The sequence below is a fragment of the Pelobates fuscus genome, unplaced genomic scaffold (genome assembly GCF_036172605.1).
Source record: "Pelobates fuscus isolate aPelFus1 unplaced genomic scaffold, aPelFus1.pri scaffold_35, whole genome shotgun sequence".
Classification (NCBI taxonomy): Eukaryota; Metazoa; Chordata; class Amphibia; order Anura; family Pelobatidae; genus Pelobates; species Pelobates fuscus.
Window position 1 is genome coordinate 219,427 of NW_026961986.1, and position 124,555 is coordinate 343,981.

Here is a 124,555-nt window from a genome sequence, read left to right on the forward strand (position 1 = left end):
CTCCCCATAGGAAAGCATTGAAAAATGCTTTCAATGCTTTCCTATGGGGATTTCAGCAGCGCTGGAGGTCCTCACACAGCGTGAGGACGTCCAGCGACGCTATAGCTCACGAAATGTGTGCTATAAACCCGGAAGTGCCCTCTAGTGGCTGTCTACTAGACAGCCACTAGAGGAGGAGTTAACCCTGCAATGTAAATATTGCAGTTTATGAAAACTGCAATATTTACAGTTGCAGGGTTAGGGGTAGTGGGAGTTGGCACCCAGACCACTCCAATGGGCAGAAGTGGTCTGGGTGCCTGGAGTGTCCCTTTAAGGGTTATATTGCCAGCGTCCCATTAATGCAACTTTGCAGTACAAATATGTTGCACTGTTATGAACTGCTACATGTTTCAGTTCTATAAAGAATTTACATGTCAAATATTGAGGAACATACATAATGGAGCATTCTTTGTCATTTATTTTAGTGTTGTTTATCACATTTTTTTTTAAATAAAGAAAACACAACACCATAGCTACTAACTGTACTACTTTCCTAACAATCCTCAGTCAGTCATGTACTTGAGCGCTAAAAGGTTAAATCATCAATAACAAATAAATACTCATAAAGCTTCAACGTGATACACAACATTCTACAGTTCCAAACTGTCAATGTGCTCATGGCCAGATTCAATAAAGTGTAATTACAAGAAAAAAAAAAGCCTTCAAACCAAATATGGCCGTGCGTTTCAAGGTTGAATAAAGTTTTGTTGAATTGAAATTAAATCCGTGTGCTTGTGTACAGGAAGCAGAGCGAGTGCAAGAGGTGGGATTGGAGGAAGGTGAGAGAGAAAGAGGGATAGAGAAAGAGAGTAATGACGGGATAGGTAGGTGGGGTGAAGTGGTTCTTGGAATAGGTGAGTGGGGAACAAAGGAGGAGCTTGCTGAAAGCAAACCAACACAGAGAGATTGGGGTGAAACAGTGGCAGGAGACAGGTTTGTGTGTGTGGCTATGATTGATGGGTGTCAGCTGTGGGCATCTCAGCAGGGTACACGCTTATGTTGTGATTATTAAAGGTCTTGTGTTCTCTGTGTTCTACCAGGTAATCTGATGCTGTTCTAGAGGGGTTTAATATGTATTTTTATATTTTAATCTGTATTTTGCAGCAGAAAGCCAAGGGGTCATGGCTTCCAGGGGGTCTGGCACTGCATTATCCAGGAGAAATTATAGGCTGACATCTGAATCGGAGAAGGCAAAGGTCACAGGTAGCCCCTTACTAATTTGCTATTGTCTCTGGTCTGTAAAATATTTATGTAATGGGTTTTCTAAGATATTGGTTAACTTTGATTTAATGTTATTACTAGATGTGATGTAGTGAGGTGTCTGTAGAGACTGGTTACCAGATCTCTTGGGAACCTGCACCCATGGGGTCTAAAGAGAATTACTGGGCTGGATCCAGCAAGTTGAGGTTACTCTGGCAGCTTTGGTAGTTAAGACCTTTAGGTTTAAGGTTAGCATTAAAATTAGAGTGAGGGTGAGGTAGAATCTTGACATTATCTGGTTTCATATAAATTCAGAGTTCTGATTGTGTTAGTTACAGTCAGATTTTGCATTGGGCTATATTTATCACTAACCCATACTTCTCAAGTGACCTATTTATGAGTAACAGTCCCTATTTTGGGACCAACTCACTCTGCCCCTGTTTAATGTCCTATTGTCCCTCTTATCCAAGACATCAGTATTGTTGGTGTATCTGAGTTTATAGTATAGCTTCACAGCAATAATACTTACAGTAATGTGTCTTTAAACTACAATATGAGTTTAGATATCAATCTAGAGAAATATGATAGACTTTTCTAAATTGCATTTTAGCTACATTCATTGTTATTAGAAAGTCTCCTAATATTTTTCAGAACAGCCCCACCCCTGGTCACACCCCCACTGGCACCCTTAAAATAAGTGTCCCTCTTTGCCCATTTGAAATGTTGTGAGGTATGCAAACCTTAAATTTGACCCCATTGCTAATTGTGTAGAGAATATTTGTATGCAGTCCAAATAATTTGCAAACCAGTTTAATGTGGTTTAAAAAAAACAAAAAAATTGTACAGATGCCCACCCCTCTGTTTACACCAAAATACTGAGGAACTAAATTTCCTCATTATTGATAGGCTGAGTGCGGGACTTAGCTGCTGCAGTATTCCCAAGCTGTTACTGACAACCAAATGTGATGGATAATAAGTGCTAACCTTTTATTATCTTGCTGGCGTGTGGCTGCATGCACTCTAAGACTCCTTGCACCATAAAAATAGTGGTTATGGTTCTAAGCATCCCTCTAAAAGGTCACTACAACTTAACAAAAAAAACAAACAAAATTAATATTGGGAGAGAGAGTGTGAGGAGGGGGACATGGAGGGAGGTGGCACTTTGGGGGGAATAAAATGTGTCGGTATGGGGAGTTGGGTGAGCACAAGCAGATTACGTCTGTTGTCAGCAGCGTGCTGACAACAGACATAAAATATGCACAGAATTGACATTACGCAGCACGGAACTGTGAAGTCACAGTTGTCGGGTGTAACTAGCCCCTGGCACCCAAGTACAATTTTGAATGTGCAGTCTATCAAGCAGAGACACTGCATATCCACATTCCTTCCTGCATGACCTTTTAAAAAAGCAGAAGTGGTAACGTTGGTTGGAGTAATCCTTTAAGCTCTGTTTAAATGTTTTGTATTTCATGGTAAGTTAGTATATTTAACCTTCTTTTTTTTTTTTTTTTTTTTTTACTTTACTTGATCTTGAATCAAATAGTTTAGTTCCTCTTTTTAACTTTTTTTTTTTTTTTTCCCTTTTGTTTTGAAACATTTTGGAGAAAGAAATTGTTTAAAACACAGTAATCCAGTACTTCTTACTATTGGTACAGGTGCAAACATTTTACATGGCAACCGATTTCATAATTGTGTGGCGGTTGGGTATCTCTCTGATTGAAAAAAACATTAATAAATATTATTGCAAGTGCTATATAAATGCTGGTGCCATGTCCCATTTAAAAGACTTGTATGTTTTTCATTTATTCATCCTCCGCGGACATGTTGGTGGGGGAGAGGGTGAATTTCAGAAAACAAGACCTGGATGATATTTTTAGCAGTGTAGTTTCATAAAAATGCCAGCAGAATGTAGACATGTCTACACTTGGGATAATGCCCACATACAGTAGGTACAGCTATAATGATTTACAGGGCTTTGCCTGCTGTAACAATAACCTACAAATAATCCATGTTTTGCATGAACTGATATTTGAGCCTTCTCTCCCTGATTGTTAGAATGCATTGGTAAAGTTTCTCGTTATAGTTGCTTACAATGCCAGTGAAGGGTAGAAAGGCATTCATTTATAGTCACTTTGCAGGGATGTACAGGGATATTAAAAAAAATAAAAAATACTCCTCTACAAGCTGAAATCCAATTATTTAAAATAGGAGCAAGTTAATAAGACTAAATTGTGTTTTTTTGCATTGCAAAATTCATGTACATGGTTTGGGTGACGAGGGGGTTAATGTATTAAAAAGTGTTAATTTTCATTGTGCAGCATAAGTAAGTTACAGTTGGGTCTTATTTATTTTGTGCCTCAGGGATCGTGAATGAGAAACTTTTAAGTCAGTATCTACACCGGATATTTCCCGGCACAGAGAGCAGCACCCAGCATGGCGCAGCATCCAGGTACAGCAAAAATGACAATGTCTCTGTTGCAATTTAACTGAACATCTGTAGCACATCATCTAGTCACTGTGGTTGTAAAGCAGTGCTAACTCCCTTAATACTTCTAGCATCATCAACATTTGTATATTGGCAGAATCTGCTTGATAACTACAGATAGATAAATATATCTGTCGATCATATGGTGATTTAAAGTGCCATCAGCACACATGTACGGTGTTATGTATTATTGTAAGGCTGTAAAAAACAGTCAAGACTTTTGGGACACAATCAGAATAGCATATTATTTGTTAAACACTGAATTTCACAAAACCTTTTATTTATGACATGCATATTTGTGAATGTGCAAAATGTGAATTTAGTCAGATATATGCAGCCCTTTTAAGTGTCGGCATTACAAGGTTGTTCTGTTTGAATGTTGAAAGGAGGTTAAATCCTATACCCAATGAGAGAGCCTAGCTGTTCCCTGTCCTTCAACACTTCTAAAAATAAACCTTGTGCTTTAATCTGCTTCTTCAGTTACAGCACACACTGGCAGCCATACCGGGCATGCTATCCGTTGATACACAGCCTGGTTCACTGTCTTGTGAACCGTGCTGTGTTTTGGTGTTGGTAGTTCCATGGTAGCCATATAGTTCCAGGGTGGAATGAGAGAGCCTTCCTTTTTGCAAGCGCAATATGGACAGAATTGACATAAAGGAACTCAAAGTTCTGGCTATCTAAATGATTGCCCTGGTGAACTGACTTTTTTTTTTCCTTGCTGCCATTTTTACAAATTGCAGCCACTATACACCACGTTTAGAAATGACAGTCGACTTAATGTGCTCTAAGATCCATGCACATTGTAGGATTAATCTCTTATGAAAAATGTAAATTTATATTTAAAATTCGATTGAAGTGATCCTTTAACAAAACAAATTATCTAAAAATCCATTGAATTAACTAAATAAATCCCGCAGTGGATGTAATTCTAACATACAAATATAATTCAAGAACAATTTTATCAGGAAAGGTTTATCTGTAGAGGAGAAAATTAGATCATATATCATCCATATATCGATTGTGAGTGTTGGATGTAGATTGTCATAAAGGCCATGCTGGCTAGGGCAATATACCTGCACACTTTTAGAGGCACTTAGAATATCTTCTAAGAAATTAAGACTGGAAGAAAGATTAACATTAATGTAATGTAGGAGTGCGAGGACTCGTAGTTAAATTAATTTTCAATCCTTTTTGTAGTGGTACCCTGTAATGTGGTCCAGCTGGCTGACGTGATATACTCAATGAAGACACTGAGATCTTAAAGTAATTTGTTTCCAGTCCCTGCTTCGCTCAATTACATAAACATAAATTAAAATGGCACATAATGGTAGCATCTGATGTGTCCTTGCTCCGCTTTTAAAGAATAGATTTATTTGTTCTATTAGATGTTGAGAATTTGTGAATTGGTCTTCAGGACTTCCCAACAGGCCATGATGCAGGCATATCTGCACTACTGCACAGGTGTCTAATTCATTCATCTTTGCTAAAGCAGGGATACTGCTTACTGATACTTTTGATGTGCTACAGCAGGGATACTGTGTACTGATAATTCTAAAATAGGTGTAGAGTGTTACACACCGAGACTGTAATATAAGGTTCTTGAAGTGGTACCCGGTCCTCTTTATAAAACGTGCATTATTTGTTTCTATTCAGGAAGCCACTCACTTTCCAGAATTTGGAGGATTGTTTGGAAAGACTTCTGTCCGCAGCTGAGACTAGTGAAGAAAATACCGGTGAGAGGACAAAGTGCCATCTGTCTCATTGTAACACTAGTCCTTGTAGTCATTGTCTTTTGAGAATGCCATTGATTTGGGGCAATTTGTTTTTGGGCTGATTAGTGCAAAACGAAAGGTTTTAATCCTGCTATTTAATTGCTGAAGTAAGTGTGTGGGTACCTAGTTATGAAGAGGCATATTTAGTTATGTTAATGTAGCACGTTAAAACACAATTATATGGAAAGGAAATCTAAGTGAGAAGATAAAACTCTGCATAAAGGAAAATCACTCGTAACCATGTTCTGATTATGGTCAACCTTGTCCCAAGCTAGGAATACATGGAATAAAATTCCCATAGAGCCAAACAGTCATCCTCCTTCAGGGCCATTCACTTCACTAGTCTCAGGCCCTACCAAGAGCCCTCATGCGATATCCACCAATCTGGCTGGCTTGGTGCCCATATCACCATCTTGCAAGGGCACTGTCATTAGTTGAGGGCGATTGCTCCTGCCAAGGTTGTAGACCCCAATGCTGTGAGGGGAGAGTCCCCTTGTGGCATGTGGCATTTGCCATTTTAGGTACGTTTTTTTACATTTGCGTTGCTTAGGTATTAAGTAGGCCTCAACGTTACCAGTGATTCTGGAGAAAAGTCAAGAATAACATGCTGCGATAACCCTCACCGGCAGGTGGGTAAACTGTATCCATACTTTTCCCTCTTGCTTCAGGGTGGATGTGAGTGGAGAGATCGGCCACCTCTCCCACATTTGACTTGCCAGACTGGCTCCAGGTTGGCCTCCGTAGCTTCCAGGCAAATTCTGCCCCAGATATTCAGACATATCTCTAGCAACCCACTTACAGATACAAAGAGTAGCATCTGCAGTTTGAATGCCTGGTATCTCAAGTAGAAAATCATTGAAAACGGCAGAAAACAGCCTTTTTTTTTCTTGAAATTTTGTCTTGATGCGACTGATCAACATGTCAATCAGTGTGGGTGTTTTGTTTTTTTTTTGCTTTTGTGTTTTTGCATGTGTATAAACTAAGTTTAGAACTATTTATATAATCATGAAACGTATTGAAAGAAATTGTATGTAATGACACAGTGAAGGTAAGTCCGTGTTAATTTATTTTTCTTACATTCATGTGTAGGGTCAGTTCTAGACTCTCTTTTTAATGATGTGTAAAGATAAACAAGCCATGACTCTTTTATCAGCAATATTTTAAGCAATACAGCGTTAATAACTTTGGTTCCAATTCCAGACCAGGCTGCCGAAGGACGTCTGGGACCTCCCACAGTGGTGTTAGATCATACGAGTGGCTTTGAGGGATTACTTCTGGTGGATGATGACCTCCTTGGGGTAAGTGTGAGGGTTGGAAATCCTGAACCGCTATTGACCTTCCACATAACGGATACGCTGAAGGCCCATCTTGTTCTATCATCAAAGAAGACTAAAAAGCAAGAACACTAAAATAGTCGATGGTTGTAAGGATTAAAGTTATTTTACTTCGGCCAGAGCTCCTCTGTATGAAGAAAAAAAAAAAAAGAGGAACAATTCAATAACGCAATACTTTTTGAACTATTTATTATTTTTAAACCTAAAGAGGACCTGCTGCTGTCATTTTTCACCATTAAGTAAAACATTGAAAATCGCCTTGGCCTCTGTCTTGAGGTGCTAAGTTTTTTTTTTTCCTTTAAAAATATTTCTTGAACAATTTACAACATTGTCCATCTCAGATCAGGCAAAACCAGGGCAAACCTTGCAGTTGATGAGAAAAAATAGGAACACTGGAAGTGTATCAAATAGTTATGTTCTAAAAAAGTAGTGTGAAGTGGAGCCATCACCATGGAATATGTTTGCTGGTTTCCATAATTATTTGCCCTGGTGTTAGTACTGTGACCACTTTTTAGAATAAATAAATCACATCTAAGTTAGCATTTCTCTGTTCCTTATGCTGACTGCAAGGTGCAAAGGACAGAATTTGGCCATAATAATGGCTGACGGTGAACTATGGCGGAGGCACCCAGCTGCAGGAAAAAGAGGTGTGGATTACCACATTTAATTTAATTTTCACACCTCACAAATACATATTTTTTAAATATAGGAATAAGTCAGCATAATATTAAAAATCCAGGGACGTTCCCCTTTAAAGCCTGTACCTACACACTCCTAATCCAATACCACTGTGCATGCACATAATAAAACATAGTTATTTAAGGTTTACCTCAGATGAAACTGCAAAAGTCTCTGTTACCCTCAACAACTAGCTATTGCACGATATCTCAAGTTATCTTATTTCCCTTTTTTTGAGAAACGGTGATTGAGACTTAATTCGATAAACACTCGTGTTTAATTATCAGGCTACGATTTTCATTGTGTGAGTGCATAACTATTAAACACTCTGTGTGCTCCACTATAGAACTAATCTGCCACCATCCCTGCACTGCGCATGTGTTGTAGCTCACAGTTGTCTCTTTGTGCAGGTTATAGGACAGAGCAATTTTAGCTCCATTCGGGCAACGACATGCGTGTTCAAAGGTGAGTAAGAAAGCTTCAAATATCTAATGATCTAATAACACTGGGTCAAGCTTGGGTAGTGGGAGGAAGAACTGGTGACCCTGGTCTTTGGAGTACTACATCTTGTCATATTGCTCCTCTCACCTCCAAGCCCTATAAACCATAGCAGTGACTTTATATCCTTTATTGGGGTATCTGCTAAATATTAATTTCCCACCATTGTGTTTTTCTGTCTGTCTTTCTTCTTTGACTTGTTTGTTCTTCACGTCTCCCTTGTTGTTTCTCCAGTTCCTATTGCTTTGCACTATTCTTGTCCTTTATTTTTCTTTCCTTCCTATCAGGGAAATGGCTTTATGAAGTCCTCATCTCCTCGCAGGGTCTCATGCAGATTGGATGGTGCACGTTGAGCTGCAGGTTTAACCAAGAGGTACGAATCCACTTTAAAACTGTCTTGTTAAAAAGTCTTCAATTTGTTGTTCATGTATGCATGGTAGAAATATAGAACTTTAAATACAGAAAATCGCGTGACTTGAATACACCGATAGTGGACCTATCTTGCATCTGTAACATTAGAGCACTGTATAGTCTGTAAAAAAATTTTTTTTTTCAAAAAATCATAATTACATTGTGCAAGCCAGACTGGAGAGAGAAATAAACTATCGGGGGCTGCAATGTGCGCCTTTATCTTCTCTTTCAATGCTCAGTACAGTAACTGTCAGAATCGTAGCAGATATGCAGAGTCACGCAGTTCCACATAACACAGTGGACTAGTAAAGCGGGATATATATCCAGACTGTGTATGGGCCAATTTATTGACAACAAAGCTTTGCAGCTTTCTCCGCTAAGCTCTGCCCAGACTAATCGGGTTATTCACTAAAGTGAGAATTTAAAGTGTCAACTTAAGGCAAGAGTAAATGAACTGAAAGCACAACTGACTTAGAGTATTTGTAGCTATTCTGACCGTAAATTTGAAATACACTTTGATTACTCACTTTAGTAAATCACCCTGTCTTGACGTTTTGTGAATAGGGCTGTAGATTCTGCTATACATGGTTTGTGGTTCTAGTTCATTAATGGGAAGCTGCAAAGAGCCTTGTTTGAGGATATCAGAACACCTAGAACAGCCTTTACATGTGCTTTTCTTGCTCACAGGAAGGTGTTGGGGACACACCAGACTCCTATGCCTATGATGGCAACAGAGTACGCAAATGGAATGTGACAACTACAAATTATGGCAAGGTATGATACTGACTTGTGTGTAAGTTTATGTAAGTTTACAGTGGCTTCGAAAATGGAGGCAAATCACGAGCTTCACATTTTAAAAGCCTGTTTTCAAGCTGTGATCTGTATATATATCTATATATATATATATATATATATATATCTATATCCTATTTTTTGCTAATCATCTGCAAGATGAAGGGTGATCTTCCACCTACTTAGAAGGAATTGCCATGAGTTTTTCATTCCTTACAGGGCAGCCATATATTATATTAGACAATATGCAACATTTTAATAATGGGGAAAAAAGTGAATAAAAACCAACCAAATGAAAGGACCACCTCTGCTCACATGAACCATCTGTAACACTCTTTACATATCATATTTATTTATTTTTACACAAATGTCTTGTGAATGTTCTGGTAGACGAGCTTAAAGACCTTTGTGATTGTCTTCCTATCTACTTCTCTATCTTCCCACAGCACCTCCATCTACCCTTTTATTTTATTTTGACATGGTACAGAAGGAAGTGTTCTAAAAGGGGAAAAGGGACTCTTACCTACTTTTTAATACTACTTGTTATATTTATATGTCTATTAATGTTTTAAATGGACCCATGGCATTTTCACCGCCACTCTTTGCCATGGATGTTGATGGTATCTTTGTAGTGTCTACTCTCCCACAGATGCCACTCTGTTGCTTAGACTTGTGTTTGGTATATGTTTGACCACAGCAAAAGTGTATTCATTAATGGATGTATTCATTTATTTTGTAGTGCAATAGATTCAGAACTCACTGTTATTTGGGTAACAGATCTGCACATTGTGCTGTGTGTGGTTTGTGTGCCATCACAGTTATGTATGTTTCATATATCATTCTTTTACTTTTTCTAGTCATGGGCTGCAGGAGACATTGTAAGCTGTCTCATTGACCTGGATGAAGGAAACATCTCATTCTGCCTGTAAGACACACAAGACTTCTGCCATCTCCCATTAAAACTAAGTATTGATACATTTATTGTGCTCATCAGTTCTGTTGACGTCATGTCTAAAACTCAGAAGGACGGTAGAACGTAACTGTCACGTATGGAGATCAAGGCTTTTGGCAAAACACAACAATGGGTGGTGTTTAAATAAGCTTTCTCTGATGTCATGCCAATTCATATCTCCCAACATTTCAAATGGACTGAGGTACACTGTAATTCTAGGGGTGTGAGTGAGGGTGTGACCAGGGGCAGGTCTGTTCCGAGAAAATTTAGGTGATCTAATTATAATTCAGTCTGTGTAAATAAGATAAATTGTTCTTAATTGAATTTTAGCTGCACAAATAATTTTAAACATATTTATTGTAGTTTAAAGTCACATTACTTTGAGTAGTATTGCTGTGGAGCTCTGTTAGACACTCATAAACCGCTGTTGTTTAGCTCCTAGTAAAAAAGGCATCTGGACATGACGCTGTTTTATCTTTGCTGATATGAGTATAAACACACCAGATTATTATATATATCTCTATCTATAATTTTTTTTATTTTTTTGCCATCGTTGCTTTTTATTATTATAATATATTTGTGTGGGTTTGCATGCAGTAGAGTTCTTTATCTGCCACTCTTAACCACCCCCATGGAAAGCGAAGCGGAAAGAGTTGTGGGCGGCAATTAGAAATTTAGTGACAGAGCACCATTTGCAGCATTTATATACATTCCAGCAAGCTCACAGCTGATAGTTGAGCAATGTGGGCTGCTATGAACTGGAATGGGCAGTCTAGAGGCAGCTGACATTAGGAACGCTATGTGTTACACACCCATGTTTTCAGGGCTTTTGCCTTCACTAAGGTGCCTAAATGACAAGGGGGAGTAATGTAAACGTGTGTGAGATGAGAAGTGCACGCCCACAGAGGGTCAGTTGAGGCAGGCTGTGCTTTTTTTTTTAAATTTATTTTTTGGCAGTATATCACAGATGGTGACACATTGAAATGAAAATCTGGTGGGAAACAAAACAACAAAATAAGCAATGTATAGAAAGAAACCAGCCGGAGGGGTATAAAATAGCAGCCTACTTTTGTATCATACACTTTTGTGTCACTATACCCCACTCCCTCTAGCATGGAAGCTCATTGAGCAAGGCCCCTCAACCCCTCTGTTCCTGTGCGTCCAACTTGTCTGGTTACAATTACATGTCTGTTAGTCCACCCATTGTACAGTGCTACGGAACCTGTTGGCAATTTATAAATAATAATAATATTGGAAAGCGGCAACAGTGAGCACAGAATCAAGGACGGTACCGCTGTAACTTCACAGCATTTCCACATACATGCTGCTTACATACTGCCATGTACAGAGAAATGCTTGTTTTTGTGCAATTTTTGCTACCATTTTCCATATGTGCGAGATTCTCCACCCATTTTGTACTGTTGCTGTAGTAACCAGTTCCTGGGAAATTAAGTTGCAAGGAGCTGAAGAAATAGGGTGGCCGAGGAGGAACGGCTTAAACGAAGTATGATTTCCCCGTGCTCCCTCCTGGACTTGTATACACAAGTAGACATGTTGCCTTGTAGTTTTTTTTATTTTTTGGGATCCATATCCTAAGTGAGTGCCATTACCACACACATTTATTTTGGTTTAAACAGGGGTGCCTTAGAGATCCGTGCTCAAACTCAATGTTACATATGTGATAATACACATGCAATGTTAAGTGTATTTTAACCTGTCTTATTTTTATTGTAAGCTCTCTGATTTCTGATTTCTCTGTTCCTACAGGAATGGGGTATCACTGGGTGTAGCTTTCAGTGACATCTCCCGAGGATCTGGGATGGCCTATTTTCCAGCTATTAGCTTGTCTTTCAAGGAGTCTGTAGCATTTAACTTTGGTTCACGTCCCCTTCGATATCCTTTCTGGTCGTATCATATTTTTCTCTTGCTTTCTTTTTTCTTTGTTTTGATCCTTGTTTTATCTTACATCGTTGTAACATTTTGGTCGTGTTTTTTTTTTTTTTTTTTTTATTGTATACCGTGGTGCAAAAGATTGGTTTTCTTTCGGGATTATTCACGAAGTCCAAATGGCCCTGTACTGAATGGGACAAAGCCATTCAGTGAAATATGGGGCCATTTACACTGTAAAAAAAAAGGGACATTGTTTACACTTTTTAACAATGTCTGCATTTTGCAGATCATGCTCTGAACAAGCCTGAATTTGGTTTGTATTTCGCTGGACCAAAAACTGCCAGACAGCTGAATGCAGACTTGGATGGTTAAAATCAAACCCCCTATTTAAAAAAAAAAATAAAAATATATGAATTATTTACTTGTTAGCAATGCTAGCAGGTCACTGTAAACTCCAGTGGTGGAATCTCTATAGAAAGAAGAAAAAAAACTAGCAACTTGGGGTCAGAATGAACCCTAACTTTTTTCAGGGTTGTAAAATGGCATTTCCACTCTCTTTTTTATAATATCCCCATGGGGAGGTGCGGTTCCCCATAGTCATATTATACTATTTTTACCCGCTTGTGTATACATTGGAGCCCACTCCCGTGGCCTGAGGAGAAATACGGACTGCCCCCATTATTGAATATCAGCCCCCACCAGATACCATTTGTGGGGGGGTATGACCAGTGACAAATTCCCTCCCCCTGGTGTATTACAGCTCTTTCCCAATGGGTTTGGGCCCATTCTAGTGAGTTTATTAACAATGAGCAGCTGCAACCTCCCTTATAGTTCTAGGGGAGGGGGAGCATGGTCCTACTGACTTATTATTATTATTATTATTATTATTTAAAAAAAATTTTTTTTTAAACAATTTGCCCACTGGATGCTTGCAATGCCAGTGGACAATAGTATTCAAAGGAACACTTCCAAAACACTTAAAGCACTTTAGCTTTCTGAAGTGCTTTATGTGTGAAGTTGTGTCCTCTTATTTATTTATTTTTTTATTTATTTTTTTAAATGAAAACTGCAGACTTCATTGGAATTGGCCCTTTTATAAATAAACCTTGTTACATTAGCCCCCCTGGCTGCATTACACCCCCTGGATACCAGTCCGACAGCCGGTGCTGCTACTTCCTGCTTGGTAATTTAGCTCAGTGGAGCTAAACTCAAGAGGCAGACAGAAAATTGCAGTTTTTAGGTAAACCCCATAATGCATTCAGTCCTGATTTGATTAAAATGTGTGCCTTGTAAATATTCTAGATCCTATACTTTGTATAAGGTTTGGACGTGAACAGCACTGATTTTAAACCATTCCCCAAGTGCATCCAGCCGATTTGATGTATATTTGGAACTGGTTATAGTATATATGAGAATTGCTATTCTTGTCGGAATTTTACTATTTCTAAGTTTTGTCTATCCTGAAAAAAATCCAGTAATTAGTATCACCAGTAATAATGATGGTGATATAAATTTAAAAACAAAAATCATACTCTGATCAGGGTAAGAAGTCAACATATTACTAATTGAAAAGTATGTGGCACAAGCCTTTCAATCCAAATGACCAAACAAATGATTCACACACCTCTGTTAAGGAGAAAATATACTCAAATTGTTGACATCCCTTGCAAACCTGTACTTTAAAATGTGCCATAAAGGAACCACCAATGTGTTTACAGTTGTCAATTCCGTAACAGTCCCGTGTAGATATCTTGTAGAAGGCTATCGCCCCCTGCAGGACCCTCCAAGGATTGACCTTTTGAAATCTCAGAAGCTATTGGGTTACCTCAAGAATATCTTCAGCACTGGAATAGATGCTCAGGTACCACATCTCCGGCATGTCACAGCACTGCTTTTCTCTCTTTCTAGGTAGCATTTTAAAAATGCTATTCCCTATAGTAACCTTTCACATGCTGGACTATTCAAAAAAATACTTTGGAAAGTGACCAGGAAACTTCAGAATTTGGTACAAAATAGAAACATTGGCCACCTAAACAAATAATACTGCTTTTTGGAGGAAAAGGTCATAGGTCTAACTTTCCTATATGTACACAGTAAATAAAAAATGAGGTGTGTGTGTCGTCGTCCCCCCCCCTCCTCACTCACCCCCCGGAAAACAAAGTATAATTCAGTCTTTGGTGTATTTACAGGAGGGAAAACTGCTAGACAGGGATCCATCCACATGGCAAATCCAAGGAGAACCAACTGTCCTGATTACTGTGGCACACATATTCAACCACTTTGCCCCCCTTATGGTGAGTAGCAAACATCTCTTGTGTTTTGTGACTTATTAAAGGTATATCTGTGGCTCCTTTCTACTGAATTTCATTTTGGGGGCATTTAGTTGTGTTGCTTTGTCTTTGGATCAGTGAAGAAAATTGGGGCTTCTAAGTTCAGCTTTAGATTATCTTGCCTGAGGCAGTTGGTTCACAGACCTTAGTGGTAGGCAAAGTCAGGTCAGTTTGGGGACCGAAGCTGAACAGACGCCACCTCTGTCGGTTCCCATCCTCGTTATACACAATCCACGAAAATCTTGTAACTTACCCACCATCTGTACAGACACTGCACGAAAACCGACTGGGAACACCAAGAGGAGCAGATAGATGAGTGCTACTACAGCGCCAAGAGCCACCCAAGATGGCTGCCACAGAGGCCATAACCGCTCTGATGCGGCCAACATCGTAAGTACAATCACCAGCACAGAAGGCAGAGGGTGAGCATGACACCACGCTCCCAGCCTTCAGAGTAACAGGGGATAATGCCCTCCCAACAAAGCAGGAACTCCAGAACATGCTCCACGCCAACACTGAAGGCGGAGGTTCGCCAGACCACCGAACGAGGGGGAAGTTCTCACACTAACCAGCGGGATGTCCAAGCTCACAGACTAACTGCAAACACTAAAAGCAGCCCACCAAGCACTAGCGGTGCAAGTATCCAATCAAGAAGACCGCGTGCGCCGCAACCATATTAAGATCTGCGGGGTACCTGCCGCAATCACCCCAGATGAGCTGCCACACTTCCTTAGGAGGCTGACTGCCTCCATCCTGCCCCCAACAGTAGCTCGAAAAATAAATCTAGATGGCACATATCGCCTGCCAACAGGGCCCAACTCACCATCCACATAAGCCCGGGACACCAACCTGCGCTGTGCCACAACACAAGATAAAAATAATATACTGATGGCAATGAGAGGCAAGACTCCCCCCGGCATTTGAAAATTCTCAGTTGCTTTATTTTCAGGACTTAACACGAACCACTGCTCTGGCAGAAGTCAATGCACCACCATACAAGCATCTTGAAAACAGCGGGCATACCCTACCGATGGGGGACGCTAAGGGGCCACTCGCTACATCGGAGACAGACCTACCTACACTTCTCACTCTCTTGGGACTTCCTGGTCTACCAGCCAACAAAATCACAAAAGGCCAATCCATGATCGGAAATCCAGCCACCACCACAACGTTCGCCCCACGAACAGTGGGTAGAACAGACCCAGCGCCCTGACTGAGGCCGCACAATAGACTCTCCACATCGAATAATGTCATCTCAGCAAATTAATCTGCTATGACTTATGTTCTGATGTCTCATTTGGCACTGAATGGTACCCCGCTCATGCCTGCAAAAATCTTTTCATTTTCTTCAAGGTATCTCTGTATGTTACATATATATTAGTTTGTTTATTTTAAAGAAGCAAGTTATACCTACAATGCAGTCTAAATTCTGAAAATAATGACATGCAAGTATTAATCACAATTACATTCAAGACATGTCATGGTATTTACTAACCCATGTTCTTAAGGGATTACAACCACTCCTATCATTTGTCCATTACCCAGAGATTTTTTTATTTTTATCTTCTTGTGTGTACACTGAGAGACTTAGTTTTACAGATATCCTGTCCTCACTGCAGGCACCCAGACCACTTGACAAAAGGGGAAGCTATAGTGCCAGGAAAACAAGTTTGTTTTCCTGCCACTATAGTTTCCCTTTAATCCCCTGTACCTATATTGGAGGGAGTGTAATCATCTACCAATATGGGAAGAGCATTACATTATTGAATAATGCAGGCCCTGGTGTTCAGTGTTATGGTCAAGAATGTGAAATACAAAAAAAGTAATACCAAATACAATAACAGTGGAAATTAGTATATTTTTGCAAATCCGTGAGTCCTGCCTCTCATCTCTTACCACTGTGGAGTGCATTATGTTTGCATTATTTTCTCTCCCACCACATTTCCTTTGGTCACCACTGCTGGATGAGCCTTACCAATCTGTTTTGTGTTTTAGTGCAAGGTGTACCTTGTGGAGGATGTCTTAATGAACTTTCTTCTTGGGATCCTGGAAGGAGGGGGATCTGTTGAAGAACATTCACTTATCCAGCATTTCTTGGACGTTATGTGGCTACTCATGGAGGTGAGTTTCAGCTCAAAGATGAAGAGGGGGCAAGACATGTTGTATCTCAATGCACCTTAAAGGGTCACTCCATACTCCTAAATGTACTTGCTGAATTGCTTTGTGTGAAGTGGATTTTTTTTATTTTATTATTTTTTATTTTTTTTACAAAAAGTGCATCTTAAAATAGAAATTGGCTCTTACTTTCTGGTTGTTTAGCTCAGTGACACTAAACTCAAATGGCAGACAATTGCTCATTGCACCTGCCTTGCAAAAACTTATCATTGAGCTGCAGTGAGACGTCTGTGATTGGTCAGCCACAAAAAAATCTGGGTGGGATAAGAAGGAGGGCTTGCAAAGGCTTCAGACAAGAGATCTGCAACTTTTGCATGCTGTTTTTATATATACTCCAAATAAAAAAGGCATACTTAAATGTGCAGTTTTGGGGGTGTATTTACTAAACAGTTTACTTTTTGTTATGGACCGTGGAATGTCCGTTTAACCTTTTGCCTCTTTGCAGGACTATGAAATCCACGAGTGTCTCAAACAGTTAATGATGTCCCTACTTCGAGCATATCGCTTCTCTCCAATTGTTCCTGATCTTGGTTTGCAGGTAGGATGTTATCTGAAAGTTGTCTTAAAGGAACACTATAGTCACCTAAATTACTTTAGCTAAATAAAGCCGTTTTAGTGTATAGATCATTCCCCTGCAATTTCACTGCTCAATTCACTTCCATTTAGGAGTTAAATCACTTTGTTTCTGTTTATGCAGCCCTAGCCACACCTCCCCTGGCTATGATTGACAGAGCCTGCATGAATAAAAAACTGGTTTCACTTTCAAACAGATGTAATTTACCTTAAATAATTGTATCTCAATCTCTAAATTGAACTTTAATCACATACAGGAGGCTCTTGCAGGGTCTAGCAAGCTATTAACATAGCAGGGGATAAGAAAATCTTAATTAAACAGAACTTGCAATAAAGAAAGCCTAAATAGGGCTCTCTTTACAGGAAGTGTTTATGGAAGGCTGTGCAAGTCACATGCAAGGAGGTGTGACTAGGGTTCATAAACAAAGGGATTTAACTCCTAAATGGCAGAGGATTGAGCAGTGAGGCTGCAGGGGCATGTTCTATACACCAAAACTGCTTCATTAAGCTAAAGTTGTTCAGGTGACTATAGTGTCCCTTTAACTTACTCTTTATCTGGATAAATCCAATGGGTTTATATTTAAATCTGATGATGCGAGCTGTGTGTGTGAAATGGGTCTCTCTCTATCTCCTTCTGGATGACACTGAATAATTGGGAGATTAAATAAGTAAAATAGCAAAGTACCTGGAAAAATCTATATAAACTTAATGGCATTAATCATCCTCTTCAAAACATGTCTGTGCATGTGGCTTTACTGCGAGAATTAAAGCTCTTTCCCTCTGGAACTGGGTGAAATACCAAATAGGTTCTTGAACAGCTGGCTGCAGAGAAGCTTTAAGGGATAACATTTACTGATATGGGGGAAAGGAAGGATAACCTATGTGCAGAAAAATAGATGAATCTAGTGCTTGGGTCATCTTCATTGTATTGTGAGATACATAATAGGTTGTAAACTTACTATGAATGTATGTCCTTGGTATATATGACATCCCTTTCTTATCTTTGTGTTGTCTTTCTCTCTCTGTGCAGATTCACTACCTCCGACTCACCATTGCCATCTTGAGACATGAAAAATCTCGAAAATATCTGCTAAGCAATGTCCTGTATCCTTTACAGATAATTTTGTGTGGATAGTCCCGTTTAAATTATTCAATGGGAACTGTAATCTGTGCTGTGGGTGGGGTTGCTGTACCATCTTTTATTTTGTGGTTAACAACCTGTAACCAACATAACTACAAAATAAAAGCTAACAGGGTGTTGAGAGAAATGTAATCACAAATATCAGCTTTGTCAATGTGAACAATTGTTTAGTTGGTATGCTTTATGGGGCACTCCCAGCATCCTAATCAGTACAGATTATTGTAGTGGTTGTGGTGCCTTAAAGGGACACTCCAGGCACCCAGACCACTTCTGCTCATTGGAGTGGTCTGGGTGCCAACTCCCACTACCCTTAACCCTGCAAGTGTAATTATTGCAGTTTTTTTTAAACTGCAATAATTACCTTGCAGGATTAAGTCCTCCCCTAGTGGATGTCTATTAGACAGCCACTAGAGGGAACTTCCTGCTTCATAGCACAGGTTTTCTGTGCTAGAGCGTCGCTGGACGTCCTCACGCTGTGTGAGGACCTCCAGCGTCGCTCTATTACCCATAGGGAAGCATTGAAATTAATTTTCAATGCTTTCCTATGGGGTGCGCTAATGCGCGGCATTGCCGTGCATGCGCATTAGGTCTCCTCGGCCGGCCGGCGAGATCAGTCTCGCCCACCGGCCGACGTAAGCAGAAGGAGGAGCGGCGGGGGAGGAGGAAGCATCGACGTGGGACCTGTCGCTGCCTCTGGTAAGTCACTGAAGGGGTTTTCACCCCTTCAGCAACTGGGGATTGGGGGGTGGGAGGGAGAGAGACCCTCCAGTGCCAGGAAAACGGATCGTTTTCCTGGCACTGGAGTTTCCCTTTAAAGCTGTCGCTGTTACAGTTATATTTATCATGATTATTAGCTTCATGTCTGGCACCAAGGTTCCACTTCCCTTTCCACTGGCATCATTGGGGCATCCAATCATTGGGGTGTCCTATAGGTGCCGTTTCTTTGTATCTCACTTGTTTGGTAGGATTTAAGTGACGCTCACTATTTTAGCACATATGTAAATATAACCTATGAAGAGAGAAGTGATTTGATCCACCTTAACTATCTGAACCTAGATTTGATGTACTTCGATCAGTTGTGTTTTTCTTTATTAAAAGTCCGTTGCGGGTGGAGGAAGCTGGATTGCAGGAACTCATCCCAACAACATGGTGGCCAAACAGATTCAACAAAGAGGTGATTAGTGTCTCGAGTTGTAAACATAGGTCATGCTTGGGCCTAAAATTAGGGAGTGCCTAGAACATTTTTAGTCTGTAACACCATCTGCTTATACTACCCCATGGTAACTGTAGACAACACTACACAACTTCAAAACCATTACTTAAATACCAACTACACCCACAACTGTTGTGCAGAGTAAAATGTATATTTCTTTGCAGATTTCTGCAGTGTAATGCCAGACCCCTAGCAACAGCTTTTCTCAAATTTACTTTACTATTTTATGTACTCTGCGTACATATTCTGTTCAGACAATGAGAACTAACTTGGTGATGTGACGTCTCCATATAGCCAAAAAATGGGCTTTATTACTTGCCCTCTTCTTTTAAATTTAAATACTATGCAGGTAAGGGGGGCAGTGATTGAATGTGCGTCAGGGTCAGGTCAGCAGCTCAACTAAAACTGATGATCTCTTCTTGATCGAGCTTTAAGGACCCAAACATTGTTGGATTTTTTTGTTTGTTCAAACTTGAGTTCATGTTTAATTTGATATGATCTATACATTTTCACAGTACTGTTTTTTACTGTACATAATTAGTACACCTTAAAGAAAAGCTGTTTTGAAAACAATTTCACTTATGTGTTCTGATTTACAGAATACATATTATGCCTACAATTTTATTTTTTGTTGTTGGCTACAGGTCAAATATTAGACCTGTTTTTTGCTTTTCAGAATGTGGAATGTATGGCCTCTAAGCTTAATAGCTGTCATCACAAAAAACTAAATTGCTACACAAAAACATATATTTGTAAATTATCCATCACAGAGTGTTTGCGCAAAGTTATTTTGACACTTTTCACATGATCTTTTTACGTCCAATCTTTCCAAAACTTTGTAGTAATGCTCTAGTTTTTATCAGGCATATTTTATAAACCTTATGTGTGATACTGTAATAAAATTAATTCATGCCAGCTCCGGCTCTGAGCCACCAAAAAAACCCTTAAAATGCAGACCCTAGACCCCACCAAAAGCCGGGGCACAACATGCCACCAGATGGGGAAAAGCCCAGGAACACGGCGGTGTGTCATACGCTGCGCCGGCAGCATACTTGGAGCACGGCAGAGGCAGCGGAACGAGGCGACAGCGGGTGAGACAGGGATATCGTCCCGGTCTCGCTTCCCCCTCCCGGCCGGTGGGGGTGATCCCGGCCCATGAGTCCAACCTTCGGAGGCTGGAGAGGGAGGCCCACGCGGCACCATGCCCCTTCCCGCACAGAGACAAGATGGCTGACGCACATGCTGCAGGGGACCGCACTTCGGCCCCCCCGGGTTGAAGGATCCCGCGGATGGACCCCGCTGGGCGGCAAACTGGTAGGCGAGGAGCCGGCCCTAACCCCTGGATTTGGTGGTGGATCCAGGGGAAATAGCCCCCAGCTCTGTGAGCCCTGTGGGGCCGGGGCGTGCGCCCCCCCCCCGGCGGACCGGTGGCCGGGAGGGGGGGGCGCGCGCTGGCGCCATGCATGAGACCGGAGCAGGGCGAGGCGCAGCAAGGCTGGAGCTCCAATGAGGTTCCGCAGGAGCTGGGTAGGTGCAGGGGACATGTGACCCACGGACTTTCAGGGGGGGAGACCGCTGGACTGCCACTGTCCCTGAGTGCCCACAGTGCAGTGGAGCCTCTCGCTGACAGACAGGAGTATGCCTTTGGGGAGGAACAGAGGGGGGTTTGCCACGATGGGGGCGCCGGGAGGACTCGGCTGTGGACTACCTGCCCATCATCTATACCCTAAACCTATAATGCAGTTATGCCTATACCACCCAGGAAAACGACAAAGCCAAGCCGGACAGTCTCCACACACCGGGCGCTAAAACGCCATCTCCAGCGAAGTGACTCACCTTTCTTATCCTCAGAGGATTTGGATAAAGATACGCCTTATTAATCTCTTGCGTGACATGCTACTACAAAGCCACATCCAGTGGAGAGACTCACCAGTTATCGTTCCACAGAACAGGATACACTGTTCTGTGGAACTCTTCCACAGATCAGGATACACTCTATTGATCTAGCAATTGGACACTACACCAATCATCAGCTGATTTTTCTTTTTTTTTTTCTCTTATTATTTCTTTTATATATATGTATATGTTTTTTTTGTTTTGTTTTTTACTGTCTCCTGTATTTTGAATATTTCATTTTAATTGCTTCATACTACTCAGACAGGAAGACAAAAGTATCTGCCAAGTTAAATTCCTTTAGCATACTCTGCATATGTGGATGCTCTTTTATGCTGATGTATTTAAAGATTGACCGCCTACACCTGTACTTAAGGACCAGGGGCCTTGTCCAGCAAAGGAAAAAAAAAGAAAAAGGGAAAAATAGCTTTAATTTAGCAGTTCTGTCAGAAACGCACTGTTCCATTGTTATTTAGTTAAGTAATGTATGCTTCGTCCAAAAAATGACCATGCTATTTACATTACAGAGCCCCCTAGGGCAAACACGTAATGCTGTATATTACTGTTGACTTGATAGCCAGACGCATGTAATAAATAATGTATGTTAGCATGCTTACATTGTACCTTAGAAATGACGATACCTACTAAGTTATACTTTATAGCACATGCAGACCCCAACAGACACAACAAGAAGCCGAAAACTTCTAACACACACAAAACACGCTGAGACCTGCTGAGCGCAACAACTACACGACAAGGTCCAAACACATATTATATATTAATGCACAGCAGCCTTAAAACAAAAATGCTACTTATGATAAAAGTTGGAAATGTGTTTGTATTTTTTGTTAATGCTTAATGTCTGCATCTATATAGCAAGCTGATTAATTTGCCTCTGCACAGGCGACAATTTGCATCTTCTAACCAGCAAACACACAGCACTCGCACACACCAATTAACACAAAACACTTGCTTAACGCTCTATATGCCTTTGATGGATTTAATTTAGCAAAGTCTCTGTACACCTAATATACAACATTGCTCAATAACTTCGACTAATATTAAAATTTTTCCGCTATAATGTTTTGATATACACGCCTCTGCGTAGGCGTCCACCTGCTTTTGTTTACATGTTCTGATATACACGCCTTGTCTCATTTTATCAACTTTTTATATATATTTAATTGTAGCCTAGGTGCTACCCATGTTCACATATATCCAAATATTATAAAGGGTGCACTCACAGGACTTTAAATAGAAAAAATGAACAGTTACATCTGTAAATCGACCAACGTTTTCGACCACCGAGGAATCTTGAGAAAGAGTTCTATTTTAAATAGATTATAATAGTGCTGGTCATCTATGTGTGGGTACTAACTGTTGTCATTAAAGTGCATAAACTGCATTATGTGCCCTTATTTGACAGGATTTGGAGTGAAAGGAGAGACTTCTGGCGTAAAATTATTATGGGGGACCCAGTCATCTGTATCAGGTGGTTAGACGTTGTGTATGACCCCCTTTACTTTTTGCCTATGTGGGGTGTTTTTAAATAAAACTATTGCATTCTGTGAGACTTTTACCTAATTCAATTTTAAACATGGATTCATTTGAGTCTGTGTTTGCTGTATACAACAGCTTTGAAACACAACTTAGAAAAAGATGCAAAGCCAGTGAAACCACTCATGGACAGCTGTTTCATTGTTAATGCAAATCATCAGCATAAGGTTGGTTTTATATATATATATATATATACACACACACACACACTAAAAAGGAATTTGGATTTCTATTTTAACACATTCTTTGTACCCAATGTATCACTCTGTTCCATCATTCTCTAGGAGATAGAAGTTAAATAAAATAAAAAAAATTGGGAGTTTTCTCTTGCAGGGCAAAGAAATCAAGGAGCCTTTGGAAGAGAGTGGGGAGGAACGGCTGAGGAGGCGAGCCTATGAACGAGGTTGCATGAGACTGAAAAAGCGCATTGAAGGTGGTGTATTGTTGCTTTCTTTTCTAGGCTGATAAAAACGAATTTGTAATCCCAGTTTATTGATCTCTTATCATTTTAACATTTTTTTTAATTTTTTTTTTTATTATTATTTTCACATAGTGGTGGAAGATTTACAGGTTCAGATTTTGAGGTTGCTGCTGAATAACAAGGATAAGGGAGGGGTAAGTTATTATAAAACCAAGAACAATGCAATTTTGCACTTTGTGACTTGAACTGAAATCTTGGAAGCTGTCTGCCTACCTATTCCTATGTCAGTAATATGATGGAAATTAATGTAGCTGTTCCAGTGTCTACTGCATGGAGAGTCTGAACGCTCCTCATAGAGATTGATCCAATGCATCTTTATGAGAAGTTGCTGATTGGCACTGTGCGGCGTTTTGCCGCACATGCACAATAGCCTTCCAATTTTCCTATGGGAAAGCACTGGATTGGCTGAGATCATGACACTTGATGATCTCAGCCAAGGAGGCGGAGCGGTACCAGCCGCGATGCCACCTGTGTGGCGCTTGGAAAAAGATGAGATAATCACCTTTTTTAACTGTGGCGGAGATGGACCAAATGGCGCCTTTAGACCTATATTGTCTGTAATACACTCTTGTATTCATGACACTAGTGTCCCTTTAAGTTTCTTTTGTTTATTCTTTGCAAATAACTCCTAAAACCATGTTGTTCTTACACAGGGCGAAGCATCCAGGTACATCTTTCTCAATAAGTTCAGAAAGTTCCTACAGGAAAATGCTAGCAACAGGGGGGTGAGTGATTGCCCACATTCCTATTAATTACAGCTGTAAATTAATCTGAAAATGAAAGCTTTTAGGACGTTGAACCTTTGAATATTAATGTGCCATCTTGCACTCATTGCATCAAACGCTATGGCAGTGTTCAAGAAAAGTGATATTCCTGCTAGTTTAGCCAGCCTTGTGTTGGTTTAACAGTTTCAAAATGTCCTGGTTTTGAGAGCTGTAGTCCGTGAGTATTACCTGCTTTTAATTTATACGTTTTGAGGAATGAGTATTGTTTATTCATTCAACTGTTATCAATGATGCTTAGCAAGACATTCCAAAACACTCAGTCCGTGCTATAATCTGTGATGTGGATATATTTTAAGTAAACCAAGGTTGTTTTTTTTTGTAATCTATATTTAATTGTGTGGTTTTATGGTTAGCCGTGGTTGTCATGACAGGTGTGTTTGGTAACAATATCTTCTTTCTCAGAACCCCACAGTGCTATGCCCGCCGGAGTACATGGTGTGCTTCTTACACAGATTGATCACTGCCATAAGGTCCTGCTGGGATGAATATAAACTTAGGAATCCCACAGCCCGTAGCAGTGAAGGTAAGGTCGGGTGGTCATTTTTACGCATCACCTAAAGTAGAACTTGGGGAGTTCCAGGAACCATGGTGATAAAGCTTCTCTAATTATATTACTGCTGGATCCTTACTGTGGTGTTTTTTTTTTTAAATCAAATTTAATTTTTATTGAAGTTATTAACTGTGTTATAAACTGACTTGCCATACTCAAAATTGAGTTGCCAAATGTACATTGCTAGCATACAAACATAAATATACAAACAAATAATGCAATCACCAGGGACCTTAGTGTAACTAATTAGAATACTATAAAAAAAAAATCTGTAATAAATAGGATTTTAGAAAGTTTTAGAATCCAAATATTATAAAGTTGAAGAATTGTAAAATAAAGTAAAGTTGTGGCCTGCACACCAGACACTGGCAGCTCTTCCATGCTGTGAACTACTTTTTCCATATTTCCTAAAATCTACTCCGCTTATCCATCAACCTATACGAAATCTCCTCATGTATCCTAGTGGTTTTTTTTTTTAAACGGCTGACAACCTGGTGAATCTCTGGAGGCTCTGCTTTTTTCCAAGTTTGCGTTATCGCAGTAATAGCAGCTGTTACAATGTGTGTGTCTAAATCTTTGCTTGGGCCACATAGCTGATGTTCTAGCATATTTAACGAAAATACTCCAGGGAGCATTTCAAAATTAAACCCAGTTGTTTTATAAATAAGGCTGGGAATCTCTTTCCAAATATGTATTAAGAACATAGTACCAGAGGTTCCCCCACATCTCCAGCAACTCTGCTTTCCTCCTGGATATATCCTTGCTAGTCGATGCTGGGCAAGGTACCATCTCATGAGTACCTTATGGTTTGTCTCCCAATGTCCTACATGTTTCAAGACTCGTCCCATATTTCTAACCGCCGCAAGCCATGTTTCAAGGAAAAATGTGCAATGTAATTCTTTCCCCCACTGTAGCATACATCTTAATTTAGAGGGATTTAGACCTTTTTGTAAGCCGCTACAGCAATAGATATTGGGAATAGTATGAAACAGATACAAGTAATTCTGAAGAAGGGCCATTTTGATTGAATTAATCCTCCCCATCCATGACCGCTCTGTTCTAGCTCATTGATCAGACATGGTATTCATTTTGGCAGTAAGTTTTTGATGGTTAGAATTTACGGTCGTATGATTCATTTTAGTTAACTGGTTACTTGCATAGATCACTGAAGCTGTCTTCCAATTAAATGCATACTTCCATATTGTTTCCTGAGACATGCCAATGGGCATAGCATGTGGATTATTTGAATTATTATCCGCCAAGAGATTTATTAATTCCTTAAGGACACATGACATGTGTGACATGTCATGATTCCCTTTTATTCCAGAAGTTTGGTCTTTAAGGGGTTAATACTGTAAAACCTCTGGATTTGTAATACTCAATAAAATGGCATCCGTGAAGGCAGTTGCTTATTAGCTGTCTAATAGGGTGTACATAACCCCATTATTTTGTTTGATTGTTTTATCTTATACACTGTCTCCAACGCTATAAATATAAGAGGGGATAGTGGACATGCTTGTTGTGTGCCGTTTTAAAGATTGAAACTTTAAGATTGGAAACAGAATTATTTTTGACCTGCTTGGAAGGGGCTGAATAAATAACACTTACTGCCTTTGAAAACTGAGCTGGGAAATGAAATCTCTCTATTGTAGCTTACATATATGCCCAATTTAAAAGGTTGAATGCCTTTTCGGTATCCAAAGCGAATACTCATGTAAGTATTTGATTTTTTTTTTGTGCAATCTCAATCAAAGAAATATATTGCCTGTTATTAACATACAATAGTCTTCTTTTTGAACAAAGCCCACCTGTTCTGCTGCTTTAATTCGGTGGAGTATAGGACTTATTCTAGCTGCCAATGCGTTTGCATTTTTTAATACTGTATGCATTTGGTAAAGATATAAGCTAAAATTTTGACTATAATGTGGAGGTTTCTCCGGGTTAGTAATACAGGCTTCCAACATCTTCCTTGGTATTTTTCCAGTTTTGTTAAAGAAATGAAATAACTTACCGAATAAATAAGCAACCAGTATATCTTTAAACTTTTGCTAATAAAGATAGAAAAACCATCAGGACCTGGAGCTTTGTTTTTTGGAAGTTTTGTAATGATTGTCACTATTTCTTCTTCAGTAAATTGAGCTGCTAGAAGTGTTTTTTTGCATTTCAGAGAGTTATGGGAGCGACACATCCTCCTTACTGTTTATATTTTTAGAAATTACTTTTGCATTTAACTTCGTGTTTCTCCTAGCTGTAGTTTTCAAATGTATATGGTGGAAATGTAGCTATTAATCACAAACACTGCTCATGATTTAAACTTTGTAGTGGTATGCAAACATAAGTAACTTTTTTTTATTTTATTTTATTTTTTATCACATCCTATTCCTCCTTTTACCCACAGAAGCCTATGTGCCTCCACAGCTTTTTTACAATGGGAAGGTGGACTATTTTGACCTGCAGAGACTTGGGGGTTTGCTTTCTCACCTGAGGAAGACCTTAAAAGGTGAGAATATTCTCAGTCTTTTATTGGATATCTTTGCAAGAATTGTACCAAGCCACTGAATAGTTACTTATTATGACATTAAGACCAGAGAATTGTCACGTTTTAAGTAAATCCGGAGGAAGCAAAAATAAATTTCTCACAGAATGACCCAATTCACTCTTCACAGATGATCTGGCATCCAAGGCCAATATTGTGATAGACCCATCAGAGCTTCAGACAGTCACAATGGATGATTTGGAAGAGGAGGACGAGACAGCCAGTACGACAACTCAGGTGACAAGAGAGAGGCACAGACCAAACTAATATTTTTCTATTTATTTATTTGTTTATTTTTACATGTTCTCAATATCCTCCACCTCTAGCCTTACTGTACAATACTTTTGTTTCTCAGAGGTCCTCTGCTCCTCAGGCCATTGGTGGTGCCCTTGCTCGACCCAGCTGGCTCAGCTCTCCAACCCTTGGCAGAGCCAACCGTTTTCTAAGCACAGCCGCTGTCAGCTTGATGAACCCACGCAGGCCTTTGGGGGTGCTGGAAAAAGTGAAAGTGCGGAGCTTGTGTGTTGAGCAGCGCACGGAAGATGACAGTGAGTGGGCAAAGGGTAGATGGAGTCCATAGTGGGTGGGAAGAATGATTTGGATATTATTATATTTTTGATTTTATGTTCCTGAAACATATTGGTTTTTTTTTGTTTGTTTTTTACCACCAGTACCCATTTTATCCTGCTTTATTAAAGTTTGTTTAAGACCTGTAAGGAAGAAATACGATTAATTGCTGGAAGTGTAACATTTCTACAGAAGCAGCTTATACTGGTATATCTAGAAATAGACTAACTTAACTACTTATTGAAAGTGGTTCTCATTTTCTGTTTTGTTCAACTTATTGGTACAATAAATAGCTTTTAACCATTGTGTTTGCCATAACCTTGTATGGTTACAGTTGAAGGTCACCATGGCAATGAGGGGCTGTTGTTGGGAAGGCCACCAGAGGAGACAGACATTCCAATAACGGAGAACTCTTTGCTTGAAATCTTGGATGGGGCAGTGATGATGTATAATCTGAGTGTACACCAGCAGCTAGGAAAGGTATTTGTGCTGATTGTTTTAGCTTAATAGTTTACATATTAATACTTGTATTCTAAAAAAATTAAAATGATGGGCATCTCCTTGTGTAAAGGCAAATACAAAAAGAAAAGTCCTGCGCTCACTCCCATCACTCCTGGGCAGCAGCAATGACTACAGTACACATCAGCTAATATATATAGTAAAAACCAAAGAAAAAAGTTACCTGTGCTCTCTCCTTAATCCCTATGTATAGTTGGAGTAACTAAATGACACTCCTTTTGTAAAGGTAAAGGGACTATGAACAACATAAACTAGAAAATCTAGCACATTACTAAAGAAAAGTTTACAATATTAGATGGCAAAAAAAAAAAAATATATATATATATATATATATATATATATATATTTTTTTTTAAAGACACCTGTTCGAAGTGCTTGACGCAACATAATTGGTACATTGAAAGAGGTTTGATCTCTCTAAAAACCCATTTTATTCACTTTTTTTTTTTCTTGATAGATGGTTGGTGTGTCGGACGATGTCACAGAATATGCTTTGGCCCTGAAAGACACAGAGGAAAAGATCAAACGCTGTCCAAAAAGGGTAAGCAGGAGGGTACTTAAAAGTACACGTGTATATTCTTCATTCCCGGATCCTCAACAAGAGGCCTGGGAATCTGAGGGTACTGCACAGTATCTTAGCTGTTCCTAGAAATGCACTCTTCTGGACAGCGATCTCAGGACACCAAGTGATATGTGGGTCTCTATCTATCTCACATGGCTTTGCAGCACATATTATACATTCCTGGTTGTAGCCATAATGTGACATGCATGAAAATACTTTACAACGTACATAAGGAACTGCACTCAGTCCCATCAATCTGAGTTAGGGTGCAAAAAAAACCACAAAAAAACGCAAGGTCGAAGCATTGCTGTGGGTTCCAATAAAATTGCCTGTTCTGAACCTTGGAGTGCCTGAACCATTTTTGTATTGTATACCAGTGCATGAAAATACGATCATGGATCTGGTAATATTGTATGAATTATTATCTTAGAAGTGCATTGACTGCCATGAATGCAAGGTAAATTACATAAAGTATGTTAAAATAAATTGATTAAGAGCTACGCATAAGGAACTTTTATCTGTAAAGTTAAATCTAAATAATAAATTAGAGGAACATAATGAAAAGGCATATGAGACTCTAAATGGTTAGAAGCAATAGTGGTGACTACCCAGAAACTAAATGGTCAGCTGGATTAGATGAGTATTTGTTTTTGTTTTTTTAGCAGGTTATTACAGGCTAAATTATTAGTCTTGACACTTAATAGTTTGAAGTCAAAGCAAAAGCTATGCATTTAAAATGCTGTGCATTGTTTGAGAGATGATTTAATGTGTCTTACATAGACTGAAAAAAAGATAGACGTCCATCAAGTTTAGCCTTTCTCCCATCTGTTTTTGCTGTTGACCCAAAAGAAGGCAAAAAACAGCTTGAAGTACTTCTAATTTTGAAACAAACTTGGAAAATTCCTTCTTGACCCCAGAATGACAGATTTATCCTTGGATCAAGAAGCTATTATCCCACAGTTTAAAAAAATATATCCCTGAATATTATATTTTTTTCAAGTATGCATCCAATTACTGTTTAAACTCCGGTATAGACTCTGATAAAACCACTTCTTCAGGCAGAGAATTCCACATCTTTATTGTTCTTGCTGTAAAAAAAAAAATCTTTGCCTTAGACAAAATCTCCTTTCTTCCAGTCTAAATGTGTAACCTTGCATCATACGTATTGTCCTGTTTGTGAATTGATTTCCAGACAATTAGTCTTAAAAAAATGTTTGATTACCTTTTCCTTTCTCAGCGGACAGATATCATGGATGAATTATTGAAAAGTCAGCAGGTATTCTCTGAGAAGCTTAACCACCTGAGCAGGCGACTTGCTTGGATTAATGTTACAATATACTCGAAGGTAAGAAGGGCTTTGTCCAAACACTAAGCAAGGGTATCACGTACACTCCTTTTGTCTCTTAGAGTTTATGTATCTTTTTCATTGTCTTGTGAGAAGGGACAGCCACCCCAATACATTAAATATTTACATTTCATCCAGATTCCATTTGTAGAGATGTATATTTCTGTGAATATATATATCTCTATCAGACGTGTTGTGCTTTTTCTCTTTCTCTTTCTTTCTTTTTTTTTTTTGTTTAAAATTCATCCAGTGGATCAATGGCATGTAACAAAGTTTATTATATTATAGATAAATGTATTGGTTTGATTTGATTCATGTGTAGCATTTCGAGTATACTCTATTAATGACATCCATATATTGTGGGACACATGCCCCTTGCTAGACAGGGGATATCTTGTCATTATTCCTTTTAGAAAAGGGACAGAGAAGGAAAAATTTTAAATTAATAGATGATCCTTGTACACTATTTAAAGTAATAAAGACACAGAGCAATTACAATTTCATTTTTTTTTTAATTTTTTTTTTGGATCATATCTGCATACTGTAATACTTTAAGTCAAATCCTTCGATATTCTCATTTGCCTATCTGACTCTCGGACTCTCCTCTCCACTCTATTGAACACATGGGAGGCAGGAACAAATGAACTCCCCTTCATTAAAATCCTTGTTCTTCCTCCCCTCTACATATCGGGTGTGTGATTGCTGTATGGGGCGGAGACAGTCATACAAGGGGAGCTCACCCTTCATTGACGTCACCACTCCTCTGCTCCTCCTTATATGTGAATGAATGGCGATTGTCATCGGGGAGACGTACACATATAGGAAGTAACGCCCCTCCTTTGACATCATCATCCCTCCTCCATATACGAATTAATTGGCAATTGCTATTTTCAAGGTGGATATGTGCACGAATAGTAACTCTTGTCAACGTCATGTCAGTGTGTTACTAATGTGAAAGAACGGGACCCATATTGTACCCGATTTAAAACACATCGCAAAATACAAAGTGCAAAAGAAGGATTAATTCATTAAAGTGGTCCTCACATAACACATTCAGACATAATCTGTTGGTGTGTCCCGCTATTCTGTTCAATTAGAATGGGAAGAGATAACTATTGAATCAGGCATTCACCGTATAGTACCACCTTTGGTTGGAGGATATGATTGGTGGCAACTTAACATTCGGTTGGTAGAGCTTGATTAGTGGACGGGTGACTGGGCGACCCCTCTTAAATAACTCCAAGCCACAGTGTGTTTACTGATAGTCCTAGATGAAGACCATGCTCCGAAATGTGCATCAGGTGAATTTTTTTTTTTTTTTTATATTTTTGTTTTGTTACTTTTGTAATGTGGTGTGCAATTTAATGATAGGGCACGTTGGTATTGATTAATGTTTATTTTATTTTTTTATGCGTTATTTAATACAACTTTTTGTTTTGGTATGTTCGGTCCTCCAGGCTCTGAGGTTTGGAGATTTTTCATATATAGGACTAGTATACCTTGGCAACTTTGAGAAACTTTTATTAAGTCTGTTCTGGTATGTAGGAGCCTATTACTTCAAGCCTTTTTTCTTTAACTTATAATCTCCCCTGACTGAATCGTCATTAGGAGGGTTGTTGGTGAACCCCCTCTATACTCTGTTAAGCCTGTTCTTTTACCTAGTAGTTCTATTTGGGTAAATTCAATATGACCCAATCCCAGATGATTTACATTCTTTAAATATCCAATTGGAACATTGTTTCTGTAGACTTTATTTATTTATTTTGGCCTTGAAACAGACATATTAAGTTTCAAACAGTATTGGCCATTTTTTTTATTTTCCTGCTAAGTGGATAGTACATTTTCAAGCTAAGTGTAATATCACTCTTAATTATTATCTTATTAGGATCAATTACTCTTAAATACATAGGTTTGAGATATTTTGTGAGGATTTAAAACTACAACACACATTCGGGTATAAATCCACTTTTCTATGGATTAATATCCGATGCGAAGTTAAGGCTGCCAAATAAAACGTTTAGTTGAGATGCCCCCCACACAATGTTTTAATAACGGATTATCCCAATATAGGCAAGTAACGGAGTGTGGAGGTTTCATTTCACTTTGCTTATTAAATTAAATTGAATTAATTAATCCTAATATTTGTGTATTGTCCATTTAGGTTTGTATATATTTGTTCTTTTTTTTTTTTTTTTTTTTTATTATTATTATTTTGCTCTATCCACATATGTAAGCCAACGCACGTTCTAGCATAGAGTTAAGTATATTCCTTATTGCATTCTTAGGGTTTCTCTAATGTGATCCTCTTTATTGGGGATTGTTTTTGTTTCTGTCAAGTGATATAAGCCTCATTATAACCATAAGGAAGACCCTGGGTCCGTTACCTGGTTTTATAAATGTTTGATGGACGACGAAGTATGTTCAAAAAATGTTGTGTTTATTATTTTACGTTGAAATTTGAGACCGACTTTCTTAGCTGATCCCCCTCCTTTATCCCAAAGAAAGTCGTTTTTCTAACCTACTTTCTCGCTATACGTTTTTCTTCCAGGAGAAGATGCAGGATATTTACTGGCTCCTGCAGGTGTGCATCCGTACAATTGAGCATGCTGACCGCACAAGTTCCTTATTTGCATTCATGCCTGAATTCTACTTGAATGTGGCAATGAACAGTTACAACTCGCTTAAGAACTACTTCAGCCCAGTAAGCAGCATGGAAGAGCTCCCAGGTACAGTATACACCTCTCACCACTAGAGTTCAGCGCTGCCTTGCAACAAATCTGCGTTTTCTATGGGAGACCCAGCTTTTACTTTTTTTTTTGTTTTTTTGTTTCTTTGTTTTTTTTTTTCTCCTCCCTCTCAAACTGCAATAATTCCCCCTTTTTTTTTAATTCCTTATTTTTGTAGTGCAGATAATTACATACCAACTCGGCATGCCCCAACAGCATGTGACAAGAGAGTCAAGATACACAGCTTATAAGCATTAAGTGAGAAAAACATGCACATTTTTTGTTTAAAGGTATAACGACACGATTAGTAACATGCTTAGTAATACTGTCTAGAGTTGGATTGTAGTGTAGGTTCTCAGAGTATGCAAATCTATCTTAGACTCTATAGTAAGTGGAAAATGATTATTGATATTCAACAAACTGTATAACCACTGGAGGGACACACTTTAAGGACATTTTGCTAGGAGGTGGCATTGCAGCATTGGAAGCTAGATGCAAAATTAAGTAATAAAGGTTTCTACCTGTGTCTTTCATCTTGTGCCACTGATGGCAATGCAATGAGTGGTAGTTCTGTGTCAGGCAGTGCTTCCTTAGAGGTTAAATAAACGCAAGGTGTGCTCTGTGCTTGAGAACTGTGACATAGAAAAATACAGCTCCATTAGTTTGAGATAAAGAGTTAACTCCTTACAGAGAAAATTATAGACCTGGTGATTACTGCAATAGGTACATTGAGCATGATATATCAAAAGTGCTATGAAGTCGCTGGGTACAGCTAATATGGTAAAACATGCACACATGGGTCCCTGCCTGTCACTTCAATATACACACCACTTTAACTAGCATGGACATTTCCGTGTAAAGGCAATGAAATAATAGAATATAAGGCAACAGGCCAAAAGCAAAATAAAAATATCAGAGCTCGGTTGCATTCTGTGAGTGTAGGATATTTAATGATTCCCTTTTTATTGTAATAGTAAACATGTTGAACAACGCGCTGCTCTGCCTGTAAAGCTTCTTTTCTATTGCCGTTTTAAGGCTTATGCTAACTATTGCCATAAGAAAATAAAGGAGCTTCACTAGTGTGGTTTGTGCCCGTTGCAGAAGCTGTAAATACTGGGCATTTGCAGAAAAGGGCGAAACTTTCTTCTATTTATTAGTGTGTATTGTAATACATTCTATAATGCATTAAAGGATCACTATAGGTTCAGGAACACAAACATGTATTCCTGACCCTTTAGTGTTAAAACCACCATCTAGCCCCCCTGGGCCCCTCATGCCTCTAGAATGTAAGCTCATGGAGCAGGGCCCTCCACCCCTCTGTTCCTGTACGTCCAGTTGTCTGGTTACAATTACATGTCTGTTAGTCCACGGAGTCTGCTACGGAGTCTGATGGCACTAATATAAATAATATAATAATAAACATAGCAAAGTCTTACTGTATTCAAGCTTGAAGCTGTAACTCTGCATGCTGTTTGCCTCAGAAAAACAAGCAGTCTGCTGACATCATCAGAAGTGGTAGCCTGATCCAATCACAGTGCTTCCCCATAGGATTGGCTGAGACTGACCAGGAGGCAGATCATGGGCAGAGCCAGCACAATTCAAACACAGCCCTGGCCAATCAGCATCTCCTCATAGAGATGAATTGAATCAATGAATCTCTATGAGGAAAGTTCAGTGTCTGCATGCAGAGGGAGGAGACCCTGAATGTTTGGATGCATTTTAGGCAGCCATGACCCAGGAAGGATCTCTAACAGCCATCTGAGGATTGGCCAGTGAAGTTATCACTAGGCTGTAATGTAAACACTGCATTTTCTCTGGAAAGAGTGTTTACAGCAAAAAGCCTGAAGGTAATGATTCTACTCACCAGAACAAATTCAATAAGCTGTAGTTGTTCTGGTGACTATAGTGTCCCTTTAAAAAAAATGGACGGGTCATTCCAGCTGGAATGTCCTTTTAAGAAGAATTATTGTCATGATATAACTTTATACTACTTGTAGCTTCTTAATAAAATGCTAACCTCTTCCTGTGTGCACCTAATAGGGTACGAAGAAACACTTACGCGGTTGGCTGCCATCCTGGCTAAGCATTTTGCTGATATCCGTATTGTGGGAACAGGTGAGTTTGCTGCTTGAGTATTCTGATTTTATGGTTCTAGTTTGGCTGTGTTTCTAGTTTAGTGATACTTGGAGCAAAAAAACCTGCTTGAAAATGCTAATTTTCACATTTTCCAGTTCTGCTACCCCCACCACCACCACCTTTTTTTTTTTTCTTCTGAATTTACCTTAACGCCATTTGCATTTGCACCGCTCCCTATTTAGAAATTTCATCATAGTACACTATTTGTTAAAGTATGGCTCTGCTTTAAGAACATTTTAATGTAATGAGAGAAACAGGGAAGGGAATCTAACTACTAATCTAAATAGGACAGGATGTCAGGTGACACAGTGATCCGTTTTATGTAGTGAAAAAAGAATGTCCTATACAGTACGAAGGATTACAACAGTTTCATTCTGGTACATATTGGCTCTAAGCCAAGCCCACTTATTTAAGCAATGTATATAGACTATGCCAGGGCTTAAAATGTCAAGGCTTGCACTACGAACCAAGCCTCAAAATATACTCCCCACTGCACGCCTCAACAGTTATCAGCATACACGTCAGGGATGAATTTCTAGTCCCCTGTTATAAATTTTCACTCAACAATGTCTATTGATGAATGGAAATTTTGAGCCCTGGATTAAGTCATACCTCAATATTTAATCCATGTGGTTAGCTCATCTGGTTACGTATGCCTCCCTATGTTTGCAGTGCTCCTGGTTTTATCACTATTTGCCATTAATGTGCACAAATCCCAGAACTAAGATGTGGGCAGAAATATTCATTTGTAGCTGGCACATTGCTTTTATTATATACATCTACTGGTGAGTTATGTTTGCACAGGGTATACATTATTAATGTTTATTTAACTAAAGGCACTGCTATACCGTAATAATAGAGGGTTGAATGACACACTGCTACATGAGTTTGGATAATTTATTGTCAAAACTTTTTGGCATTTAAACTGATACTTGCATGAGAGATTCACTTTAAGCCCGAACATCTGATATATTATTGATCATATTAATCAATGTTACAGCTAACCGCTGAGTGAGATGTGAGCTTTCAACTTACCTCCCTTTTAGCGTACCTGTGCCGCCGCCATGCAACCCCTTGGCACTGCTTGATACAGCTTCCCCACAATGTAGATGTACTGGATGTTTTGATTTGTTTTAGCATTTGAACGGAATGACATGTTACTCTATTCCTATATTCCTCCAGAAGAGTGTGAGACGTGCTATTTGAAAGGATGGTTATAGTGGTCTAGAGCTGTAGCTGCTGTGAGAGAGAGCAGGAGAACAGCCTGTAAGAGGGTTCTCCTGCCTCTGTTATGTCACTCAGGTGTCAGCCCTCTATTCCAAGAAGTGATTGACGGGTGGGGTGAGGGACTTACATTTAGGATTGCTAACCATTTAGACCAGGGGTTCTCAACCCAGTCCTCAAGGAACCCATCCCAGTCCAGGATCCAGGATTTAGTGATTACCTGGGTGTGTCTAAGGTGTTAAGAAAAAAAACAAAAAGAAAAAACACCTTGGACTCTAAGGTGTTTTTTTTTTTCTCCTCTAAACACCATAGACACATAGAACCCCTGCTCTATACATTTGATAATAGTTCTGCTAACACGATGTATAGATAGAATTTCATGTATACAATAAGGTTTATGTACCAGGTATTCCTTAAACACTGTAATGGCTGCATGCATTCACTCTAACCAGGGCTTCAGAGGAATGAGCAGATAGAACAATTTCCTGTAGAGTCATATGTGGTACACAGTTGGCAGTCCCATCTCTGTGCAGTCATCACCAAGCCTTTGCTTTTCAATTTTTTTAATTTCTTTTTTTAAATCTTAATCTTTCCATGTATGTTTGTTTTAGTTTATTTTCCAAACTTTTTATTTCATTTTTTTTTTTTTTGACAGACCTTAAGGATTCCTTAATGCAAGCTCTTGCCAGCTACGTGTGTTACCCTCACTCCTTGCGTGCAGTTGAGAGGATCCCTGAAGAGCAGTAAGTATGATTGTATTACTTGTAATCCAAGACCCTTCTTTGAAAAATATCCAGACTTGACCCAAATGCCGGGTTCCTCGTGTCATTAGACCTTAGTATTGGATAAGAGAATCACATATAGATATTTATGAGTAGTGTTTGCATCATCAAATAAAACTTTTACTGATCGAGAGATAAGGCCAGATGGACATATAATAGGTGGACTTTTTCACTCTTGTTGAAACAAATGTGTAATATTATCATTTTATTTTGGCAGTGTTTTCTATTGATCATCTACAGTAGTAGCTGTTTGTTTCACAGACCACTTGAGGTCCCTACGACTTACATGTAAAACCATTTAATGATGTAAAGCAAGTTTGTTAGCAACTGTGAATGTACAAAACAAAGTGGTAGCAATTAGAATTTTATTTTTTTTTTTTTTACTTTTTGTGCTTTGTTACTTAGATGGGCATAAATTAACAATCTGTATATATAGTGCTAGAAAAAAATAAATCGCCAGGACAATCTATTTTTTTTTAATGTCTCATTTTTATTTTATTTTTTTTGATTTTATGTTGATAACAACGGTCATATCATATGACCCTGAAGCATCAAACTGGGATACAGAAAGAAAAAACAGGGGAGAATGGGGAACATGCTTAACATTTAATACCGCCCCTATACAATAGTAATATCAACTTCTTACTATATTTTTATACCATTATCCTTTCTCCTTTATCCATACTTCTAAATGCAATGCACTCCCCCCCAAAAAATAAAAAAATAACAATAAAAAAAGAAAAAAAAAAAAGAAAAGAAAAAAAATATATAAAATACAGCAAAAGATAAAGTAAGGTCTATTTGACATTATTTAGCAATTGTGCATATTGATCTCTTATTACCAGCCACTGATGCCATCTACGCTTATATAAATCTTCTCTTCCCTTTATTCGGCTTGCCATTTTCTCATATATGCTAAAGGAATCAAATCTACACAAAGCCTCTGCTATTGTTGGTGCTTGTCTATTTTTCCATTTGTAAGCTATTGAAATCTTTGTTGCTGTTAAACAATGGATAATCATAAATTTTTCTTCCCTAAGCTGTGTGGGAAAGGACAATCTAGTGTTTTAAAACTTATTATTGCTAAATGCTTGCTGTTCTCTGTCCAAAAGGCTGCCTCTGTAAATGCTTTCTGTTTAAATGCATCTTCCACAATTGAAGTCTTCAGAGAGCCATTTTATTACCTAGCAGAGAGTGATTACATGCTATGCATTGTGGCTTGCTGCACTTGGGATGGGTAGGAAACAAATGCATGTGCTTCTATTGTGGCAGCCATATTTGTTGGTTTCCTTTATCCATCAATGTCATAGAAATAATATTTAGCAATTTGGCTAACAATGTATGTTAGATAGTTTTTTTTTTTTAATTCTTTATTTTTGTTGTGCAGGTAGGCACATGACATTTTAATCGCCACAACAGCGTACATATATATTCATATAAATTTAGCAGTGGCATGAGTGCGTGCACATTTTGTAAATACAAACAATATAACAGGCTTAACATTGATGAATATTTACTGCCTTGTAGTGTAGCATGTGGATGAGTTAAGGTTGCTTAGCTGTACACTATTGCAGTATAATGAATGCTGGGACATACAAGTCTGCATGGAAAACAAGGCTGATGATTCAATCGTAGGATATAGCAGACATGAGAATTTCTTGTTAAATATATTAGGTAGGCAGATGAGAAATCTGGCCGCCCTAAATGGCTAGTATATTTGACCCCCAAGGCTTTACACCCTTAAACAGAGCTGCATTATACGTGTTAACACAGGACTTCTAGTGACAACATTGTCGGAATCAGTATGACAATCAAAGACTATGAATTGAGTTTGATTAACTACTTAGGCTAGGTGCAAATGATTAACAAATTAGACAATTAGATTACAAATAATAGTAATAATTCAGCGCCGTCTTGTAATTTAGAGCCAGTCTATAGTGGGCTAATGGAGATATGCAAAGTGCAAGCATCCTGATAAACAAAGAGTTATGTGTGCTGTGATAATAAGAGAGCAGACATGAATACTGCTATGTGTCCATCCAGTTATATTGGCATATACACAGATTATGTCCCGCTCCGTCCGCCAGGATGGGGGCTGGTAAAATAAAATAATATCTTCAGCCGATGCCCAGGGACGGGAGGCTGTCAGCAGGTAGATGCTTAAGTCCGTCTGCAGCTCTTTGGGATGAAAGGCCCTGCCGGGCTCCAATTGCTTGACGCTGTGTTTTGAGGGCATTTAGCTGTAGGCTGCGGCTGACCGCCCTTAGCGGTGCTTCCATTCCTCCGGATTCCTGTGGTCTGTCTCGCTTTTTCTGGGACCCTCGCCCTGGGGGGCTTGGCAGGGTAAGTCCAGTGGGTGTCTGGTGATAGTGCTGGATCGCAGTTGTCGTCCGCCGGGTTTGAGATAATGCTGATCTCTGTGTCAGCCTCCTCGTGTGGGGCCTTCTGGATGTCCGTCGCTTGAGCTGTGCCCGCCGTTTGTGCAGACGTCGTGTGGGGTGGTTCCTTCTAGGTGGAGTTGCAGGCTTTCGCGGTGGGCCCTGGTGTGAGGGAGCAGCTGTCTGTACAGCGGTAGGCACACTCATCACGCTTTCTAGTCTCCGCCAAAATTCCAGGAACCTATTGTCTAGCCGGACAAGTATGTCTTCGAGCACTGAGTTAGGTGCTGGGATCCATGTGGTATCCGCCATTTTGGCGTTGCCGCCGCTGGGTGCACCCGTAGTCGGGAGCTTGATTGCTGGGGTTGCGCAGCCCTCTGGGGGGGGACCGGGATCACCCCCTCCGGTCTATGCTTATCTGCAGCTCGGTTTCTTCGAAGCGGGGGATCGGCCGCTTCCCCCGCCTGGCGCCCACCGGGCCGCTTTTCCCACGGGTGTGGCAGGACAGGTACCTCGGGTCGCCAGCCCCCTTCTCGCTTTGTAGCTAAGGCTAAGATAGCTTGGGTATCAACTACAGTAGTTCAGAACGATTAATAGTTGGTTGTATATGGAAAAAAAAACCGCCAAGGGTGGCAGCTAGGCTTACAGAGCTTCCATATCTACAAGGCGGATTGGGTATTCCTAACATTATTAAATATTATCAGGCATCTATGTTGTCCTATGCTTTGGCAGTACTTTTCCGTTTAAATTCACCAGTATGGTTAAAACTGGAACAAGCTTGCGCTAAACCCTATTTAATAGAAAAGCTTTTATGGGAGACCTTAATGAATGGGTCAATAGGCAAAAACATGCTTTCTACGACAAAATTAATGCTCTATCATTGGTCAAAATGGACTCCTAAATTGCTAAAAGGTGTAAAGCTATTAGTCTTAGCACCATTATATGTAATAAAGTACTTTATACAAGATTTAAATTTGAATACTTGGGAAACTAATGGCATTAGTAAAGTGCATATGTTATATAATGAGGCAGGGCTCAAATCATATCCTAGTTTGCAGGCAGAGTTTGCCCTTCCGAATAAAGAGGTATTTTCGTATTTAAGGATCAAGAATTTTTTGTTAGAAAATAAGCTGTTAAAATTAGATATGGCCTTAGTGACTTGGTTGGGTAAATTCTGTTTGAACCCTAATATGGAGAGTAAACCTCTTTCAATATGCTACAAAAGCCTTTTATATGTAAATGGGGAAGAAAAGTTGCCTTATATGATATTATGGGAACGAGACCTATCAAAAACCTTTGATCTATCCCATTGGTATCAAACTATAAAAATTACTAAACAAATATCTCACAGCCTTACATATTGGGAAGCTTATAGCAAAATATTAATGCGTTGGTACTTAGTTCCCGCAAAAGTGTCTCGAATGTATGAAGCTGCCTCTGACAGGTGCTGGAGGTGTCAAAGGGAGAAGGGAACTTTATTACATATATTTTGGGGATGCTCTCGTCTTGTACAGTTTTGGAACGATGTTAAATTAGTAATTCAAATTTTAATGGATACAGTGATACCAAATTTCCCTGAGTTCTATCTTTTACATATATACCAAGAGTGGAGTCGAATAAAAAATAAGGTAGTTATTATTCATATATTAATCGCTGCAAAAATAAGCATTGCTCAAAATTGGAAAAAAAACAATCCCACCATATATTTTGGAAGTGCAGGAAAGAGTAGACAAGACGTATGAATATGAGAGAATAGTAAATAAAATAGAAGGAAGAGAAGGTGGCCATGAAAAAGCATGGCAAGATTGGTTGGCATATAGGTGTAAGGTATAAATAATAGAGGTTATAGCAAAAGGAGGAATAGCCTAAAACAGATATGAGGTTAAAGCATGTACATTATTGCATATTAATGAATAATTGATAGGGTATGACTGCAAAGCTGAAAGATTTAGGTAAAATAGTATTAAAACTGTTAAAACAGGACGAATATGCTGAGCATTCCGCTTGTGAGTAAGAACTAATTGTCAATGTCAATTATTTTTACTTTGCATACTGGTATAAGTTGAATATAAGGATTGTAAATTAAATCAAGGTAATAGCAAAGAAAAGTAAAATTGAATTTATTTTGTTTATGTATTTTTATTTTTATTTTATTTAGTTTTATGTTATTGTGTTTTGTGTTGTTTATGGCTTGTGTTGTTTTTTCTGTGTGTGTAAGAAATAAAAAAATTAACAATGAAAAAAAATAGTTGGTTGTAAAATGCCTTATTTGGCATATTGGTGGAGGAGCTCCTCCGAGATGCGTCCTGCCGCCATGCTGGTTTCAGTTTTTTTTTCTTTTTAAAGTGTTTCTTTGTAATTGTAACATGACTTCTTGCTTTATGTTCTATTCTATATTTTGCACTAAACAAACTTGCTCTCAATTTGAATCTATTCCCATTTTTCTATCTTTAATACAGTTAAAAAAAATAAACATCCAAAAACCAAACCAAACCGATAAAAGTATTGCATTTTGTTTGTAGGGGAATTTGCAAAGATCTTTCCTCACTGTTGAATTTATTTACTAAGGGAGAATTCACAGTAAATTTCAGATTTAACCTCCCTGGCGGTAATCCCGAGCCTATCTCTGGGTTAATTTTCAGTACCAAAAGCGGTAACCCCAAGCCATGCTCGGGATTACACTGTAGTATCACTTACCTTGTCCCTATAAGCCCCTGGTGTCCTCCGCCCAACGCTGGCATCCGTCTTCCGGGTTCCCTTTTCCTGCGAGTGCCGCTTGGCAGAACCAGGCAGGAAATAAAAAAATAAAATAAAATAAAAATTTTAAATACATATACACACAATACATTGTAAAAACAATATACCGCTTTAATATTAAAAAACATACGGAGAAAATCAGACCGCCATGGAGGTTAAGGTCAAAATACCCAAACTGGACAAATTCTCTAAGTCAAAGCTATGCTTATCAAACTTTGGCTTCTCTGGCCTTTAGATTGAATTCACTTTCAATTCTCACTGTAGTTAATAAACCGGCCTGTGTTCTGTTCACCTTAACTTATCTCTTGACGTTTTATATTCTCATTGTACAATGCTATGGGATATATTTGAGCTATATAAAATAGATACTAAATCACACATCAATGACTTTGGTTCCTCTTTGTGCAGACAAATTAGTATGATGAAGAATCTGCTGGCCCCCTATGAACAAAGACCATGGGCTCAGACAAACTGGATCCTTGTGAGGCTCTGGCGGGTAAGTGCATGGGATGAAAGTTTAGCCACTAAACTGTGAATGTTAATCAAATCTAAAATGCATAGTTCAGTCTACAACAGCCAAGCTGTGACTAAACCAGAGTTGGAAAAGTTTTCCAGAGCAGCTATGTTTTCCCTAATGTTTGCCATTCAGATATAGGCCTTGATTTAATAAGCTTTCCATGTGAGTTATCTACAAAAATTGACATGGGCTTTAATGGTGACTTAAATCCGAGCCACTGTAGGGTAATATTCAGTGTTTAGTGAATAACTCTGTATATTGCCACAGTGCAGTGTCTGTGAGTCAGAATTGATAAAGTATTCTGGAGTTGCACTGTACATGTGCCATATAATAAGTTCAACGAACATGTGCGGAGACATCTGCTGCACATGATTTGATAAAATAAGGGCTGTTGGTCATTTGTAACTGATGTCATTGGAAGGTTCACCTAATAACTATGCAGAGTTTGACTTCTTTTGCTGGTTTTCAAACCCACAGACAGTTTAAGATAAAAAATGTATTAAATTCTCAAAATGTCAGTTACATAGCTGAAAAGAGACATCAGTCCATCAAGTTCAGCCTTTCTCACATCTGTTTTTGCTCTTGTCCCAAAAGAAGTGAAAGAAAAACCCAGTTTAATGTACTTTCCACTATTGCAAAAAACTTCCTTCTCGACCCAAGGATGGCAGTCCGATATCTCTTTGCATCAAGAAGTTATTGCACCACAAATGAAAAATTATATCCTTGAGTTTTATGTTCTCATTAGTATTTATCCAGTTACTGTTTAAACATCTGTACATAATCTGATAAAACTACCTCTACCTCCGTAGATAATTCCACATCATTATTGTTCTTGCAATAAAAAACCCTGTGATTTGCCTTGGACTAAATCTCCTTTCTTCCAGTTTAATTGTGTGACCTTGTGTCCTATGTATTGTCTTGCTTATGAATAGATTTCCTGAAAATAGTTTGTTTTGGTCCTGGATATATTTGTATAATGCTATCATATTCCCTCTGAGGTGCTGCTTCTCTAAACTAAACAGATTTAACTTTGCTAACCTTTCTTCATAACTAAAATGTTCCATTCCATTTATTCATTTTTGTAGCTTACCACTACAATTTTTCTAGTGCTTTAATTCATCTTTAGAACAGGTGCCCACAATTGCACAGCATATTCAAGGGGTGGTCTTACTATTGATTTATAAAAAGGCAAAATTATATTTTCATCCCAAGAGTTAATGCCCCGTTTTATACATGACAATATCTTACTGGTCTTGGCAACTGCTGATTGACATTACACATTGTTGCCTAGTTTGTTGTCTATAACAATTCCTAAATCATTCTCATGTGTTGTCCCTAATTCATTACAGTTTAGGGTATACGTTGCTTCTTGTGCATTCTGTACCATGAAATGCATAACTTTGCATTTATCTACCTTAAATTCCATCTGTCATTTGAGTGCCCAGCCCCACAGCTTTAAGTAGAACAGCTCTAAGGTTGCTCTAATGTTCTTCAGACCTGTTCTTGTGGCCCTAATTACTAATGAACACACCTGTGCTAAAGTAGGGGGGATATAATTACATTTTGAACCGCTGATGGCTTGAGAGGGCAGATTTCCATAACATTGCCCTTTCTGTCTCTTTCCTTGTGATCCCCTAAGACATGTTTATAGATGGAAAATAGCTAGTAATATAGGAAGTACAATATTGCAGGAAGTATACAAAAGGTTATTTTTAAATCTTTCTTGCTAGTTATAGCCTACTCATAAAATAATCTGGGGGGGGGGGGGGTGGAGCCAGAACCCAAGCAGGATAGTCGCACAGCACTGCTGCTCCGTGCATCGAGCCGAAAAATACTGCCCAGAGGCGATAAATACCGGCTCACCAGCTCACCAAAGACGGGGCACGGACTCCCTGTATCATGGGGAAGAAAAACAAAAAACAGCGGGCAGATCCGAGCGCAGGATCTGGAGATATCGGGGCTTTTCTTCGCGCAGCCACGCGGCCGGCAAATCCTAAGATGGCGCAGGAGGCTTACACCTCCCAATCCTCAGACGAGGATAGCCACTACATGGAACCCTCCATACTGAGCCTAGGGCGCCAGACACCTCAGGGACCCCTGGATCAGGGAGACTCAGCACCCGCCACCAAAGCGGATATCAAAGCCCTGGTGAAAGAAATCAAGATCATGTTTCAGGCAGATACGGCAATGGTGAGGGAGGATATTGCTACGCTAACCAACAGGGTGGCAGCAGTGGAGGAGGGTGCGAAAGGTACAACGCTGGTGCAAAATGCCGCACTGAACGCCCTGCGCAAGCAGTGTGTCGACCAGCAAGCACAACTGGCGGACATGGAAGACAGGCACAAGGCACGGAACCTGAGGGTCCGGGGAGTACCAGAGACCATCTCGGGCACCGAACTGCCACATTTCTGCCGACGGCTCATCGCCACGCTGCTGACACCACGGCATGCAAAGCAGGTAATGATTGACTCCTGCTTCAGGCTCTCCAGGGCGACCTCTACGCCACAAGAAGGAGTTAGCGACGTCCTGATAAAATTTGTGAGAGACTCTGACCGAGGAATACTTATGGGGGCTACGAGAGACTCTCCCACAGTGCCGTTTTGAAGGGGCACAACTAGCATTTTACAGAGACTATTCAAGACACACTATACAGTGGAGGAAATCGTTTCGTCAGGTCACACAACTACTATGGGATCAAGCCATCCCCTACAAGTGGGGCCCACGCAGACTACAAGCGGACAAGGCTGGCGTGACATACAAGCTACTACACACTTCTGAAATACCGGCATTCCTCAGACCATTGGGCATACTGGCGCAAGCAGCACAAGAAACAGCTCGACCACCTTGGACTGTGGTGCCCAGAGGAGAGTGTCCGCAAGTTGCTTCCCTGCCTACCTGATACAGTTACAGCCACGCAAGTTCCATGTATCTCTTCCTGTTGTAGACAGCAGGAGCACCAACAGTTCCCTGGACTGTTAATCCCCCTTCTTAGATAAATTCCTCCCACTGGCTCCGTAAGCTACGGCTCAGGTTATATGACCAAGCTAATTCCCCTCCCCCCCTTATTTTGAGTGCATAAAGCAGAGTTAATACTGCCCGTATCCCTCACACTCGGTAAGCGAATACAGCTTTTTCACGCAATTATAGCACTAAGCCCTATGCACAGGTCCGTCAGGAACCATGCCAGGTACCCACACTTATAGACGTGCCTTAGGCCCAAGCCACATATACCATGCCACTAGTAAGCATTTGGGCACCCACAGCACCAACCGAGCTTCACCAGCAGATCACCCTCCCAGACATGCCATTCGTTAATGCCACACGTAAATTCACAATAACGAGCATAAGGGCACCCACCTCCATAGGAAAGGAGCCCCCCTGCACATCACCAAACCCCCGCATGAGAACAGGCAAGAGAGGGCTGTAAAAGCTATTAAAACTATAAAAATGGATAGTCCCCGCAACATGTTGAAATTACTGTGTTGTTTGTTCATTATATTGCCAAACATGTAATATTGTAACATCATGCTTTATCCACAAAAATAAAGAATGTAAAAAAAATAATAATAATCTGACATTACTGATCCATGTCATATTGCTTGATTCACTAGCTTCCTTTATTAATAACTGCAAAGCCCAGTATTATAATCTTACTGAAAGTTGAAAACAAAGTAAAATTCAAAATTCCATGTATAAAAACAAAAAGAGCTATAAAAAGGGAAGTGTGTATTTACAGGCCTATCCCTTCGTTTAATTTTTATTTATTTTTTCTTGTTTGTTGACCGTAACTTTGTTCTATTTCATTGTTGCCAATACACTGCTTTAAAGCTGTTTTGTTTGTTGCTCGGGTTGACACAATTCTTGTGCGCCACCCACAACATACAGACATTGACAGGATCTTATTGAAATTTCCAGAACCTCAATGTTTAGAAAGGGATTAAAGTGTGTAGGAGTGGGCTTATAGAACTAAAGTCTAGTTGAGTAACCAACATCAGGGTTAATAGAAATGAATGGAGTATAGCATGCTGGAGTGGGATAATGGCGCCTAATGCAAGATGGTTGCCAAAGCACTGGGGCACCTGCACTGGTGCTATCCTATCACACACACTTGTGACCAGATGAAAGCAAACTTAAAAAATACGGCTAGAGAAACATATTTCTGTCTCAAAAGCCGTTTTGTGAATAGGGAGCTACCGATTGGCTTAGAGTGTCGACGACGCTCTTAGCCAATCACTGGTGCCCCTGTCTGAGGCTTCCAAGCCTCGGCCAAAAGTAGAAGGTGAGGGCAGAGTTAACTATCGCTCATTTAACACTTTGTGGTAAAACCTTACAGTAATGGTTTATTAAGCCCTAAATGTAAACAGTCACCAGGGACCTCCTAGCACCATAACATCATCATATCTATGAAGTTGTTATGGTGCCCAGATGGTCCCTTTAACCACAAAAAAGGCAGTTAGATATAGGACAAAAGGCAGTAGGCAAGCACCCAAAACACAGGTCTGCAAAACCGTTAGCCAGTTAAATCTGCCCTTTCCTTAAAAGTGTGTTTATTATATTTTTAAGCAAGGGGTGTTTTTTATTTTTTATTTATTTATTTATTTATTTATTTTTACTGCTGCACCTTTGTCTAAAGAATATCGTAGTAACATTTAGTTACTGTCTGCATAATATTGCAGGAGTAATTACATTCTGGACACAGCCACACGATTCGATTGACCATTTATAAAATATTTACTAAAAGTCTTAATACTTCTGACTGTATTAGAGTATTATCAATAAAATTGCAAGCTATGCATGTTTTTTACCCCCACATTTTGCATTGGTAATTACCTGCTTGCTCACTATAAAAGCTTTAGGCCGTGGTTTTAAATCTTTGCTGAATAATTGGCTTTAGCATAGACTTTTAACGCTTGGCATTTTGAAAGTAAGTGCTTTCTCTGGCACAGAACTCTTATAAGACATCGCTCCAACAGAAGAAAAAGGAAGGGCGAATAAAGGGAACCCTTTGTTTCCTGGTGCTTGATGGTATTTATTATATAAAAAAAATGAAGAGAGTGCGCTTCTACTTAAATTTCCATATAACCAACGAGAAATCTAAACAAAAAAACCCTCTAAAATATATATATATAAAAAAAGTATAAAATCTTATATGAATATAACCAATGTATTGCTCACTCATTTTTTAAATGTACTTGCATACCAAGCTTCAAAGGATATATGCAGATGGTATTTTTTTTTTTAGGCTGACTTTATTATAAAAACCACAACTGAAGCTAATAGGAGGCGCTTTACCAAATGTAAATGGCAATCAAGTACTAAGTGAATCTAATGCGTTGGGTAATTTATATCCCTTTTTTATTTCACTCTGCACTTATAACTAAACTTTTGGGTTGTGATTCTGAGCTCACAGATTATTTAGTGGCCTTATCAGTTTACAATAGCAATAGGGGTTTATTATTTTTGTTAGCGTTTTGGGTTTTTCTTGAAGACCTAGTTTGATGCCACTGCCTTAGAGGCAACAAAAACCAAGTCCTCATGTTCCACCAACAGTCCTGACTTCTACAGAGCCCTGTATTACTGCTAGACTGACTGCTACAAAATAAGAACCGGGCAGTGGGCTTTAAGCCAGTATTTGTGGCACAAAGTGAAATGCAAGACTGCCTATAAATTTACAATCAGATAAGGGGCATTAAAACAAAGGGTAGCAGGTGTAATACAGTTGATCGAAAAGATTGTGAGGGACATCATAGAAAATGTATTTCTGATATTGGTGTACATTTGGACAAACTGTTGCATTAATATGTAATGTTGCTGCTTCATGCCTAGGGGCATTTAAAGGTGACTAATGGGATAATAAAATATAGTGGTGTCGGCATGGGGGGTTTAAAAAAAAAAAAAAAGATGGGGGGAAAATAAAAAGATGCGGCCATGACACTGCCGCTTTAAGGTCTCTATACTATTTATAATTTGTTACATAAAGCGAAGAAGAAAGGCAGAGTAGTATAAAGCATTCAAAATGTAAAGATCCTTTCTATAAATATGTTAAATATTGTTAAAAAGCAGTGAATAGACCGATTTCCATTCCATTTGTATTGACTTCCCTCCTGTGTTGTTGTGTTTTTACCGTTTCCAAATGGCTATGATTAACTACAAATCGTCTTTGTTCCTCTTCCTCGACCAGGGTTGTGGATTTGGTTACAGATACACAAGACTTCCACACCTGTTGAAAACCAAACCTGAGGATGTCAACCTCCCCAGCTTACAGAGTAAGTCCTTCTTTAATTTTGGAATGGGTTAAATAAATGAATACATGTATTTGCAGATTACTTCCTGAATTGAGTTTGTCCAACATTGAGGTATTTTCCTTGTTGTTGTAGAGCCCTGTCCATCTACTCTTCTGCAGAGCCACATGGCAAAATTGCTCCGGGGGGACCCAGAGTTGGCTTCAAGCTTCCTGAACAGTGTCCTGAACCAGCTGAACTGGGCGTTTTCTGAATTTATTGGAATGATACAAGAGGTGGGAAATGGAAGTTGCAAACATTAGGCAAGAGTATTAGCAGCAGGAAATCTGTTGAAGTGTTTAACTAGGGTTAATTTCCTAAAGTGGGGCAATCATCATGAAAACAAAAGAATTTACTGGAATATTTTGGGAATTTGGGAACTTTTCCTCACTTTTCTGTTAGCAAGACTTGGTTACAGGTTACCTGTGCCAATGTGTGCACTGTTTTCCTAGGAGAGCAAAGTGACTTTCTCAAGAGCAATACATTGTCTGGGTTACTAAATATTGAACTGAGTTGTAATTCCCTGTTGGACAGGAGATTCTAAGTCTTAGTTCTCATACACCATAATGAAAGGCTCCTGATTGGCAGTCAGGCAGGCTACTATGCAATTCACCAAAGGACATTTTAAAAGCTATGAGACTTTTCTGATTTCATTTTTTTTTAAATTGGATTTATTGCTAATATTTTTGAATGCATTATCTCTTCTATAATTGAATTTATAACTTGGGGTCAAATTTCACATAAACTATCTGTGCTTGATTAGTAATCAGAGGTATGGTGGAAAGAAACTGACAATTCTTTGTCATCTATTGTTCTCCTCATAATTCAGAGAGGTCACAGATGGTGAGAGGATTATGACTGTAGAATGTTGAAGATCAGAAATATAGTGGGGCGTGGACTTAAAGGAAAACTCATTATTATTTAAAATAAATGTATTATTGCCTCTTTATTATCTCATTATACATACGTCATCAGTATTTCTCCTGTTTACCCTTGCGTCCGGGGCAGTCATCTTTAATTCCTCTTTGATCAAAAGCACCATTTACACATCCCAACTACCATGTAGGTAAAAAAAGAGCTTGGGGCTCATTCACAAATCCATACGCCATGCGCAGGTGATTATTATCTTTAAAATTTCAGATATTCAAATTGTATTTCTGATCAAAGAAGACTTAAAGATATCAAGCTTTTTAAAATGTTTTTTTATTACATGTAAATTACCAAATAATACATCAGTATTACATAGTCAGTAATACATGTATTTTTAATAATAAAGTTTTTTTTTTCTTGAAATTCTATATTCGTATGATGGAATGTTTATACTGTCTAGATTGGTAAAGAAGGATCTGCCCCATGAGTAGAATTTAACTTCTACATCTTCTATAGATCCAGCAGGCTGCAGAACGTCTTGAAAGGAACTTTGTTGACAGCAGACAATTGAAAGTTTGTGCTACCTGCTTCGACCTGTCTGTGAGCCTCCTCAGAGTTCTGGAAATGACAGTTACTTTGGTCCCTGATATTTTCCTTGACTGGAGTCGGTCTGCTTCGGAGCTCCTCCTCAGACGTTTGGCTCAGGTGCTGATCACTGTCGTTTAATTTCACTTGTGAAATAACTTGCTGTTTTTAAGAATGTATTTTGCTTTAACATCTTGCCTATATGTGAAACCTTAAGTGTGTCGAGCTGAAATGTTATTTTCTTTTTTTATATGAATAGCAGTAACCGTTTTCCCTTAATGTTGTCCCTGAACAAGGATCACTCACTAAAAGTCATTGAAACAATTAGATATACAGGGATACAACAAAAGATTACCTTCCAGCATGATAAAAAATCCCCAAAAGACACAAACCCCATCTCTGCCTGTCCTTGTACAGGACAGATAATTTCAGATAGCACTTGCATTTTTATTTTAATCTAGATCAGGGGCTGCCTTGTACACCTCTGGTCCTGTCTCATTTAGAGTGCAGTGCTTGTCTTTATCGTGTATACGACCGGCAGTGGAACCGTCTACGGCAAGCATGTCAAACTCGTGGCCCACAATGGACATCTTTGCGGCCCGTGAGCCACGAGTACATGCTTGGGGTTAAAGCAGAGTAGGCACCTGCTTTTTTCCCACATTGCAGGTGCCTACTCTGCTAAAATTTACCCGGCCAGGAAGGTAGCAGGACGCTGGCGGCATCGAGGGAGCTCCGTCTTCCTGCTCCTCACTGTTCCCTCGTGCACGCTGTCTATAGTGATGATGGGTGCCGGAATATGACGTCAGATTCCTGCACCCGGCATCACTAAACTGCACGCAAGGGAGCTGTGAGGAGCAGGGAGGAGATCTACAGATAGAAGATTCCCACTGGACCACAAGGAATGATGTGAGTGTGTGCAAGAATGTGAGTGTGTTTGTGTGTCTGTCAGTGAGTTTGTGTTTGTGTGTCTGTCAGTGAGTTTGTGTGTCGGTCAGTGAGCTTGTGTTTGTGTGTCGGTCAGTGAATGTATGGGTGTCTGTGTGTGTGTGTGTGTGTGTGTGTGTGTGTCTGTCAGTGAGTGTGTGTGTGTGTGTCTGTCAGTCAGTGAGTTTGTGTGTGTGTGTGTGTCTGTCAGTGTTACGATGGCTGCAGCTGGACAGTGGAGTACCTGGAGGTGCATGGAGGCACGCAACACCACGTCACATTCCGACGTGACGTCGACGTGCTCCACCTTCACAGGGTTTCAAGAAGTAGCAGGAGGATCTGCTTTGGCAAAGGGTGCGGACATACTCTCTGTATGACCTTTTTGAACAAGTGTGGTTATTCAATTCTTCCCTGGCTGTTCTGGTAAAACAGATGTATAAAGGTACGAATTGCATCAAAACTAATGAATGGTATCCTGGATTAGATGTTTCTTCTCCAGACAAAGGCCAGCAAGTTCACAGCAAAATTGTTCTTCTGGGCTAACTTGCAACTGCCCATATGAGACCCCTTAAATATAACATTATAGGAAAATGTAAATAGTCTCCTTTTTCTGCAGACTGTAACATGCCTATTTGAAGAAACACTGTTATGAAACTGCAGTGGTGAAATAGGGCCCACCATTTGTACAGGGGAATCTCATTGAAACCAGAATTGAAAAAATGTTGGAGGCAAGCATCTCTCGAAGTGCGGATCTAATCCTTCAGTCAATTTTCGACTGGGAATTTTTCTTCTGAGACACTCATTGCAAGGATCACTAAAAACCTCTAACATCAGACCAACCATTCAATCCATTGTACCTACTTGAGACCTAAATTTGTTTTTTATTTGTGCTATGTCAGTCTATGCTTGAGCCAATTCAGGATTGCTTTTTACACATTTTGAGATATCCATTTCTAGCAATTAAATGTGCAAAAAGAGTTGGAGAACTTTATAAGGGCTTTCTCATTTAAAATATTTGTTCTCAGGCAAGTCACCATCCAAACACGGTCCAAAATTTGAGCTGCTGCCTCATGGGATTCTCAAGCTTCAGTGGAATAGATTTATATGGTGGAAACCTGGTCTTATTTTCATACATTTATCTACAGGTTGAATGTCCAAACCTCGAAAGATTAGTTTTTTAGGTGTAAGTTGTAAGTGATCCTTGGTTGTTGATCTTTCGATTTCCTATATGTTCATACTGCTGCTATCCTTATAATAAAACGAAATTCTTAAGTGTTAGGAATACAGGTCTGTATTTCTAATACTAAAGCGCCCTCTGGTGCCCCCTTCCTTGCCCCTCCTCCTCCCAAACCCCCATGCAGCTAAAGTCACTTAGTGACTTTAGTAACTAACCTGATTCCAGCACCAATGTCCCTAGTGCTGGGTCGGCGCTCCGTCATTTGACAGGGGGTGGAGGGGCGGGGGGGGGAAAGCTAATGCCTGATGAGTGCATTAAGCCCTCCCCACAGGAAAGCAAAAGTACGGCGGCCAAAAGTCCGTTAGCAACCAGGAAGCTCTTGGACGGTGGTCTTTGGTGGTGTTTCTCAGCAAATGTATTTTCTGCAATGATTTTCAGTCAATCCTGTCTGTCGGTCTGTCCAGGGAAGAAGTGGAGGAACAACGTAATAGAGCACTGTTCATAATTATATAAAAAAGGAAATATACATAAACTTCTGTTTTTGCCTCAAAATTTTTAAAAGCTTCTCTTTTCTACAGCTATTGAATCAGGTGCTAAATCGGGTGACAGCGGAGAGGAATCTGTTTGACCGAGTAGTCAATCTCCGACTTCCAGGTAAGGTAATGAAACAATGAAAAAGCGTGTATGGTGTTCCAAGTATATTATGTCCACACTATACATTACACAGTCCTGCTGTTTTGTGCTGGTGTTCTCTGGTAGTTTTAAGTGTGCATATGTGCTGTGAGATGAAGTTAGGGGTGCAGTATTCATTGACTTAATGGTGCAATATAGTCAACTTTAGCTTAATGAAGCAGTTTTGGTGTGTAGATCATGTCCCTGTAGTATTGCTGCTCAATTCTGTTATTTAAAACTTAAGTCACTTTGTTTAAGAAGCCCTAGTCACACCTTTCTGTATAAGACTTACACAGCCTTCCTAAACACTTCCTGTAGACGGTCATCTAATATTTAAACTTCCTTTATTGCAAATTCTGTTTAAGTTGGAATGTATCTCCTGCTCTGTTAATAGCTTGGTAGACCTGCAAAGGTCTCCTGTATGTAATTGAAGTCCAATTTACTTAGCAGGAGATAAAAACTTCTAAAGCAACTTGCATTTGATTGAAAATTAAACCATTTAACAAGTTGCTAGTCACAGCCAGGGAGGTGTGGCTAGGTCTCCATAAACAGAAACAAACCTGATTTAATGGCCGTGAATTGAGCAGTAAAACTTCAGTGGGATGATCTATACACAAAAACACCCATTGTGCCAAGCTCCAAAAAAATGTCCCTGGGACAATAAATCTCAGATGTCATTTTAATGAATTTCTTGCTAGCACAATCCCTAACCTCTTGCCTTTTCACTTCCCCGGGCAGGGTTGGAGAGTGTGGATCACTATCCCATCCTGGTTGCTGTCACTGGAATCTTGGTTCGACTTCTGGTTGATAGTGACGCTCAGGGGTAGGTTTTTACATGCTTTCCTTGAAATATTTCATTGCCTACTCTCACAGACTTTACAGGCCGTTTGCAGATTTGATATAGATTAGTCAGTGAGGTAGTGTTTACCCATGCCGAGATGAGGTGAGATTTTATTTTTATTACATTTCTTAATATAAAACTGCCTGGTTGTGCAAAAAAAGTAACACCTTTTGTATTTGTGCTTTAACTTGGGTTTGATACTACTGGTGTGAGTTCCCTTGGATACCAAACAGATAGGAGCTAAACATGTTCTGTTGGTGTGCCTTTTCCTTGCAGAAAGGATAGGAGGACGCTTTATATGGAGAAGGGTAGTTGTGGAGGCATGTTTTTTTTTTTTATCGTTGGGTGTTGGTGATATTTAAAATGGAGGAAATTAATTGGATACAGAAAAAGATTTGAAGGCTTATGTGGATTAGAGATGGCCAAACACCCAATATAGAAAGGTATTGATGACATAAAAATATGGGAGGATGAGCTAGAATTGAATTAAAATATGGAGGGATGAGGGAGAATGTGAATGAGATAAGTGGTCTTTGCTGATGTGGAGCGGTTCTGACAACTGAAATTTAGGTGTGATTGCAATGGTGGCTAGGAGAGGGAATTTATGCTAATATGGTTGAGAATAATATGCTGACAAGAGGTCAAAGGGTACGCAGAGGTATGTTTGTTTGTCTAAGAATATTCATTGCTTGCCACAAATATTCAGAGGTTAACCTAGTTAAAGGGACAATGTAGTCACCAGAGAAATTACAGTTTATTGTAGTTCTTCTGGTGAGTATAGGCCAGGGGTAGGCAACCTACGGCATTAGTGCCATGCACGGCACTCAAGGTGTCTTTGCACGGCACTCAAGACTGCTAGAGCCAAACAGGCTCTGGCCTAGAAGGAGTCCCAGTGAAACTTCAGATATCTGCTAATACGAAAAGGTGGTGAAGGACAATCCTCAATTTATGCATTGCAGAACATAGAGGAAGTGATCTCAGATCACTTCCTCCCAGCACTTGTGAATGGGAATCCACACTGTAGTAGAGCAGCCTGCAGCTGCTGTTACTGCTCCTGTCCTTGACCTGTACCTGGCCAGCCTGGTCCCCACTGGAACCCAGGGAAGCCACCCACACTGCTAGATATACATGGAAATGCAGAATAACCCCCCCCCTCATACAAATAATACGAACAGCCCACACGCAAACATACACAGAATACGCACAAACATGACCCACTAACAATCCACATACATGCACACAACTCAACATGCAGCCTCTCACATGCAATACCCCAAACAGCCCCACATATACACACCCTACCAAACACACAATGTGACATATCCAACCACACACAATTCCACAAGCAGCCCTCATACACATCCCACATTCATATGTATCATACACGATACCACAAACTACTAATGAACATGTACAATATAATAGCACATATACGCACAAATACAATGATACAAAGCAATTACAGTAAAAATAACACAAGCAGAATACGGCAGCATACACACCTCAATTTAAAAAAATAGGGCCGGCACGCTACGGGACATCACATTCCTATATCGGCACAGTGCTACTAAAAGGTTGCTTACCCCTGGTATAGGCAGTCCCTGCAGGCGTTTTGCAGCAAACACTGTCTTTTCAGAGAAATGTCAGTGTTTACCTTACAGCCTAGTGATACAGCCAGATGGCTGCTGAGGTGCTTCCTGGGGCAGTGCTGCACAGTGTGCTGCAATTTAGTGTCTCCACCAGTGTTAATTTTGTAATTTTAGTCCTTTGACTAAAAGCCGTTTTAGTAATTATTTAATCATCTGAATTGTTTTAGTAGACTAAATCTCCAGTAGATTTTAGTCGACATGACTAAAATCTAATGGGTTTAGAAAAAGCCTTTATCTGTCTCTCTTGCCCCGTTCCCAGCCCCTTTGTGTCTTCCCTGCCCCTCTATGCCTCTCTCTCCCACGACCAGGTCTGTCTCGTTTGCCCCTTCCACAGCCACTCTGTGCAATGTTAATTTTGGCGGCAAATTTCTATTTGGTTTTAGTCATAGTCTTTTGACTAAAACGCCATTTTAGTTTAAGTCGTATTTTTATCATCCAAATTCTTTTAGTTTTAGTCTAGTTTTTTAGTTGACTTAATCTCAACAATTTTAGTCAACTAAAATTGTTAGTCTACAAAATTAACCCTGGTATCCACCCTCTTCTTGGAGACACTGAACTTTCCTCATAGAGATGCATTTATTCATTGCATTTCTGAGGAGATGCTGATTGGGCAGGGTAGCATTTGGCTCCGTCCCTGCCCACCTCCTTGACAATCTCGGCCCTTCCATTGGGAAAGGATTCTGATTGTCTCAGATCATCACTTCTGATGATTTTAGCCAAGGAGGCAGGACAGGGGCAGAACCAGCTCCAGCAAACTGGAATAAAGGTAAGATTTGACTATATTTAGGGGGATGGGAGGGGAGAGGGGGCTAGATAGTGTTTATACCACTATAGGGTCAGGAATACATGTTTGTGTTCCTGGCGCTATGGTATTCCTGTAAGAGTTAAGTGCACTTTTTAATATATGCAACTTGAAGTGGAACTTAAAGCAGGTATCAGTGTGTCTCATGGCCTGGTGTTGTAGGTGTCATAACCATTTTTAAGGCTTGTGTGGAATCGCAGTTTAATAGAAATGGACTGAATGCCACCTTTTATCCCTACAATACCAAGTTATTTAGAAAACAAAAAAAGCTCAGAATTTTTAATATACTGAAATAGTCCTCATTTAAAGACAAACTAAAACTGAGTGCAAAAGATTGCTAAGATTTGACAACTCGAATAGCTTGCCCTTCCGTGGATCCCTGCTTTGTACCCTGATGAAAGCATTTTATATCGGACTGATCCAACCCTGCAGAGCATCCTCCATCCTGACAGATTCCCTCTGCATGAGAAATGCAACAGCCTCATTTTGATCTTGGTGTGCCACGTCATGGGGGTGTGGCTTATACCTCTAGTGATAGTGAGCAAAATGTCCACGTTTGTATTACCCTTTTATTTAAGGGAGCCACTGTGGCATTTCATGAAAAAATTAGGAGAGTGGGGACAAAATCTTTTAAATGAGTCACAGAATAGTGGTGTTAAATACTACAATGCAATATCCAGTTATTAATATTCACTGGAGTATGGATGTGTAACCTGCTGAAAATGTATATTCCTATTGGCCACACTTACTTAGTATTTGAACCTGACCAAAGTTCTTGCTGGTATTACCCCATTATTCATATTACTTGGTTTGGATATTTTGAGTGTTAATCAAAAGCTAGAAACAAATATCAGAAAATAAAGTATTAAAGTGTACTCCTTTAAAGGAGTATAGAGGATTCACACAACAAGATAAAGGGGAGATCAGCCATTTTTTTTTTCTTTTTTTTTTTTGGAGCCAGGGATATCCACCAGTGAGTGAGCCGGTCTCATTTTGGAGGTTCTTGAAGCACTAGTTAAAAATATTCCATCGGTCACCAACTAGACACTTGCATACCATATCACATGCCGTGCATGTAACATATATGGACAGGCTATCCCAAGCACAAAAATAAATCCACAATAAAAAAATGTTTAAAAATATAAATAGTTTTGATTGTTTGAGACTGTTCTTGCCGTACTAGGCATGGCATTAAAATGAAATTATTCTTAAAGCATTTCTGTGTAGATTCTCAAGTGCTCATGTAGATTACTTATATATTTGTTATCTGTGGAACTTTAAATCCTGGATATTTTTGTGATCCTTTGTAGGATCCACACTGTATATAGTAACTAGGGAAAACTTCATAAAGGGACCAAACCTAAGATCATTAAAGGACCACTATAGTGCCAGGAAAACAAACTCGTGGTGCTGAAGGGGGAGGAAGGGGTTAATCCCTTAACTTTTTTCCCAGCGCCGGGGCTCTCCTCCCTCTTCTGACGTCACCGGCTAAATGCGCATGAGACAGCCACTGGAGGCTGGATAAACCCTATTATAAGCATAGCAGTTTCTCTGAAACTGCTATGTTTACAGCAAAAAGGGTTAAACCTAGCTGGACCTGGCACCCAGACCACTTCATTGAGCTAAAGTGGTCTGGGTGTCTATAGTGGTCCTTTAAATGCAATTGAAACACAATAAATAGAAAAATAAACATACAACTTAGAGGGAGGTAGGTAGGTAGGTGGGTCTCGGTATGATTATATCTCGCCTGAATGAAGTCTGTTTTCTAACTTAGGACGGGAAAAGACATTGCCAGTATATAAAGGAGATATGCCCATTGTACATGTCTAATGGTCATCTCACAATGAGGTGTTTCTCTATTGTATGCTGCTTGGGATGGTGCACATAAGGGAAAATGAATGTACAGATCCTTAATTTAGCTGAATAAATCAATTAACTGTTTAAGGTATATGTGGATGGAGTGTGATCACTTTTATGGCAAAAATGTAATAGAAACTAGAAAAAAACATTTCCAGCAATATCACGGGCACGTTATCCTGCACATTAAAGTGGTTTACCTCCGTTGAAATTGCCCATCAGCTGACAGGATAAAAAGCTGCACCAAACAAAACAGAAATTACACATTTATATTTTCAGAAAAATAAAATAAAAATCTTATTATATGTCTCAGGTGGTGGTACAGCTTGAAGTAAATCTAAAAAAATCAACCAAAAAAAATAAAAATGTTCTCACGTCTCTGTGGACAACACTTTATTAAGCATAGTCTATGGTGCGTGTGAAAATACCTATTTCGGGTCTTTGTGACAAATCTAGTATACACTAAATGAGCCATTTTAGGGCTGGAACAAAGCTTGATAAAGCACCTCTCTAGTACAGCCCTGGGGAAAATCTAAATATATATATATATATATATATTGTGTATAATTAAGTATTTATGGTCTTATTTAATTATACAGTATGTCGGTTATTTGCTATTTTGGTAAAGTGTTATTTTACAATATTCTTATCTTCCCCCACTAGGGCATTTATTCTGCACACCAATTTGGGATTTAAAAAAAGGATATGCTTGTTCTAATTTTTAATCGCATTGTATTCATACTTCTTGCTGGCCCTGAACTGGTGATTAGGGTGTGGATGAAGGATTGTTAGCTGAAATTAAAGTGGATCTGCTTTATCCTGGTGCCCTCTCTTAAGTGAAGAAGATGGCAAATTCATGCTGACCCCAACACATCGCTGTGCAGTGTCCCAGCCTTTTAAGTGCTAGAGTGTTTTTGCATTAAGATTTAGTCCCAGTGGATCTCCTCTCTCTTCTCACCTCTAATACCCTCCTATACGCCAGTTTCTGCTTTCTGCTGATATTAAGCTCTGCAGAACTCCGTTAGCCATAAGTATGTGTTTAAAAAGTAATTGCAGTTTTCCCGTATAAAGAGATTTTTCTTTAGCTTCTCAAGACAAGCAAAACCACACGAGTGGAAGAATTAAGGTTTTATTATAATGAAAATAACCAGGCATTATCTTAAAACACAAAGGGAAGATGCAGCTATAATGAACAATGTTGATTCCCCCCCACCTTTGTACATTTTTAAAGCAGAATCTAGCTGTCGATGCACTACCCTGAACACAGTGCAAAGTGGACCTCTGATCTTCCAATGCTTAACCTTTTCTATTCACTTACATTCTAAATTTACTGTTTTCAAGGAACTTGGGTGCCGAAAAACAAACAAATCTTGGGAACCTTGCTAAAGAGTTTTCAGGCAGCATGCATCATCAATAAAATATAAAAAACATTTTTTTTGAAGGTCTCCAGCTGAAGGATCACTCTACCATGGTGGACTACATTGGTAGCATAGTCTCTACTGACCTTAAAAGCCTAGGTGGCATGCTTTTGTAGCATGCTGCATGATACCAACTGTCATGCACTGTGATGATGGTTCCATGCTTTTCTGTTCAACAAAAGTCAATATAATGTGTCTAGATCACATGACCAAGATTCATGGAATTCCCATCTGGGTTCTAGTATACCCTTATTGTATTCACCCTATGTAGACACAATGGGACTGTCCGAAAACACAGAGCTGTCAGAGCCTGACTTGAGTTGAAGAAACTTTGGCTTCTTCTCTGCCCCTCCCTCCTTGATTGGTTCCAAAAAGACCACATGCCGGCTGATCCCAGCTTTACGGTTAATAGGTCCGTCTGTGGCAGGTGGAGTTCCACAAAGAATGGATGATTGAGCACTGCTTTCTTGTGGTGGACTTGGAGTCTGCAGAGGTCTGGAGCAGCAGAGAAAGCAGCGGCAAGGAGTCATGTAGAGGTAGATGAAAACCAAAACTAGGGTCACTACACAGCCTAGGAGCGTGGTAAGACCAGTGTTAAATGACTCTCCATCATGTTTGGGGTAATGCACAGTCACATTGACTTCATGAGTGAAATTATAGCTAAGTCTTCTATTTACTGCAATGCACAAGTAAATTCCAGAGTTCCAGGTTTGTGCCTTGTTGATTTCCAGGCTACCATTTGGGTGAATTTTAATACTCTGATTGTTGTTACCTGGGGGGAATATGAAGTCGTACGTGGGTGTAATCCACAGGTAGGTTGTATTCTCCTGGGAAAAACTGCTATTGCATGTCACCATGAGATGCTTGCCAACAAGAACTCTCACACCAGTGTCAGGAAACCCATGCATTGTATCCATAGAGCAATTGTCAAACCCTTTCTGGGTCTGTAGAATATGCACAACAGCACGTGGGTGTCCCATATATCGGCAAGTGTATTCCCTGGAAAAGTCAACCACAGAGGAAAAGTGACGGTGATCCCAATGAGTGAAAAGCGCAAAAAGTGAGCAGTGACAAGTTAAAGGATTGTTGTGTAAGTAGAGACCATTTTTAATAAATGCTGGCAGTGAAGAAACCTCTTCCACAGGCAACTTTAGAAAGTGGTTGGAGGAGAGGTCCAAGGTGCGTAGATTGGGGTTAGTGAGATTTTGCAAGGAGCTAAATGAGAAACTGGTCAGTTTGTTCCAGCTTAGGTAGATTTTACGAATGCTGCTCAAGTGGACAAAGGCGCCATCATCCACATGCTTGATGCTATTTTTGTACAGAAGAAGTTCCTCCAAACTGGAGAGATGTTGGAACAACTCTTCCCGAATACTCTCCAAGAAGTTGGAAGAAAGGTCTAGATGCCGCAGCTTGGAGGCATTATGAAAAGCATGAGGAGGAAGCCTTTTTATATGGTTGTTACTAAGACGTAAGATGTGCAGACGTGGAAGTCCAAGCAGCCAGTTATTGTATAGATGACTGATGTTGTTGTGGCTGAAGTCCAAGCTAGAAGAAGTTGCAGGCAGGTTTGCAGGAACATGATGGAGGCCTTTTCTGACACAGCTAAGGAGGTCAGAGGCACAAATGCAAGATGAAGGGCAACCCACAGAGGTTGAACGTTTGTCCAAGAGTCCTAGAATGAAGATCAGCAGCAGCTTCTCTGCCCATTCTTTCTGCCAGATATACATTATCAGGTTGTAAAAAAATGTTAGTCTTCAGCCCTGTCAAGTATCATCACCAAAACCACGTAAATAAATGTAGTTCAATAAAAGGTAGGATATTCATTATTAAGAGAAAAAGAGAATTCAGACATTTAACCCTAGATTTGTGCCTGTTATCAGATGGTACCTGCAAGTTGTTCTTTTAAACCGATGAGCTGAGCAGTTTTCCAATATTATGCATGTCTTCTGGAGAATGCAAACTTTTCTGTCACGGTGTTCGACTTAAGCCGTTAGAATTTGTCCCCTCTTCTTGGAATGAAATTATGTAGCATACTTGACTTGTTAGTTGTTTCATTTGCAAAGCTCAGAATTATTTTGAGTAGTTGTCTGCTTGAATGCTACTGTCATTGTACACCGATTTTAACAGAGTTAAATCAATGCTGGATTCTGCTCACAGCTGATTGCGGCTGACTATGCTGAATCCACTTATCTCTCTCTCTCCCTCTCAATCTTTCCCTCCCCTTCCTCCCTCCCTGTTCTTGAGAATGGAAGTTTATTTATTTCTATTTTGAGTTCCATTGGCTGGATGTACTTCGAAAGGAGGAGTTCTGGCTGGTGGAGGATACTCCTTCCTTGAATTATCCGAATGACCAATTTTCTTCTTACAGAAACTCAAAAAGGCATGGACCATGATCCCTGCTCAGCATAGTGTGGGAATAAAACTAAGAGGCCAGCTGGGAAATCTGCCAAGACATCAGACCTCCATGCACCAGTGTAACGATGACTAAAATAGGACATTTAGATGGTGAATCTACAGTCCAGTCCAGTAGTGGGTGAGGGGTCTTGTGCTTTAACAACGAGATAAGTGCAGGACATAAAAAAGGTGATGGGTTCTATAATAGAGCAGTGTTGGGTACAGGACACATATAATATGGTTAGTGGAACTGTAATAGAGCAGTGATAGAGGCAGGACAGATACAGGATGTGTGGATCTGTAATAACTGAGTGATAGAGACAGTGGAGTTCTAGGGTGATAGGTTCTATAATAGAAGAGTGATAGATACAGGACAGATATAGGATTAGTGTAATAGATCAATGATGGGTACAGATAGTGGCAGTTCTAAGATAAGGTTCCTGTAAAATACCAGTGATATTTACAGCTTGTTTTGAGATTTATTATCTGATTTTATCAAGACTCCAGGATGGACTAGAGAAGTAGCAAAAGCTAATTGTGCCCTTTCCGGTGGAATCATTTGCTATTATGTGCACCTTGTTTGCACTTGAAAATGATTAAATGTACCAACAACAATCCCAATGCTAATAATGAAGATTAGTCTGTCGGGTTCTCACTCATAAAATTCCACATTTACTATCATGAGAAATAATGGCATCCTCTCGTTAGCTCCAAATGGTATATTTTTATGACACTTCGCTTAAGCCTCCCCATGTTCTCTTGTGGATAATTTATAATACAGGAGTGAAAATGGAATAGGTTAAATTAGCCAACGCTTCTGTCAAAGTGTTAATGGCGCAGTGTAAGGGGTATGCGGTCTGTGCCGTTATCCGGAGGCTTCTCAGCGCTGGGATCCGTAATGTGAGCATTTCCATCCCACTCCTAGCTTCACTTTACAAGGAATTAATGGGAAAGACATCTGAGCTGGGAGTCCCCTGGGCGTAATTCTATTTACTTTTCGACCGGGAGTGAGAGAGACCTACTGTGTGAAATTCAATCTAATAATCTCACATCCTAACATCTTTCCTTTATAACAAATTTGCATTCTGTTTCCTGTGTTATATTCATAAACTGTTGCAGAATTCCAGTACTTGCTATTCACACAGCACCGTGCAGGGCTCTTCATTTACACGGCACATTCCACTGTTCTACAGCTTCCATTATTACAGAGATTTTCCTTTACAGAGCACCTACCTTCTTCTACAGCTGTCCACTCAGACAGCACCTACCACTGTTCTACAGCTCTTCACTTACACAGCTCTCTCCACTGTCCCAGAGCTCCTCCTTCCCACAGCTCCTTCCACTGTCCCAGAGCTCCTCCTTCACACGGCGCCTTCCACTGTCCCAGAGCTCCTCCTTCACACAGCTTCTTCCACTGTCCCAGAGCTCCTCCTTCACACAGCTCCTTCCACTGTCCCAGAGCTCCTCCTTCACACAGCTTATTCCACTGTCCCAGAGCTCCTCCTTCACACTGCTCCTTCCACTGTCCCAGAGCTCCTCCTTCACACGGCTCCTTCCACTGTCCCAGAGCTCTTCCTTCACACGGCTCCTTCCACCGTCCCTGAGCTCTTCCTTCACACGGCTCCTTCCACTGTCCCAGAGCTCCTCCTTCACACGGCTCCTTCCACTGTCCCAGAGCTCCTCCTTCACACGGCGCCTTCCACTGTCCCAGAGCTCCTCCTTCACACAGCTTCTTCCACTGTCCCAGAGCTCCTCCTTCACACAGCTCCTTCCACTGTCCCAGAGCTCCTCCTTCACACAGCTTCTTCCACTGTCCCAGAGCTCCTCCTTCACACTGCTCCTTCCACTGTCCCAGAGCTCCTCCTTCACACGGCTCCTTCCACTGTCCCAGAGCTCTTCCTTCACACGGCTCCTTCCACCGTCCCTGAGCTCTTCCTTCACACGGCTCCTTCCACTGTCCCAGAGCTCCTCCTTCACACAGCTTCTTTCACTGTCCCAGAGCTGCTCCTTCCACTGTCCCAGAGCTCTTCCTTCACACGGCGCCTTCCACTGTCCCAGAGCTCTTCCTTCACACGGCGCCTTCCACTGTCCCAGAGCTCCTCCTTCACACAGCTCCTTCCACTGTCCCAGAGCTCCTCCTTCACACAGCTTCTTCCACTGTCCCAGAGCTCCTCCTTCACACTGCTCCTTCCACTGTCCCAGAGCTCCTCCTTCACACGGCTCCTTCCACTGTCCCAGAGCTCTTCCTTCACACGGCTCCTTCCACCGTCCCTGAGCTCTTCCTTCACACGGCTCCTTCCACTGTCCCAGAGCTCCTCCTTCACACGGCTCCTTCCACTGTCCCAGAGCTCCTCCTTCACACAGCTTCTTCCACTGTCCCAGAGCTCCTCCTTCACACGGCTCCTTCCACTGTCCCAGAGCTCCTCCTTCACACAGCTCCTTCCACTGTCCCAGAGCTCCTCCTTCACACAGCTTCTTCCACTGTCCCAGAGCTCCTCCTTCACACTGCTCCTTCCACTGTCCCAGAGCTCCTCCTTCACACGGCTCCTTCCACTGTCCCAGAGCTCTTCCTTCACACGGCTCCTTCCACCGTCCCTGAGCTCTTCCTTCACACGGCTCCTTCCACTGTCCCAGAGCTCCTCCTTCACACAGCTTCTTTCACTGTCCCAGAGCTGCTCCTTCCACTGTCCCAGAGCTCTTCCTTCACACGGCTCCTTCCACCGTCCCTGAGCTCTTCCTTCACACGGCTCCTTCCACTGTCCCAGAGCTCCTCCTTCACACAGCTTCTTTCACTGTCCCAGAGCTGCTCCTTCCACTGTCCCAGAGCTCTTCATTCATACAGCTTCTTCCACTGTCCCAGAGCTCTTCTTCACACTGCTCCTTCCACCGTCCCTGAGCTCTTCCTTCACACGGCTCCTTCCACTGTCCCAGAGCTCCTCCTTCACACAGCTTCTTCCACTGTCCCAGAGCTCTTCCTTCACACGGCTCCTTCCACCGTCCCAGAGCTCTTCTTCACACGGCTCCTTCCACCGTCCCTGAGCTCTTCCTTCACACGGCTCCTTCCACTGTCCCAGAGCTCCTCCTTCACACAGCTTCTTCCACTGTCCCAGAGCTGCTCCTTCCACTGTCCCAGAGCTCTTCATTCATACAGCTTCTAACACTGTCCCAGAGCTCCTCCTTCACACGGCTCCTTCCACTGTCCCAGAGCTCTTCCTTCACACGGCTCCTTCCACTGTCCCAGAGCTCTTCATTCATACAGCTCCTTCCACTGTCCCAGAGCTCTTCCTTCACATGGCTCCTTCCACTGTCCCAGAGCTCTTCCTTCACACGGCTCCTTCCACTGTCACAGAGCTCCTCCTTCACACGGCTCCTTCCACTGTTACAGAGCTCTCCTTTTCACAGAGCACATGTTACTTTGCCTATAATAAAATACTTCATTGCTGTATTTTTTTTTTTTTTTTTTTTTTTTTTTAATTCTTTATTTTTGTTGTGCATATATATACATCACAGGCAGGTAAGAGGTGCCCCAAAAGCAGTCCTCCAACTTTTCCCACGCTCAACATGCGGGGCACAGAATGAACAGGCACATTTTTTAATAATAACAATTGAAAACAGTCGCTCGTGTAAGTAGCTACATGGTTAATTTAAGCTAGAACTATGCGTAAACTATTGCATTATGCGTGGACGGTAAGCATGCATGAAATTGCAGTCAGATAAAGTTAGTTACTATGCTCTTAAGTTACTAAGCAGTGCTGACATATAAAATATATCATGAGAAGGTAAGCAATAAGCATGCAATTGCTAGCATCATGTTAATGTCAATTACATTGCTTTAGTAGTAATGTCACCCGGCCGACCAGGATCGCCCCTGCTGCGTCCGCGGGGAGCCGTCTTCATGGTGGCCCTAGGACCTCATATTTGATGGGAGTCCCACTATCCTGTGACATGAGTTTAGTGTCTATTATAGCAGGCTTCCAGACCTAATCCAGCCATGTTGCGCCGTCGTGGTTTCTCTGGGGTTGTTGCTGTGCATCATTATGTTCATCCCTCTCAGTATTCGAGGGGCTGGAATTAGTCATAGAGGGGAGCTTGGTGACAACTGCATGTAATTAGCTATGCCTGGGTGGTGTTACCGGCTGAGTGTGAGTGAGTGGTCCGTCTTTGCGTCCATGACAGGCATAGTCCGTTCAGGCGGTAACAAGCAGTGCATGGATTTCCTCTATTTCCCTTGCGCCGCCGTTGTCGTTGCTGGTTCAGTTGGCTGCGGGGGTGAGTGATAAAATCCCGCCTTATGTCTCAGCCGATCCTGGAGGCAGTAGGTGCGTTGGCGGTCATGGGCTTAGGTGCAGGGTGCTGGTTCTCCCTTGTCTCTTTACGCACATGGCGTCCGCCATCTTGGGTCTAGCGGGGTGATCCCCCAGCTTCAGCTGCGGCTTCCCGGTCAAGGCTCCAGGGTGAGGACCGGGATCACCCCCCGGTCCATAGGGGGGGAACAGGGCCAGGACCGCCTAGATTCCCGCTTCAGGTTGGGTGCTGCGTTGCAGGATAGTGGGGCAGCGGCCATCCGCCCCACTCACCGCCGGGAAAAGCCTCAGATCGATGTGCTAAGATCTCTCCTCCAGGGGACTGCAGCTCGTGAGCCAGCCTCTCCCTGGATCCAGCAGTCCCTCTGTTGCAAATACCATACTGTCGGTCTGCTTTTCGTCTGAAAGACTTAATTTTAGTCGTTTTTAGTGTAAAGTTGCAGGAGCTCTGCTTGCCTGCGACCGTCCAGCTCGGCGGTCCGGCCCCGCCCCTCTTCATTGCTGTATTTTAATGAATACAAATCTGAAATATATATTTTTTTTATAGAACATCTTGAATTAATCATCTGGTAACCCTATTTATCTACACCGCTCTTTCCATCCTTCCAGTACTCTTTGTTCAAGCAGTTCTGTCTATTTCAAGACTTCTCATTCACCCTGTCCATTATACCAGTACTTCTTGTTCACACAGAACTGTGTCCCTGCACCCCACTCTGCACTGTCCGATCTCCAATACCAGACTCACATCTCAATAACATGTGCTCTGTGAATGGTTAATAAAGCATAAGTGCAGCTGATGGTTTTGTATTTATTGCTTGTGAAATATAATTATCCACTGTAGCCGACCAAAAGGTTTGACAAGAAGAAAAGCATGTCTCCAGATGCTGACTAGCATCCTACGTGGGAAATCCCTTAAGTGACTGTTACATCAACATCGTATTAGGCCAGGGCAGCGAGGGATGAAGGGTCTCCGTTAATACAATGCAATATCACAAGGGGCCGTAGCATGCTCGGTAGAGATGCTCTGAAGATATTTTGCTCAGGATGCAAGATGCCGCACAAGCATAAGGGGACCAAGGAGCTGTGCTACCACACCGAGATCTTAAAGGAGTAACACTCTATTCCATCTAGGGATGTCATGAATCTAAGGCCTGGATGTTTGGATATTTTAAAAAGCTTGGGAATAAAGTACTTTGCTTTCTTGCTCTGTTGTTATAGCAGTAACTAATCTCATAGTGTTAAACGTTCGCTTAAAGGGTTATTCACTAAAGGGAGAATTCAAAGTGAATTGAAAGAGAATTTCTAATTCCAAAGTAGCCAAACTGAAAGCATTGCTGACTTAGAGAATTCTTCCAGTTCAGCTATTTTTTTACCTAAAAATTTCAAATTCACTCTGAATTCTCCCTATAATGAGTATCTGTTAATGTCACTAGGACCAATAATATCCTCAAGTATAAAGGATCTTGGTACAGGGAAAATAAAGGACTCTGTATGTCCATACTCTGTAATTTTCAATGTATAACATGGCACTGAGTAGGTGAAGCTGGAATTAAAATGCAGCATTAATGATCCAGGACGAATGGGACTTTTTTTTCCCCCTGTAGCTCACAGCATGCTTCCCATAAACCTCTGCAATAAACGTAGTGTAACTATCCTGTGTGCTACATGACCACTTCACCATCGATAGACATAACATTCTTAATCACAACACACAACCAAATGCTAGTAAACATGCAAAAAAAAAAAAAACACCTCACTCAAACTATAGCTTGGTGTATAAGACATTGACTTACTATTTATTTGTAGTTATTAGTGTGGATTCATGTTACAATGTGCCAGTGTTAAGACATATGCAGTGTGTGTGTTGTATTTAAAAGCATTTCAAGAGATTGGTTGATTCCAGAGAAGATGACAAAATGTGAAGGAGCTGGTAGTCATGTCACATCGGGGTACATCTGCACACATTGTGTTTCTAATACAGTGGGGGCATGTCAGTGTGCTTCAGTAATTCTGTGCTTTCTTAGGTAGCTAATAACTCATGAAAGGTTCACTCCCTCCCTGGTCTGGAAATTGCTTCTGGCCTGAGCTGTTGAACTTTGGGATTTACAGAAAATACATCACAAACAAACATGAGCATTGTGTATCCTTTGTATGGTGGCGTGCAGAGAGATCTAGTCTGGGTCTTTTTAGACCTTGTAGTTCTCGCTCTCTCACGGAGGGAATACCTAGTAACATTATTGATGTCAGGACTTGAAGGTGAAATTTCAGCCATGCTAATTCACTCAAAGGTGAGCTGCTGCCAATGTGAGCACTGCACACAGCCAATTGGTTAGTGTGGTGCCCCAGGTTTGGGTGCCTTTGGGAAGAGGGTTACTATATCTTTATATTGTTTTTTTATTTTATATATATATATATATATAATTGTGCATTATAATGGGCTCTGTCATATCCTGTCTGGAGTTTCCCAATAAAGGAACGCAGCTAGCAGGACCCTGGCACCCCTCTCCACCAAAAGTAAGTAGTAAAGTAAACGGTTTGACAACTTACCTGGGGTTTGCTGGGCACTGGTCACCTCCAATACGCTGTTTCACAGAGCTTCCATTAGCTCTCCTGAGCTAAATCCTGCCTTGCAGGGCCGGCTCATTGGCTGATCACTGTCAGTGAGCTAATTCCTGTACTTCAAGGCTTACCTCAATGCTGGGAGTTTCTGGCTGTCATGGAGGAAGTGAATGGTGCTTGACCAGCATGTTTGCAAATGGTTTGACTATTTACACTTAGAGGTTGCTAGGGCACTCCTGCACCATAACCACTGTAGTGTGCTGTCATGTAGCAATACATACTGTTAGGAAGACATTTGTTTACTATTACATCAGTACAGAACAGTATTGCCATTAACAAAAGTTTGGATCCGAAACAGGTTACATACATTTTCCACAGTAAAGAAAGCCTAGCGTGAAGTAGAGTCCCATTGTTAGAAGCGTTTTTGGTATCTGCCTATTTTGAAGAACTTAGATAAAAACCTACATAAAAAAAGTGAAAGCAATTCAATCATGGTGTTGCCTTGGTTATGGTATTAGTATACAACGGAGCAGGCAACTAGCATTCCCTCAGGTTTAGGGTTTCACGTTTTGCAAAGTGAATACAAGTTCTGAACAACTAAAACAAATATATTGTGTGAGCAAAACAATCAATGTGAAACAAAATAAATAGAAATAAAAAATAAAATACAAATGTCAACTTTCACCCATACCCTTAGACTTTGTTCTGTAAATAGTTAGGATTCACCAAGAATACTCCCACAGTATGAGAGTGACCCACCGCAGGACCACTGGATAGTGTTTCTTTGCCAGGAATGCCTGACAGGTTGCTGGAGTGCTTTGTGTCTGGTGTCTGTCATTTTCACAGCGGCTTATAAAAGTGCTGATTACAGTAGATAAAGGAAGGTTTTCTTCCTCTACCATTAGCTCCATTCCTTCCACCCCCCCCCCCCCCCCTGCTTCTTAACAAACTATAAGACCGCTATATGAGAAGCACAGAAACAGCCACACGTGCATGTGTGTAGCCGCAGCACAAAGGCTTCTCAATGAAGCCTGTAATTGGGGAGAGAGAGCCTGCAAAGGCTGCAGATAGCAGGTCTGGAGCTTTTGCGAGCTGTTTTTTTTTTTTTTTTTGTATACCCAGAAATAAAACGTTTAGGAACAAATGCATGCATCTTTTATGTGGGGCTGGTATATCTACTAAATGGAGTAAAAAAATAATTTTTCAAAAGGGTAAGTTTCAATCGAGTGTCCTTTAATGACAGACTTCGAATGTTTTCTATAGTCCATCCTTCGGCATGTCATACTGTGCCCTGTTAATTGTTGGTTGTTTTTTTTTTTTTTTTTTTCTTCTTCTTTCTTTAGGACTCAACGGGCCACCAGTGTACTATTGGCAGACCCCTGCTTCCAGCTACGCTCCATCCAGTATCTTCTAGGACAGATTGAACCATCTACCTTGGGAACAGGTTCCCCTGCTGCTAACAAAAAGCATTTCTCCTTGCAGGCTTGTAAGTACACCTTCATTCTTGCAAGTCTTTGAGTTGTAAAAAAACAAAAACATTCTGTAAATGGAGTACTGCTGATCAGTGACACCATGTCTGAGGCTACTTGATTGAAGTTCACTGGCAGAGCTGCACAGCTCTGGACTGAAGCTGGCACCAGGAACCTACTGGCACCATAACAACTTAATTCTAATGAATGTTATGGTTTCTGGAGTGTCCCTTTAAGTGAAGAAAGATCTCAAAATTGAACCAACAAGGCTTGATCAAGAGTTTATAGTCTAAATACTGCGTGGTGACAAAGTAGTGTGTAGATGATCAATTATTTTGTCTTTTGGCCTTAATGGTTGGCTCTTCTCATATGTTTATTTAACATTCGGCACAAGGTAAAAATATTTTGGTTTTTTTTGCCCACTGGATTTATGTGGTAGGGTGGGTGTTGGGGTGTCAAGCTGTGACCGGTAACATTAAGAGTAAACTCTTCACAGTACTCATGTAGAACTATAGGAAACTTGCCACATTTTAGTATGTCCAAGAACAGTTTCGTAAATACATTTATTTTTTATTTATGTATATTCACTTAACTGTGAATTGTGAATAATTGACAAAGGAGTTTTTTTTAACAATACTCAACTCGGCTTTTTTTTTTTTTTTTTTTAAACCACTCCATAGCAATATATCGATATATATATATATATATATATATATATATATATATATATATATATATATATATATATATATATATATATATATATATATAGAAAATAATCCAGTAGGGTTATGGTGGCATAAAAGATGATTTAAAACCTAAAAAAAATCCCTCCACCTGAAAATCAGTGGATAGCAAATACATTGTTAAACGCAGACATGCACGCACCAAACAAGCCATAAGACTCCAGTGTCAGAACGTATAGGAGAGGGTAGAGCAGGCAAGCCTGCCTGGACTCATTCAATTTTGTGAATGGGTCCAACAGGAACCTGGCCTAAAGTTCTGAGGAACATGGGGAGACTTGCAAGTTACTATGTGAGCGAAGAGCATGTCTCTATGGAGTGATTGAGTAGAGATCGTGGTCGAATATGCTAGGGCTAGGTGTGGAGCAAGAGTCTTGCCAAATTTACAGTAATAGTAGTTACCAAAGCCATCCAGGCCAGGCGACTTCCCCAGTGGAAACAATTTAAGTGTCTACAATTTCCTTTACAGTGATAGGGCGCCTTAGTATGTCCTGTTGTGGAGTCATTAGTCTGGGTACCCAGACCTTGTAGTCATTTATGTGTTCGTCCAGAGGTTGGGGGGTACAGGTGTCAGATTGTAAGTTAGCTAGTGAGGTGTAGTACTTTGCAAAGATATTGCTGATTTCCCTGGGTGTCATGATCTCGGTGCCATCTTGTACTGTCAAATATGCTACTTTGTGGTGTGCTCATTTAACTCTTAATCATGCAGCCAGCAGTTTACTTGCCTTGTTTCCCTGAGTGTGATGCTTGGCTTTCAGAAGTTGCATCTGATAGCCCATTTTGTTCTAGAGCTGATTTGTGGATTTGTCTGGTGATCTTTGCTATTTGGGTTCTGTGGAGCGGGGACGGATGGAGTTGGTTTTTGATATTTGTCATATAGTTTGTTGTTGTTGTTGTTCCAGTAGTTGCGTATGAGATTTTTTGCGTAGGTAAGAAGCCCACCTCATAATTAGGCCACACATGATTTATGTGCCACCCAGATGATCTGATGGGAAACTTCAGGGGTGGTGTTGTCTTGAAAGTAGTTGCCTATAGAGTTGCTAAGCTCATGAGCAAAATTGGGATCTTTGAGAAGGGAAATATTAAGCCTCCATGAGCTGCAAATTGCAATGATGGTCAGCAAAGGTTGAGAGGACTGGTGCGTGGTAGGTCCAGGTTGGTCCAGGTTGTTTGACTTATTGTTAGGGTGGGCCCTGACATGAGGATGTTATTTATACGTGATTAGGTGTTTTATACTGTGGAATAATTGGTTTAAGATTTGTCATTCACATGGTGCAATCTCCACAGATCATAATTATGAAAAGAGGCAAGTGGCTTTTGGAGCTTAGTGCATTGGCGACGGAGGGGTTGATACCGAGCACCTTTTTGAGAAAGTGTCATGTCCAGTTTAATATCTAGTATGTGATTGAAATTGCCAGTTACTTCCTGTTTGATCTTACACAGTTTGTGGAGGACATGGCATAGGAAATTAGTTTGGTTAGTGTTTGGGGCATAAATGTTGGCAATGGTGTATGGTAAGTTGTTGATTACACCCACAATAATGACATATCTGCCCTGAGCATCAACCTCCTGTATTTGTAAGGAAAAGGTTACATTCTTGCCAATAAGAATTGTTGGGCCTTTTGATTTCATGGGGGACACAGCATGGAATTGAACAGGGTAGTCATTAAGTTTGATCTAGGTGTGGCCATTTGTCCTAAAATGTGTCTCCTACAAACTCACAATGTCCGCCATTCTTTTTTTAATTTCCTGTTATGGGGATGTTTAACCCCCGTACCTTGAGAGTGAACATATTCATGGAGCTTGTACAAGAAAACATATTGACGTGGTGTGAGGTTAGTCTTCAAGGAGGGACTTAGGCGAGTCCTCCCATTACTAGTAGTGTTGATTGCAACCCTGAAAGTAAAACCAAGGGGCCGTCCCCCCGACAGTGGAGAAACATGAGGCCAGACCCTAGTTGAATAGTAGCATAAAACATCCACCAGGTACCCAGCATTGGGGCAGCAATTGACAAGAGTTAATCCTGTCCAAGTGTAAACATGAGATTCAAAACCGTGAGCAATGAAAAACAAAACAAAAAAAAATACAATAACGAAAGAGCCTAGCCCTAGCGTATGGCTATGCACATTAGTACGGTGCCTCGGAAGTTGAAGCACATATCTTCTTCCTGAACCAAACTAAAGCTGACAGACTTAACATGGTGCATAATGAGAGTATAGAACCCTCTGTGTAGGTTATAAGTACAGTGGTAGAAGACCTGTGGCGCCAGAGAGGCAAGAAAGGGGACTACCAGCCGCCGTACGACATGAAATATAACAGTTACCGCGTCATAAGCAGCCTTATGTAGGGCTGCAGTGTGTAACCAGGTGGTAATAAAGATCTAAACTTTTTTTTTGTGTGTGTGTTAGTTAAATGCTTTATTTTTTTTTCTTAATTTCTTGCTAGTAGTGCGTATGGTCCTATCCTATCTATCTGCCATTGTTTTGTTTTTTTTTTAATTCTTTATTTTTGTCGTGCATGGTTTGACAAAAGGATATACGCTGCCACAACAGCAGACATAATCACAGCAATATCACAGATTCATACATACGTGGCATTGAGGTGAGAGCACATTTTTTAAACATATTCAAACGTGGTAAGACTATCTAGTGTTATACGGCATGCAAGTATCAGCATTAGTGGGTACACGGATAGAAAAATTATAACGTTTATACGCGGTAGAACAAAAGAAATAACATGTTACTAAGCAAGATATGTTGGTTATGTTTTTTTTTTGTCAATCTTTGTTTTATTGTGCAAATCATGAACAAAACAAGCTTGCTGCGCCACGACAGCGGTACAAGCCCAATTTTAACATACATGAGATAACAGTGTCATGACATACAGATTTCTTGCACATTTTTTGTGAGTGTAAGTGAATACTTGGACGTTGAGTACGTCTACTGTAAATAAGCAAAAACTAGTTAACATAAAGCAAACCCTCTCGCAAGATGGTTATCAGTCGCAAAACTAAAAACATTAAAAACTTAGGAATAAGCTAGTAACACCACTGGCATTAAGTTGTCGCGTTGACATATGGCAGTAAAACAGTGTGAGAATAACATTCGCAGGACACATAGCTATGACACATGATGAGTGTAGCTGGTTTGGCTGTGGGGGGCAATAGCTGCCAGCATATTATGGGTTACATAGAGTTAGGTTCTGAAGCATAATGATTCGCCGTGCATGGATGTTCATGAGAGTTATCCTATGTTGGTATGAGCTGTGTTGCGTTGTGTGGAAGCTCGGGGGAGCCATAGATAGATGGCGTGAGAGTGCTTTTGATTGTCGGTATTAGTGTGGGTGCTCCTGTAATATGTACAAAAATGTCAACAGTAATACGTTTTGTCTGGTTTAAGAGTAAAGTGAGTGTAGGAAGCAGTGCTGCTAAGATAGGATGGTCGGCCTAGTGTGATGGGTGATCTGTGATAGGCATAAGGGTCACAGCCTAGTGCTGCATAAGACCAGACCTGCAACGTTAGACCTTTATCTGCCGATGTCACCGTTTGGTGGCGCGTCGCAGCTGAAGCGGGTCCAGTGGAGGTGTGGTACTGCGTAGGAAGCCCCTATGCTGTAAGATAGTGTGCACTGTGTGTGTCAACATATGTGTAGGCATGGACTTATTAGGCACGTTCTGGTGAGGTTAGTGGAAAAAAAAAAAAAAAGAAAAACTAAAAGATTAAACTATTTCCGTAGTGTAAAATTAAAACTCGAAATCGTTTCAGCTGTAACATATATAGAGTCTCATGCAAATGGTCGACGGTGGGGGTATTGTATGTCCTAAAGTGAGTCCCATATTATCGAGCTCCAGTTCATGTAGTGGCTGCCACGTAAGGGTTTGCAGGGGATCGTCGAGGGACAAACTCCGGTGCGGCGGCTGCGTTCCTCCCTAGTGGGCGCGTGGATCCAGCCTTGTCTGTCGCTGTAGTGAGCGCGGTCGTGGGGAGGTTCAATAGTCCTAGTGCCTCCGTGGCCTCCTGCATGTTATGGACTATATGAAAGCTGCCTCCTCGGTCAATCTGAAGGGCGCGCCCTGGACCCCAGCGGTACCGGACTTGGTGTCGTCGTAGGAGGGATGTGAATGGGCCCAGGGATCTCCTCCACGCCAATGTCCCCCCTGATAGATCAGAGAAGAAGGATAGTGTCATCCCCTCAAAGGTAAGTGTCGGTTGGCCTCTAACTGCCGCCATAATTGCCTGCTTGTCACTGATGGACTGGAACCGGACTATGAGGTCCCCTGTGGCGGTTGGTGGGGCTCTCGCTGACTTTGGTAGGCGGAATATGCCATCGAGGGTGATTGCCTTGGCTGCTTTCGGGGTCACTAGCGTGGTAAGAAGCCTTCTGGCCAAATGTGGTAGTTCCGCCTCTGGGACGGAGTCCAGGACTCCCCTAAGTTTTAGGTTGTTACGGCGAAGTTTATCCTCTTGGGAGGCAAGTAGCTGCTCGTGGAGCAGGGTTTGCTGCTTCAGGCTATGTAATGCCGTTTGTAATTCTGCGATCTGTGTTGTGTGATTGTTGGCGGTGCCTTCCACAGCTCCCAGTCTGGTTGTGATGAGTTTAAAGTCCTCCCTAAGTAGGGCCACATCTGCAGCTATCTTTCTATGGTGGTCTGCCATGAGTTCCCCTAGGGCCTCCATAGTCACTGGGGTGGGTGCTTTCATGGGTGGCTGTGCCTGTACCAGCGCTTGTACCTGTATGGTCTCGGGCTGTGGGTGGTCCCCATCCTCTCCTTCAGAGGTCCCGTCCGAGAAATCAGAGCATCCGCCATGCATGGCCGCCATGTGCGCTCCGGTTGCGGCCTGTGCTTGCCGCCACATCGCCCCGATATCCATGCCTTGTCGTGGTTTTTCGGCTCTCGCCTTTTTCATTTTCCGACCCATTGAGGATGTGTGGGTCTCGGTGAGTATCTGGAGCGTATGTGGGTCGTATTTGCTCGTTTGTAGAAGGGGTTTGTCAGCTCGATTGTCGGGAGCCCCGCAACCATGCGACCGACCGCTTTGCCCGCTAAGCTCCGCCCCCCCATGTTGGTTATGTTAACCCATTTGTGCACTTTTTAGTTAAATTATAAGTTAAACGCGTACAAAGGAATAGGTTTAGGTAGTTCAAACGCTTATGGTGCGTGTTAGGCACGATAAAAGTATGGTGCTTAGTGATACATAGGCTATGACATATTACGTTACAGACAGTTGCATTTCCAAACAATTACGGCCTGGACGCTTACTGCGCCTCAGCTGCGGGGACATACCTATGCTCAACATAAAGCATGCTTGTTAATCTTAGAGCATTCAACATCTTGTAGTCTGCGTAAAGGTATATACTTGCATTATCACCGTGAAGTTAAGTAGGGTATGAGGCTGTACCTGTGTAAGCTATATTCAACAGTGAGGTAGCAAGCAGATGAGACATGTAGTGTACTCCCTCTTAGTGGGAATGCGTATAGGTGTGCATGGTATACGGTATACAATGCAACTGAGAGAGGGGATGAGTGATCCTCTGAGGTTAGTTAGTCGTTGAGTGCGATGTAGCTTACTGGAGTGTGGAGTGACTGTGTAAAATATATTATGCTAATGTAGGTGTGGGGTGTAGTATGAGTGTAGCCGTAATAGGTAAGCCAGGGTGTCTACCAGCCCTGCGGAGCTGGTCGTTACAGTGCCACTAACCTACCCAGCAAAGTGAGCAAGTCTGTTAAAGCGATTCCTGCTGTACCCTATTAGTGGAGGTAGTTGTGGTGTATAGTTAAGGTATGCCAGTACGGGTAAACTAGTATATGTTGATAATGAGCTAATTTGCCGTTTACATGTAAATGGAAAAGAGTAAGAGAATAAAATAAATGGAACAATTAGGAACACGTTATGTGTAGTCTGTCTAAATAAAAATAACAGGCGGGCTATGTGTGTAGCTTACAGCAATCTGGCCTGGAATCTTAGTTCTATGGGTGATCACATTTTTCGAAGTGCGGCATGCTTAATAAAAGGAAAAGAAAGCAAGTGCTTATGGAACAGCGCGAAGACATACAGTGCTTAAGCTGTGTGATTGTGTCCAACTGGGTCGGTGACTAAGCAAGCGTAACGTGGGTATGGTGTTGCTCTGTCCAAGCGTCCCGGAACAATCGATGCCACCCATGGGTAGGGTCCTAGAATGTGAAAAGTGTCGAAATTGGTTTTCAGGAAAAATTTGAGGACAAAACTGAACAGGTATAATTCCACTACCACATGCGTGCTTGTCGTCGGAACCGATAGTCCCTGTGATCGCCCATCACTGTTCAAGTGTTGATGGTAGCGTATGGGTCCGGTGTGAGGCCCTGCAGGACGAACGGGACAGTCCTGGTTGGGTCCCAGCTGTGTTGCGGGGAAGCTTGGCTCTTCTGGCCTTTTGGTTGGATGGAGTCCATGGTGAGGCCTAAGGATAGTAGGAGAGGTGCTGCGTCACATAAGTCTCGTATCTGATGCGAGTCAGGTCCCTGTTGGACCGTGAGGGTGTGAGCTGGTCGCCAGTGGTAGTTGAGGCCTTTTTGGCGGAGTAGGGTGGTAAGTGGTTGGAGGGACCGTCTCCAAGCCAGGGTGCCTTTGGAGAGGTCTGCATAAAAATTTAGAGTCCTGCCATCAAACTGTGGGGGCGTCTTTCCCCGCAGGGCGTCTAGTATTGCCATTTTGTCGTAACCTTTCCGGAGAACTATTATGGTGTCTATCTGCCATTGTTAAGTGAGCTACTAAGTAGTCATTCCAAACAACATATTGGGAAAGCACTTCAACATGGATGGCATTAAACATGTAAGTGGGTAAAGTAAGTCCCGTATACTTGCGAGAAAGGCATGTCGTGGGTGGCAACGCAGTGGTACCAGGTTCAATGCCTTCTAGCACTTTTCTATTCTGGTGGGACTCTGGCAAGTTCCGAGGGGCCTCTGGAAGTAGGGGTGATAGGTATGTCCAATTAATGGAGGATCCGCTCTCGAGTTGAAATTTTGCCATCTTTGTGTACCAGTAGTTTGACTGTGTGCCCCAGCGGTATGCCAGATGGTGGTCCCTCAATTGCTTCATAATGACTTGAAAGGCTTTTCTCCTTTTGAGCATTAAGGTGAAACATCCGCAAATAGCTGAAGGGATTTGTATTTTTCATTCAAGTCCTTCTGGTTTGGGTGTGCTTTAAGAATTGCCTCTTTGGTGTGAAGGTAATGCATCCAGAGGCCTGGATTAACCCTCAATAGGTTAAAACTAGGGGGACCTGCCTATAGTGGTCCTTTAAGTATGAATTTGTAGGTGTCCATTGAAATGGTGACTTTCTATATGAAGCCAAAATTCTTATCCAGCACTGCCAACCACCGGATGAGGTTGAATAGAGTCATATTCCACAGAAGCTGTTTAGTACATTGTTGCCTGACTATTTCATTACATTATAGGTTTACTTAAACGAACAACAGGGGCCAATTGCAATAACAAAATGCTAACATGTTTTGTACAATTATCAATACTCAGATACAGAATATATCAACTCTGAAGAACTGAGTAAAGTGGGAAAGATGCTGGGTCATCTGAGTGAAGAATCCAAACAGGCAGCAGCCTCTACACAGGTAAATAAAATTACACAAAACATTCAGTTAATCAGATTCATTATGAAAGAACGTTATTGTTTCACCATTAAAACCATTAAAGGGACACTATATTGTCACCAGAACAACTACAGCTTATTGTATTTGTTCTGGTGAGTAGAATCATTGTCGTCAGGCTTTTTGCAGAAAACAATGTTTGTTTTTTTGAGAGAAAATGCAGTGTTTACATTACAGCCTATGGATACCTCCACTGGCCACTCCTCAGATGACTACTAGAGGTGCTTCCTGGGGAAGTGCTGCACAGTATGCAGCACTGACATTCAGTGTCTCCACCCTCTGCATGAAGACACTGAACATTCCTCACAGAGATGCATTGATTTGATGCATTTCTATGAGGAGATGCTGATTGGCCAGGGCTTGTTCTGGCTCTGCCCCTGATCCGTCTCATTGACAAGCTCAGCCAATCCAATGCTGTCCTATGGCTCAGAACACCACTTCAGATGATGTCAGCAATGCAGGCAGATCAGGGGCAGAGCCATCAGCAGCAGACTGAATAATAAAGATTAGGTTTTGCTATATTTAGGCAGGCAAGATGGTTGCATTAACACTATAGGGTCAGAAATGATGATGACGGTGTCAGTAATATAGATCTGTCGGAGGAGAAAAACACTATGCAGGTGTTATAGTCAGGATATACCCATCATTGTTCGCGTTATGCATGTAGGTTTGGTTTAGTCGTTATGCTTATGATATTCGTGTTAGTTGTGTTTTTTTTTTTGTTTTTTTTTTGCCTGCCCTAAGTATTGTGGTCTGTGTTCTTTGTATGTTCTATTGCCTTCAGAGACAGGTTGACCTTTAGTCCTGATAAAGTGATCAGTTTACTGCAGATCTGCTCAAAAATAGTTTTCTGCACAGAATGTGATCCTCACAGGGGAAGCACAGCTCGGCCAGTGCTCTGCATTATTAATGCTGCCATGTCCTGTTCTTTCCCTGAGCTGAGACACTATCTGGGGCAGAGAAAGGGGGGAGGGGGGTTGGTAAAGTTCAGAAACCAAATGCTGTACTTTGGAGGAAGATCAAATTCTTTACAAATTCTTCTTTAATACTTGGCAGTTGTACGTTTGGCAGTCAAGGGTGTACCAATTTGTCTTGCTCCCAGATGCACATTTGTTAAAAGGGCAGTAAACATATTTAGTTCTCTTCAGCAATGAGTTAAAGGACCACTACAGTGCCAGGAAAACAAACTCGTTTTCCTGGCACTATAGAGTCTTTAGGTCCCCCCAATCCTCAGGGTCCCCCTCCCGCTCGGCTCAAGAGGGGTTAAAGGGTTAAACTCTTAACTTTCTCCAGCGCTGGGGAACTCTCCTCCCTCTTCCAACGTCGGCGGCGAATGCGCATGCGCGTTCAATCAGTCCATAGGAAAGCATTTCTCAATGCTTTCCTATGGACGTCAGCGTCTTCTCACTGTGATTTTCAAAGTGAGAAGCGCGGAATGCTTCCCTATGGATTGATGGAACGCGCATGCACATTCGCCGCTGACTTTGGAAGAGTTTCTAAACTGCTATGTTTACTTTTGGGTTAATCCAACCTCTTGTGGCTGTCTCATTGACAGCCGCTAGAGGCGCTTCCGCGCTTCTCACTGTAATTTTCACAGTGAGAAGACGCCAGCGTCCATAGGAAAGCATTAAAAATGCTTTCCTATGGACTGGCTGAATGCACGCGCGGCTCTTGCCGCGCATGCGCATTGAGCCGATGATGGCCAAAGGAGGAGTAGAGTCCCCAGCGCCGAGGGAGCCCGGCGCTGGAGAAAGGTGAGTTTTTAACCCCCATCCTCTCCATTCAGCCCGGCGGGAGTGGGACCCTCAGGGCACGAGTTTATTTTCCTGGCACTGTAGTGGTCCTTTAAGTAAATCCTAATTTGTTTCACTTCCCAGTTGCTAATGAGAAACTACTATGCCTGATCGGCACTCAGAGTTGTTACTATGTATATCAAGCTACTTGCATTGTTCCATACAGTTACACAGGCCGACTGCTGTCTGGGAACACAGACGCTCACAGTGGAGGGAAGGGTATTAACCAAAGCCCTTTAGTTTTAAAGCTATTCAAGATTTCATACTGGTTATTACAACTCTGCAAAGTAGGATTAATGTATGTTACAACAATTTTAAAGTACATTTTTCATGGTAGCAACATAAAAAAATGACAAATGTTTTTACAGAAACCATGATACTCTCCTGCCCCATGTATGCCCTAGTTCAGCAAATGGGCCCAGTGAGTTTGGAGCCTCCTTGCATGAACAGAGGTATCTCAAGAACATGTGATCACATTAATTATGGTAAATGGGGTTTGCTCTGATGGATAGGTTTCAAAATAGCATTCAACACTTTGATTAAAAAGAAATTGTGTGTTGACTGTAATGCTAAGATATTTTAGAGTATGTATGAAGCTGTGCAACATAAATAATGTTTTATAGAGATTAGATAAGATCAGGTAAGGACACTCTCTATCTTTCAGCCTACAAGCGAGGAGGATCTGTGTCCGATCTGCTATGCTCACCCGATATCTGCAGTCTTCAAACCCTGCTCACACAAGTCCTGCAAGTGAGTAAAAGTGTCTGTTTTATATCACAAATCAAGTTTTTCCTTCTAGCCAGAAGACTGGCATTAATGTACCTTACCAGACACCAGAAAGTCACTTAACCTCTTAGGAGCAAACAATGAATTAATTGTTATTGTTTAGGTCTGTAAATGGTTAGTAAGCAGCAGGGCTGGACTGGGGACACGAAGCAGCCCTGGGAAAAAAAATCTATGCCAGCCCCATAAGTCATTTGCTATGTAGTGTGTGATATATATATATATATATATATATATATATATATATATATATATATATATATATATATATATATATATATATATATATATAATTTTTCTAATTCAAAATATTAGTCCTTTTAGGGTAATTAAATTATACATTAAAGCAGACACAGACAATCACACTGATGCACACAAATGGGCTCAATGACACACACAGACAAGGTTACTGGTACACACATAAATTTAGTACAGACAAACTCTGATACACACACAAGCTTACTACAAACAAGCTCACTGTCACATACACGCTCAATACAGAAAAGCTCACTGATGCGCACACACCCTCCCTACAGACAAGCCCATTGACACACACATGCTCCCTACAGAAGAGCTCACTAACACACAGATTCACTACAGACAAGTTCACTGACACACACATGCTTATTACAGACAAGCTCACTGACACACATATGGTCACTACAGACAAGCTCATGATCACACACATGCTTACTTCAGACAAGCTCACTGTACACACCTGCTCACCACAGACAGGCTCAGACACACCCAGCTCCCTACAGACAAGCTCACTGTACACACACACACACACGATCCCTACAGACAAGCTCACTCACTAACAGGCACACACACAGAAGCTCACTCACTAGTAGATGCGCGCACACACACACACACACACACACACACACACGAGCTCACTCACTCACTCATTAGCAGATGCACACACACGTAGGCAGGCAGGCAGGCTCTCACACACCTGCTTCTTACCTCCACATCCCTTGGAGCTCCTGGAGACTGGTTGTTGGGGAAGCAGTGACTTCTTCCTGCTTCCCATGCTGCAGTTACCAGGTCCCACGTCGCACGCTAAGATCCACCCCCCGCCGCAATATATCTATATATATATATATATATATATATATATATATATATATATATATTTTCTTTTTTTAATAATCCCGGCCGGCCATGTATGAGCTGTGCCGGACGCCTGGCTCCCCCTGCTCTCATGGGGTCCTGTGCAGCCGCACATCTCACACATGGCTGGCCGGGATTACAGGAGCCTGACCAGTGATGAATAGGGCTGTCAGCCCAGCCCCAGGTGCTGCGGCCCACCGGGAAATTTCCCGGTATCCCGGTGGGCCAGTCTGGTCCTGGTAAGCAGCCCATTGGCTCTTAGGGGGTTAACTTTAGTTATTCAGTACAAACTTTACCACATCATTGTATGCGGCAAATGACACAATATAAAGTACATTACCTAATGTTTGTTACACATATTGTAGAGTATTGTGTTAATATTCTGATCTACAACATCACACATGAACACTGGTCTCGTGATTTTATGCCCAATCACTAAATTTTTGCTGGGGTAAAGTACTGATAAATCAGGTCCAAAATGTGGCTACTGGCTACTTTTCTTGAATTTACAGGTTAGTTGACTTGATACAGATATGAGCCACATATATACATGGAGATAAAAACAGTATAGGCTGATGATGGACAGAAAAATCCACACATGAAATGTGACATATTATTGGTACTGTCACTTGTGCAAGGTGTCTGTCCCTGTATAGGTGGAAATGTGAATGTGCTACTCGAACAGAGATAAAAAAATGACTTCTTAGTAATAATGTATATGGAAGGCACTTCTAGCATTACTTCCCCTCCCACGCTTTGGAAATCTAGATATGGTGTTGAGTATGTGAGGATCTCTCCCTTATCCACCCTACATGTTCTCCTCATTTAACCCCTTAAGGACACATGACGTGTGTGACATGTCATGATTCCCTTTTATTCCAGAAGTTTGGTCCTTAAGGGGTTAAGGAGGGAGCACCAGTGTTCTCTAGCCATATTTAAATAAAGATATAACAAGCCCTGTATAATGTGAACAAAGACATAAAAAGGAAACCTTAAACCCATTAGGGTTTTTTGTACTGAAACTCTAGCATGAAGTGACTTCTAGTACCCACCTTTTAAGTTATGGCATTGAATTAAAATATCTTACAAGGTGTGCTGGTGGAGCAACACCCAAGTCTAATGGGCATGGGCTATCTTGTGTGTCTTAGGTACACCGTGTTATGAAGAGGAATCGTGGGGCCACCTAAAAACAAAGCCATCACTCTATTCAGTAAAATGCAGTTTTGCCATCGTCAGATTTAACTACACTTGAATGTTCGTTCATAGTGCATATTCTTTAGGGATATCAAAGTTCTGAAAGCTGCATGAATAAAACCGAGGCTCTTATGATACCAGTGTATTACTGTTAAATTATTTCATTTGCAACTTGGCAAGCACTAACGTGTAGATAGGATTTAGTCCGTTTTGCCATCACTGTCTCTAATGTGTCTGTCTTTCTCTTACAGAGCCTGCATCAATCAGCATCTCATGAACAACAAAGATTGTTTTTTCTGTAAAGCTACAATCATGGGAGTGGAAGATTACGAAAAACCAGCAGGCAACTAGCTCCTCCAACCACTTGGACCAGACAGTCTTCACACAAAGTCCTCACTTTCCGATGAGATGTAGGCTTTGGGCGTAGCGAATTGAAGGCGATTACAGCTTTAAATGTAAATGTTATTTAACATGCTGGTTTTAAACTCCCAGCCCCTGTGGACTATTGGAAAGAGCCATTTTATTATTGGTTTACAGTTAGTGGATTGGCAGCTGGTAGGGAGGGCAGGTGGTTGTGTATGTTTGTGTGTAATTATTAACCCTCACACTGCTGCACTGTTTTTTGAAAGCACTCACAGAGCTATGCCGGGTAGGTTCTCCAAACTATCCGTAAGACTGTTGTGGTGCCTACTCTTTCACGGTCTTACTGAGAAACGGTCTTACTGTCAGTATCCTGTTCAGGAGCCGGTCACACTGCACTTTGTCAACCTATCGCCTTGTGCAGTGCAGTCAGTTCTAGCACTGGAGGAGAATGCTAAACGGAAGAGCCTTGTTTACAACCGAGCTGCATTTTTATCATTTATACTGTGTTAAGTGAGATGGCACAGAATTAAATTATTTATGCATCTATATAATCATTTGTATTTCTGTTTTGTTGCAAAAGCTATTCCTATACCGAAGGACAATATGTAAGCAAACTTAGGTGCAGACTGAGATTCTTGCCTGTTGCGAGTCTCCCCCCTAGGTTCACTTTGGTTTGTCTACAAATTAAGTACGGTTTTATTTCCCTCTCGTCAAGTCTTGAAAGTCATTAAAACAGATCAGTGTCAGGAAATGAGCAATAAACATAGAGTTGAATAATCTCATTAATTTATAAGAAAATGTCCATTGTAAAACATAAAATAGATTATCAGACAGATTTGCCTGGCTGTAATAAAGTCAGCTGGCTTCCTTACTGCCACCCTAAATTCTAGGGTGTTTCATAGACTGCACCTTGTATTTTACTATTAATCCTTGAGAACTAAACAGTGACCCCAGCTGTTTTACTACAACTCCCTTGATGCTTAGCAAGAAATCTACGAATCTAAAAGGAGCTGTATTATTACAGCAATTAAAGGGCTAACATCATAGTTTTGTTAGATGTGCACAACAAGCCTTTGTGCCAGAGCAGGGTTAAAGCCGATCAAGAGAAGCAAGAACACTTATCATTCCGTCCTTCTTCTAAAAGGAGTTATACAACATCTTCCAATGTACTCTTGCATATTAAAATGACTGTAATAGGGAAGAAGTACAGGGCTCCAATATATTATCCCTCTTCACCCTCGATAAAAGGCACAGCTCTTTTTTTTTTCTTTCTTACAAGGGTGTACCCTCACATGGCAGTAAATTCCCTGTGACATCTATGAGCAACATTAACTGTGCCTGCAAGAGTAGTCTTAGCCTAGGGAAATACCTCCTGCAGTAGAGGTAAAAAATAAAATCAATGTTCTTGTTAGCAGCACAGAATGGTGTTCACAGGTCCCAGTGTAAGTGCTCTGGGCAGCCAATGTACAAATCTACATGATAATCCTTGGTTCCGGCACAGACTCAGAGATGCATTTGTGTGGCAAAACATTAGCTCCATTTAGATAAAGCTCATCATTGACTATTACATCTTCTCCCAGCACAGTCACATTCTCCATGCGAACCTGCAAAACAAACAGGAAAAATCTGTGAATATTGCTGGCCAAGCCCAAAAGGTGTCTTGCTTCAACATTCTAGAATTCTAAGTTATCTTCATTTTATTATTTCTATCTTAAAGATATATATATAAATTTAAATTACATCCACATTACAGTTCCAACTGAATGAACTCACCCACTGTCCAACTGAAGAGCTCCAGCCAACAATGGAAGACTCCAGCCAAGAGTGAGAGTGAAGTCTGGAGCCTTTCATAATTGTACACCGCTTTATACGTACACCATCCTCCACTGTTACGTCAGGACCAATAGTAACGTTTGGACCTATGCTGCAGTTATTGCCAATTTTTGCTGTGGGGTCCTAGGAAGAAATATTGGAAAAAGTTAGAATGCTTGGGCCATTCTGATAGGACAATACCATATGTTAACTGATCCTGATAGGCATCATTACACCCTTTCAGATGGAGAAGTGATTACACAACTCAAACTGTCATCATTTTTTTAATTTATTTTTTGGTAAGTGAAAAGGATAAAACAAACTATGCTTCAACAAATTTTAGAATTAATAAAAAATTGTTAGGGACTGAGGGGAGATCCCTTTAAACAGTATCCATAATTGAGAGTGGCATGTAATCGATTAGGAAGTGGTATGTAAACACAGTACATTACAATATAATTGCAATGACGGCTAAGTAGGTTCTTAAACAAATCACTCACCACAAGAACGTTTCCAACAAAGCCTGGTCCAGAATGGAGACATTCTGGATGTTTGTGTCTCACAGACTGCAGGTACATGCACATGCCGGTCAGGAAATCCTTAGGCTGTCCTATGTCCATCCAAAATCCTTGAAGGATAAAACAAATTCAACTGTTGGACACACTGTAAATCTTTCACATGCTGAATGTTCTACAAATACCATGATCACATGTTCTAGTGCTTTAGTGCAGTCTGAACTTAATCCTGCAGATCTTGCTCTGTGTGGTGTATTATAACCTCATTTTATTTAAACTCTTAACTATGCTCTGACTTATCAAATAGCTTAATCCTGTAAAGGCTGGTTAGTTATGACATTTACATCAGGGCTCAAAATCCCAGGTCGCCATGGCAACTAGGAATTATGAACTAGCGACTGGGTGTTTGTCAGGCGGCTGTGAGCAATGGAGGCAGATGGCAGTGCGCATCGGAGCCGGGTGACTATCTTCTTGCTCTCTCACGTGCGAAGTAGTGATGACGGGAGCAGGAACATGACCTCATTCTAACCTTGGCTCACTAAATGGCCATGCTACGAGCAGAGCAAGTAGATGACATGATCAGAGCAGCCCCCAGGGAAAGGATCCACTCAAGCTCTCCCAAAGGTAGGGAGTCTGTGTGTGTTTAGATAACTTCTCCCTACCCCGATTGCATGTGAAAGGTGCTTCTCAAATTTTCCCCATGCTGTGCCAGGATGGCCCCACCTCCATGGTTTAGATAATCTCATCCAATCCAATGCTTTCCAATGAAAAGGCAGTGTTTACATTGAAAAGCCTGCAGGCACATGCTATACTCACCAGAACTACATTATGCTGTAGTGGTGATCTCTAAAGTGTCACTAAGCACCACAACCACTTCATCTTAGTATAGCGGTAATAGTGTTAAACCTCTGTCCTGGCAGCATTTTTAATAAATATATATTTATTAAAAATAGTTCTAGGGATAACACACACAAAAAAGTTATTCTGTGTGTAGGGCAGCCTCCATGGACTGTCAATCAGCCAGATGATGCATTCGCTTTCTGGCCAGCAATATAAAATAGTGGGCAGGCAGCACAGTTGATCCCTATACCTGTCGCACAGCCAGCAGTAGCTCATTGCTAACACTAGCAGCACATTTAGATGTATGCAGTAGTGGGAGAATGCAAGGATTTTCTTCCCATTCACTGGCAACTTAATAATCTTTCTGGATGAAGTGCAGACCAAAGAGGCAATTTTTAAGTTGCCAAACTTCCTTGTAGCCAGACATCTTCAAGAGGTAGTTGTCAATGCAGAATAGAGACTAATGCATTGTTGCCACAATGTCAGGCAATTTAAGTCTCTGATCTGCTTTTTTTTTTTTAAAGAAAAAATAAATAAAAATTAACTCCAGAAACTTTTTTTCAGAGGAAGAAAAAAAAAACACACAAAAAAACAGAAAACTATACAAGCCAGTTTGTTGGGAATTTATATGCCATCAATTTGATGGCAAGAGGCTTGCAAGTTCCTATCATGCGCAGTTAGATTCTGGCTGGGAGTTAACATATACATCTGAGATAAAGACATTGTCAGATAATCACTCACTTGTGGAATAAAACTCAAACTTTATCCAGTGAGTGGCTGTCTGATAAGAATACGTTTACAATAGCTTTATGGAGCAAGTCACCATTTTAATGGACACACAAAAATATCTAAAGGGACACTATAGTCACCAGGACAACTACAGCTTACTGAATTTGTTCTGGTGAGTAGAATCATTCCCTTCAGGCTTTTTGCTGTAAACATGGTCTTTTCAGAGAAAATGCAGTGTTTACATTACAGCCTAGTGATAACTTCACTGGCCACTCCTCAGATGGCTGTTAGAGATCCTTCCTGGGTCATGGCTGCCTAAAATGCATCCAAACATTCAGTATCTCCTCCATCTGCATGTAGACACTGAACTTTTCTCATTGATTCAATTCATCTCTATGAGGAGATGCCGATTGGCCAGGGCTGTGTTTGAATCATGCTGGCTCTGCCCCTGATCTGCCTCCTTGTCAGTCTCAGCCAATCCTATGGGGAAGCACGGTGACTGGATCAGGCTACCACTTCTGATGATGTTAGCAGACTGCTTGTTTTTCTGAGACAAACATGCAGAGTTACAGCTTCAGGCTTGAATACAGTAAGATTTTGCTATATTTATGGAGGCATGAGGGGCCCAGGGGGGCTAGATGGTGGTGTTAACACTATAGGGTTAGGAATACATGTTTGTGTTCCTGACTCTATAGTGATCATTTTATTGTTATGGTCAGTATAAATCAGTCCCTTTTTTTATGTAAACACTGCCTTTTCAGGGCAAAGCAGTGTTTACGTTAGGACCTAGGAACACCTCTAGTAGCAGTCACTCACTAGAGGTGCTTCCTGGGTCAGTTCAGAGTCGACACGCATTGCATGGAGGCGCTGAACGTTCCTCATAGACATGCATTGATCCAAGGCATCTCTATGAAGAGATGCCTTTTGGCACACCGGCCAGTACGTTTTTAGAGCTTAGGAAAGATTTCGGCAAATTGTAGTAAATGCACAGAACAGATACTCCTTTTCAGGCAAAAACATAAACCCCAAGAAGCTATTCTATTAAAAAAGAAAAAGCAAAAATGATCCATACAGACGTGATGGCATGCATCTCAAAAAGTTGGAAAACCAAGATTATTCTTTTAACCTGGGAATGTTGGAGAACGGACCAGGCATTTGCCAAAACATTTCTCCACTATTTCCCCCTGTGTAACAGGTGGAAATGCTTAAAGGGTCAGGCTAAGAGTCAAGCCATGATGGGTGGGATATTCTCTTAAGATTTGGTATTGCTCCCTGGTTAGCTAGAAGATCTAATGTAATAAATCTCATGTGTTTGTCTACGATATGTTGATGTCCCATGTTTCTTCAATCATTCTCACCTTGCAATTCCATAGCAAATAACTGCCCCTCCTGAGCCATGGCTGGAAAAATCTCCTTTTCTATAGAGGTTGGGCGTAGCTAGAATGAAGACAGAGAAAGCTATTTTTAATATTCATTCAATATGAATAGTTCATGAGCTTGTGTAATTTAATGATGGCTGACCTTTGCACAGCAGATTTGTATTTTATTTGTAAACTACATTTCCCATGATGCTCAGCCAGCCCAAATGTATGTCAACAGACATCTGTAGTGCTAAAGTTACCCATCACTGGTCCAACAAATCAGTCTATTTCTTAAAATGTACCAGAGTAAAAACAGGATGGATATTGATGGAAACAGTGGCTCTGCTGGGGTTTGTCAGTTACATTAGCTAACATTATATTGTCATGTCCATCTTTGGAAAATGAAAAACATCTATCATATGACTGCAACTGGCTAAAGCTGTAGGACACCTAAACCCTCAGTAGAGCTAATAGAAGATTCAAAAAAGAAAACATCATGCTTACTGTCGGCTGTAGTGGAGAGAGGTAGCTAGTGGAAGCCAGGTAAATAAGTTAAACCAGGGAACTTGTGAATCAAGAATGGTTCGTGTAGTGTTCCGTCCGTTAATGTTAATAGAGTCAGAATGAACAAGACAAATTAATTGAAAAGCACTAAAATGTAAGAATGTGTTTAAAGGGACACTGTAAGCACCATAACCATATCGGTTCAGTGTAGTGGTTGCAGAGCAATGAGTCTACATGCAGTCCTTGTTATTTGATAGGGAGGTTTAGTCCAGAATTTATAGCCCATCATTAATGACCAAACTTGGACAGATTTGCATGGATAATGCAAAAAGTGAAATCCCATTATCTCTTTGCCAGCATAATGGCTGGAATTTTGGGCTTTAGAGCTTTACCCATATCCTCTTGCACTATAACCCCTACAGTAAGCTGTAGTGGGGTTTGATGTTTAGCATGTTCTTTGAAAGTTTGCCCAATACTTGTAAGGCTTATAAGAGGTACTCCTCAGACCACGAGTGTGTGTTTTTCTGGCATAGAAGGACACTTGAAAACAGAAGCCAGACGTATATTTCAAAAGGTGTATTATTGTACTCTTAGTATGTGGTACTATTAATCCCTTAAACAGAGCGTGAATTACTCGGAATTTAAAGCAAATTTCATATTTTAGACTTAAATAGCAGAACTTTCTCCAAGCTAGATATAGATTTCCAGCCCAGCTACTCTGACTTACAATGTTTCACTTTGAATTCCCGACAATTCTCATTTTATTTAACAACCCTGTAAATGTGTTGATGTATTTTGATATTCACTTTTATAGAGAAGTTTTTTTTAGATAGATATCAATCTGATTATTTTGGTTATGGTAAGGTATTGAACAGTGGTTTTTAACACTTTCTTTAGAGCCACAGTAATGGAGGATTTATTTTTGCTTCTAAAGCAGAACAGAAATAATGATGTTGACGTCCATCAGCGCAAGCAATCTTAGCAGCCAGCTGTTAATATCAGAACACATGCAATTGTGGGAAAAATTACCGTTAAATTCAACAGGAACTGGTGATAAAATGGCCTAGTGAAACACTCAAAAATGCCCTATTTAAATAGCCCATGTGGCCTTCTTTTACAAAAGGTAAGCCACGCTGGGCATAAAGTGAAGTGAAGTTGGGGGCGAGGGTCTTTGCAGCTGCGGGATACACAAGGTCTGGGAATTTCCCCATGAAAATGTGTGACAAAATGGTTAAATTAAAAGTATTAGTGTAATATACTAAGGGGTGAACGTTCAATAACTTGTGACAAAAATAAAACTTTTTAATATATTTTGTTGATATGTAATGAAGTGCTATGAATATATATTCCAGGTATTACAAAATTAAAAAAAAAAAAAGTGTGTGAGATAAGAGGTGTGTATTTATATATATATATAAAAATTCTAATCAAGAAAACATTCTTGACAAAATGTTTTTATTATTCACACTTAAAGAGAGTAATCGTTTATTAAAGGAATACTATAGGGTCAGGAACCAAACATGTATTCCTGACCCTATATACTATCACCAGAACAACTACATTAAGTTGTTGTGGATAATATAGGGTCATTTAAGCTATATATTATGTACCTCATTTAAATTGAGAAAAAAAAAAAAGTTAACCACTGGTCTAGAGAAAAATACCTGTATACGATCCAGTATAGAGGGACAGAACATGTATAGTCCTGAGTTGATCTTGTTGGACACAAAGACCTGAGGTTTCTCCACAAAGCGCTGAATCTGTCCAGTCTCTGCTTCATATACAACAACCCCATACTTGGATGGTTCCTCCACCTTAGTTACCTGCAGGAAAGATAAAGAAGATAAAGAGACATCAGCTTCTTTGTTCACTTGAAACAAAATTTATATTGTGTCCTGCAAGATTGTCAAATTCTACCGGGAGAATATAATTTATCATGATTATTCGGTAAACTGCGAATTCTTAGGAAATTGAAGTGAATTTCAATTGAGGCCAAAGCAGTTAAACTAAAAATATATCTGACTTGGAGAACTTTTTTTTAGCCTAAAATGTGAAATTTACTTTGAATTCTCAACAACCTTTAGTGAATAACCCTACTTAAGCTGCTACTGTCACTTAGATTGTGCATATACCCACCACAATGGTGCCTTCCTTTCCATGGTGCTTGTGAAAGCGGACCATGTCATCAAATGGAAAGTCGCAGATCACATCGCTGTTGAGCACGAAGAAAGGCTCCATGTTTTCAGTCAGTAGGTCTCGAGCTAAGGCTAGTGGACCAGCTGTGTTCAAAATGCAAAGGTTCACATAGAACTGAATATGAAATCAAGATGTTCAAAAAGAAAACAGCTCAAGACAGAAAGGGGCCATTAAAAAGCTATATCTCCATTGCAGTATTATTGCATCTTTGAATGACAAGAACACACTTTTTGTGGTGTGATGCTAGTTTAAAATATACACTGTCCTGCAAGGTGTGAACATTAAATAGCCAAAACAATTGCCATATTTATACACCTCTGCAATCAATTTTCAACATGTTTATCATTTACATATGGTTTGTGGTTTTTGTATTGAGCATCAGGTGTTGCTAACTCTGTTTTATTTATTTCTTTAAATGTTATTTATTTTTTGAAATGATATTTAATTTTTTGCTAATCCTGGAACTGTACTGAAGAGACAAGGGAATTTGAAGAACAAACCGTCATAAAAGGATGAATATGACTTCTGTGCAATTATGTTGACAATTCTCTATAGGCTCCAAGCTTAGCAAATAAATGCAAATGTGTTTAGGGATATACCACATGAAAAGAAAGCAGAAAAAAAAAAAAAAAAAAATCTACTCACCTGTTCCTAGAGGCTCCTTTTCATGTGACATGGATATGCGGATTCCCAGCTGTGATCAAATAATAGCGGAAGTTAGTTTGCTTCGATCAATATCCTTTACAGTGAGCAGTATCCCCATCTATCCAAGCTATTGTAAGGAGAGCTATAATTGCTACTGAAAGATCTGACAGTCTGCCAGCATGGATTTAGCTGTCCAGGAATTGTGTAATCATTTTTTAAAAACAGTGACAGTTACAAAACTGCCCAAAAACTTTTTTTTGAAATGTTATATAAAAATGCCAATATATTTTAAAGAGTGCATTTGCCATAGAATAATTTCCCTTTAAAGAGCATAACCATTCAATTTGGGGAGATGGTTGTGGGTGTGTCTGGGGGGTCCCATAATGCTTTAGCATTTAGGAATTGAGCCATATGTATTAGGAAATTATGAGAACATGTTTGTACAATCTGGAGTTAATTTAAACATGTTCTCTCTTTGCTGGTACCATGTATCTGTTTTATTATACCATTTACCAATAACAGGTCCACATAAAGATATATTAATTTTCGGTCATTTCGTCATAAACGGTTATCTATTCCTAGCAGGAGAAAACATTTGTTCTCATGGACAAATAAACAGAAACAACACAATGTATTTCCCGTTTCTGCTGCCAGATCACTTGTAGAATGCAGGATCAGGTTCCATGTCAATATGCAATGAGAAAGAATCACATTGACATGTGTTTTACCTGGTAAGGCTTTACCGAGAATCGGCATTTCTGTGTTTGTGCTGTTTAGAACTTGTCTCTCACATATTAAATTCTCCCAATTTTTTGATTATGCATTCCATATGTCATCATATGGAGATGAATAAACCACAGAACATTCTATCCTCTAACAGGAACCCCACAAGAATATCAGTAAGAATGAATAATGTCATCAGGATGATTATTTAAACTATGTGTGTAATTCTATCCACAATTGTTCAGTCTCCTTATAGTACACAATAAAAATGGTGTTATTTACATAACTGGTAACCATTAAGGATATGTACGATTTTAGACGATACAGCAAACTCCCATACGTCTAGCCCCCAAACCATTTAGTAACCAGTTTTAAAGAATATTCTATGTTCTTTAAAGATCTACATGCACACCGTTGCTGAAATGTGTAAGAATTTTCCACTATACACATGTAATTCCCCTTTGGAAGTGTTTTTAACCCCTTAAGGACACGTCATGTGTGACATGTCATGATCCCCTTTTATTCCAGAAGTTTGGTCCTTAAGGGGTTAAAAGAAGATGGAATAAAATGGCGTTTATTAGGGCTACTGGTCAGTGCTACTAAAAATGTATGTTAGGACTAGTGCTGGAGCTTACTTTGCTGTCTATTCCATAGGTTAAACAGAAAAAAAAATATTTGCTCACAAAATTGTGCCTTGAGCGAGACCAGTTTCTTCTCACATACATTAAGTTTATTTAAAAGTTGCCAAGATGGAAATGTATTAAAATCGTAGAATATTTCAAATTTGTTTATTTTAGCCACAAAGTTGAATTTTTTTTTTTTTTTTTTAAATACCTGTTTACCGGATAATAGGAAAGCATTGGAATGCTACGGAGCATGTGTGACAAAACCCCATGCTGCGCCAATCAGCATCTCCTCATAGAGATGCATTAAACTTAATGCAATTCTATATGGAGCATTTAGTGTCTCCATGCAGAGCGTGGAGACGCTGAACATCATTGCAGCGTTGACCAGGAAGTGACTGTTACTAGAGATGTAACTAGCCAGCCTACATAAAAAGGTAGTGTCTATAGCCTGTCCTTCAGGCTTTTCAATATAGACACCAGAAACACTACATTGAGCTGTAGTTGTTTTGGTGACTATAGTGTCCCTTTAAGGCTCAACAGATTCATGTGTAAAGACCTGCAGCGTTAGCGATAGAGAAGCAATAGGTGAAACATGACATAAACATAAATAAATGCATTTATCTTTTTCAGATATTACTTACCCTCTTCTCCTGCTCCTTCATCTCCTTCTCCAACATGTCAGACATGTAGCTAACTGCCAGGATGACATGATTAACACCAGCCTGTCCAAGAAACATAACAGACAGTCGTTGATTAGAATTTGTTATGTAAACGTATTGACAAAATCATACTGAAATACACACAAAAAAGAAAAAACACACACACAGGTATTGGTTTTCCAATTTTCCTTTTTTTTTTGCTATGCACACATTATTTATAGAATATATAAAAGATAAATAATCCAGGCGCACACAAAAAAGATCAGATGACAAAATGCAATCAAGCTACAGAAGGACAAAGATATATAATTACCTTTAATATCCATTCTATTTATAAAAATACCCAATAATATGAATGATATTTAGACTTACAACGAAGAATCAGAGAAAGAAACTGTACACCACAAAGCAAATCTATAAAATTCTGAGACAGATTTGTAGAATCAGCAGGATAAAATTGCTTGGCAGTAAAAAAATTTTTTTTTTTTTTTTTTAAATAGTCTTCTAGATCACTATATCTTAAGTAGCCTGCTTAAAAATAATAATAATAATACAAAATGATTGTACAATAAAATATATAATATATACACTCACATACATACATACACACACTATTTGACAGGTTTTTAGTATGTAAGTTAAGAATGTTTCTTGGGATACAGAGATTATTACTTAACTGAATAGATTTATTGGCCTTAGAATGATGAAAGGCCAAGCTGAGAATTTGATCTGGGCTTTGAATACATACTGAAATATTTCTGCTGGAGTACGAACCACCAACTAACTCAGACCAACTCACATATTAAAAGATATTAAAACATTGCTTTGTGAGAACAAGACTTGCAAAGTGCTCTATAAATGGGAAGGCAGAGATGGCCTATCTATAACCCCAAGGAATCGTTTTAACTTGGGCTGTTTATTGAATGCACCACTAGGGGGTACTCCAAGGCGGTTTATTGAATAGAGTCCCAAGGGCTAATTACAGGCAGTTTATTGAGTTTATTCCCTAGGGATTCGTTTAATTTTAGTGTTTTACTTTTTTAATTGTTATAATATGAGTCTTCTGTATGCAGGTGCGCATAAAAATAATATTTGGTATGCACACTGAAAATATTCAGTAGAATCACTATTATAGTTTGGATCAAATTAATGTACATAATGTATACATCTATTCTATATACGTATGTTCCGAATAAAGTGTTTTGTAAAGTATAAGCAAAGTATTTTTGCTCTAAATCAAAGAGGATAAATAAGCATGGGTTACATTCAAAATAAAACCATTCTTTTAAAATCAGGTTTCACAATGATTTTCTGTAGCTTTGTGACACGGTTATTTTGCCTTATATGTTTACAATATATTGCGTACCCATCTGTAGGTAAATTAGGTTCATTATAAAAGATAGGTCTTCTAGGTTAGCATCCACAGGAGCCCTGAATGCTAGAGCGTAGCTTCAATTACCAGATTTAATGGGACAGTCCTGTGTGTGATCTCTAGTGTCCCCCAATAAGTGCAATGTGAGTGCATAATTAGATATGTTTACAATGTGCAAACAGAGGTCAGGTCATTCAGCCCATGAGAGCATTTGCCAATGCCCTGGGAATAGACTACCCTGAATGGGACTGGGCCACTATGAACACAGGAAGGACTGAACGCCAGGACATTCCTGGTACCAAAACCACAACATAGCACTGTAGTTGTTATGGTTCTTGGAGTGTTCTGTAAACTGTTTTTTCAGCCATTTTCTTAATGTGTTCTATATATTTTATCACTATAGGATTTATTCAGTGTCTTGTGAAAGAGTTGTTACTTCACAACTGAAATGGCATATATGAAATGCAGTGTGTCACAATTAACCATACATCAATATAGCCATAGAGTCTTACCTTCACGAGAGCCTCCACCTGGTGCAGTAGGATGGGCTTGTTGCAGAAATCCACCAATGGCTTTGGCACACTGAGGGTGAGTGGGCGTAATCTGGTGCCATAGCCACCCACTAAGATTAAAGCCTTCATGTCTATCTGCAGAAAAGCAGAAATTCTTATTGCAGACACACAGCATTATATAGCAAGTACTGATAACGTGATCTAACAAGTGCCATACTCTGAGACTCTCACATGTATGACAGCACATCCAATGCAGAGTAGAGGACAAAATATTGCAGCTATGTATGTTGTGTTTATTTGAAAGCTAATGTTAAATAAGAATATCCTTTCTATTAAATGAATAAATAAATATATGGGTCCTGTTATGTGTTTATCTGACTAACCTTGTATTTTTTTATATTTTTTTTAAATTCTTTATTTATTCCAAGGCAATACACCACATGAAATCAAATATTACAACACAGTTAGAAGCAGAATCCTGAAGATATATCCAAGTTTGCACGAGGTGAACAAACGTGCGTTTTTATAAAATCAAACTTCAAGTGCATTAGACTGTTGTGTGTCAACTGCAGTGATTGTACTTCAGTGGTGCCCCACCAGGTTTTTAGATAAAAGGTAAAACAGTGAGAATCTAACCAACCATCATGTGCAGGACCCTGACATCCAGCGCCCATGTTTGATGACCTATATAGTGCTCAGGTGGGTTTGTAGCACTTGAGAGAACTAGCACAGCTTATGTTGTCTCCAGTACAGTGTTACCAGTTTCCTGTTATTACCTCCTGTGGACCATCATATGAAAGGTAATGCCCTCATAGTCGTTACAGTCGAGATGTAAGTGTCGGTCAGAACAGAGAGGAAAGTAATGTTAGGAATGATAGAAATAGACAAAACAATAAAGAGGTAAAGAGGAGAGAGAGGGAGAAGGGTTAGGAGGGATGGGGAAAGGGAAGCACAGGAGGGAGAGGTACAGGGAGTTACTGGCCATGGCTATTGTAGGTCTATGCGACCTAATTACAAAGGGATTCCATAATTTTTTGCAACAGCGCAGCGTTAGTGTATAGGGCCAACTTGTGAGGGACTGCCCGCGGGTTCCGATTGCCCCCCTGCGGGAGTGCAGGCTGGGTGAGTCAAAAGTTAGAAGCTTGTATTTTTTTATTGCATACTGCAGAGAAGTGACCTAGAGATTTTTTTTTTTTTTTATAAAATTACCCTGGAAGGGTTGAAAACACAACTAACTTGTAAACACCACAGTTGTAGGTTTTACACAAAACCAAATGTAGATTAAGTCTGGCTTTTCGTGCATACATGAATTATTTAGTGCATTTTATATAAAATGCGTAGTGTATGCATGTGCATTTTATTATTCTAAACTACCACACTGTGTATTAAATACTGCAATAAATAAGAACAGGTGTTCAGTCAATCAGCATAGATGCAATCAATTCATAATATAAAACCACTCTAGTTTTTTTTTTGGTCATTTTGGCCAGTTACAGCGGTGTTCTATAGTAACTGGTTTTCTCAGGTAAATGTGTGATCTGTTACAAAAGAATGCCATTCTTCCATATAAACCTCAAAAAAGTATGTATCAGTGTCTCTAAGTGACAAACTGGATCAGGGAAGAAACAAATGTAGGCATAATAGACATGTAGGCATAATAAAATACCAGCTCATTCAAGCAGCATGGTATATGTATTTATATTCTCACAAACTTATATCACTTTTTCTAATTTATTCATTACATAGCATTTAAAACCTCCCACAATGCTGTGCGTTTCCAAAGGTAATTCTGTATGTATTGCAGTGATGTATGTGGTATTCATGTGCTTTTACTCTATTACTTTAACTTATCATTGTATTACGATAATAAGTACTGTTTGCAGCATCAATAATTCCTCAGTTTAAAACGTGACAAAAAGGGGATTTTTTTTTGCCAAGCCTCAAGACTGACCTGTCATTACCTGTTAAGGATAAATGTTACCAGGTTAGTCTTAAGGCAGAATAAACCTCAAATGTGTAACTTTCTGGACTGAGGATATATGATTATGGTTTAATTTGGGGTTCAAGAGGTGGGTGGGGGTCTTCGAATAGATAATATTGTTGAAATGCCCCTACTGTGTGCTCATATTTTAAAATCACTGTTTGGATTTCAGAATGACATACAGTAAGTTGAAGGCTGTCTGATTAATAGAAATTGTGTGGTCTACTGTTTTTTGTTGTTTTTTTTTTTTAATCTAAGTGACAACGTTTCTGTGAAATTCCTTCTTCAGAATCATGCTACAAATGATCATAAAAAAATAAAAATGCTGATTTCAGTGGTTACATGAGGATTAAAGAGATAGAATTGGATTCTACATTTATGCGCAAAATTACATTTAAAAATGTCTAATAAGGGATATTTAAGATTATTCAACAAATGGGGTAATGTGTATAATTTACCAGAGAATTGCAAATATTAGGACAGAATTGCAAAACTGCTCAATATTGGCCTAAATTGTCATTTACCTTGTCATCTCTCCACATTTCCCTGTTAGGATTACTCCAATCATTATAACCAACTAAAGCCCGCTGTAATGCCTATGATGCCAGAAGTAACCTGGCCAGTTCTCCGATAATGGAGCAAGCCATTTAGCCAAGGTTTGCCCCATTACATGGGTCCCTGCTGAAATCCGAGGATCCGTTGTCCGGTGACACACTTCTGGCTTCTGCTGAGCCACAGAAGCTGTGGCTATTCAGCATTCTTTGGCTGAGAGTGTCAGCTGACCACTCTCAACCAATGACATTCTGGTGCATTCAATGACATTCTGGGCTGGCAGATGACAATGCTGGAGGTGGCATTACACTGCTGGCAGAAGAGGGGTTAAACTCCCTATGTGTAGCATTTCATAGCAAATGCTGCACTTACAGACTCCAAACGCCATGATCACTTCACATCACTGAGGTGGTCATGGTGCGTGGAGTCATATTTTATGAATTTCCATAAAAATAGACAACACTCCATAGTGGCATATAGGAACGGGACATGACTAATGGCTATAAATGGAATATATGCACTCAATTCAATAAATGAAACTAGATGACTGTAAACCCATGCAGAGGTGTGGCTGTCCCTCCCAACACTGCTCAAACAGGTTCCCTTCACATTCCTACATAAGATAACAAAAGAAACGCATTTCCTGGTTTTCAAATTGTGCTTCTATGTGAATGAAAGTCAAAAACTGGACAATACCAATGTGACGGAGTGGAGTAAAATTTCCTTTTGCTGTTCATTCAATACATTTTCTGACTAGAGAGGTTGTTTAGCAGGTTTTTGAGACAAAGGAGTTTTATTCCAAGTAGCTATTTTCTTTTTCTGCAGCACAATCGCTTCATATGGGTTGTTTCTATAATACAGTGTAACTGTTTGACTAACAATTAAAATACTGATCTTTTGTGGTAACAGTGAAAACTAGAGATTGACGGATGTTAATTTTTAAGGGCTGATACAGATTGTTTTTGGCCTATGGGCTGAAAACTGGTAGCGATATTCTTCCCCCCTCCCTGCCTCTTACCTGTGGCCAGGAAGGGGGCCCATTTATACTCCTTGATGGTCCAGTGGCTTTGTGCAGGCTGCCAGGGGCTTTCACATTGTGGAGGGGGTGGCTGGAACCCAGCACACGCTATCCTCTGTTTCCGGCAAGTTCTCATTCCAGGTCCCACGAGACGATGCGCAAAGATTTGGCGATGTTCTGTTGTGTCTAAAGTGTTTTTTTATTTTTAAAAACACCTTGGACGCAACTGGGTAATCCCTAAATACTTGACTGTAAGGAGCTACTTGAGGACTGGGTTGAGAACCACTGATTTAAACCGATACTTGCCAAAATGCCGGATATCGGCTGATATTATCGGCCAAACCGATAACCAGTCGATCCATACTGTACTGTAAGGATTACTTAGCTATACATAATGGCACCTGTGCTCACCAACACCCATTAACAAGCCATGCCATTACCATTATGCAGAAGAGAATTCTGTACCCACCAACTGCCTTTCACGGCAGCAAGCCATTACCATCATGCCACAGAGCCTTCTGTGCCAACCAAGAATAAGTTACATCATTAGAAATAGAGGCATACAGTGTCGTTTTCAGCACCGACAACCCAACTATAGGTTGGTTAGTTAGTTAAAATTATATTTTGTATTGTCTTGCAATTTATGGTCTAGACTCTAGACTTATTTGATATAGAGGTTTTAATTGCTGCTGAACTGAACCCTGACTCTTTATCACACACCAAACTAATAAATAGGAACTATTAGACTTGGAGATCAGTTTGGTCTGAATTGCAATTTGCCTGGATTGGTGCATTTTCAAATTTCTGAAATTCCAACCATAATTTATCTAAATTTAGAATAAACTGAGTAGCGCAATAGCCTGTCCGATTCAGCTCATATGGAATTCGGAATTAGTGATTGAATGTTGGTGCTAAGTGGCCACTTTACACCAACATTCAATCACTAATTTAGAGTTTTTATAGGAGAATATGCACATTTTTTCCTTCATTGTAGAGCTTCTCAGACAATTTAAGGTTTTAAAATTAAATTTCAAATCAACATTTTTTTAAACAATTTTTTTGGAAATCCAAAGCAATTCAATTCAGAAGTATCACACATTTTTGCAATGCACACGTCTAGAAACTAGGCAACCTAATCCTACATAAAAATACAGAAATAATCATACCAGAACATTAAGACTTGCATTCTAGTGAACCTTGGAGAATTGAAAATATTATCCAATTTAGTTTGTCATATACATCTACCTTACATACCTGTATCTTGCTCTCTCCTAAAGGGCAGCACTCTACTCTCTCCTCCAGCTCTGACTCACTCCTACCTTATTTAATTGCAAATTCCTGTCCTATTGTGTTTTACACCCCACCTCCTATAGAATGTAAGCTCATTTGAGCAGGGTCCTCTTCAACCTATCATTCCTGTACGTTTTCTGTAATTGTCCTATTTATAGTTAAATCCCCCCTCTCATAATATTGTAAAGCGCTACGGAATCTGTTGGCGCTATATAAATGGCAATAATAATAATAATATATTCTACATTCAGAGATCTAATGTATACAGATTTACTTCCTGGCCAAAAAAATAAAAAGTCTAGTATGATTCTTGCAAATAATACCAATATAAAAGTAGTTTAAAGGACAACTGTCACATCAAAAATAGTTTTTATATAATAATTGTTTCCTCAAGTGTTGAAAGGAAATATATGTCCTTTTAATGTTTGATAGACAGATTTTTAAAGGATCACTATAAGGTCAGGAACACAAACATGTATTCCTGACCCTATAGTGTTAAACCCACCATCTAGCCCCCCCTGGGCACATCATGCCTCCAAGTTCAGTGTCTGCATGCAGAGGGAGGAGATACTGAATGTTTGGATGCATTTTAGGCAGCCATGACCCAGGAAGGATCTCTAACAGCCATCTGAGGAGTGGCCAGTGAAGTTATCAATAGGCTGTAATGTAAACACTGCATTTTCTCTGAAAAGACAGTGTTTACAGCAAAAAGCCTGAAGGTAATGATTCTACTCACCAGAACAAATTCAATAAGCTGTAGTTGTTCTGGTGACTATAGTGTCCTTTTAAATATATTTATATATTTTTGAGCTGTCCTTTAGTTTTGAATATATGTGTGTTATTAACCAGTCATTAATATATATGAAATGTACAATACTTGCACATACAAATACTCGTTGATTTTACTTCCTGCTAGTGAAAGAATTCTCAGTGATCTCCAACACTTACCAGGATACAGTTGGTGGCTGCTCACCTTCTGTTAAGTGATTCAGCTTAGTTTTGTCTGTTTGGAATCCAAGCACTGTATGGCAGGAGTATAATTACTGTGTACACAAAACAGACCTATACAACACCCGTAAAAACTAATTTTCCACACATAATGCTGCCCTGTGGGATGGCTAACATTCCACATGCTTTCCACCAGTAGAAAAAATGAAGACACGGAAAGTAGCCATCTTAGTAGTAAAAGGAATTACTTAAAAGAGAACTGTAACTCGCCAGAATATAATTCAACAAATATTTATTTGTGTGGTGTGAAAAATGAAGTGAAGATAACAAAACAGCTATGTCATCATCAGAATCATCATGTAACAGAGTGCCTCCATCGTTTAAAGGGACACTGTAGGCACCCAGACCACTTCTGCTCAATGGAGTGGTCTGGGTGCCAACTCCCACTACCCTTAACCCTGCAAGTGTAATTATTGCAGTTTTTCATAAACCGCAATATTTACATTGCAGGGTTAACTCCACCTCTAGTGGCTGTCTATTAGACAGCCACTAGAGGTCACTTCCTGAGTTCTAGCACAGGTTTCCTGTGCTAGAGCGTCGCTGGACGTCCTCACGCTGTGTGAGGACCTCCAGCGTCGCTCAAAACCCCATAGGAAAGCATTGAAATGATTTTTCAATGCTTTCCTATGGGGAGACGTAATGCGCATGCGCGGAATTTCCGCGCATGCGCATTAGGTCTCCTCGGCCGGTGAGCGAGATCAGTCTCGCCCACCGGCCGACGTAATCACTAGGAGGAGCGTCGCGGAGGCGGAGACAGCGGCGAGGGACATCGCCGCTGTCCCAGGTAAGTCACTGAAGGGGTTTTCACCCCTTCAGTAACCGGGGATTGGTGGGTGGGAGGGACCCTCCAGTGCCAGAAAAACGGATCGTTTTTCTGGCACTGGAGTTTCCCTTTAACCTCCTGTCAGTTATCCTATATGCTGTGTCCCGTGCACCTTGCAGTCAGCAGACAAAGTATGCAGAAAAAAAAAGATAAATTAAACAATGATTCTTATTCTCATTTGAATTTCAATCCATGCCTCGTCTGTGCCCAGACTGAACTGGATTGTGATGTAATTGGCTAAATCTTTAATATGAATGTAAAAGGAAGCATCACATGAAAAACAAAAAAGAAGGTTAAAAGGACACTAGAGTAACCAGAACAACTACTTAATGTAGTTGTTCTGGTGAGTATAATCATTGCCTTCAGGCATTTTTATGCAAACACTGGCTTTTCAGTGAAAAGGCAGTGTTTACACTGGCCCTAGGGACACCTCCAAGTGGCCACTGGAGGTGCTTCCTGGCTCAGTACTGCACAGTAAGCAGCACTGATGTTCAGTGTCTCCCAGCTCTGCATGGGGACATTGAATTTTCTTCATAGAGATGCATTGATTCAATTCATCCATTTGAGGAGGTGCTGATTGGCCAAAATGGTGTTTCGCCCCACCCCCTTGCCAATCCAATGCTTTACCAATTGGGTAAAAATCGGCAATTCGGGGCCAGCACCGGCTGACTTGCGCGGCGCTGTAAATAAGATACATTTTATTAACTTTTAAAGGGGCTCAAGGGGAGGGGAAGGAACAAGCCACTTTAATGGGGGGAGTTAAACAGTATAGGGTCAGGAATACATGTTTGTGTTCCTGACCCTATAGTGATCCTTTAACTCAAGCTACAAGTAATATTCAATGGTGATATTTACCAACAAGTGATAGTTTCAATAAACAGTTTTGATAAAGTACTTCATCACCCACCAAAAGAAATCCATAGTAATCACATACTGACAACCACTAGAGGCAATTCTGCTGTAACAACCACATTTGACGCCTAACACAATCAAATAAATAGTATTTTATTGGATACGCAGGCTCTGAGCTCCAGGTACTAAGTGCACTTCTCTAAGAAGCACTGGACTGGACCAGTGACAAGGATATGGCACCTTCTCATGGACATTGTGGGAGATGGATTAGACAGCAGCGCTGAGGGAGTATCGGCGCTGGGAAAAGGTAAGTAAAAACCTTTATTTTCTTCATTTTTGTGTGGCACTGAGGTCAATCAATGACACTAGAACATCCCGCTGCAGAAGTTATGTTGGGCCTGGTACCCTCCAGGGGAAAGTATTGAAACCGTATGAGAACGGTCGAGGAAGGCATTCGTTGGCTGAGATTGAGACGTTCACCGCAGGCTTCGCTCAGTGGAGCTAACTGGAGGTCCTTGAAGAAGGTCCTGTCTCCAGAGTGGCAGCGTCCCAGCAGACCTCAGGCAGGTTGTCAAACAGTTTGATTACTTACACCGGGAGAGCGCCAGGACACTCCGGGCACAATAACCACTACAGCCTACTATAGTGGTTATGGTGCTTTGGTTTTTCCTTTAAACAGTAATACTACAAATACAGCAATATCTTCAAACACAGAGCTATTCAATGGAGCTGTGTAAGAGACATTAAGGATATAAGCAGCGCTGTGTTATAACCAATAAAATAAAATGTACATTGTATAGAATTATATATATCTTATAATAATAATAACTAGGTTACCAATAAGCAGACCCCCAGCTGTTGCAGAACTACAACTCCCATGACACCTCAAGGCCTGCAAAGCATCATGGGAATTGTAGTTCTCCACCAGCTGAGGGGTGTTTCCTCCCGACCCCCCCAGTGTCAGTGCAATAATCAGAGCCCCGGTTAGCAGCACTCACCGCCCGGGCTCCCACTTGTCACCAGACGCCTCTTCCAGCTCAGCACCATTCAAACACATGACGTCACCGGGTCACAAGTCACGGGGCGGGGCTTCCCATCCATTTCCGTTTCGGAGTGCAGCTCACACACCGGCTCGGTATTTCCACGAGAAGGCTGCCCTCTTCCCACCTGTCTGGCCGGGGGCACTCCTCCGCTGCGGGTAACCAGCTTACCAGGGCTACTCACACACTTCAGAAAGGTCGAAAAAGCCAATGCGCTTCGCCGTTGCTTGGTAACAATCTCCACCAATCCGCTGGCGCGCCGGCATTTGGCGCGTAGCTATTGGTCTAGAGGGATCTCCTAAGCAACAGTAACACCTCCTTGTTTACGACGCGCACCAATGAGCGTCTGACGCACCCGCCAGTTGGCGAGAGAGCTGATTGGAGAATTTGGCGGCCAATCGGAAGAGGAGGGTGACGTGCGGCGACGGTGACAGCTCCAGCAAGACGGAAATAGATGGGTATGGAAGGGGAGGGCGGGGCGGCCGAACGTGACGTCAGTTCAGGCACGTGATGTAATGATTGCATCTATAAAGCCGCGCCCATAGAGCCGTAGTAAAGGACCCATATTAATTGAATCCACTGCTCAAAACAAAGATGGCTGCCGCAGCTTCGCTATATTTCTCATTCATTGGTTGGTTGCTACTAGTTACCAACCCAAGCATTTCCGGGTTATCTGAAAGAATTGAAAAAAGCAGTTTGGATTGATACATTTGTTTGAAATCCAGGAGCCAGTTTAAAAAAAAAAAAAAAAAAGCTTGCAGCCAGTTTTTTTTTTTTCTTTCTAGCAAAGCTTTATTTTCAACGACCAAAAAAACAGATCTTAAAGTGACACTACATTCACCAGAAACACTACAGATATGGCTAGGCTGAGATCATCAAGATTGATTACCTCAGCCATTATCCCTGCGCTGAGACCATCACAGCATGAAAAAAAACACACCTTACAGACACACGCTGATACGGACAGACACATTTTCTCACAAATTATCATTTTTTTATTTAAGTCCATGCAGACTCCCTACCTTTTGGGAGAGCTGGAGTGGATCCTTTCCCAGGGATCCAGTGGGGATGCGGTAAACTTCAAGCTTTTCTTGCTCTGCCATGGCGACTAGAAATTTTGCCCTGGTAATTGGGTGTGAGACAGCCGGACAGGGCAGCATGGAGGTGGTGAGGGAGTAGTACTCTTTTTGCAGTTCTTGCTCTGCTCCCTCGCATGCTGTTTAATGATCTGGAATAAGACACTCCAGGCCCAGCGTCACTAAGCAGCACGCGAGCAGAGCAAGAACTGCAAGAGGAGTACTGCTCCCTCGGCCACACGCCTCTACTGAATGGGCTGACTTGTTTCCTCAATTCCAACTTTCTTCTTGACCCCCTTGAGTCTGGCTTCTGCCCCCTCCACTCTACTGAGACTGCTCCTATTAAAGTCACTAACGACCTAATCGCAGCTAAATCCAAAGGGCACTACTCTATACTAATTCTTCTTGGCCTCTCTGCTGCCTTTGACACTGTTGACCATATTCTCCTTCTCCAAACTCTTCAATCACTTGGTCTCTGTGACACTGTCCTCTCTTGGTTTTCCTCCTATCTCTCCCAATGCTCATTCAGTGTCTCCTTTTCTAATGATATCTCCTCCATTCGTCCTGTCTCTGTTGGAGTCCCCCAAGGCTCTGTACTTGGTCCATTTCTATTTTCTCTTTATACTGCCTCTCTTGGCAAACTTATTACCTCATTTGGATTCCAATACCACCTGTACGTTGATGACACTCAGATACCTCTCCGTCCTGCAACGTGTCACTGCTTGCCTTTCTTCCATCTCTGATTAGATGTCCTCCTGTTTTTTGAAACTCAATCTCTCTAAAACTGAACTCCTTGTCTTTCCTCCTCCTGATACTGATCCCCTCTTTAGTCCTCCCTTCAAGTAAGTAGTACCCACATCAGTCCATCCTTGCAAGCACGCTGTCTTAGCGTTCTACTTGATTCTGGCCTCACATCCAGTCGGTTACCAAATCCTGTAGATTCCACCTAAAAAACATAGCCCGCATCTGCCCCTTTCTTAAACAAGATGCTACTAAAGAGCTTGTCCATGCTCTAGTAATCTCTTGCATGGATTATTGTAACTCTCTCCTAATAGGTCTTCCCACAAGTCGTATTGCTCCGCTACAGTCTGTAATCAATGCTGCAGCTAGACTGATTTTCCTCTCCTGTCGCTCCTATCACACCTCACCCCTCTGTCAGTCCTTCATTGGCTTCCTGTATCCTATAGGAGTCAATTCAAGGTACTAATCCACACCTATGAAGTACTGACCAATTCTAGCCCCTCCTATATCTCTTCACTGATCCATAGGTATGCCCCCTTCTCGGTCTCTTCCTGTGACCTTCTCCTGTCTGCTGCTCGCACCCGTACAGCCAACTCATGCTTGCAGGACTTCTTGCGGGTGGCTCCTTTCCTTTGGAATAGCCTAGCTAAATACAGAAATGTCCAGATACACCAGAGCGTGGATAAGAAAAGACACACACTTAGTGGGTAAATAGATAGAGAAAAACTCTAAAAACAATTACCCTTGTACTGAAGTATTGTAGATAAGGACTCCTCACAGTCCTCAGATTAACATGGAAAATAGAAAATCTACAATACAATAACAACAGAAAAACATGCAATAATGCTATAACACTTTAAAATGGTGAGTAAAAGCAAAATGGTCACACTCACAAACAAAAATTGATTGTAGGCGTTATCATAAACCTCAGGACTTGCGAAGCATCATAGCAGATATAGAGGAGAAAAAATATATAAAAATAATAGTGCAGAGTATCTTTGATAAAAATGAACACTTTAATATACAAACACACTTACAAAATTGAAGTGGAAAACAGGCACATCAATAAATCCAATCTCGGAATCCCTGGAATCAGGAACATCAAAATGACCAATGTCCAGAAAAAAGATGTGAAAATAAAATACAAAATAAAACTGTGGTGGAATCTCGGTAAAAATAAATTTAGTAGGCCGAGATTACCACGTGGCATGTGTACGTGCATATGCTGACGTATCGATCAGTTGGTTGCACGAGGTAAGATACGATCAGTAGTGTACGGAGCATGTGCAAGAATACAGGATATAGTATTCCCCTCCTCCATTGTGCTGGACAAGCCATGCGGTCAAGCAGGAAGTTAATTCTTATTTGTATTGATTGGTCAAGAGAATGTGCGGGTGGAGCTTAATATGGGAGGAGTTATGTGCCTATATAAGGAGCCTGCACTATTGTCCGGGGCTCAGAACTTGCTGTATTTTGGTGACATTAGTCCCTCTGAGTCCCGATCGGTGATCCAATAAAGAATCTCTTCCTTCCTGAAGAAACCTGTGTCCATCTCTCTGTGCTTGGCTTCCGTCAGTTTCTCCGGTATCATTTGGTGCATTGGCCGGGAAGCTCATCGTTCAACGGTAGCTGAGAGGCAGAGGCGTGAGACGGTCTATCTTTGCCCACGTTCTCTACGGCTGCACCCCTGAACTTCTGCGTGGACCTCCCTTCGTCTCGGCGCCACTGGTCTGTTGTCCAGGAGATCATCGGCCTCTACGTAAGAAGTGCTGGGGTGTCCCCGTCGATGAGTGTGAACTCAGGTTCAGGAACGAGGAGGTAAGACAACTGCTGTTTTAGACGGCAGACCCACTAGGGGTATACCGATTGTGCGGTAGGCCCATAAGGGGTTATTTGTGTATGGAATCTGCCCCCTCTGTCGGAGGGAAGGAGCGAAGGCGCACCGCTCAATCGAACGCTCTTTAGTCAGACCGTTTGATTTGGTTAGTCAGGCGGGGTTCTGGTGTAAATAGCCCTAGCCGGACACCGGTGTCTTGTCTAGACTAGCGTTCTAGGGTGTATATTTTGTTCGCTAGGTCGGAGGGACCGGGAGACTAAGCGGCGTCTGTGTAAATTCGGTTCGCTAGCTCTCAACCTATCTTGGCTAAGTGGGAAGGCGTGTAAATTTGGAACCCACTAGATTTTTGATAGTAATCGACTAAGAGGCGTCTGTGTAAGTTCGGTCCTCTAGCTCGCTATATGTGGTGCTTGGGCAGTGTGTCTAACCAAAACGGATGTAGATAGTTTTAGGTAGTCCATTCAAGGTACTGGCCAATAGTTTAGTTGGGATTGTATATGTGTTAAAGATTGTTAGTAAAGTGTATATCTTGTTAGATAGCGCGAGCTCAGCCGTCTAGCGAGAGTGTTAATAGTGTGTTGCTGTATCATAGTGCACGGTACCATAACCCTGTATATTTACTGACACTGTATATAAGTACTAATCACTGTCGTCTATTGCATGTTTAACACCATAACCACTAATAATTGTATTGTGACCTTAAATTGTGCTTTGACCTATGCTAACCGTACTGTAACCGCTATTTGTAAAAGACGATGTTACTGGGGTGTGTTATAGACGGGTAATTCATATATAGAGAATTATAGCGTGGGTGACTGTATAGTTTCGCCAAAGGGCATAATATTGATTATCTAGTGACTGGTGTAACAGCTGTGTGTGTACGGGAATTCCCTGAGTGTTTATTGTGTACGTTTCACTTGGTAACCGTACCACGTGGTGCTGTTGCCAGAGGAAACGGGTGTGACTGTTGAATAGTACGCGTGCATAGTATTCGTTGTCAACGACGTTCCATTGATAAGTATGGGCGCGTCGGAGTCAACGATTCCGGATCCCTTAGGTTGTATGGTAAAGAATTTTAAAAAGGGATTCAAAACATGTGATTTTGGGGTTAAAATGTCTCCTGTACGTTTGGTCACTTTGTGTACTAGGGAGTGGCCTACTTTGGTTGCGGCATGGCCACCACGTGGCAGTTTGGATCCAACTCTGGTACAGCGCGTACACGTGGCTGTATCGGGTAGGCCTGAACTTTACGGGCAGTTTCCTTATATTGATTGTTGGAGACAGGCCGTAAATGACTCGCCAAAATGGATTCAGACATGCCACGAGGAGCAATGTCGCCTCATGGTGGCTAGGACTTGTTTGTCCACTAGGACTGGTGTTAGGCCCATTTGGACACGCCCCCTGAGTCCGAGATCCCTTTGCCGCCCCCTTACTTTCCTTTAAGAGGAAGTGACGCGAATGCAGGAAGTCCTGCACCCCTTCCCCCATTACCCCCATCCACTTCCGCTTCCTCCTCCAGTACAGAATCCACCCCCTCTCGTACTAAACCTCCCCTTCCGGAACCAGAACCAACCCCCATTAGATCTGAATATCCTGATTTGGCGCCACTTCAGACTTCCGGTCAAGCTTCTTCTAGCTCGGCTCGAAGTGTTCTATTTACTAACTTTTCCCAAAACCAAGCTCCCACATCCTCATGCTATTACCCCCCGACCGGAACCTCTAACTGACGCCCCTCTACGTAGCCCCATACTAACCCGACAACTGACCGGTACCCAACAATTAAAACATTATCAGATGCCTCTTCGTCTGAATCCTGGGTCAGCCTATATCGATGCCGCAGGTCAAATGGCACATGCTGACCCAGTCTTCGTATATGTCCCGTTCACGACTACCGATCTCTTGAATTGGAAGACCCACAATTCCTCGTACACTGAGAAACCACAAGCTATGACCGATCTGTTCACCTCGATAGTTCAGACACATAACCCGACATGGGCTGATTGCCAGCAGTTATTAATGACTTTGTTCAATAATGAGGAAAGGACAAGGATTAATCAAGCGGCCATTAAAGCGCTAGAGGATAGAGCCCGTGCTTTGAATCAAGCCAATCCAGCAGCATGGGCCGCAACACATTACCCTAATACCGATCCCGACTGGAATGTAAATGGCGCAGATATGGTTCAACTCAGAGCCTATAGAGACGCTATAATTGCTGGCATGAAAGCCGGAGGGAAGAAAGCCATTAATATGTCGAAGACAGTTGAGGTGATTCAGAAAAGTGATGAAGCGCCCAGTGTCTTTTATGACCGATTATTGGAGGCATACCGCTTGTATACCCCCTTTAATCCGGAAGACGCAGATAATTCCCGAATGGTGAACTCCGCCTTTGTCAGCCAAGCTTACGGAGATATTAAGCGCAAGCTACAGAAGTTAGAAGGGTTTGCAGGTATGTCTATCACCCAACTAATGGAGGTAGCGAATAAAGTGTATATGAATAGGGAAACAGAAAGTAAGAAAGAGGAAGAGCGCAAGATGCGTAGAAAGGCAGATATGCTAGCGGTAGCGATCGCAGGCGTAGATAGACGGGGCCCAGATAGAGGCGATAGTAAGTGGAATGAGGAACCTCTGAGTAGAAATCAGTGCGCATACTGTAGAGAAGAAGGGCATTGGAGAAATGAGTGTCCGCGAAGAGAACAGTATGAGAGAGACCGACCTAGGACAGGTTATGGAAACTTTAGAGGCAGAGCGAGAGGTAGAGGAGGCCCCGGAGGGAGTAATGGTAATAGAGGGAGCAATGGGAACAGAGGAAGTGTTAGGGAAGATAGGTATTTTCCAGCAGCGCAAAGGTCCCGCGATAGAGAAGGTAGGGACTTTGTAGGATTGGCTGACACGGTCATGGAGGACTATTGATACCGACCGGGCTCCATCCCCCTTGGTCGAGCGGAGCCTATGGTCGATGTATCAATAGGGGGAAAAAGGAGTGCGTTCATGATCGACACTGGTGCTGAACATTCGGTGGTGACTAATCTAGTTGCTCCTCCATCTGGAAGAACTATTACTGTAATAGGAGCAACTGGAAGAAGTGCTGAAAAACCGGTTCTTAAAAGTCGACTCTGTACATTGGGAGGCCACGTAGTAAAACATCAATTCCTTTATATGCCTGAATGTCCAGTCCAATTGCTGGGACGTGATATGCTATCTAAACTACAAGCGCAGATTACGTTCCTACCAAATGGAACAACATCCTTAAAGTTTAATGGACCTTCAGGTATTATGACATTATCCGTACCAAAGGAAGAAGAGTGGCGACTTTATACAGCGTTGACTAGCCAAAACCCTAGGAGTGATGAGTCCTTATTCAACATACCAGGAGTTTGGGCAGAGAACAACCCACCAGGACTGGCCCGCAATATTCCACCTATTAAAATCGAACTAAAACTTGGGGTTTATCCAGTAAGCCTAAGACAATATCACATCCCGCAGAAGGCTAAGAAGAACATCCAATCTTATCTGGATAAGTTCATACGGTATGGTATCCTAAAATTCTGTACTTCCCCCTGGAACACCCCATTGCTGCCTGTTCAAAAGCCCGGTACAGATGAGTATCGACCTGTGCAGGACTTGAGAGCAGTCAATGATGCGGTTGTTAGTATACATCCAGTTGTACCCAATCCATATAACCTGCTTGCTTTAATTCCGGGCGGGGCTACTTACTTTACAGTCTTAGACCTCAAAGATGCCTTCTTTTGCCTCCGAATTGCCGCAGAAAGTCAATGTATCTTCGCTTTCCAATGGGAAAACGCTGTAACGGGCTCAAAACGCCAAATGACCTGGACAAGACTGCCCCAAGGGTTTAAAAATTCACCTGCCCTATTTGGTTCAGCTCTAAGTCAAGATCTACTGGATTTCGAGTCCATCCCAGGAGAGTGTGTATTGTTACAGTATGTAGATGACTTGTTGATAGCAGCAGTTACAAAGGAAATATGTCAGCAAGCAACGCACGATCTACTACACATTCTCTGGAAGGCAGGATACAAGGTGTCTAGAAAGAAGGCTCAGTTGTGTTTGCCAACTGTCAAATATCTGGGATTCCATATCTCTGAAGGTCAAAGAATTATGGGGCCAGAGAGAAAAGAAGCTGTGTGCCAAATACCGATACCCAAGAATAGAAGACAAGTGCGAGAATTCTTGGGGGCAGCAGGCTTCTGTAGGATATGGATTCCCAGCTACGCGATACTGGCAAAACCTCTGTATGCAGCTATCAAAGGTACAGAGCACGACCCCTTCTTATGGACTCAAGAACAGCAAACGGCATTTGAAGATGTGAAGAAGGCTTTGATGAGTGCCCCAGCATTAGGTCTACCTGATCACACACGACCATTCTACCTGTATGTACATGAGCAAAGAAGAATGGCTGTGGGAGTATTGACACAGTACTTGGGATCATGGCAAAGACCTGTCGCCTACATGTCTAAGCAACTGGATGCAGTGGCCAGCGGACTTCCACCTTGTCTAAGAGCCGTAGCTGCAGCCGCCCTGCTAGTAGCTGAAGCCGATAAACTCACTCTGGGTCAAGAACTTTATGTACGAGTCCCACATGCAGTACAGACGTTGTTGGATTACAAAGGAAATCATTGGTTTAGTAATAGCCGTATGACCAAGTATCAAGCAATGTTGTGTGAAAACCCAAGAGTGCATTTAGAGACTGTAAACACCTTAAATCCAGCTACCCTTTTGCCACAACCTACTGAAAGTCAACATGATTGTTTGGAAGTAATGGATGAAGTATTTTCAAGTAGACCTGATCTTCGTGATTTTCCCATCCAGAACCCCGATGTTCAATATTACACCGACGGCAGTAGTTATGTGAAAGAAGGGATCCGCTATGCAGGATATGCAGTAACAACAATAGACAAGGTGATAGAAGCTCGGCCACTGGCGAAAGGAACATCAGCACAAAAGGCAGAATTGATAGCACTGACACGAGCGTTACAATTGGCTGAAGGTTTAAGAGTGAACATCTACACGGACTCCAAGTATGCGTTTTTAACCACTCATGCCCACGGAGCTTTGTATAAAGAAAGAGGACTATTGAATTCAGAAGGCAAAGAAATCAAGTACGCAGCTGAAATCCTACAACTATTGGAAGCAGTGTGGGAGCCGAAAGAAGTCGGTATCATACATTGTCGAGCGCATATGAGAGGAGATGGTGATGTAACCAAAGGAAATCGGATGGCAGATAGTGCAGCTAAGCATGCCGCTGAATCGGGAAGACAGGAGTATGTGGGGCATATAGCTGCTCTTATACCAACTCCACTGTCTCAATGGACTCCAGTTTATACAGCTATAGAAGAGGAGTGGTTAAAGACTGAACCTGGAAAGTATTTGGAGAACAAATGGTATCAGTTAGAAGATGGAAGAATAGTCATTCCAGCATCACTAGCAGTAGAAATTGTCCAAAACTATCACAACGGGACACATTCTGGGAGAGACAGCACAGAAGAATCTCTCAGAAAACATTTCTACATACCAAGATTGTCCAACTTGACTCAGGCCATTGTACGAAGATGTGTAACGTGTGCTAAAAATAATGCAAGGCAAGGACCAGTAAAGCCACCAGGAGTCCAGTTTATGGGGGGACTCCCCATGTCCGATTTACAAATTGACTATACAGTGATGCCTAAATCGGGTGGACATCGTTACCTGCTGGTAATTGTGTGTACCTATTCAGGCTGGGTAGAAGCATGTCCTACTCGTACAGAGAAAGCAGGAGAAGTTGTGAGATTCCTGTTACGAGAAATAATACCCCGATATGGACTACCCTGCTCTATAGGATCGGACAATGGTCCAGCTTTTGTTCATCAGTGCCTACAACAACTGACTCATATGCTTGGTATAAAGTTGAGGCTTCATACGGCATATAGACCCCAGAGTTCTGGTAAGGTAGAGAGAATGAATAGAACTATTAAGAATCAGTTGGCTAAAATGTGTCAGGAAACCCAACTTAAGTGGAACGTTCTCTTGCCCATAGCTCTATTGCGAATCCGCAGTACACCTACCAGAAGGATGGGCCTCTCTCCTTTTGAAATCATGTATGGGCGACCACCTCCCGTACTTGGTAACTTAAGGGGGGACTTGAGTCAGTTGGGAGAAGGAATTACCCGGCAGCAGGTTGTAGAGTTGGGTAAGACTATGGAGGAGGTACAGAAATGGGTACAAGATAGATTACCTGTGAATATTTATCCCCCAGTTCATAGTTACCACCCAGGAGACCAAGTGTGGATTAAAGAGTGGAATAATGTACCGTTAGGGCCCAAGTGGAGAGGTCCTTATGTTGTTCTTTTGTCTACCCCTACAGCGATAAAAGTAGCCGAAGTGACTCCGTGGATACATCACTCCAGGGTTAAACCAGCAGCAGTCGATTCTTGGCAAGTTACAGCAGATCCAGAGAATCCCTGCAAGATCCGGTTAAAACGCACGACTCAGTCGGAGTGATGAGGAACTTTGTGGATTACAAAATGTTATTGTTTCAGAGATTTGGTAAGTGAGTGAGAGGGCCATAATAAAGCCTGTCCGCTCACCGACGTATAGTATATAAGCCAGGAAAAGTCTCGAAGGGACTCCTGTGAAGACGAGCAGAACTCCATTCCCTGCAGCCCTTACATCCTGGAAGCTGAGGTGCCTTCGCACGGACGAAGACTGAGGATGACGACGAAAGATGTGTTCTTAATAATGTTTTCATATGTGTATTTTTATATTCAGGAAGGTAGAGGTACCGACACTCCTAGCTGTGAGGTATGCATTAAGACTACAAGAACAGGTAACCATATTTCCCAAACCCTAATTTGGCATTCACAATACGAGTGTAAAGGAGATGTATCAAGATGTAGATACCTAAATATAGAATATAGTGTGTGCCATTTAGGAGTAGGAGAACCTAAGTGCTTCAGTCCAGAGTATCAACCTCGTACAATTTGGTTGACTCTCAGGAATGGAGATCCTCAGGGGACCCTAATTAATAAGACGGTGTTAGAATCCGTACATTCTTCGGGTGTTCTGCTATTTGATGCGTGTAAGGTGATATCAAGTGGTAGAAAGCCGTGGAATGTATGTGGGGATCTTAGATGGGAGAGGACGTATGGGTCTAACGATAAATATATTTGTCCCAGTAGTAAAAATAAGTATGTGAGTCCTAGATGCCCAAATAGAGATTATAATTTTTGCCCATATTGGTCTTGTGTGGGGTGGGCAACTTGGGGACAGACAGTAGACAAGGACATGATTGTGACTAAGTTACCTACCAGCCCATATTGTAAGTCTATGGAATGCAATCCAGTCCATATACTTATAAATAACCCCGACAAGTTCTTAGATACATATGGTAATTTATTTGGGTTTCAAATATATGGGACGGGTTTAGATCCTGGGACAGTATTGTTTATAGGGATAGAGACTGCTACGGTATCCTCCCAGACTCATCAAGTATACCATTCCTTTTATGAAGAGATGAGCATAGATAATAAGATCCCCCATAATGCTAAAAACCTGTTTATTGATTTAGGCGAAAGTATTGCCGGTAGTCTTAATGTTACCAACTGCTATGTGTGTGGAGGTACTAACATGGGAGACCAATGGCCTTGGGAAGCAAAGGAGGTAATGTCCGGTTCTGAGGCAGTTGACCAATTAATATCTACGCAAGCCGATTATCATATGAGTGTTAGAGGTAAATCTGAGTGGAGATTAAAGACCTCCATCATAGGTTATGTTTGCATAGCAAGGAAAGGAATGATGTATAATACTTCTGTAGGAGAATTAACTTGTCTAGGGCAAAAAGCTTATGATGATGATACAAAGAATACAACTTGGTGGTCGGCTTCAAATGTCTCAGAACCATCTAACCCGTTTGCTAGATACGCCAATTTAAAGGATGTGTGGTTTGATCTATCCATCACATCTACCTGGAGAGCCCCAGCAAATTTGTACTGGATCTGTGGTAAGAAAGCCTATTCGGAGTTGCCACAGGACTGGGAAGGGGCATGTGTGTTGGGTATGCTCAAACCATCCTTCTTCTTGTTACCTATTGAAACAGGTGAGACTTTAGGTGTTAAAGTGTATGATGTGAATCATAGGAAGAAAAGGGGACCCATAGAGATAGGCGCCTGGGAAGATAATGAATGGCCTCCCCAGCGTATTATAGATTATTATGGGCCAGCCACGTGGGCAGAAGATGGTACCTTTGGTTATAGAACACCTATTTATATGCTCAACCGTATTATAAGATTACAGGCGGTGGTTGAGGTTATTACTAACGAGACATCACAAGCGCTCAATCTTCTAGCGAAGCATAATACCAGGATGAGGACAGCAGTATACCAAAATAGATTAGCCTTGGATTACCTTTTGGCAGTAGAGGGAGGTGTATGTGGGAAGTTTAACCTGAGCAATTGCTGTCTTCAAATAGATGACGAAGGGCAAGCAATAGCTGAGCTTACTAGCCATATGGTTAAACTAGCGCATGTGCCTACTCAGGTATGGAAAGGGTACAATCCAAGCAGTTGGTTTGGTATCTGGTATGAGTGGTTTGGAGGGCTTAAGGCAGTGGTAGGTGGAGTCCTACTGATTTTAATGTTGTGTCTTCTCCTGCCGTGTCTTATACCCTTAGTAGTTAGGTCTGTGCAAAGCCTGATAGAAAATATAGCAGAGAGGAAGGCTGCTGCACAGATAATGGCAATTTATAAATATAAGGCTCTAGTTCAGGGAGAACCAATGCAGGAAGATGAGTGTTGAAGATTCACATCATACGTTAAGTCTGGTCTGGTTCAAGGTAACTTGCGGTGTATGCAAACTAAGGTTAAGTGATGCCTCAAGTAATTGTGAAATATCAAGAGGCATCAAAGGGGGGAATGTGGTGGAATCTCGGTAAAAATAAATTTAGTAGGCCGAGATTACCACGTGGCATGTGTACGTGCATATGCTGACGTATCGATCAGTTGGTTGCACGAGGTAAGATACGATCAGTAGTGTACGGAGCATGTGCAAGAATACAGGATATAGTATTCCCCTCCTCCATTGTGCTGGACAAGCCATGCGGTCAAACAGGAAGTTAATTCTTATTTGTGTTGATTGGTCAAGAGAATGTGCGGGTGGAGCTTAATATGGGAGGAGTTATGTGCCTATATAAGGAGCCTGCACTATTGTCCGGGGCTCAGAACTTGCTGTATTTTGGTGACATTAGTCCCTCTGAGTCCCGATCGGTGATCCAATAAAGAATCTCTTCCTTCCTGAAGAAACCTGTGTCCATCTCTCTGTGCTTGGCTTCCGTCAGTTTCTCCGGTATCAAAACCAAAATCAGAAATTCTGCACTAAAATAGAAAGCCCTACGCGTTTCGTTCAGTAACCTGAACTTCCTCAGGGGCAAGTGAATCTCCTAGTCTGCATGCCGACTAGGAGATTCACTTGCCCCTGAGGAAGTTCAGGTTACTGAACGAAACGCGTAGGGCTTTCTATTTTAGTGCAGAATTTCTGATTTTGGTTTTATTTTGTATTTTATTTTCACATCTTTTTTCTGGACATTGGTCATTTTGATGTTCCTGATTCCAGGGATTCCGAGATTGGATTTATTGATGTGCCTGTTTTCCACTTCAATTTTGTAAGTGTGTTTGTATATTAAAGTGTTCATTTTTATCAAAGATACTCTGCACTATTATTTTTATATATTTTTTCTCCTCTATATCTGCTATGATGCTTCGCAAGTCCTGAGGTTTATGATAACGCCTACAATCAATTTTTGTTTGTGAGTGTGACCATTTTGCATTTACTCACCATTTTAAAGTGTTATAGCATTATTGCACTATGTTTTTCTGTTGTTATTGTATTGTAGATTTTCTATTTTCTTTGGAATAGCCTGCCTACGACCATCAAGCTCTCCCCTAATCTTCATTCATTTAAAAAGTGCCTCAAAACCCATCTCATTAGGAAAGCGTATGGCCTTCCAGAGTATCCTCTACCTCACGTACCTGTCCCTTGCGCTCTCCTAAAGGGCAGCACTCTACTCTTTCCTCCAGCTCTGCTTCACTCCCATCTTATTTGATTGCTACCTCCTGTCCTGTTGTGTTTTACGCCCCCACCTTCTATAGACTGTAAGCTCGTTTGAGCAGGGCCCTCTTCAACCTATTGTTCCTGTAAGTTTTTGTAATTGTCTCAGTTATTGTTAAATTTTCCCCTTTGATAATATTGTAAAGCGCTACAGAACATGCTGGCGCTATATAAATGGTGATAATATTAATAATAGTCACCATGGGGACCTGGGATTTGGCATGCCCTGGATTATATGATGGGCCTGGTTCAAGGAAAATGTATACATGTGGGGTATCATTGTATTCCACAGTAGCAGCCTAAAAATATGTGGTGTTTGCAGTAGAGGGGCACAGGAGTGGTTTGTGAATTTCTCCAAAATAAAGCATGTCGAAGAAAAATTCAAACACAAAAATAACTAATTTGACTTTTTTTAAATAAAATGGTTACATGCAGGTTGTATGTTCTACAAATGTTATCACATGACAGGAAGCTTTATATTTTGCAGAACTTTCTTTAGTTATGCAAAATATTCGCCTCCTGTCATTATTAAAATTAAGATTATAGGTACACTACATTAGCATAATCTACAATTGTATGCTTTTGTGAAGCAGTTTTGGATTCTGTGACTACCATTCAAATTGTAATCTCAGCATTCCAAATTTTACAAAGTTATAGCTTTAAAACCGTAATTCACTCCTTACAGAATTTATTTTTTAACTTCTAAAAATTCAAATCATAGACATATTGGGCATTTAAACAATCAGGACTAATTAGTGAATTTATTTTGAGTTAGTTTTCTTTACTTTCACGTGGTGTGTAGAAATTATTGCATGTCAAATCGATTTTTTTTTATTTTTTTTTTACTTACAGTTTTTCCCACATTTAATATTTTCTTCATGTTTCATTTTGCATTACATATAGGGTATCAAAAGAAAGCTCTATTTCTCCTTTTAAATCATATAGACTATGTGTGGGTGCATTTAACCCCTTAAGGACCAAACTTCTGGAATAAAAGGGAATCATGACGTGTCAGACATGTCATGTGTCCTTAAGGGGTTAAACAGAAAAGGGGAAAGTGCGATAGAATGAATGCAGGGCACTTACATAAAGCCTTGTTCCTTAAGGGGTTAACATTGTTTTGTTTGTTTATGCTTTACAAATAGTTTTCTTTTTTTGAATGGAGGGTGTTAAAGTTTATCTTACAGGTTACATGGTACATAGTACAGTAAGTAGTCAATCTACTCGACAACTTACTTAGGGGCCTCCCTATATGGTTGAGAATCACCTGAACGCTCTCAGCCTAGTGTATCCTTGCAAGGCCAGGTTTATTTCAGAACAGAAGCTTCTGAATTAAGAGGAGGAGGCCACAGGCAGCAGGTAGACCTCAAATAAGTTGTCAAACCGTTCTCAAATTACTAGTCTACTTAATGTGGGAGGGGGCTAGGCATTCTTGCTACCAGGGCCACCACCAGGGAGTGACAATGATAGGTGTCACAGGCCCACCCGTCCTTTGCAACTGTGCACATATTACAGTGGCAGAACTACCACCGGTGCAACCACACCGAGGCCTGCACACTAGAGTGGCCCATTCACTTAAGACTACCCAATAGGTACTGATTCCCGGTCAGGCAACGGGGCACGTTAAAAGCTGGGCTGGGCACCTGTAATATTGGCCTGCAGGGAGGAAGTGACAGCCGGTCACTTCCTCCCAGAGAGCGAGGAAGCACCGTGCAGGAGTGAGGACGAACAGCATGGGGGAGGGGGGTGAAAGGAGTGAGCTGCTGCAGGGCCCACACACATCAGCCTCAGCCAGCAGCACCCCAAGCAAGTCACGCTCCTGCAGAAAAAAAATATACTAATAGGAGGGCGGCTGCAAATATAAAAATGATGACACTTGTGTCTGCTCGTGTGTATGAGCCAGTGTATTTGTGTGTATGTGTGTCAATGTATACACTACATACAAATGCATGCCAACATTCACACACCTAGTCCATATTAAGACAAGCTTGCATTCAAACACTGCTCAGTGCCAAGTACAACCCTACAAGGAAGGGTAAATTGTAGATCCCCAGTTGGCAAAGCATTGTGGGGCTTGAACGACTTATAGGGTTCTACATTTTTGCCACCCTTGTGTAAGAGGAGGGCTCATAAAAAATATTTTTTGCACCAGGGCTCTCTCTACGTTAGTTCCAGCACTGCTCCTGTGGGCCCTCGGCAACTTGTATAGTGAAGAGAGGGCTGAGCACTCATGATTTTCATCTTCCAGAAGCTCTATCCAACTCTTGTGAGTCCCTGGACGTCAGTGTTGCTGTGGGTTACCATTGCAACGCACGTCACACAGACCATACTCACAAGAGTTGGAGAAGAGCTTATGGAAGGTAAAGATCATGTTGGCTGGGCGGCCTCCTCACTACAGAGCATATGGCAGCCTACACAATGCCATTGGATCACCAGGGAATGTAGTGTACCTTCTCCCTGACCACATGCAAGAGGTATGGAGGGGGAATAAAATATATTAAGAATACATTTTAAAATAAATATATATAAATATATATACATTTTTCTCATAGAAAAAAGCCCCAACCCTACCCCACATATATACTCACACACTAACTGCATCTTTGTGAGCAGACTCGGGGGAAGGCAGTGTAAGATGAATATAGGGGCAGGAACTGTGGGCAGACTCGGGGGCCAAGAACTTGAGCTGTGTTATGTCTACCTAGCTTGCCAGAGTAGCTTACTAAATACATGTTTTTGACATGAAAAGTATGCCTAGCTTGCCAGAGTAGCTTAATACCTAAACGATTTATATGAATGCCTAGCCTGACAGAGGAAACCTTCGACTGAAGGCTCCAAAGGCGACTCCTAAATAGTCTCAGAGCACACTAAGGCACACGCGGACAAGCAGCACACTTGGGGCTCGCTCTCAACACTTTCACCAGAGCACAGGGCTAGGAAAGCACCTCAGGCCTAGCATTTACGGAAACTAGCATAACATAACCACACAGCAACACAACTCACAACGTCAAATAGCTAATGCTAGGACAAATGCACATGAACTACTCTCCCTCTTTGTCACTCCTCTGCTTTCTACTCTCTGACATGTCCATACAGATAATCAACTAAGCAAGGACCAAAACTATAGTAATACTGACTGAAGTACAAACGCCTCCCTCCTGTGGGGTAATGCTGTAGACCCTACCATCACCTTAAACGTAACTGTCTTTGTCAGATGAGCATTTAGCCAGGTATGTCTGGCGCAAACTACTGTTTTCACAAAGCCTGTTATTTTCATGTTGTACAAAGTAAAAAATGTGCTGTTTAAACTGTTACACTATGTAATGCCTTGAAGTTGCTGTTGTGGCTCTGCACGCCTTTGTCAAGCTATGCACAAATAAAATAAAGAATAAAAAAAAAAAAAAAAGCTAAGAAAGTTTTCTGTGTTATTTTCTATGTATGGCAGGACATGCGCGATCCTCGCTTCTCAGCATCACATTTGTGATTTTGTTTTAAGGCGGTATCGTTACGCATGCGCGCAGATTTCTATTTAAGTTTTGCGTTTCACAGTGGTAGCGCATGTGCGCCTGGCTCTCCTGGACGTTACAATGTGTGACATCAGTGGAAAGAAGAGCTGATACGTACGGGTGTAGTTTATTTTTGACAATGAATACTGGGGCATTTAAAGAAGTCAGGAGATGGCAACAGATCAGACATCTCCTGAAAAATCCCAGATGGACCCGGGATGAAACTAGTCGAGTGAGCAGAGCACTGGATGTTCCCCCTCAAGTGAACACTTGATCTACAGTCAGAATACTGGAAACCAAGATAATTGTGACCTCTGGGTTTCCAAGATTTTACCAGACTTGTCAGCCTGTGTGATGGTGTGATTCCAGCCCAGCTTATTTATTCTGAATTTGGGCCATCAACGGTGTGCTTATTTATTTTATTGTTGTCTAATAAATTATACATACTACTCTGTTCTCCCTTGTTTTATATCAGATTTTTTAGAGCTGCAATATGGACAACTGCAAATTATTTCTATTTTAGTCACTGTCCGGCGCCCTGTAGTGTATCTGGTATTTACATATTGTGGTTGTTTAATAAAACAAAACTGTTTTGAGTTGAGTTGTAGAACGCTCTTTGATTCTGCTCAGCCAGATATTCCAGGGGTGCTGTAGCATTGTCATGGGTTTAACATAGTATGGCCATATGGTAGAAGTGAATCCCCATATTTATTTGCAGAGATATGAAATTTTACGTAGCCTTGTAAAATGAAAGAAAAAAAATGTGTGTGCAGTTCCTTAATCTGTATGTTGCATAAACTTTTGGTCTTTATCGCAGCATCACTGCTGAGAAATGCATGTTCCAGGCGTGCCCCCCCATATACCCATTTCCCCCCAGGGATACAGGGTTTAGCTCTTTGAATAATATAGATTAACTGATTCTCCCAGGTAACATGTTGACTAAGAAAAGTCAAGGAATTGGGCTGGTAGACTCTAGGCAAGAAGTCAAATCGCGGAGGGAGAGATGTAGTAAAAAGGGGGTCAGCCCGCTCCAGGTGCCCAGGCCGCTATGGCAACCCCCCCCCCCCCCCCAAACAAACTGCACCTCCTTCCTTCAGTACTTTTCTTACACAACAGACACTGTATCCACTACACACAGATTGCATGCACTACACCCGCTACACAAAAAACATACACCATGCTTTACACAAACATGCACTACATGCACTACACACAGTGCATCCAGTATAAAAACACACCGTGTGTGTACACATTTCAGCATCTTGCCAACACTACACACAAGTATGTATTCAAACCTCAACACTAAAAACACACACTTAAGTATTAAAACACCACATATATGTGTGTGTGTGTCTATATATATATATATATATATATACACACACACACACACACACACACACATTCAAATGCCAACACTACATACAAACACACTCCTACGTTCACTCACATACTCCATACAAAACATGCTTACATTCAAACACAAGCACTGCTCAATACATTAAAAACATTGTGTGTTTTTTTTTCCCCCTTTACATTTTAAAGTTGGGGAGGGGGTGCCAAATGCTACGCGCCCCTGAAGAGATGATGAACATTAACTGAAGCTATGCAAGAAAAATTGGGGATACGCAAACAATCAATAAATATAGATAATTAAATGTACACTCCAAGCACCATAACTAAAACAATCTGCTGTAGTGGTTATGCTTCAGAAGTACCTTGGTACCCTGCCAGAGTAAGTAGTCAAACCATTTAAAGCGCACTGTCACCTCCTAAATCCCTTCCACAAAATGAGTGTTTCATTTCAAAAAATTAAATCTACGAATTTCACTGAAATTCCAACCCAATCAATAGATATACTGAGATAATGAATGGACTACTTTGTCTCAGTATATTTCTATGCTTGACAGGGCTTCAGAGAGTTGGCTCTACTATGGAAGATCCCGTGGACCCTCCATAGCACTGACCTCAATGCTGTACTCTTGTTCATGGTGGCGCTTCCTAGGGA

General features: G+C 41.0%; 3 protein-coding genes across 5 annotated transcripts; 1 reads left to right on the forward strand and 2 right to left on the reverse strand.

Moving 5' to 3' along the window:
* The first annotated feature begins 784 nt into the window (after positions 1 to 784).
* Positions 785 to 84,785, forward strand: LOC134585298 (E3 ubiquitin-protein ligase RNF123-like). Its single transcript, XM_063440717.1, has 39 exons — positions 785 to 818; positions 1,144 to 1,242; positions 3,601 to 3,688; positions 5,381 to 5,460; positions 6,700 to 6,797; positions 7,922 to 7,976; positions 8,297 to 8,382; positions 9,108 to 9,194; positions 10,070 to 10,137; positions 11,932 to 12,056; positions 13,800 to 13,915; positions 14,244 to 14,348; positions 16,380 to 16,505; positions 17,005 to 17,097; positions 18,163 to 18,236; positions 19,330 to 19,447; positions 23,270 to 23,369; positions 23,490 to 23,551; positions 24,071 to 24,142; positions 24,605 to 24,725; positions 27,151 to 27,252; positions 27,419 to 27,525; positions 27,644 to 27,836; positions 28,190 to 28,335; positions 28,832 to 28,915; positions 30,174 to 30,281; positions 32,830 to 33,007; positions 35,048 to 35,122; positions 37,023 to 37,110; positions 42,693 to 42,780; positions 48,983 to 49,067; positions 49,179 to 49,318; positions 50,469 to 50,657; positions 53,217 to 53,292; positions 54,049 to 54,133; positions 70,478 to 70,620; positions 78,858 to 78,952; positions 81,446 to 81,531; positions 84,123 to 84,785. Exons 2-39 carry the CDS (start codon positions 1,161 to 1,163, stop codon positions 84,220 to 84,222), a joined length of 3,924 nt encoding a protein of 1,307 aa, XP_063296787.1. The 5' UTR covers positions 785 to 818; positions 1,144 to 1,160; the 3' UTR covers positions 84,223 to 84,785.
* On the reverse strand, positions 60,141 to 61,753 carry LOC134585291 (amphoterin-induced protein 3-like). Its single transcript, XM_063440707.1, has one exon. It carries the CDS (start codon positions 61,602 to 61,604, stop codon positions 60,141 to 60,143), a length of 1,464 nt encoding a protein of 487 aa, XP_063296777.1. The 5' UTR covers positions 61,605 to 61,753.
* Positions 84,786 to 85,051: 266 nt separating the features above from the next.
* On the reverse strand, positions 85,052 to 105,487 carry LOC134585297 (mannose-1-phosphate guanyltransferase beta). Of its 3 annotated transcripts, none has more exons than XM_063440714.1 (10): positions 105,251 to 105,487; positions 96,729 to 96,859; positions 94,827 to 94,907; positions 92,837 to 92,885; positions 92,132 to 92,274; positions 91,660 to 91,818; positions 89,489 to 89,567; positions 86,547 to 86,674; positions 86,008 to 86,190; positions 85,052 to 85,838 (listed from the first exon to the last, which is right to left on the reverse strand). In XM_063440714.1, exons 1-10 carry the CDS (start codon positions 105,297 to 105,299, stop codon positions 85,707 to 85,709), a joined length of 1,134 nt encoding a protein of 377 aa, XP_063296784.1. In that variant the 5' UTR covers positions 105,300 to 105,487; the 3' UTR covers positions 85,052 to 85,706. The 3 variants fall into 3 exon arrangements, with proteins under 3 accessions (XP_063296784.1, XP_063296785.1, XP_063296786.1); XM_063440715.1 differs by lacking the exon at positions 105,251 to 105,487 and adding an exon at positions 99,817 to 99,833; XM_063440716.1 differs by having other exon boundaries at positions 85,053 to 85,838; positions 96,729 to 96,863.
* Between the last annotated feature and the right edge of the window lie 19,068 nt (positions 105,488 to 124,555).

What these genes read in the sequence shown, in the direction of transcription:
- LOC134585297 (XM_063440714.1), bottom strand. Translation starts at nt 105,299, where the DNA reads ATGGTGCTGAGCTGGAAGAGGCGTCTGGTGACAAGTGGGAGCCCGGGC. An exon ending in GACAAGTGGGAGCCCGGGCG is followed by an intron (nt 96,860 to 105,250) that starts GTGAGTGCTGCT and finishes TTCTGCAGATAG; the next exon opens with ACATGAAGGCTTTAATCTTA. An exon ending in CTATACTGGATCGTATACAG is followed by an intron (nt 89,568 to 91,659) that starts GTATTTTTCTCT and finishes TCTTCATTCTAG; the next exon opens with CTACGCCCAACCTCTATAGA.
- LOC134585298 (XM_063440717.1), top strand. Translation starts at nt 1,161, where the DNA reads ATGGCTTCCAGGGGGTCTGGCACTGCATTATCCAGGAGAAATTATAGG. An exon ending in GCAGCGCACGGAAGATGACA is followed by an intron (nt 27,837 to 28,189) that starts GTGAGTGGGCAA and finishes GTATGGTTACAG; the next exon opens with TTGAAGGTCACCATGGCAAT. An exon ending in TACACCAGCAGCTAGGAAAG is followed by an intron (nt 28,336 to 28,831) that starts GTATTTGTGCTG and finishes TTTTCTTGATAG; the next exon opens with ATGGTTGGTGTGTCGGACGA.
- LOC134585291 (XM_063440707.1), bottom strand. Translation starts at nt 61,604, where the DNA reads ATGTATATCTGGCAGAAAGAATGGGCAGAGAAGCTGCTGCTGATCTTC.